Source organism: Sciurus carolinensis, unplaced genomic scaffold, assembly GCF_902686445.1.
Source record: "Sciurus carolinensis unplaced genomic scaffold, mSciCar1.2, whole genome shotgun sequence".
In the NCBI taxonomy this organism is placed as follows: domain Eukaryota; kingdom Metazoa; phylum Chordata; class Mammalia; order Rodentia; family Sciuridae; genus Sciurus; species Sciurus carolinensis.
The window spans coordinates 487,687-631,865 of record NW_025920158.1 but is presented as its reverse complement, the minus strand read 5'-3'; the positions used below and the strand labels follow the sequence as shown (position 1 = coordinate 631,865).

The 144,179-nt window shown below is 38.7% G+C and overlaps 1 protein-coding gene, 1 long non-coding RNA gene and 4 pseudogenes across 2 annotated transcripts in view; 1 reads left to right on the top strand and 5 right to left on the bottom strand.

The window, feature by feature from the left end:
• Positions 1-59,228: 59,228 nt before the first annotated feature.
• Positions 59,229-60,438, bottom strand: LOC124974635 (proteasomal ubiquitin receptor ADRM1-like; annotated as a pseudogene).
• A 10,400-nt stretch (positions 60,439-70,838) lies between these two features.
• On the bottom strand, positions 70,839-76,605 carry LOC124974634 (SERTA domain-containing protein 3-like; annotated as a pseudogene).
• Positions 76,606-78,255: 1,650 nt separating this feature from the next.
• Positions 78,256-110,356, bottom strand: LOC124974633 (polypeptide N-acetylgalactosaminyltransferase 13-like; annotated as a pseudogene).
• Positions 110,357-110,466: 110 nt separating this feature from the next.
• On the top strand, positions 110,467-137,679 carry LOC124974632 (TBC1 domain family member 8-like; annotated as a pseudogene).
• Positions 137,680-138,127: 448 nt separating this feature from the next.
• On the bottom strand, positions 138,128-140,566 carry LOC124974638 (uncharacterized). Its single transcript, XR_007106805.1, has 2 exons — positions 140,464-140,566; positions 138,128-138,453 (listed from the first exon to the last, which is right to left on the bottom strand). It is a non-coding gene; the product is annotated as an uncharacterized LOC124974638 (long non-coding RNA).
• A 1,314-nt stretch (positions 140,567-141,880) lies between these two features.
• LOC124974631 (ral guanine nucleotide dissociation stimulator-like) overlaps positions 141,881-144,179 on the bottom strand; it is a 5,466-nt gene continuing 3,167 nt past the window's right edge. Inside the window, exons 5-6 of the mRNA XM_047537758.1 lie at positions 142,313-142,428; positions 141,881-142,057 (exon numbers count right to left, since the gene is read on the bottom strand). Of these exons, the coding sequence (XP_047393714.1) occupies positions 141,881-142,057; positions 142,313-142,428 (293 nt within the window). The remainder of the gene's footprint in view (positions 142,058-142,312; positions 142,429-144,179) is intronic.

Sequence of the window (144,179 nt, the reverse complement as noted above, 5' to 3'; positions counted from 1 at the left end):
TACTACATTCCCAGGAATAATGTATCATGATTGTATTCTCTACATATCCTTAATGACACTTGATAATTCTGTCTTATTAATTTTATGCATTCTACAGAATGTGATACAGTATCACTTTATGCTTTTAATGTGTTCTCTAATGAGTAACAATTTTGAGTCTATTTTCATGGGTTATTTGCTATTCATATTTTGAAATGTCAGTTCAAATCTTGTATCTTTTTATTTTTATTTATTTATTAAACTTGGACTGTTTGACCTCTGATTATTGTGGGGGAGTGGTGGGTACTGGGGATTGAACTCAGGCTACTTAGCCACATCCCCAGAACTATTTTGTATTTTATTTAGAGACAGGGTCTCACTGAGTTGCTTAGCACCTCACTTTTGCTGAGGCTTGCTTTGAACTCTTGATCCTCCTGCCTTAGCCTCCTGAATTGCTGCAATTACAGGCATGCACCACCACACCTGGCTGGCCTCTGATTATTGTAACAAGAGTTTTTCATGCATTCTGGGTATAAGTCCTTTGTCAGATGAATGACTAAAATTTATTTTCTCCAATTCTCTGGGTTGTCTTTTCTACATTCTTATTAGTATCATTTGAAAATTAAACATTGATTTTTTAATTTAGATGAAGTATAATTTATTATTATTTCTCTTACGAATCAGACTGTAGATGTCAAATCTAAGACATCTTTCCTTATCTTAAGAACACAAAGATTTTCTCCTGTATTTTCTCCTTGATATTTTATACTTCTAGTGCTTACATTTAAGTATATGATCAGTTGTTAATTTTTGCTCTTGATTAGGTAAGAGTTCACATTCTTATTTTTCCTTTTTTGTGACTTTTTATTTTCTTGAGAATGGGGTCCTGTTGTTCCAATAATATTTGCTGAAAAGATTATCATTTCCCAAAAGAATTACATTGATACTTTTACCCAAATTGATTAACCTTAATGATGATGGGTTAGTGAAAATCATGAAAACATATACATTCCCTTTATATTAGTGTATTATACATATTATTGGGGTTCATTTTCACATAATGACACAAGTATGGAATGTAATTTTATACCAGTTTAGTCCTCAGTACTTCCCCTTTCCCTCCCTTCCTCTCTCTCCTTCTTCCCTTTCCTCTACTGTTCTTCCTTCCATTTATTTATAGATTTTTAAAATTATTGCTCTGTACATATATAAAGGTGAAATTAACTGTGGTATCTTCTTATATGTACATAGAGACTGTTTGGTTAATTTCATTCCCTGTTCCTGCCTTTTTCTTTCCCTTCTCCAACCCCTGCAATCAACTTTTTCTACTCAGTTGCTCTCTCTTTTATTTTAATGGGACTCCTTTTCTTCCCCCTTATTTTCATCTAGTTTTCACACATAAAAGAAAACATTCAGCCCTTGACTGGCTTATTTCACTTGGCATGGAAACCTATATATTCCTTATTGTACATAATAATTATTGATAAATGCATGTCTTTCACTAGTGAAATCATAAATGCACATGCATTCAGTGTATTCAATAAATAAATAATTGTCTGTTTGCAACATTGGTATCTTGAAAATACAAAGGCAAATCTGAAATAGAAGCTGCTAACAAAAAGTTTGTAAAATTAGACTGGGAAGTAACAAAGGTCTCAAACATAGAGTGGCATGGATATTTAAGGTCAGGAGAAATCCTTTGAGGTTATCTGCATAAGGTTCCATGAAGATAGTGGCAATAGGGACAGAAAGCAAAGGATGGCTGGGATCAAATTCTATACACATAAATAGAAGGATATTTCAAAATGAGGACAAAACCTAGATACAGGTGAGGAAACAAGAGAGTGAAGAGAGGAAGAAATTGGACATATATTGAAAACATCCAAAAGAGATGAGAATTACAATTTTAAAAGCTTAATGTCAAATGAAAAATTGCATTTTCTCAGCAGTGATAGCAATGACAGTTATGGTCATGAGCAGAAGACTGCCATGATTGATACCCATTGATACTGTCCCAATAACAGTAAAATGAAACTTTTTAAATAAAAAAACCTACGATAATTCCTAAAATTATTTAATTTCATTTAGGGGATGCTATAATTCTGTTCCTGTTCTGACAATTTCTGTGCTTATTCTCTTTTTTTAAAAAATTATTTTATTGTAAACAAATGGGATACATGTTGTTTCTGTTTGTACATGGAGTAACAGCATACCATTTGTGTAATCATACATTCACATAGGGTAATGAGGTTTGATTCATTCTTTTATTTTTTCTTCCCCCCACCACTCCCACCCCTCTTTTCCCTGTGTACAGTCCCTCCTTCCTCCATTCTTGCCCCCCTCCAACCCACCATCATGTGTCATCATCTGCTTATCAGTGAGATCATTCGTCTTTTGCATTTTGAGATTGGCATATCTCACTTAGTATGATGTTCTCAAATTTCATCCATTTGCCTGCAAATGCCATGATTTTATTATTCTTTATAGCCGAGTAATATTCCATTGTGTATGTATGTGTGTGTGTATATATATATGTGTTGTGTATATATATATATATATATATATATATATATATATATATATATACGCACCACAGTTTCTTTGTCCATTCATCAATTGAAGGACATCTAGGTTGGTTCCACAGTCTGGCTATTGTGAATTGAGCAGCTATGAACATCGATGTGGCTGTATCTTTGTAGTATGCTGATTTTAAATCCTTTGGGTATAGGCCGAGGAGTGGGATAGCTGGGTCAAATGGTGGTTCCATTCCGAGTTTTCTAAGGAATCTCCACACTGCTTTCCAGAGTGGCTGAACTAATTTTCAGCCCCACCAGCAATGTGTGAGTGTACCTTTTTCCCCAACTTCTCTCCAACACCTATTCTTGCTTGTATTCTTGATAATCGCCATTCTAATTGGGTCGAGATGGAATCTTAGTGTAGTTTTGATTTGCATTTCTCTTATTACTAAAGATGGTGAACATTTTTTCATATGTTTGTTGATTGCTTGTAGATCTTCCTCTGTGAAGCATCTGTTCATATCCTTAGCCCATTTGTTAATTGGGTTATTTGTATTCTTCGTGTAGAGTTTTTTGAGTTCTTTATATATTCTGGAAATTAGTGCTCTATCTGAAATATGAGTGGCAAAGATATCCTCCCATTCTGTAGGCTCTGTCTTCGCATTGCTGATAGTTTCCTTTGCTGAGAGAAAGCTATTTAGGTTAAGTCTGTCCCAGTTATTGATTCTTGCTTTTATTTCTTGTGCTGTGGGAGTCCTGTTAAGGAAGTCTGATCCTAAGCCAACAAGTTGTAGATTTGGACGTACTTTTTCTTCTATAAGATGCAGGGTCTCTGGTGTGATTTGAAGGTCTTTCTCCATTGTGAGTTGATTTTTGTGCAGGGTGAGAGATAGGGGTTTAGTTTCATTCTGTTGCATATGAATTTCCAGTTTTCCCAGCACCATTTGTTGAAGAGGCTATCTTTTCTCCATTGCATATTTTTGGCCCCTTTCTCTAGTATGAGAAAATTGTATTTATTTGGGTTTGTGTCCGTGTCCTGTATTCTGTACCATTGGTATACCTGTCCATTTTGGTGCCAATACCTTGCCATTTTTGTTACTATTGCTTTGTAGTATAGTTGAAGTTCTGGTATTGCGATACCCTCTGTTTCATTCTTCCTCCTAAGGATTGTTTTAGCTATTCTGGGTTTCTTATTCTTCCAGATGAACTTGATGATTGCTTGTTCTATTTCTGTAAGGTATGTCATTGGGATTTTAATTGGAGTTGCATTGAATCTGTATAGCACTTTTGGTAGTATGGCCATTTTGACAATATTAATTCTGCCTATCCGAGAACATGGGAGATCTTTCCATCATCTAAGGTCTTCCTCAATTTGTTTCTTCAGTGTTTTGTAGTTTTCATTGTAGAGATCTTTTACCTCTTTGGTTATATTGATTCCCAAGTATTTTATTTTTTTTTTTTTTGAGGCTATTGCAAATGGAGTTGTTTTCCTCATTTCCCTTTCAGCTGTTTCGTCGCTTGCGTATAAAAATGCTTTAGATTTGTGCGTGTTGATTTTATAGCCTGCTATTTTGCTGAATTCATTGATGAGGTCTAGAAGTTTTCTGGAGGAGGTTTTTGGATCCTCTAGATATAGAATCATGTCATCAGCAAATAGTGACAGCTTAAGTTTCTCTTTTCCTATTTGTATACCTTTAATTTCTTTAGTCTGTCTTAATTGCTCTGGCTAGAGTTTCGAGGACAGTGTTGAATAGAAATGGTGAAAGAGGACATCCCAGTCTTGTTCCCATTTTTAAAGGGATTGGTTTCAGTTTTTCTTCATTAAGAATGATGTTGGCAATGGGCTTAGCATAAATAGTCTTTACGATGTTCAGGTATGTTCCTACTATCCCTATTTTTTCTAGTGTTTTGAGCATGAAGGGGTGTTGTATTTTGTCGAATGCTTTTTCTGTGTTAATGGAAATAACCATATGATTCTTATCCTTAATTCTATTGACATGATGGATTACGTTTATTGATTTACGGATGTTAAACCATCCTTGCATTCCAGGGATGTATCCCACTTGATCGTGGTGTACAATTTTCTTAATATGTTTTTGGATACCGTTTGCCAATATTTTGTTAAGGATCTTTGCATCTATGTTCATCAAGGATATTGGTCTAAAATTTTCTTTCCTTGATGTGTCTTTTCCTGGTTTGGTATGAGGGTGATATTAGCTTCATAGAATGAGTTTGGTAGGGTACCCTACTTTTCTATTTCCTGGAGTACTTTGAGAAGTATTGGAATGAGTTCTTCTTTGAAGGTCGTATAGAACTTGGCTGAGAATCTGTCTGGTCCTGGGATTTTCTTGGATGGTAGATTTTTAATGGCTTCTTCTATTTCATTGCTTGATATTGATCTGTTTAAATTGTGTTTGTCCTCCTGGTTCAGTTTGGGAGGAGCATATGTCTCTAGAAATTTGTCAATGTCTTCGGTAGATTCTATTTTGTTGGAATACAGATTTTCAAAGTAGCTTCTCATTATGTTCTGTATCTCAGTGGTACCTTTTGTGATATTTCCTTTTTCATCACGAATTTTAGTAATTTGAGTCTTCTCTCTCCTTCTCTTTGTTAGTGTGGCTAAGGGTTTGTCTATTTTGTTTACTTTCTCAAAGAATCAACTTTTTGTTTCCTCAATTTTTTGAATTGTTTCTTTTGTTTCAAATTCATTGATTTCAGCTCTGATTTTAATGATTTCCTGTCTTCTACTACTTTTGCTGTTATTCTGTTCTTCTTTTTCTAGGGCTTCGAGCTGTAACGTTAGGTCATTCAGTTGTCGACTTTTCATTCTTTTCTGGAATGCGCTGCATGCAATGAATTTTCCTCTTAGTACCGCTTTCATAGTGTCCCAGAGATTTTGATATGTTGTATCATCGTTCTCATTGACCTCTAAGAATCTTTTTATCTTCTCCCTGATGTTTTTTGTTATCCATGTTTCATTCAATAGCATATTATTTAGTCTCCAGGTGTTGGAGTAAGTGCTCTTTTTTATTTTGTCATTGATTTCTATTCTCAGTCCATTATGATCTGATAGAACACAAGGCAGTATTTCTATTTTTTTGCATTTCCTAAGGACTGCTTTAGTGGCATAATATATGGTCTATTTTCGAGATGGTTCCATGTGCTGCTGAGAAGAAAGTGAATCCGCTTGTTGATGGATGGAATGTTCTATATATGTCTATTAAGTCTAGGTTATTGATTGTGTTATTGAGTTCTATGGTTTCTTTGGTTGAATTTTGTTTGGAAGATCTATCTATTGGTGACAGCAGTGCATTAAAGTCACCCAGAAATATTATGTTGTGGTCTATGTGATTCCTGAAATTGAGAAGGATTTGTTTTATGTACAGGGATGCACCATTGTTTGGGGCATAAATATTTACTATCGTTATGTCTTCCTGATTTATGGTTCCCTTAAGCAGTATGAAATGTCCTTCTTTATTCCTTCTGACTAACTTTGGCTTGAAATCTACTTTATCTGATATAAGGATGGAAACCCTGCTTTTTTACCAAGTCTATGTGCATGGTAGTTTTTTTTTCCCTTCCTTTCACCTTTAGTCTGTAGATATATTTTTCTATGAGATGAGTATCTTGCAGGCAGCATATTGTTGGGTCTTACTTTTTAATCCATTCTGCCAGTCTATGTCTTTTGATTGATGACTTTAGGCCATTACGTTCAGGGTTATAATTGAGATATGATTTGTATTTCCAGTCATTTGGCTTATTTTTGGTTTTTAAGTTGACTTGGTTTCTCCTTTGAGTGGTTTTTCTCTAAGGTAGTTCCTCCCTTTGCTGACCTCCATTGTTGTTTTTCATTTCCTCCCCATGGAATATTTTGTTGAGAACGTTCTGTAGCTCAGGCTTTCTATTTGTAAATTCTTTTAACTTTTGTTTATCATGGAAGGATTTTATTTCATATTCAAATCTGAAGGTAAGTTTTGCTGGGTATAGGATTCTTGGTTGGCAACCATGTCCTTTCAGAGCTTGAAATACATTTTTCTAGGCCCCTCTAGATTTTAGAGTCTGGGTTGTGAAGTTGGCTGCTATTGGTATTGGTCTCCCCCTATATGTAATCTGATGTTTTTCTCTCACAGCCTTCAAAATCCTATCTTTATTTTGAATGTTAGGCATTTTCATGATAATGTGCCTTCGTGTGGATCTGTTGTGATTTTGTGCTTTTGGTGTTCTGTAAGCCTCTTGTATTTGATTTTCCATTTCATTCTTCAGGCTTGGGAAATTTTCTGATATTATTTCATTGAATAGGTTGTTCATTCCTTTGGTTTGTATCTCTGTGCCTTCCTCAATCCCAATAATTCTTAAATTTGGTCTTTTCTTGATGTCCCATAGTTCTTGGAGATTCTGTTCATGATTTCTTACCATCTTCTCTGTTTGGGCAACTTTATTTTCAAGATTAAATATTTTGTCTTCATTGTCTGAGGTTCTGTCTTCCAAGTGGTCTAGTCTTTTGGTGATGCTTTCCATTGAGTTTTTTATTTGGTTTATTTTTTCCTTCATTTCAAGGATTTCTGTTTGTTTTTTTTTTTTTTTTTTTTTGAGAATCTCTATCTCTTTGTTGAAATGATCTTTTGCTTCCTGCAGGTGCTCTTTCAGCTTATTGGTATTATCATTCATTGCCTGCATTTGCTCTCTTATCTCATCCTTTGCTTTACAAATCATATTAATCCTGTATAATCTGAAGTCCTTTTCTGACATTTCTTCTACCATACTGTCATTAGATTCTATTACTATAGAGTCTAGATTGGTTTGGATCATTTGCTTCCCTTGTTTTTTCATGTTGTTCATGTATCTTCCCCTCTAGCAGCACAGATCTGGGGTATTGCAGATTTCCCCCTTATAGGCTTATAGTGTCCCTATAGGTTTCCAAAACCCTTTCTTTAAGGGGAGATCAATATTAGCAGTGCCCATTTCAGACACTATGCAATCCTAGACCAAGTAGCCCCTATGAGGACAATAACAAAATTGTCATAATAAACAGAATGAGTTCAAATATTATCTTCAGTAAAACAAACAGATTTGCAATAAGGTCTGAATTTTCAAATGGAGGACAAAGAGGATGCAGAGGGTTGTAGAGTGTGGCTGTTAATGGGATAAGAAAAGAATATACAGAAGTTCTAGATACTAGAAAGGGTGAGAGTGTAATCAAAAGAAATTGGATGTTAGCATGCAAAAAAGGGAGAAAGAGACTCTGAGGGAACAGATAAAGGAAAAGAGAGCAAGAAAAGTAAAGAAATAAAAACTTAAATTTTTTCAGTAAGGAGAAAAAAGAAAATCTACAGTACATCCATATGCTGGCAGACTGCAGGTGGTCACAGCAGACAAATGGGGTAAACAGCAGGGTATCGATAAGCAGCCAAAACTGCCTCACCAAGAAACAGATATCCTCTGCTTGAAACAGGAGTTGTGGAGCGACAAGGAATGCAGCCTCCCTCTAGTCCGCCATCTTGGATCCCTCTGTGCTTATTCTTATCCTGACGCCAACTAAATCAGAATAAAATAATTCTGTAGAGTCTGGGTACATTTTCCCTTAAGTTTATTCTTCTATTCACTCCATGTATTTTTAGTAAGTGCCTCCTATCTACTGGCCACTAGATATATATTGATTTAAAAAGAATGATAAAAGTTTATTCTCAGCCTTTATGGAGAAAACTTACACAGAGACATGTAATATACTTATATATGTTGTTACATGTTTACACATAAAATTTTATATAAAGTTATAATGATTGCTAAAGAGTCATAGTATCCTATACTCAGACAGACCTTTACATGCATATTAACCACTTAATTGTTATACAAAATCTTGTTAAGATGGCATTACAGGGCTGGGGTGTGGCTCAGTGGTAGAACACTTGCCTAGTCCATGTGAGGCGCTGGGTTCAATCCTCAGCACCACATAAAATAAATAAATAAAGCTATTGTGTCATCTACAACTTAATTTTTTTTAAAAAAGGTATTAGAAGCAGGATGTGCTGGTGTGTACCTGTAGTCCCAGCTTCTTGAGAGACTGAGGTAACAGAATCACTTGAGTACAGAAATTTGAGACCAGTCTGACAACATAGCAAGAACTCCATCTAAAAAGGAAAAAAAAATTAAAATGACAATATCACAAGCATCACTTTTCACATGGGAATATTAAAGAACAGGAGATTAACCTATTCAAGATCACAAATCTGGAACATTTAAAAGTCACTGCAACTGGGCATGGTGGCATACACCTGTAATTCCAGCATCTCCAGAGGCTGAGGCAGGAAGATTTCAAGTTCAAAGAGAGCCTCAACAACATAGCAAGGCCCTAAGCAACTTAGCTAGACCCTGACTCTAAATTTAACATAAAAAGGACTGGGATGTTACTTAGTGGTTAAGCTCCCTTGGGTTCATTTCTGGTACACAAAAAAAAAAAAGAAGTCCCTGCAACCTAGATCTCCTGATTCTAAGCCCAATACTGTTACCGTAATGTTTAGAGGTTTTAAATGATATATTTTTTTTCTAAATAAATATGCAAAAATTTCAGTGTCTAGCCTAATCCATGGCATGATATGCAACTCTAAAGCAACTTGCCCATTTTGGTACATTTCTTAGCTATTTTTTTATTTCTGCACAAAAACCCACCCCAACCCACCACCTCTACAGATATCCGTGCCTAGCAAATGCCACACAGGTCTGATTGAGACTGCATAGTCCTTTGAGTCACATATATACTATCTCATATTCTGAGTAATGAGGGCAGGATTTGATCTCTTAATACAGCAGTTGTTTGTCAGAAATTTTGGAAAATGCATCCCAAAACTTCTCAGGCTACAAAGAAAAGAAAGGACAGATCAGTTGAGTGCTGAGAAAACCAAGTGAGTCTGTAAACACATGAAAAATTTTAATTGCTTCCAAACTGATGAAATTGGCACTGAAATATATCTGTAATTTAGAAAGATCAAACTTACTAGAGATTTGTCCTAGAATCATGTAAATACAAAATGTTGTGTTTAATCCTTCCTCAAAATAAATGACCGTTTTTCAAAATCACAGTCTTGATGTTGCCATGGCATCATGACTCAAGTCAATCTTAGCAATGAGATTTTTTTGAAGTAACCCATTTACATTTTCTTAGAAATTTGTTTAAGAAATTTCTAGTAATACAACTGTGTGTTATTGGCAATGTATTTTAATATACAGTTAATATTTTCACAAAGGATACATTGAGAATTCTACTGGGATCATAAAGCCATAGTTTGAAAGTTGCTGCAAATATGTGTTAATTTTCTATTTACAGTGTTTTGGGATATCTTTTGGGGTACAAGCTATATGACTTAATTAGATCAAATAGGGAAAAATTACAGGTTACTCTTCATATATGACAAGGTAGTATAATCTTAAGAAACTATATTCAGTGAAAATAGTCCCAGAACATTCATGACACACTGAAAGTCTTATGAGGAATGCAGATTCCTGAAGAAAATTATTTAAACATTTTTTTTGCATTTAACACTTTTGTAACTAATAATTGTTCCTCTTTATTAAAATCAAACATATACTTATTACAATAGTATCCATAGTTTGAAAATAGAAATTAATTTTGGGCAGATCAGCATTGTGTAATATCAACAAGAAATAAACATCAGTTTTACTTATTTTCAAATAATCATATATTCATAGGAAATTTCAAAAAATGGTAGGTCAGAGAAATCCCATGTACCCTTTATCTTCCAGTTTTACCATCTTGCATAACTGTAGTGCAATATCCCAACAAGCCGTTGACCTTGATGCAATGTACAGTTTTTTCAGACTTCACTAGTTTGCCTGCATTTGTTTGTATTTGTGTGTGCATTTCCATGCAATATTATCACATGGATATATTCATTAAAAAACCACTACAATCATGGTACTGAACAGTTCCATCACCACATTCCTAAACCTTATGGCAACAATCTGTTTTCCATTTCTGTAATGCTATTATTTCAAGAAAGTTATATAAATGAATCATTCAGCCTATAATCTTTTACAACTTTACTCAGTGTAATTCTCCAATGATTCATCCAGGATGTTCAGTATACCAATACAGTGTGAATCTCTTTGAACCTGTACTGGTTTAGAGTGCTGCCCAATTTTTAAGTCCTCCTTTGCTCAAATAAGTTCAAATTTAACTTGTTTAATCTTTCTTTCAAGACATATGTTTTTAAAAGAAAAATACAAACTATTTAATAGTGGCTGTAACATTTTACATGTCTATCTGCAAAATATGAATATCCCAATTTCTCAGAATCCTAACTAGCATTTGCAACTGTCACATTTTTATCTTAATCATTCTGATAGGAACATAGTTGCATCAGATTGTGGGTTTTTTTTTTTTTGCTTGTTTGTTTGTTTGTTAGTGGTATTGAAGATTGAATCCAGAGGGCGCCCCATCACTGAGCCACCTTCCCAGCCCTATTCATTTTTTATATTGAGACAGTCTTTAAGTTATGTAGGACCTTGCTAAGTCACTGAGGCTGGTCTTGAATTTGAGATCGTTCTGTCCTGGCCTCCCAAGCTGCTGATATTACAGGCATGCGCCACCATGCACAGTTCATTATACTTTTAATTCTCATTTTCCTAATGTTTAATGTTGTCAAACATTTCTTTATGTGATTATTTTCCATCTATAGTTCCTCTTCAGGGAAATGACTATTGCATATTTTCTGGTTGAATTGTCTGTATTTTTGTTGTTGATTTTTTAGTCCTCTATTCTAGCAACAAAAGGTATTTATATTCTTTGTCAGATATGTGGTTAGCAAAGATTTTCACCAGCCCACAATTTAGGGAAAGAAAAAGGAAACACACTGTTAAACATGATATGCAGTTAAATAATATCCTCCAGGGAACATCAGATCTAATCAGTACTGATAAGTTTTGGTTAAAAATACAGAGAATAATCAGGAATCTTACAATTAGAAACAATAATACAGCACCTGAAGGGCAGCACACCTTATCATCTTTCTCAAGATTAATCTCTTTGTGGCCCAGTGACTAAAAGTGTCAAGCAGCAGTGGTAACTTGCTTCTTTATTCAGTTTCTGTGTTTGGCATCATACATAACCTTAGAAGGTGGCTCACTTTCATTTAAATGTGTTTATTGGATATAGTGAATAATTACATTACTTTTGGGTTCATGGAATATTCTAAGTCTAGAGAAGAAGTATTTCCAAAATTCTTCTTATGACACAATTTAAAATATTACTAATAATTACACAATTAAAAATATTAATTCTGATGTAATCTGATTTTGTTAGAGTCCCTTAAAATAAACCAACCTGAATTTTTTTATCAGTTAAAATCCTGTTTCAAGATAGCATATTGACCAATTTATGAATTGGATTTTCACCTTGAAATTCTGTAATAGGGTAAAATTATATTTCAGAATTAATCTGTTCTTAAGTTATTATTAAAGTATACTTTTAAAAGAACTGAAAAACAAATGTTAAATTCTTTATAGGCCACTTAAATGAGAATTTTCACTTTAACTTTTGATTAATGCTCTTTTATCATTGTTTGTGGCACTCAAATTGATATCCCCTTAGCATAAAGAGTAAGCTAAAGTAAAACCACTCATCTCATAAAAATGCAATTTATATAGAAATAAATATTCTCCTTGTATCACACCATTCCATTGAGAAATGGCATGAAATAAACATGCTTTGCATTTATTTCCTTACATGTTATTTACATGAATGACACTAGTAGGCAGATTCCACATAGACAAGGCAATGAATAATTTTAGAGTATGTGTCTATATAAAGTTGTTAGGATGGAAAAAATGGAATGTTTACAAGTAATTGATAGAATTTCTGATCTTGGAAGCATGTTAACAAAAATATGAGTGCAAACAAAACAGAAGTCCAAGGAAACTTTAGAACAAAGAGAAATCATTATTTAAATTATATGAAAATTGAATGAAAGGCTTCTGTGCTAGCTGGTAACTTAACAAGCCAGGACTTCCTAAAGGTAAGGAAAAAAGATAATGGTACTGTGTCACCTTCAGGGACAGGGCAGTGAGGTTATTTTGAACAGTGAGATATGTTGTTAAGGAACTATTCTCTGACTTCAGATCCACAGGTATGGAAAACCTGGGAAATTTCAACTTTTGCATTCAAAAAGGGGGAACCTTTTTCCCTTCTGACAGAGGTTTAAAAAGTCAATCTCTGTTAGCTGCTAGGAAGTGAGTGAACTGTATTCTAGTACATGGAAAGCAGGAAAAGAAAGACATTGTAGGCTAAAAGCCAAATTTGATGGTGTGGTTTTCTATATCAAGCAAAATGTAGTAAAAGTAAAAGCTTCTAGAATCAGGCACAAATGTGGAATTGGGTTTGAAAATGCACTTGGTCTTGTGAACAAGACTGGTATTCAAGTCTAGCCTAAGAAATAGCCACTGTGATGGCCTATCATTATATATTTTCATTTAAAATCTGAAAAGGAAATGCTGCCCAGAGACACCTCTGAAAAACACTCCCCAAATTCCTTTTAAAGATAATTATACAAGATGAAATGGTCTTCCAGCTACTAAAAGGTAATTTTTAATTTTGAATTTCTAGATAAGCAGTAAGGAAGCATCACATTGTGCTATAATTTTTCCTCTGTTTTGTTTTGTTGTTTAATTATCCACATCAAATAAACAAAATAGATTTGAGGTAGAAAGATGTGATTAAAATTTAATTCAAGGAATGGTCATTTTGCAAGTGGTTAAAGCTTATTTCTGTCCTAGTCTCTCACTTGTCACCGGCAGCACACTCCACCCTAGAACAGAATACATCAGATGTCTTCACACAAGTTTGACAATTTGGTGTTGTCACTGTTCACAATGTTAATTCTAAGTTGGTGTTTTTGCTGAAAATTGTGGCTCTAGGCTGTAGGGTTAAATATATAACGTATAAAATTTAGGAAAAACTAGGACATAACCTTCTGGACACAGGACTAAGAGAAGAATTTTTAGATTTGACACAAAAGCAGAATCTATAAAATCAATAATAGATCAAATATGAAAATTTTACCATATGTATACCCTGTACGAGGATGAAAAAACAGTCTAACTGGGAAAAAATATTTGCAAATATCTGGCAAAGAACTAGTATCTGGACTATGTAAAGAACTCTCAAAATGCATTGACTTAAAATTCAAGTAGAAAATGAGCAGTGGACAATTTAAGCAGCAAATGAGCATGTGAAATGATGTAAAACATTAGACTGAAGGGAAATGAAAATTAAAGCTGAAATGAGACGAATACTGCACATATTTCAGAATGGCTAAACAGTGACAACAATAAATTCTTGTGAGAATGTGGAAAAAGTATGCCTTTTGTATTTTTCTGGTAAAGTGATAGTTTGTCAGTTTCTTTTAAACATGTAATTACCATGTTACCCAGCAATTTCATTCATTGGCACTTATCACAGAAAAATGAAAATGTATTTTCATGAAGAAACTTGTAAATGTTCATAGCAGCTCTGTTTATAACACTCAAATGCCTGTCCATGGGTGAATGGTTAGAGAAATCACGTTTCATGGAATACTGCTCATCAACAAAAGGGAATGAGCTAACATGTGGAATGTGAACAATTCAGCTCAGGAGAATCATGCTGAGTGAAAAAGCCCAATCCCAAAAGTTACTTATTATGGTTCCATTTATATAATGTTCTTCAAATGATGCATTTATAAAGATAAGGGAAAGATTTGTAGCTACTAGGGATTAGAAGTGGGACAGGGATGTGGGAGTGTGAGAAAAGAGAGGACGGTGTGCCACAAAAGGACAGCACTAGGAAGCCTCATGGTATAACCTGTTCTCTACCTTGATTGTGCTGCTCGTGATGAGAATCTACATGTAAGAAAACTGCATCATTTTCCTGTTTGTGATTATATGATAGTTATGCAAGATGTTACCAATGTGAGAAACAGAGTGAAGGGCATATGCAGTATCTGTGCATTATTTCTTACAAATTCATTTGCATCTACAATTATATCCAAATGAAAAGTTTAATAAGAAAGGAATCAAAAATAATGCAACTAATAATTTAAGTCATTCAATAAAATACATCATATATAAAATATGAAGCATCCATCAAATCTGTTTTTTTTCCTGTCCTGGGGATTGAACCAAGGAGTGCTTAACCAGAGACACATTCCTCAACCCTTTTTTTTTTTTTTTGAAACAGGGTCTCACTAAGTTGCTAAGGCTGGCATTGAACTCAGGGTCCTCCTGCCTCAGACTTTTGAATCACTGCATTACAGGCATGTGCCACCATGCCTGGCTCCATCAAATCTTTAAAAGCTGTATTCCCAGTTTTTGTTTGAAGGATTGCCTAAATGGGGCTAAATATTAATAGCATACACATCCTTTTTTGTTGTTGCCTACAGGATCTTACAAAGTACTTGCAAAGAATGAGCACTCAAATAATTTTTTTATTGTAAACAAATGGGATATATGTTGTTTCTCTGTACATGGCGTAAAGGCATACCATTTGTGTAATCATAAATTTACATAGGGGGGCGGGCCAAGATGGCGGACTAGAGGGCGGCTGCATTTCACGTTGCTCCAGGACGCAGGATTCAAAAGAGGAGATAGTGAGAGACTTGGGACCAACTCAAAGCCGCCGGGTGAGTCTCTCCCGTTGGGGAGGCGTCCCGGATGGGGCAGTGGCCCCGGAACGCAGGGAATTTGTGAAGTGGAGTTGCTCGGCGAGTCGCCCCTTCCCCCACTGGAGCGGTAGGCGCGGACAACTGGGATCATCGTGGAGGAGGCAGCTCAGCACAGCGCTTGGACTCGAGCAGCCACTGGGGCTCCGGGCGGCTGCCTGGGGAGGAGCTGCATGGCGAGCTGTTTAGACCCGGAACGACCGCTTCTGAACACCGGGGGGTTGCCCGGAGGAAGAGGAGAAGCGCGGCAGGTCACTTGGTCTAGGAGTGACTGCATCAGAGCCACAGGCAGTTGCCAGAGGAGGAGCTGCGTGGCGAGCTGGTTGATCTCAGAACAACTGCTCCAGAACACTGGTGGCCTGCCTGGAGGAGGAGAGCGGTGGGACACTTGGTCTAGGAGTGACTGCATCAGAGCCACAGGTGGTTGCCAGAGGAGGAGGCGAGTGGTGAGTTGATTGGACTAAAAGCGACCGCTCCTGAACACCAGTGGCCTGCCTGGAGGAGGAGCGTGGTGAGCCACTTGGTCTCGGAGCCACCGCTCCTGAACACCCGGGGGGCTACCCCAAGGAGTAGGAGGAGGAACAGGGCGGGTCACTTGGACTTGGAGTGACTGCCTAGGGCTACGGGTGGTTGGCAGGAGGAGGAGACCCAAAGTGAGTTGTTTGGACTCCTAGTGACTGTGTCAGAGGCCAGGCAGCTGTCCGGAGGAGGAGGTGTGTGGCGGGTCTCTGGGTCTCGGAGTTATTGTGCGGGGCTCCAGATGGTGGCTCGGGGGAGGGGCTGCATAGCCAGGCAATTGGTGCGGAGCAGGGTCCCAGGAATTAGGTGGCTTCTTGCTGGAAGAGCCGCACAGAGACACGCCTAGGGGCGGAGCGAAGTTTCCAGGGCGGCGGGCAGATTCTTTGGGAGAGGCAGCCTAAGGAGACTCGCCTGCGAAGGGTGAGGCTCCCAGGCCCAGGACGTAGGTCCGGGCCCCTGGGATCGTTGCAGAGGAAGACAGCCCAGCCCAAGTGGTAGTTGTAGACTGAGGGGAACCTCTAGGAGGGCAACTGACCAGCCAGACGTCCCCACCGAGTGAGTCTTCCTGGCCGGGGAAGGTTTTCCCACAGGGACGGTAAAACCAGAGACACAGGCACAAACAGGCCTTGCCTCAGCCCGCAGTCTAGTTCCCCATTGGATGACCATTGGTCAACAAGTGGAGGCACCTCTGCCCACTAGTGGGGAATATACACCACCTGAGGGTCACCACCCCTAGAGAGGCAGCTTCTTCGTGGAGCTCTGCATTATCAACCTCCTCCAAGACTTCAGGCTACTGAAGGATAAGAGGGGATATACTAGCAATCTTCAGGGGCATTATAAGTCAATAGAGGAAATCTGCAATATCTTAATGACCCACTGACTCCTGAACAATATGAGAAAACAAGGGAAGAAAATGCCACAAAAAAATCTAGAGGTTACATCAATAAAATCCAACGACAGCATGGCAGAAGAAATGACAGAAAGGGAGTTCAGAATGTACATAATTAAAATGATTAGGGAAGCAAACGATGAGATGAAAGAGCAAATGCAGGCATTGAACGATCGCACCAATCGACAGTTAACAAAGCAAATTCAGGAAGCAAAAGATCATTTCAATAAAGAGTTAGAGATATTGAAAAAAAACCAAACAGAAATCCTTGAAATGAAGGAAACAATAAACCAAATTAAGAACTCCATAGAAAGCATAACCAATAGGATAGAACAGCTGGAAGACAGAACTTCAGATATTGAAGACAAAATATTTAACCTCGAAAAAAAAGTTGAACAAACAGAGAAGATGGTGAGAAATCATGAACAGAATCTCCAAGAACTATGGGATATCATGAAAAGGCCAAATTTGAGAATTATTGGGATTGAGGAAGGCTTAGAGAAACCAAAGGAATGAACAATCTATTTGAAGAAATAATATCAGAAAATTTCCCAAATCTGAAGAATGAAATGGACAATCAAGTCCAAGAGGCTTAAAATACACAAAATTACAACAGACCCACACCAAGGCACATTATAATGAAAATACCTAACATACAAAATAAAGACAGAATTTTAAAGGCTGTGAGAGAAAAGAACCAAATTACATTCAGGGGGAAGCCAATACGGATATCAGCAGATTTTTCAATCCAGACCCTAAAAGCTAGAAGGGCCTGGAACAACATTTTTCAAGCTCTGAAAGAAAATGGATGCCAACCAAGAATCTTATACCCAGCAAAACTGACCTTCAGGTTTGACGATGAAATAAAATCATTCCATGATAAACAAAAACTAAAAGAATTTACAAAAAGAAAGCCAGCATTACAGAATATTTTCAGCAAAATATTTCATGAGGAAGAGATAAAAAACAAAGAAGCAAATCAGCAAAGGGAGGAATTATCCTAAAGGAACTGTCAAATAAAGGAGGAACCAAGATCTGTCAAAAATTTTAAATATGAACCAAATGACTGGGAATACAAATCATATCTCAATAATAACCCTGAATGTTAATGGCCTGAATTCATCAATCAAAAGACATAGACTGGCAGATTGGATTAAAAAGAAAGATCCAACAATATGTTGCCTGCAAGAGACTCACCTCATAGAAGGAGATACCCATAGACTAAAGGTGAAAGGATGGGGAAAAACATACCATGCACATGGACTCAGCAAAAAAGCTGGAGTATCCATCCTCATTTCAGATAATGTGGACTTCAAGCCAAAGTTAGTTAGAAGGGATAAAGAAGGACATTTCATACTGCTTAAGGGAAGCATAAATCAGCAAGATATAACAATCATAAACATCTATGCCCCAAACAGTGGCTCATCCATGTATGTTAAACAAATCCTTCTCAATTTTAGAAACCAAATATACCATAACACAATAATACTAGGTGATTTTAACACTCTTCTCTCACCACTGGACAGATCTTCCAAACAAAAATTGAATAAAGAAACCATAGATCTCAATAACACAATCAATAATTTAGACTTAACAGACATTTATAGAATATACCATCCAACCAAGAGCGAATACACTTTCTTCTCAGCAGCACATGGATCCTTCTCTAAAATAGACCATATATTATGCCACAAAGCTAACGTCAGCAAATACAAGAAGATAGAGACACTACCTTGTATTCTATCAGATCATAATGGATTGAAGTTACAAATTAATGAAAGAGTAAAAAACAGAAACTACTCCAACACCTGGAGATTAATCAATATGCTACTATATGATGAATGGATAACAGAAGATATTAGGAAGGAAATTAAAAAATTCTTAGAGGTAAACGAGAACAAAGAAACATCATATCACAATCTCTGGGACACTATGAAAGCAGTACTTAGAGGAAGATTTATTTCATGGAGTGCATTTCATAAAAGAAGGAAAACTCAAAAAATAAATGACCTAACACTACAGCTCAAAGCCCTAGAAAAAGAAGAACAGAGCAACACCAAAAGTAGTAGAAGACAGGAAATAGTTAAACTCAGAGCTGAAATCAACGAAATTGAAACGAAAGAAACAATACAAAAAATTGACAAAATAAATAGTTGGTTCTTCGAAAAAATAAACAAAATTGATAAACCTTTAGCCACACTAACAAAGAGAAGACGAGAGAAAACCCAAATCACTAAAATTCGGAATGAACAAGGAAATATCACAACAGACACGACTGAAATACAAAACATAATTAGAAGCTATTTTGAAAATCTATACTCCAACAAAATAGAAAATTTCGAAGACATCAACAGGTTTCTAGAGATATATGAATTGCCTAAACTGAACGAGGAGGACATACACAATTTAAATAGACCAATTTCAAGTAATGAAATAGAAGAAGTCATCAAAAGTCTTCCAACAAAGAAAAGTCCAGGACCAGATGTGTTCTCAGCCGCGTTCTGCAAAACGTTTAAAGAAGAGCTCATTCCAATATTTCTCAAAGTATTCCAGAAAATAGAAGAGGAGGGAACTCTCCCAAACTCATTCTATGAAGCCAATATTAACCTGATTCCTAAACCAGACAGAGACACATCGAGGAAAGAAAATTTCAGATCAGTATCCTTAATGAACATCGACGCAAAAATTCTCAACAAAATTTTAGCAAATCGCATACAAAAACATATTAAAAAGATAGTGCACCATGATCAAGTGGGTTTCATCCCAGGGATGCAAGGTTGGTTCAACATCAGGAAATCAATAAATGTAATTCACCATATCAATAGACTTAAAGTCAAGAATCACATGATTATTTTGATAGATGCAGAAAAAGCATTTGATAAAATACAGCACCCCTTCATGCTCAAAACACTAGAAAAAATAGGGATAGTGGGAACATTCCTTAACATTTAAAGGCCATCTACGCTAAGCCCATGGCTAATATCATTCTAAATGGTGAAAAACTGAAAGCATTCCCTCTAAAAACTGGAACAAGGCAGGGATGCCCTCTTTCACCACTTCTATTCAATATCGTCCTTGAAAATCTAGCCAGAGCAATTAGACAGACCAAAGAAATTAAAGGGATACGAATAGGAAAAGAAGAACTCAAACTATCCCTATTTGCTGATGATATGTTGGTATACTTAGAGGAACCAGGAAATTCCACCAGAAAACTTTTAGATCTCATAAGTGAATTCAGTAAAGTAGCAGGATGTAAGATCAATGCACATAAATCTAAGGCATTTTTCTACATAAGCGATGAATCTTCAGAAAGAGAAATTAGGAAACTACCCCATTCACAATAGCTTCGAAAAAAATAAAGTATTTGGGAATCAATCTCACAAAAGAGGTGAAAGACCTCTACAATGAGAACTACAGAACACTAAAGAAAGAAATTAAAGAAAACCTTAGAAGATGGAAAGATCTCCCATGTTCTTGGATAGGAAGAATTAATATTGTAAAAATGGCCATAGTACCAAAAGTGCTATACAGATTCAATGCAATTCCAATGAAAATCCCAATGATATACCTTACAGAAGTAGAGCAAGCAATTATGAAATTCATTTGGAAGAATAAAAAACCCAGAATAGCTAAAGCAATCCTTGGCAGAAAGAGTGAAGCAGTGGGTATCGCAATACCAGATCTTCAACTCTACTACAAAGCAATAGTGACAAAAACGGCATGGTATTGGTACCAAAATAGAAAGGTGGATCAGTGGTACCGAATAGAGGACACGGACACAAACCCAAATAAATACAATTTTCTCATACTAGACAAAGGGGCCAAAAATATGCAATGGAGCAAAGATACCCTCTTCAACAAATGGTGCTGGGACAATTGGAAATCCATATGCAACAGAATGAAACTAAACCCATATCTCTCACCATGCATCAAAATGGATCAAGGATCTCGGAATCAGACCAGAGACCTTGCATCTTATAGAAGAAAAAGTAGGTCCAGAGCTTCAACATGTCGGCTTAGGACCAGACTTCCTCAACAGGACTCCCATAGCTCAAGAAATAAAAGCAAGAGTCAATAACTGGGATAGATTCAAACTAAAAAGCTTTCTCTCAGCAAAGGAAACTATGAGCAATGGGAAGAAAGAGCCTACAGAGTGGGAGAAAATCTTTGCCAATCATACGTCAGATCGAGCGCTAATCTCCAGAATCTATAAAGAACTCAAAAAACTCTACACCAAGAATGTAAATAATCCAATTGACAAATGGGCTGAAGAAATGAATAGACACTTCACAGAAGAAGATATACAAGCAATCAACAAACATATGGAAAAATGTTCAACATCTCTAGTAATAAGAGAAATGCAAATCAAAACCACCCTAAGATTCCATCTCACCCCAATTAGAATGGCGATTATCAAGAATACAAGCAACAACTGGTGTTGGCGAGGATGTGGGGAGAAAGGTACACTCTTACATTGCTGGTGGGGCTGCAAATTAGTGCAGCCACTCTGGAAAGCAGTGTGGAGATTCCTTAGAAAACTTGGAATGGAACCACCATTTGACCCAGCTATCCCACTCCTTGGCCTATACCCAAAGGACTTAAAATCAGCATATTACAGAGATACAGCCACATCAATGTTCATAGCTGCTCAATTCACAATAGCCAGATTGTGGAACCAACCTAGATGTCCTTCAATTGATGAATGGATAAAGAAAATATGGTATATATATATACAATGGAATATTACTCAGCCATAAAGAATGATAAAATTATGGCATTTGCAGGCAAATGGATGAAACTGGAGAATATCATGCTAAGTGAGATAAGCCAATCTCAAAAAACCAAAGGAAGAATGATATCGCTAATAAGTGGATGATGACACATAATGGGGGGTGGGAAGGGTTAGTGTTGGGGTTGGAGTTGGGTTTAGGGAGGGGGGCAGGAATGGAGGAAGGAAGGACTGTATAGTTGGAGGGGAGGGGTGGGGGGGAAATTTACATAGGTTAATGTTGTTTGATTCATTCTGTTATTTTTTCCCTCCCCCCACCCCTCCCATCTCAATAAATATTTGATGAAACATTGACCAAACCCACTTCCTAATGTACTATGCTTGAAAAATAGCATCAAGTTACCTCTCAAATTGTTTATCTTCTAAAGCTTATCTTCATTTCTTTATCTTTGCCTATCAAAGTTTGGGTTCAGAAACCCTCATTACCTTTTAAGGATTAATGTTCATTTAAAGCAAGATTTTTCCACCTTAAGAAATAAAGAACCCTGATGAGTCCAAATGCAATTACTCCATAATATGAATGACAATTGTATCAACTGTCTCCAACAGAGGATTCTCTAGGCATTTTTATAGAATCAAAAACCTGGGATAGAGGTTGTTTTATAACAGTTTTAGCAAGTGTATACATTCATTGTATAAATGTATAAATGTTTAAATGTTTCCTTAAAATATATTTGCTTTTCAATATACAGATTTAATTCAATCCCATTCAATGACATTCTTCACAGAACTAGAAAAGAATGGTCCTAAAATTCATTTGGAAGAATAAAAGACTCAGAATAGCCAAAGCAATTTTAGGTCAAAAAAACAATCCTGGAGGCATCACAATACCTGACTTCAAATTATACTACAGAGCTATAATATTAGCAAAAACTGCATGGTACTATCATAAAAACAGACACACGGACCAGTGGAACAATAGAAGAAACAGAGACAAACCCACACAGATACAGTCATCTGATTCTTCGACAAAAACATGCAATGGAGAAAATATAACCTTTTTAACAAACAATGCTAGGACAAGTGTTATCCGTATGCAGAAGAATGAAAGTAAATCCTTACTTCTCACTCTGCACAAAATCAACTCAAAGTGGATCAAAAACCTCAGAATTAGACCAGAAATTAAGGAACTCCTAGAAGAAAACATATGGTCAACCCTCCAGCTTTTAGTCACGGGCAACAACTTTCTCAATAGGACCCCTAAAGCTCAGAAAATAATACCAAGAGTTAATAAGTGGGATGGCATCACATTAAAAAGCTTCTACACAGCAAAGGAAACAATGAGGAATGTAACTTACAGAATGAGAGATAATCCTTGCTAATTATTCTTCTGACAGAGAATATCTAGAATATATAAAGAGCTCAGAAAACTTTATACCAAAACTAAACACTGAAAAGCAAACAACTTTTAATAAATGGGTGCATGAATTAAGCAAACACTTCTCAAAAGAAGAAATACAAAAGGCCAGCAGATGCATGGAAAAAGTCAACAAAATTAGCAATTATGGAAATGCAAATGAAAGCTACACTGAGATTTCATCTTACACCAGTCAGAATGGAAATCATCAAGAATACAAATAGTATTAAATGCTGGAGAGGATGTGAAGAAAAAGGAACATTTATACATTCTTGGTGGGACTGGAATTTAGTACAACCACCTTGGAAATCAGAATGGCAATGCCTCAAAAGTCTAGGCATGGAACTACCATATGACCCAACTGTACCACTTCTCAGTATTTATCCTGAAGAATTAAATTTATCTTACTATAGTGATACATGAATACCCATGTTTATAGAGGCACAATTCAAAATAGCCAAACTATGGAACCGGTCTAGGTGTTCATTATTGGATGAATGGATAACAAAAATGTAGTATATATACACAACAAAGTTTTATTCATCTATAAAGAACAATTAAATCATGGTATTTGCAGGAAAATAGTGGAACTGGAGACCTTGAATTTAAGCGAAATAAGTCAAATTCGTAGGGTTATGAGTTGTATGTTTTCTCTCATATGCAGAAACTATAGAGGAAAAATGAAAATAAATGGGGGGTGTGGGACTCCAAAAAATCCAAGAGACATCAGTAGAGGAAAAGGACCAATGGGCAGGTGGTAGAGAGGAAGGGAGGAAGGGCTTGGAACTGATATTGGCCAAATTATATTGTTATATTGTGTGCATATTTGACTAAGTAACATCAAATCCCATCAATATGTACAACTACAGTGCACCAATAAAATTCAAACATAAAGATCAATGATAAGCTGGTTCCAATAGGTTCAGCAGTAAAATAAAAATTAAAAAAAAATATATTTGCTCTCTGCGTGTGTGTCTGTGTGTGTGTGTGTGTGTGTGTGTGTTGTGTGTGACTAGGAATTGAATCTAGGACCTTGCAGATACTAAGCAAGCACCCTACATCCCCAGCCCTTGCTTTCATTTTATGAACATCTTAAAATAAGGCTCTAATCAGAGCTTTTATTGCTTTCTCTGAGTTTCCCATAAAGAACCAGTAGGCAAGTTTTAAACCCCCCACTTCCCAAAACCTACAACCTGCACACTTTTATTTCTGTGTATTTTTTTTACTTAATTTAACTGGAGAATTCCTTCTCCCTTCTACTCCCATTGATAGTAGGGATAGAACTCAGGGGCACTTTACCACTCAGCTACATCCTAGTTTGTTTTGAAACATGGTCTAAGTTGCTGAGCCTAGCCTTGAACTTGCTGTCTTCCTGCCTCAGTCTCCTGAGTTACTGGGATTAGAGGCTTGGGCCACCACACCTAGCTAGAGTTCCATCTTTCTGGTAACTTCTCACCTGGCATTTGTTTAAAACTTAAAGCTATGAAGAGAATTAAGAGGTTGGTAAAGCTACTTAGCCCTTTGTGTTATTTATAGCACTAAGCCATCAGATCTCAATTTTCTTAGAAAAATAAAAAGGACTATTCTGGATGACAGAAAGAAGTCCAGGGATTGTTAATTTTTTTTAAGCTAACTTCAAGTAAAGTTTTCAAGAGGACAAGATACACTTCTTAAGTTGAAAGGCTCTCTTAGCCTATTGTCCTTGAATTCATCACTCCTTCATTCCTTGACCATATTCCCTGGGCTGAGATTGCCTGGCACACAGCATATGTTTCCAAAAATTAGGAATGAAAAGGATACTTTCTGTTTTGAACTTCCATTTGCAAAGCAGAATTTTGAGCTGATCTTTAAAAATGGGGGAGGGATAAAGAATTTAACAGAAAAACTAAAGCAGAACAATACCACCACAAGAAATTCCTTACAAAAATATTAACAAGGTATCTTCACTGTTAAACAGAGGACACCAAATAACAGCGCCAAAAGACATGAAAGTATAACATCCCTGATAAGTGTAAATGTATAGGCAGATACAGATTAACATAAAACAGGAATGGTGGCGCATAAAAAAATCTTTAATTCTTGTGTTAAAGTTAAAATACTAAGGTACTATGAACAACTATAATAACAAAAAAACTGGTAAATGGACACACAAATATTAAAAGAAGTGAATTCTGACCGTACTAAGATCAAGTGTTCCATGTTAAAGTATACAATTTTTGAATGTAATTTTCTAATATCAAGTAGGCTATCATAAGTTTTATTTTCATGATAATCCAAAAGAAAAATAACCTGTAACAGAAACAAAACTATATAGACAAAAAAAAAAAAATCAAAGTATGTGACTACAAAATCATCAAAACAGGAAAACCTCAAGAGAATGAAAAGGAACAAAATAACTACAAAACAGATAAAGCAACAAGATAGAAATAGTAAGTCCTTACCTATCAATGCTTATTTTAAACATAAATGGATTAAACTCATCAGTTAAAATATATAGAGAAACTGAATAGATAAAGAACAAACAATACACTATATAATATCTGTAAGACATTCCCCTTAGATTTAAGGACATATATACCCAAATGTTTAAATAATGCATTGTTTATAAATGTTTCACTAAGTTACTCCATTGAAATGGTAGCCAAAAGAGAGCAGGGGTAACTCTACTTACATAAGATAAAATACACTCTAAGTCAAAATTTGGCAAAACACAGGTTGTCCAAACATCGATAAAGATGTTTCTGACCTAAATAATAATATAATAATATAAATCAAATGAATCTAGTGGACATCTACAGAATATTTTACCCCAAAACAGCAGAATTTATCATCTTCTCGGCAGCTCATGGAACATTTTCCACTATCGACCATATTCAAGGTCATAATGTAAATCTTAGTAAATACAAAAAAAAGTTCTTTATATAATCCCAGGCATCCTATCAGATCATAAAGAAATGAACTGAAAATCAACAGCAATAAAAAAATAAAAATCACAAAAACACAAGGAGATTGACCAACGCTCTTTTAAATGAAGAATGAATCATAGAAGAAATCAAGAAATTCTTAGAAACAAATAGAGATGCAACATATCAAAATCTCTGGGATAGTAGGAAATCAGTTCTAAGAGGAAAACTCATAGCATTGAATGCCTACATTAAAAAATACTTCCCAAATAAATAATTGTATGTTATGTTCCATCTCAAGAAATAATTAAGATCAGAGCCAGAATTAATGAAATTGTGAATAAGCGATACATAGGATCAATGCAACAAAGAATATATTCTTCTAAAAGATAAATAGCCAAGCAAACCAAAAGAAAAAGAAAAACCCAATCATCAAAATTAAAGATGAAAAAAAAGATAAAAGATACCACCATAGAAACTTCTGAAATTCAGGGGATAATTAGAAACTCCTTTGAAAATTTTTGGTTCAATAAATTGCAAAATCTAAAAAAAATTGACAAATTGCTATATACATATGACCTGCCCAAATTGAATCAGGAAGATATAGAAAAATCTAAACAGACCAATATCAAGTAATAAAATTGAAACAGCAATTAAAATACAAAAAGGAAAAAAAGAAAAACCCAGGATCAGATGGATTCTCAAAGTTCTAACAGATCTTTAAAGTACTAACCCAAGTCTTTCTCATATTATTCCCTGAAATTGAAACCCTCCAAGATGCTTTCTATGAAGCCAGTTTAACCCTAATACCAAAACCAAAGACTCATCAAGGAAAGGAAACTATAGACAACTATCCCTGATGAACATAGATATTAAAGTTCTTAAGAAAACACTAGCAAACTGCATTCAAAAATGCATCAGGAAGATAATAGACTATGACCAAATGGGTTTCATCCCAGGGATTCAGGTTGGTTCAACATATGCAAGTCAATAAATGTAATTCATAACATAAGTAGAATTAAGGAGAAAAATCATATAATCACCCCAATAGATGCAGAAAAGGCTTTTGATAAGTTCCAGTACCTATTCATTCTGGAGAAACTAGAAATAGAAAGAATTTACCTCAACATTATAAAGGCTATGTATGACAAACCCAAAGCCCACATCATGCTCAATGGGAAAAAGAAACAAAGTTTTTCCTTTAAAATCAGGATCAGGACAGAGCACCACTCTCATCACTTCTGTTCAATATAGTGCTGGAAACTCTAACTAGAGCAATCAAGCAAGAGAAGGAAATAAAGGAATACAAACAGGAAAAGAAGAAATCAAATTAATTATGTTTTCTAATGACATGATCCTGTTTCTAGAATATCCAAAAACTTCACCAGAAGACTTCTAAGAGATGATAATTCAACAGAGTAGCAGGATACAAGGTCACAATTCAAGAAAAATAGTTTCCTATATTCCAACAGTGATTCTGTGGAGAAAGAAATCAGGAAGACTGTTCCACTCACAATAACCTCAAAAATAAATTATTAATTAAATACTTGGGAATTAATTTAGCTAACAGGGTGAAATATCTGCAATAAAAATTACAGAACATTGAAGAAGACTTCAGAATATGGAAAGACTTCCAATTATCTTGGATAAGCAGAATTAATATTGTCAAAAAGGCCATATTACCAAAAGCAATATACAAATTCAATGCAATCCCATCAAAATACCAATGGTCTTCTTCACAGAACTAACTAGAAAAAGTATTCCTAAAATTAATTTGTAAGAGTAAAAGACCCAGAATAGTCCTGAGCAAGAAGAGCAATGTAGGAAGCATCATAACACCTGGTCTCAAATTGAAATATGGTAGACTCAGAACATCAAGTGTTGAATGTTCCTAACATATGCAGAAGTTAGAGAAAAGTAAGGGGAAGTAGTGGGGGGTCAGATATTATAACGACATGGGGAAGTTACTGGAATAGAAGATCAAGAGGAAGGGAAATGAGGATTGAATTTAACAAAACCACAGTGAATTCCACCTTTACATATATGTAGAAAGCACCAATCAAAAAATAGATAAATAAACAAGGAAAAAATGTGGTCAAAACAGAAAACAGCCAGGTGCAGTTGCACAGTCCTGAAATCCCAGTGACTTGGGAGGCTGAGGGAGGAGAATCACAAGTTCAAATTCAACCTCAGCAAAAGGTAGGTGCTAAGCAACTCAAAAAAACCCTTTCTCCAAATAAAAATACAAAATAAGACTTGGAATGTGACTCAGTCATCCAGTGCCTCTGAGTTCAGTCCCTGGTACCCTCCAAGAAAAAACAAAAAACAGATAACACTGTGCTCTTACATAATGACAAAAGTGTAACTTTCAGGCTGAGGATATAGCTAAGTGGTAGAGTGCTTGTCTGGCATGCAAAATGCCCTGGGCTTAATCCACAGTATGACCAAAAAAAAAAAAAAGTATCCCTTTGACAGAAAGATACAACAATTACAGATATAAATAGCCACTATGAGAGTGCCTAAATATAAAAGCAAACATTGACAGATCCAAAGGAAGAATTAGACAGCAATACATTAGTAGTAAGAAACTTCAAAAGCTCATTTTCAATAATGAATGAATCATTCAAGCAGAAAATCTAAAGGAAACAGTAGACTTGAATATACCATGTACAAAGGGACCTCACAAACATACTCAAAGCATTCTACCCAACAGCAAGAGGATACATGTTCTCCTGAACTGCAAGCAGAACTGCAAGCAGAATATTCTCCAGGATAGATCACAGGCTAATTCATAAAACATGTCTTACAATTTAAGAAGTCTGCAGTTATTTCAAATATTTTCTGAACACAATAGAATGAAACTGGAACCCTATAATAAAAGGAAAATGAGAGAATTCTATAATGTCTATTGAATAGAGATACCCACCTCTTGCCTCCTCTTCCACAAAGAAGTAGCAGAACAACAAGTAAACAGCTTTGTTTTGAGGTCGGTGGCTCTGGAACTCATCAAGAGAGAGAGAGTGAGAAATCCAAGATGTCAGAGGCGTGAGATGGCAAAGTCGAAAATGGAATAAAGTACACTGTCAACTATGATTCTGCTTGTATAACAGGGGTCTCACTATTGCAAGAGAATGTGTGGACTGGAGAGTGCCAGCGTGTACCATCTCTATGGACACAGATCATCCTACTGGCAGGAGGAATCCAGTCGTTGGATGCTCGGATCTTAGAGGAATTTGAACTGTAGCTTTGCTTCAGACAAGGATATTGCATTGTCTCCCCCACAATCCTGAGCACAGGCAGCTGCAGAATGGGTGACATGTTGGGGGCACAACCACCCTGCTACTCCCATCAATTCTGCACAACTAGTGGGCCTGAAGACACACAGCATGCTTTCCATGCTACATGCGCCCACTGCTGCTTCTGCAACAAGCCCATAGTTCACCCAATCTTCCAGCCAATAGCTGGTCCCAGTAACAGTGTAGGTGGCCTGAGACACTGCTGTTCCTAAAATGTGCATTCTGTGTAACACAACCCCATAACAAGTGCCACAGCCTATCTATAATTGACCCTAGTTGGCCAGCCTGAGCCACACCTATACCTGGGTGTGTATTCCACACAATATTCCCCTAGTCACTGCCACTTTGACCATCCCTTATTTGACCTGAGCTAGTGATGGGTCCAAGGGCTTTCTGCCACTGCTAAGGAAGCATACACCATGCTGCATGTTGTGAGTACCACCACTGCCTTTGCCAGATAACCACACAGTGGATTCACATCCCTATCCTGTCTGAGCTGTTAGAATACCCTCTCCTTCAGATACAGAAGAATGACTCTCCAATCCTTCGACCATGCAAACCATGCCCAAAGCTATGGATTACAATGGAAGAAGCAATAAGTGGACAATATGGCATTAAAATGAAAACAGAGCCAAATAGTTTACCAATCTGACACTCCAAGACATAATTTTAGGATAAAAAATATACTATGAAAGTGTTAGGGACAACTATCTACCAGATGCACAAATCTCAACATAAAGTCACAAGAAATATGAAGAAAATGTGCTATGATGCTCCAAAGGTACATAATATCTTTAGCAACAGACTGACAAGAAAAGAATATTGATAAAATTCATATAAAACTCAAAACAATGATTATAGGGAAACTGAATTAGATTCAAGGGAGTACAGACAGACAATTAAGAAAACCACTCATGACATGACTGAGAAATTCAGAAAATAGGGGTAATGAAAAATAATTTTTAAAATATTGGAAATGAAGAATTCAGTAAGTTAAAAAATACAATCTAAAGTCTCATCAGTACACTAGATCAAGGAGAAGAAACAATATCTGAATTTGAAGACAAGTTCTTTGAAATATTCCAGACAAATGAAAAAGAATAAAGATAACTATTGAGAATTTGGGACACCAATAAACAAACAAATATTCAAATTTTAAGGATCTTGATGGCAAAGAAAAAGGAAATGGCATATAAAATTATTCAATGAAATAAAAGCAGAAAACTTCCCTAATCCAGGTACCAGAGTCCCATGGAATCTTAAATTAATGTGAACAGAAAGATTCTTGCTATGGCATACCATGAGCAGACCTTCAAAAGCACAAGAAAGAGAAATCTAGAAAGTGTAAAAGTTTTGAGTCACATTTAAGGTTACCCCCCATTAGACTACAGCTTGAATGATACCCTGTGTCCTAAATAAATAAATAAAAAAAATGGGGATGTAGTTCAATACTAAAGTGCCCCTGTGTTCAATTACCAGTACCAATAAATAATAGATGCACTGTACAATCCATTAATCACATTACCTGGTATCTATCCAAAGCAAAAGAAGTCAGTTTGTCCAAGAGACCTCGTATTCAATGTTTATTGCAACAGAAATGAAAACAACATAAATGTCCATCAACTGATGTGCAGATAAAGAAGTGTTACATGAATATACACAATGGAAAACTATTCAGCCATAAAAGCATCAAATCCTATCATTTGTGACAATAGGGATCATTACATTAAATGAAATAAACCAGGCAAAGAAAGATAAATATATGGATATGATCTCATTCATATTAATACAAAAAAAGTTAATCTCATAGAATTTGAGAGTAGATTAGTCTGTACCAGAGGCTGTGGAGAATAAGAGATAGGGTGGAATGACCAAAGGTTGATCAGTAGGTACTAAATTATAATTAAATCACAAATAAATACTGGTGTTCTGGTGGCCTAAATGATGATAATATACTTTGTATGTCAAAAATGTCAGAAGAAAAATTTTAAATGTTTATATGGCAAATAAATTAGCAATTGTTGAGGACATAATGTGCTTATCCTAATTTTAACACTATACAACCTATATATGTTTCAAAATATCACGTTTTACCAAAAACATCTATATGTCAATTAAAATAAATAAATAAAATTGGGCAAAGATAGGGAGATATGGGAACCTTTGTATACTGTAAGTGGGATTGTACTTAAGAGCTACCAATGTGGAAAAATAAAATACAAAGGTAGCACAAAAATTTAAAACTGCCATGTGATCTAGTAATTGTACTCTGGATATATCCTGAAGTACTGAAATCAGGACCTAAAAGACATATCTGCACTGCAGTGTTTATTGTAGCATTAATCACAATAGTTCAGAGACAGAAGCAACCTATATCCATCTATTGATGAATGAGTAAATAAAATATGGTATATACATATAATGGAATAATATCCAGCCTTAACAAAGAAGGAAAGCCCAACATTTGCAACAACATGGATGCAACTGGAGGACATTAGACTAAGTGAAATAAGTCAGACACAGGACAAATTCTACATGATACCCCTTGCGTAATGAATCTAGAAGAGTCAATCTGTTAGAAGCGGAAATCATGATGATGGTTTCCAGGGACTGGAGGAAGTCAAAATGGGAAGATAAAGTTAAGGCCTACAAATTTTCAATTATACAAAATGAATAAGCCCTGGGGAAAGATGTTATGTCAAGTAGATGGGTTTATGGCACAGATGTGTGAATGGCTTCACAGGTGTATACTAACATTCAAACTCATCAAGTTGTAAACTTGAAATACTTATGACTTTTTGTATGTCAGTCATACCAGAATAAACTAGTTTTAAGAAAACAGATATGAATCACACAATTGCTATGAAATTATAAAAGTAATCACACAGTAAATGGTATGGATTAAAATCAGAGAGAAAACAGGTATTGGCAAAAGTTCTTCATTCAGTGACAGCATTGAATGACACATGTTGACAGGAGCATGTCATTTGAAAAAGCAAATGCCATTCCACACGCATGCCAGAAATTATTCCACTTTAGAGTTGGGTAAAGCCAGTTATGGACAGCCTGAACCATCTCTTTTCAAAGACAATAGGAGTTTATGGGGAAAATGTGTACTTTTTCTTGTTACTACTGAAATCTTGTGGCACATAGAAAACACATTTTTTAACTTTAATGATTATTTTGAGCACCAAAATGTAAAATAGAAAAAGATAAAATATGTTATGATTGGTGTTGACAGATTCACAGCTATGAGGACAGCAATGAAACAAAAAGTTTGTTTCTTAATGCCAATTATTACCTTCCATTAATCACAGAAATTTTGGTCTTGCCTCCTATACTTAACTAACTCAGTGTTGAATAAAATTGAGAAAAAAAAAGTGAATGCAATTATATTGTGCCCCTAAGCATAAGAATTTTGAAGGTAGCTCTATTAGTCAGTTTTTCATTGCTACAACAAAATACCTGAAGCGATTTACTTATAAATAAAGTTTATTTTGTCTCACAGTTTTGGAATTCCAGGCCAAGATCTAGTGGCTGCTTTGCTTTGGTACTATGATAAGGCAGCAATATGTGGCACATAGAAGACACGGCAAAAGTATGTTGTGGAACAAATTTCTCAATTCATACACCATTAAGCAAAACTAGAAAAGGATGGTATAAGGGCCCCATAATCACTTTTGAGGGCACATGACCAATACCCTAAGGTCTTCCCACTAGGCCCCACTTTCTAAAGGTTCCCCCACCTTCAAGAAGCATCACCCTGGGAACTAATCCTTTAACATGTGGCCCTTTGGGGACACTTTCTCAAACCATAGCAGTGCCATATACAAAACAGGCAGTGATATGGGAGCTTGCTCTTTCCTGCTAACATATACTGGTCTTACAAAAAAAAAAAAAGATATTCACACAGGTATGCAGTGAAAATGAGATAATAAAATTGTTCTTGACCACCCTGTTAATGCCAGGTTACATATATCAGTAATGAATTCAGTATCTTGAATAGCCTAAAGATTATCACTTCAAAGCAGAAAAATCATAATGCTGAGGCTAAGATATGTTAATACTATAAAGATATTTATGAGAAAAAATAATCAATGGCATGTTACTGGGAATACTTTAAGATAACTTCAAAATGCCTCTGAGAACATGATGAATTGCTTTCCAGAGTAACATACCTTAATGTTTGGTTTAGGAAGTATTTTACTATCACCTCCTAGTTTAATAAATATTCTGTGCTCTAGGGAAGTGATACACTCTTTGTCTTGTTATTTAACATAAAACTTAAGGTATTCATTCAGGTTACCTAAAACAATTCAGTTCAATCAATTTCTGATATGTATGGTATCTAAGTGACTTTTTATAATTTTGTAGCTATAAAGAGGAAGAAGCCCAACATTTGCAATGACATGGATGAAACTGTATGTGGTACATTGATTTATTGACCACAGTTGTTCACACACCTCTGCTATGGCATCATTGTTGGGGGAGTTAGAAAATATCTTAGTCCTTGACTTGAGGCCTGATCATGTGACTTGTTTGAAACATCAATGAAGAGATCAACAGACATGAAGCAAGGAGGAGTATGATGTGTACTTGTCACGGTCTCTTTCAGTTCACAAGGAGAACATGCCACATTAACCTGCAGATCAAGAGATGCATGGAACAGAGCCAACCCGGTCAATCAGAGGAAAAACACCTGAAGCAGACCAGATGCACAAATTTTTAAGCAAAAGAAAGGCTCATTTTGGTATACCACTGATATTTTCTGATTGTTATGCACCATTATTATGGAAATGGTTCACTAACGGAAATGTTCAAATGGGACACCTTTAAACTCTGGCTATGGCTCACCAAGGAGAAATGGGTATGTTGATTAATTCAAAACAGTATAAACCTTCCAACTGGTGAGGTAAATATTGTCAACAGTATTTTTAATTTGGCCTGATTTTATTGTTTTTAAGTTGCAATGCATTTTTTCGTTTACATTGCTGCTTCATATTATGAATTGCAAGCCTATTAAGTAGCACATAATTGTTCAAAGTATACAAAATTTTGAATTTAAAAGTGATGTCAAGTAAAATATTTAAAAGTATAAAAACCAAATTCTTTTTTTTTAATGTTTCATCAAATATTTATTGAGGTGGGAGGGGTGGGGGGAGGGAAAAAATAACAGAATGAATCAAACATTACCCTATGTAAATTTTTCCCCCCACCCCTCCCACCCCTCCCCTCCATCTATACAGTCCTTCCTTCCTCCCATTCTTGCCCCCCTCCCTAAACCCAACTCCAACCCCATCACTAAACCTTCCCACCCCCCATTATGTGTCATCATCCACTTATTAGCGATATCATTCTTCCTTTGGTTTTTTGAGATTGGCTTATCTCACTTAGCATGATATTCTCCAGTTTCATCCATTTGCCTGCAAATGCCATAATTTTATCATTCTTTATGGCTGAGTAATATTCCATTGTATATATATATATATATATATACCACATTTTCTTTATCCATTCATCAATTGAAGGACATCTAGGTTGGTTCCACAATCTGGCTATTGTGAATTGAGCAGCTATGAACATTGATGTGGCTGTATCTCTGTAATATGCTGATTTTAAGTCCTTTGGGTATAGGCCAAGGAGTGGGATAGCTGGGTCAAATGGTGGTTCCATTCCAAGTTTTCTAAGGAATCTCCACACTGCTTTCCAGAGTGGCTGCACTAATTTGCAGCCCCACCAGCAATGTAAGAGTGTACCTTTCTCCCCACATCCTCGCCAACACCAGTTGTTGCTTGTATTCTTGATAATTGCCATTCTAATTGGGGTGAGATGGAATCTTAGGGTGGTTTTGATTTGCATTTCTCTTATTACTAGAGATGTTGAACATTTTTCCATATGTTTGTTGATTGCTTGTATATCTTCTTCTGTGAAGTGTCTGTTCATTTCTTTAGCCCATTTGTCAATTGGATTATTTACATTCTTGGTGTAGAGTTTTTTGAGTTCTTTATAGATTCTGGAGATTAGCGCTCGATCTGAAGTATGATTGGCAAAGATTTTCTCCCACTCTGTAGGCTCTTTCTTCGCATTGCTGATAGTTTCCTTTGCTGAGAGAAAGCTTTTTACAGATTCAATGCAATTCCAATGAAAATCCCAATGATGTACCTTACAGAAATAGAGCAAGCAATTATGAAATTCATCTGGAAGAATAAAAAACCCAGAATAGCTAAAGCAATCCTTGGCAGAAAGAGTGAAGCAGGGGGTATCGCAATACCAGATCTTCAACTCTACTACAAAGCAATAGTAACAAAAACGGCATGGTATTGGTACCAAAATAGAAAGGTGGATCAATGGTACAGAATAGAGGACACGGACACAAACCCAAATAAATACAATTTTCTCATACTAGACAAAGGGGCCAAAAATATGCAATGGAGAAAAGATAGCCTCTTCAACAAATGGTGCTGGGAGAATTGGAAATCCATATGCAACAGAATGAAACTAAACGCATATCTCTCACCATGCACGAAACTAAACTCAAAATGGATCAAGGACCTTGGAATCAGACCAGAGACCTTGGATCTTATAGAAGAAAAAGTAGGTCCAGAGCTTCAACATATTGGCTTTGGACCAGACTTCCTCAACAGGACTCCCATAGCACAAGAAATAAAAGCAAGAGTCAATAACTGGGATAGATTCAAACTAAAAAACCAAATTCTTTAAACTGCTGAGTTAAGCAAATTTTTTTTTCAAGAAACACACACACACAGAATATTGCCCCAAACTGTTAGGAGAAAAACAAATCCCACAAATTCTCTCTCATTCATAAATTACTCCTTTTAAGTCAGTATGTTAATTGTACTCATATGTAGATTAGCTAGTTTTACATAAAACATGTCTTAAACAATTCAGTAAAACTTCTTAGAAATCATGCAAGCAGATTCCATTCCTGTAACTACCACAAGGGCAATGTTCCATTGTAGTATCTTGCTTTAGTGCCTTAGAAGGTAACTGAATCTATTCTCCCTACCACAAGTGCCAATTGACTTTAAAGTTCAGAGGATTTATTGAAGACACCTGGTGTGACCATAAGGGATATCAAAAATAACCAGAGTATCAGACATTCCAGATATTATGGTTTTCTGTGTTTTCACATTATTCCTGATGTCTTTGGAAACATGACTCATTTTCAGGGAGTTAAATTGTTTTGGAGGCACACACCTGTAATCCCAGCAATTCCAGAGGCTGAGGCAGGAGAATCACACGTTCTAGGCCAGTCTCAGCAGTTTAGCACTTAGCAGGTTTCTAAGCAACTTAGTGAGATTCTGTCTCAAAATTAAAAATAAAAAGAGCTGGGATGTGGCTCAATGGCTCAGTGGTAAAGCACCCTTGAGTTCAATCCCCAGTATAAAAAAGTACTAAAGAAATTATTCTTCATATTGGGCTGTTATTTTATTTTGGGTTATTGGGTTATTTTTGGTGTGGCAAGGATAAAGCAGCAAGAACTAGGTTTAAAATATTCAAATGACTATGAGGGAAATTCTAAAACTTGTTTTATAGCTAAAATAAAACTTTTTGCATGTGTGTTTGGCACTGAGGATTGAAACCAGAGCCTTGCACATACTACACAAGCACTCTGCCACTGAGCCCTTTTATTTTGGGACAGAGTCGCACTCAGTTGCTAAGACTGGCCTTCAACTTGCATTCCTCCTGCCTCAGGTGAAATTGCATGCACCACTATGCCCAGCTTAAAAATTAACATTTTAAATATTAAAAATCTAATACTTGTTCCAGCAACAACACCCAAATTTTTAAGTTCAGTTTCACTCAATTAGACATATTCTTCATTAAAATTTAATAAATCACTCTAGAATTGACTATATCCACATATCCACATCCCTGACTTATCTCACCCTGAGGTATGTAATTACTACTGTTGAAGGTGCTGGTAGTGATGTTTTTAATCAATATGGAAAGTGAAAAGATCAGGACAATTCAAATTATTTTATTCTTTGTGACTGCAACACATATCCTCAAGTTCCAAAGACATCTGGAACAAACTGATACACTATTCTTTTCTCATCTATGCATAATATTAAAACTTTGTTTTTTTGATACATGGAACTATAAAGAGATATATACTTATGTAGATACATATTGACATTAGGAGGATTCACTCTTGAGATTTTTAGAATCTGTTAACTGCTCTTGTACCAAAGTTATAGGTATAAATTAAATTAAACACATTTTATATTATACATATTGTATTATACATATGAGGTAAACAAAGAATAATAACCCAATTTGTTTTAGATATCTTCTGAACATCATGAGTCATGGTAGCAAAGAGGAAAATTATTTAAAATGCCCTGAGTGTACTTGCAGACTCCAATAATCCCTTGGTCTTACAAGAATTTCTAATCTTTCTAAAAACTTAGATTTACTGAATTTAGCTCTGCAGGATCACTGTTCTTGGGTTTTCTATGCAGTCTTTGTTTGCCATACAACTCTCCACAACTTCTTTCCACATGAGTCATTAGTATTTTCAGAATTCAGCAATCTGTATGTGTGGAATATTATTTTATGTAGGATTTTAGAGATTCAAACACTGGTAAACATGGACCTTGTATACCTCTAGAAAATTGGATTTTCATTAGAACTTCACTTGAAAACAGCAGAAACAGACAAAACTATCACAAAATTGTCCAAAGTTGAACAGAGTAATAGTACAGGACTGGTTTGATAGGCACCATGCATGGCTTAAAGTCATTAGTACTAATACAGTAAGACAATGCAGGTTGGTATTATTTATTAAGCACTTTCTGTTCCCAAGGCATTTTTCCAAAACCTTACACTCCCCAAAATCAAAGAGGTATTTTATTTTTTATCCCCATTATATAGAGACAAGATAAATTTGACCAAATTTAAATTTCTCAGGAATACAAACTCCAATATCCTGGCTTAAGACATGATGCTTGTAGTTTCTTAGAAGATTATGCTTCTATGCCTGTACTGTCCTCCAACATCTCAAAAATATTAAGAATCACATGTGATGTGTTAGGCACTATTCTTGGTATGTTACATGCATTAATCTTCATAGTGCAATTATTATTCACTTTTATAGATGAGGAAATCAAAGTTTAAAGAACTTGTCCAAACTCACACAGAGTGAGAATTTTTGAGGTACTAATTTGTTTTTACTATTGTGTTTTTATTTCCCTTTCCTCTGTTGTCTTTTGCATTTTCCCCTAAAAAAGAAGTTCATATTTAATATACATTGTCTTTTGGCTAGGTTGACAAGCAGAATAGTCTGGAGTGCAGATGGGGCAAGGGTGGGAGTTCTTTGATTGTTTATTCAAAACATAACCCCAGCCAGGTGATCATGTCAAGTAGTTCCTGAGGTGGTAAAGAGGAGAAAAACAAGAATAGATGAGAGCAAGTGAGCTTTCCCACAATTAGGAAAGTAATAGATGATTGTGAGCTCAGAAAGCCTTCATCTCACTTCTACTCTGGGTCTTCAGAAGAAAAAAAATTCTCTGTGCAGTCATCTTAGGGACCACAGCACTTCAGAGCATCTCACTTCCAAGGAATCATGGAAACTTGGACAATCAGTACTGACAAATATGGCATAAAGCATAGAGAGCCTCATTCATTACAGTACGGTAAATAAGAACTCTGGCAACTGTCACATGATTAGGTTAGGGATTGCTGTGGTTTGTTCCCCAAAGGTCCTTGTACTTTTTCCCAAAGTAATGGTATTGAGAGGTGGGAGCTTTAGAAAATGGTGCCTAGTGAGAGGTGGTAAGGTCATGAGGGCACTCATGAAGGAATCAAAGCTGGTCTCACAGAGTGGTTTAGGTTTTAGCAGTAGAATTTTCCCAGGAGAATTAGTTTTTAGAAAAGAATGAGCCTGATCTTCACTGTTAACTTGCTTTCTCTCTTGCAATGTGCCCTCTCCTGCTGACTCCCACCAGTGTGATGCCATTCACCATGTTACGACTCAGTCAGAAGGCCCTAACCAGAAGCTGACCAGATGGGTCTACCCAAACTAGGTTTAGGTCCAAAACTATGATCTAAACATCTTTTCTTTATATATTGCCCAGTTCCATGTACTTTGTGATACTGACACAAAATGGACTATGACAGGGACAAAGGACATCCTGGTAGCAATTCAGTTTGCATTTTTTGCCATTTAATTAAATTTTAGAAAAAGGAGCATAATGTATCATGATGGGAGAGCTGGGTTTCTAGAAGAAATTGCATTCCTACTGTAGTGATATTCCAAAATGCTCATATTTATTCTTCTAATACCATATCAAAAGGAGAATGAATGTATGAATTATGGTCAGTCTTTTTTAGGAAATCATTTTTTTAAAATACAGAATTCATCGTTTTGAAGCTAAGAGTCAAGAACAGTTATATAAGGAGTTCTGGGCTTTAGTCTGAAACTGTAAGAGCATAATACAATAGAGTTTTTATTTTACCTACTGAAGAAATGATGAAAATGCCCACATTTCAGCTGTGTCATCTATAGGCATAATCTTCTGCAAAAACTGAAAAAGTATTCTTTGTAACTTTGCCCCCAACATGCTTGAAATCAATCCATCCATAATTATTTTCTCTTTTTCTCTGAGCAAAAATGTTTTCATGATTTTTAAAGGGTCTAAATAGGAAGAAAAAAATACAACTTAGATACTATTGTTTGTATTCATACTTATTGTTTCTGGGTAGAGTTATTTAAAACTTATATGTACTGTTTTTTAAATGATGGATAGATTATGCACAGTACTCGAGGATAATGTATGATAGGGATAAATGCTCCTTTGTTTTCTTGCTGAAGATTTTCCTCCATGACAAGGAACAGCTGTCAGAACTCTTGCTTTTTTGGCAGAGAAAACAATTACAATCTGAGGTTTGCTGACTTCTTTCCAAATATAGCTTCCTTTTCCACAAAGGTAGCTGACAGACTGTAGAAACTCTAACCAAAGTGAACACTAAGAAGGTACCTCTTGTTTCTAGAAAAGATATGTCATGTCTGTCAAATTCTCCAGGTATAAGCTCACAGTCTCCATTCACAATGTTATTTAAAGAGGTGCATTGAAATTCATAATGTTTTTTTAAAAAACCTCAGAGATATTCATCCACCTATGAGCAAATGTATTATTACTTTCCCTTTAGCAAACACACACAATTCTTAGTCAAAATGATGAATCTCAACCTGTGGCAATAATTCCAAAACATTTGATGTATACTTGTTGTCATAAATCCATCAAAACATTGAATGCTATGTTTGTGTGTGTCAAATCTTTCTCAATACATTTATCCTGATAATTTCTATTATGCTTTAATTCCTCATATGCTGGAGTTACATTCAAGATTAACATTGAATTATCATTTTGATGATCACTGGCCCTAGAAAAGTGTTAGAATCATTACAGCCATTAAGGAAAATTGGATGCAGTTCTGCTTATTGCTCTGACCAACTATAGCAAGGTCACAATGGGAAAGATGCCACTCTGGAAGTTGCACATATCATTTGTTTGTTTGATTTTAGTTTAGCTTTAAGGATTTTTAAGTTTTTTGATAGGAATGATATCAGATAGAAGGGAAGCTTGAAAACTCTGTTTGCATATTCTTTGTCTACTATGAGCAGGCAGATGAAGTTATATTCTACTCATAAATCTGAAGAGTCTGAGCTACTTCCATAGCCTGTTGAAACTTATGCTAGCAAACAGAATTTCTATGGTACCCATCCCAAGAGGATTTTTATTCTGTTTAAAGCAAACAAATTAAACTAAATAGGAAAAACACTGGCCTTTCATAGTTTAGGAAATCCCAACATTTGGAGGTTGACCATACCTTTAATTTTTAATTTACATAATTTTCCTGATTGTCAAATTAAGTTTGAGTTGGTTTATAGGACATGGTATGTTTATTTTAAGACTGTTAACAAGCTGGGGCACAGTGCTTACCTACCATACATTAGATCCTGAGCTCAATCACCAATACTTAAAAAAAAAGCAGGGGTTGGTGGGGAGAAAAAGACTGTTAAAAAGTATGCATATAAAATTCCTCAGTTTCCTCACCTGTAAGATGAAGATAATAGCTAGCCTATACTGTTGCTATAAGTATTATCTTAGATAACAAAAATAAATAACATGGCACACATTAGATGCTCATCATTTTTGTTTTCTTGCTCTTCATAAGTTTATAAACAAGCCTGGGAAATTAATTTTGAATGCCAATATTGTGAACTCAATGATATGATGGATAATAAAAAAATGGATATAAAAAAATGTAAACCCCTCCCTGCTATCACTTTAAAAATCCAGTGTAAACCAGGTGTGGTGGCACATGTCTGTAATCCCAGCAGCTGGAGAAGCTGAGGCAAGAAGATTGGGAGTTCAAAACCGGCCTCTGCAAAACTGAAGCGCTAAGCAACTCAGTGAGACCCCCTGAGTTCAAACCCTGGTACCAAATATTAAAAGAAAAAAATCCAGTGTACAAAGAAAGTTTTTACTTAATAGATGAAACCAGACAACTGGTTAACAATTGGGAAAACAAAATAAATGAGAAACTCATCACATACCACACATCAAAATGATTTTTATGGGAATGGCTCATAAGAAAAATATTGATTAATGAAAAAGAAGCTTTACAAATTGGTGAAATAGAATAAATTTTAATTTATAGGTCTGACTACATAAAATTGCCAACTTCCCTTGGTGAAAAAAATAATGAATTAAAATTAAATGAAGAAACTAAGTATATATTGCTACTCAATATCTATCCTTAATATAAAAGGGATATATAATAATATAACAAACACATACATAATAAATATATAGGATGTGTATTTTATATATAATATGATATATAGAACAAGAGTAACAAAATTAAAATTCATGTAAAACTACACAAAAGACATAAACTGATGAAAAGACTTTCTTCTCTATATTTCTGTATTACTGTGTATCTAGCCTGTGCTTCAGGGACTCTATTCTCAAATTCAGGATAGAATCTGATGAGTCTGGGCACACTAAAAAACATGCCTGTCTCCTAGTACCTGTTTTTAGTCCAGGAATAGTCTTGTGGTAATCATGGATCCAATCTGGAGAAAAGGAGTTATACTTCATGGTTGGGAAGAATTTCTTTCAGTCAGTCTGTCTGCAGGTGAACAGGAAAGCATCTGATAAAGAATAGAGCCACTCTCTCGAGAGGCAGACGTTAAGGTGGCAGGACAGAAAAAGAATTTGTGCTCTCACAGATATGAAATAGACGACCATGCTACTCCACAGTTGATTCTGCCTGCTAACTTTCATTTATGTGAAACAACCGATATTTTTAAACAAGTAGGATTAAAAAATTAAAATGATGCATTAATTAAATATTAAACATTATTTTAATAAACTTAATAATTTGGGAGCTATGGTCAAAAACTAATAAGAAAATTCATAACTTTATATACCCCACATTAAATTGAGATTGAAATATTTTTATACTGTTGAAATAGGAAAGGCATTTATAATCATGACACCAGAATCAGAATCCATAAAGTAAAAGACTGTTGTTTTTCAACTTATAAATACTTACATATTTTGTACAGAAAAAATAATACAAGAAATTTGCTAATAAAATAGCTGTAAACAGTACTTACATTATACATGATAGGCAAAGATTAGTTCCTTTAATAACAACATTCTACAATAAAAATCAAAATAAGCACACCAAAAATAATGTATTAAAAATTATTAAAGATGAAATGTGGAGAGTAAATTTTTAAAGAGTTCTTGCTAGTGCAGGAAGGACTTGGATATAAAATGAAGATAAAACATTTTATGTGCTAGATTAGAAAAAAATTTAACATTTTCTAATATCTAATGTTGGCATGGCTATAAAAAAATAGGCACCCTCAGATATTCTCTTCAGGAAAATTTCATGATGTATATCCAATTTTAAATGGGTATACTTATTGATATAGTCACTTTTAAATGGGAAATAAACAAATACAAAGCAATTACATGGTTATTATTGATGGTAACAAAAATTTAGAAAAATAACAAAACAATTATATTTGCATAATAAAAATACAGAAATAAAATTTAAAACAATATAAATTGTGATAATTTCTCACCATATACCATAATTATATTTTAAAAAGGATAAAGTTCAATTTATTGTAGAGAATTTGAAGCACCAAGTGGTAACTAACAATGTGATAGTTGTTGATTTCTCATCAACAATCTATTAAATGTGTTACCTAAAAGTGACTTACCTATGTCCTCAGCTTCAGATTCTTTATCAGCAAATTTCTGATAATATCTACCCAGGTTATATGAAATTTGAATGAGACAAATATATAAAATGCCTACTCATATTCTGTTATAGCTATGTGCTTAATAAATGGTAGCCACACTATTGCGTCTTTCTAAAATCTGAGCTTTCTGTTCTCAAAATAATTATATAGCATTTTAAACCACTTATTAAAAGGTACAAAATGTAATTACTTTTGTCAACAACAAAAAAACTTTGGAGCTCAGAAATAAGTATCCAAACCACAGTATGTATGAGGCAGGATAATGATAAGATTCATACTCATGCATGGAGAAATATGCTCTTAGGCAGTTATCCCAGTAATAAAAGGAATGTTGAAATGACATAAAAAACACTATAAAATTATGTGTTTGGCAACATGGTTGGCCTGAATTTAAGCAAAAGAATAAATTTTAGGCTTAGAGTATTTCATAAAAAGTACTTCTTTTCATGTCACCCTCAGACATCTCTCCAGGTTTGAATAGCCCAGGGTTTTGATGCTAGAGCATTTACGCCCATCTATTGTAGGAGAAACATAACTATATTTTTCATCTCTTCAATTCACAAGATATTCAGTATATGTTGAGAAGTACTATTTTTTCTTTTTTTTAAGAAGTATTAAAAAGAAATTTCACAAAGATATATCTATAACAATAAAGAATATCAGCATTGGGAAAGAAAAACTTACCTTGAAGGTAATTAGTTATACAGACAAGGAACCATAACTCATAATTAGTAACTTACTTAGTTTATAGGAAAGTAGGGTCAAGTACCAGCTCACTTTACTCTCTGCCCAGTAATTCCCCTATTAGAACACACAGTAACCTTATTACAACCTTTTTAGAAGAAATAAGGGAGAATCTCAGAACTGCACAGCATCACACTCAACATCCACCTAAGTTGGTAATCTTTTTTTGTTGGGTGAACTTTCTTAAAACTCTTCTTGAAAGGTTACATTTATTTATCCCAATGTCAATCTTTTTTTAAATTAGTTTATTTGTTCTAATTAGCTATACATGAGAGTAGAATGCATTTTGACACATCATACATAAATGGAGTATAACTTCTCATTCATCTGGTTGTACATGATGTAGAGTTATACAGGTCATATAATCATATATATACATAGGGTAATAGTGTTTGATTCATTCTACTGCCATTCCTACCTCCATGCCTCCTTCCTGCCCTTCACTCCCCTATGTCTAGTACAAAATACCTCTATTCTCCCAGTGCCCCACCTTTTTGTGGATTAGCATCCGCATAACAGAGAAAACATTCAGCCTTTGGTTCTTTGGGATTGGCTTATTTCACTTAGCATAATATTCTCCAGTTCCATCCATTTACTAGCAAATGTTATAATTTCATTCTTCTTTAAGGCTGAGTAAAATTCCATTTTGTGTGTGTGTGTGTGTGTGTGTGTGTGTGTGTGTATACACACGCATACCAGTTTCTTTATCCATTCATCTGTTGAAGGGCACCTAGGTTGGTTCCATAGTTTAGAAATTGTGAATTGAGCTGCTATAAACATTAATGTGGCTGCATCACTGTAGTATGCTGATTTTAAGTCACTTGGATATAAACCTAGGAGTGGAATGGTTGGATCAATGGTGGTTTTCTTAGGACTTTCCACACTGTTTTTCATAGTGGTTGCACCAATTTGCAGTCTCATCAGCAATGTATGAGTGTACCTTTTCCTCACATCCTCACCAACATTTATTGTCGCTTGTATTCTTGATGATTGCCATTCTGACTGGAGTGAGATGGAATCTCAGTGTACTTTTTATTTTTATTTCTCTCTTAACGTTTAGATTTCCAATAAATTTTAAAAAGTAACATACTTACCTAATTAAATATGAAATTTCTGTAGCCTCCAGAAATTACTTCTTCATTTTGACTACAGTAAAACTCATACCAGCTACTCATTCTCTGGACTAGACGCCCTCAGTCTCTGCCATGTTTTGTATCACTCCATAATTCTTCAAGTCTGCAGTCATAAGGCACATGGGTCTGGATGATTGTAATGTGTTTGTCCATTTCTTCTTTCTATGTATCTCCAGCAGACACAGGCTGAGTTCAAGATCAGATTTACACAACAGAAAGCACATCTTTTTTTAAATGATACCCAGAATAGATTTATCCAGATCATGCCTCTCCTGGAGAACTTTGAGCCATTATCATAATGGTTAGAATCAACAGAAAAGAGAATTAGGACAGCTGGAACTGTTACAGTAAGGCTAATGTTCCAAACTTAAACTGAATAATGGCAATTTCAATATCATCTATAGATATACTTCCAGGCAATAGTTTGCTGGTACATATCACACAACTTACAAATAATAATAGATATATAACACCTTTATGTAGAGGTCATTTTTTAGGTCACTGATTCTCAGAGATTATATATATTTGTATCAGTGACCAAACTTTTCATCAATGATGAATACAGTTCTTACAGGAATTTTTTTTTTTTGCAGTGCTGCGGATCGAACCCAGGGCCTTGTGCTTGCAAGGCAAGCACTCTACCAACTGAGCTATCTCCCCAGCCCCAGGAATGTATTTTGATGTCTCTATTTACATTAATAACTGGGATGAAAGTGAAACTGAGATGTAAGTTGGAAATTCACTCATTCAATGACTATGCAAACAAACTACTGAATCAATCAATACATTTTTGAATAAAGGCAGAGTATTTCTCATTTTTTATTTGCTATTGGCAATGTAATGACTACAGTCATACAAAGTTTAAATATATACCACTGACATTTTTCATTCACTTTACTTAATTCTACACAATAAACAAAATAATAAATCATGTCCTGATTTGTTGCATTTTCTGATTTTCATAATGTAAGTACTCCTACTATGACTGATATCAAACTAACAAAAATGATAAAACTAAAGATGGAATTTGGAAAAGATATGCAGTAGCACATTATATAGAATCTTGACCATATAATACATACAACAGGTGTAAATCACCTCAAGATCTTAGGTAATAGAAGAATGTAGTAAAATAATTAGGAAGAGCTGAGTTCTGAATATTTATCTTTAACTATAATTTATTTAGTTTATATAATTTAATATTTGATACAACTATGTTATTAACAATTGGGTCAAAAAATTTTCTGACATATAATAATACTCTCATTATGAGTTAGTAAGAGCTAGCCTTACCACACCACTGGTTCCCAGTGTCAGTATGTAAGTCACAAAGTGAGATTCTAAATAGGAACCAAGTTCCATACAACCACTGGGGAATTACTGAAATGAAATTGAAATTAAATCTATGAATTCATGATAAAACATCACAATAGGGAAACCGTACAGTAGTCATATAGTAGATAATGTGTTATTCAATCTAGAATGAAATAACATTCCATTTCTCACATAAAGTCCTACATTTTCATTCTGACTTTTACCACAAATATAGATATTACCAATGATATCATATTTATTTTGTGAAACCATTTAAATGACAGGGTATCGTGTAAATAGCTATCTCAAATTTCTCACTCATGACCCCCATTCTACATCAATGGGTTATACTATATTATCTACCTTAGTTAGAGGTACCATTATCCTCTTGTCCAGTATGGTCAAGGTGAATCCAAAATGTTCAGACCCAAGATAGATACTTGGAAAGTTCCAGCTAAGCCACTGCAGTCTCTTCCCTCATTTTTATCCTACCTCTCCCCACCCTCCTAGGAGCCACCCCTTGAATTCTTGAGCTCTTCTTGCCCTCACCATTCATCCTAGACCTTTGGAGAAACAAGCCATTACTACTGAGCTTACAAAGATGCCAAAGAACTTCTGCATGTGCAGACTCATAGCACTTCACCTCCAATGGACACAGTGCCTCTCATAATTCCCTCTTTCCTGTTTACAATACGGCCTCTGGTTTTTTGTTTTTTTTTTTCCATGATGGTTTCTAAAGCACAAATCTTTCCTTCTGTCAAAAAATCATTCTCTAGTATGTCATGGTGGAGGATCAGGCCCAAGCTCCTAGTCATAATGAACACAGCCTCTCACAGAGCAGTCTGTGTCCTACCTATGATTCTGTGTCCCACAACAATTCCTTACACTTCATCAATAAAAATATATTTTATTTTATAAGGGCTGTTTTTATTTATATTCTATTTAAAACTTTATATGTGAAATATTGCAAAATAAGTGTAGTACTAGCTTTTTTCTTTATTGCTTAATTGGGGGTTTATGTGTTAATGACTTTTCACATTCTTCCCTCCCTTCCCCTTTCTGTAAATTCTGAATTTTAAATTTCTCTTGACTCCTTATTCACACTGACACTATCCTACTCAGAACATGATATGATCACATTCTTTGACTGAATGAACACCTCCTGAAAACCAACATTCCTTTATTTCTTCTTTTTCCTTCTCCCTGTTGCAACCAGATTTATTTAAAAAGCCATGAATCTTCTCTCAAATCTCTTAAAGTTATTTTTTAAAAAGTTAAATGACCAAAAGGTTTTATTCTCTCCTCTTCATCTTATATATGTCACATAAAATCCATTTCTTTGAGAAAACATTCCCTAACCAGGGTAAATCAATTTCTCCTGTTTTGAACACTTGGAAGCATCTTACACCATGTAACAACATAATGAATTGAAGTGAACATTATTCACTTGATACTGTCCTCTTTCCCACTGTTTTACATGAAAGCACAAGTCATTATATATCTATTGAACTATCACCCATAATACCCCATAGATAGGTATTATTATGTGTTAACAAAAAAAGAGCTCTCTTATGTATAATCAGCACACAGTAGGCACATTCAAAAATAATTGTTGAATGCATAAGTTAATTATGTAAACAATCAAATTGGCGTTAATTTGGTTTAGGGAAAAGCCTGAGTCTTCATGTGACTGGCATCACAAACAATTAGTATAAAATTAATTGACCCTACCCTGTTGTTATTCATGCATGCCAAATGATGCAAAAATTTCCATGCAAATACTGCAGCAAAAATTTAGTACGTTAGTTTCCTGTTGCTGCTGTAATAAATTACTGTAAACTTAGTGATCTGAAAACAAGCAAAATTATTCTCCTGTAATTTTGTAATTCAAAAATACAAAATGAGTCTATGGGGCTAAAAATCAAGGTGTCTTCAGAACTTCAGTCCTCTGGAAACTCTAAGGAAGACTCCATTTCATTTTGGAAGCCACCTGAACTCCCTGGTTGTTGCCGTTCCCCATCATTCCAAACTTGCTTCCTTTACCACATCTAAATCTAACTCTGATCTTCCCACTCTCTAGTATGTCACGGTGCAGGATCAGGCCCAAGCTCCTAGTCATAATGAACACAGCCTCTCACAAGAGAGCAGTCTGTGTCCTACCTACCTAGGTAGATCTATCACAATCTCAGAATCCTAATACTCAATCCCATTTGCAAAATCCTCTTTATTATATAAGGTCACATATTCACAGATTCCAGGGATTGGGATGCAGACATCTTTGAGGAACCATTGCTCAGCCAACTATAGTCAACTACAGAAAAGTCTGTTCAATTTCCTGTCTCTTTGAGAGAAAGAAAAATGCTATTTATTCTCAGTCAAATCCCATCTGCAATAGAGTTTTAAATGACTGCAAAAATGAGTTTAGCCACTTGAAGTGCTTTTTTATTATAATTACAAATCTCATTAATCTTTGTTGTTTTCTCAATTCTGAATGCACACCTGTCACCAGAATGACATGCATGAGTTAGAGGATGTGAAAAACCTCTTTTGGGAAGACATCCTGTTTGTTTATTTGTATTTTATGTTTATGATGGGACTTTTCTTTTTTCTTGACTGAATCTTATACAATGATTACATGACATAAATTTATGTCTAGGTAATTAAAATAAATAAAAGGGAGGGGGACACAAAGTTCAGATTCATTTCTTTAAGTCATGAAGAGAACTCTTCCAGACTACCCTGAAATAGCTATTCTTTATATACACACACACAAAAACACATACTCCAGAACTACAATCACACACTCCAGAATTATATTTAGTCTTCCTGTTTAAGATGCAAATATACTGGTCCCATTTTTCTCCTAATCATGTTGAGAATTGACCCATTACAAATGAGTCATTGGTCACTTAATAGGCATTGTAAAATTAAATTTAACTGTAGAAGATACCATCAGTGAAATTATCTTTAATAAGAAAAGCATTCAACTAATATTATGACAGTTTTATATATGACAACAATTATCAAGTTGTCCTAAATTTACAATTAATCATAAATCCCACCATAGACATGTAATTTTTACTTACAAGACTTTCCATATTAATCCTTCCTAACAGAATGATAGCAGAAATCTAATTGAAAATAGTGAAGGGTGATTAAGAAGTCACAAACTTTTTTTATTGATTATTTAAAAACATTCCTCTTTGTTTTACAGAAACATTTGACATAATCAGAAATTTTACTAGGAAGAGAAATTCATTGAAGAATGAGTGATACATGAACTACAACTGATTTTTTGTATTAATATTAGTTTCTATAAACTCATTTCGATATAAATTCTATATGTACATACTGATTGATATGGAAAGATTCACTTAAAATTGTGCTACATCATGTCAAAGGAAAACCTATATTTGAATTTTTTAAAAAAAATATTATCAGTAATACCTAAAAGGCACTAACTATATTGATTTCTACTCTATTTTCAGTGTGTCCCCCAAAGTTCATGTGGTAGAAACATCATCCCCAATATGATTGTGTTGGGTAGTGGAACATTTAAGAGATGATTCAAACATGAGGGCTATGCCCTCACAAATTGATAACAGGGAGTGTGTTCATTATCATGGAAGTGGGTTCCTTGTAAAAGATGAGTTTAGCCTGCCCCCCCCATCTCCCCTTTGCCTTTGCTATTTGTTCTTTCATTATGGGACAATGCAGCAAAATAACCCTTACCAGATGCCAACCTGCCAATCTTGAATTTACCAGTCTCCAGAACTGTGACCCAATAAATTTCTGTTTATTACAAACTACCAATTCTCAGGTATTCTGTTCTGGTAGTAGTAAATGGACTAAGACAATATCATTATGGACACATTTTATGTTAATTTCTTATGTAATCAAATGGCTCTTTTTTCACCATAAGATGCATAATAATTTGAATATGCTGATATGTAATATGTATATTAATCTGTTAAATATATAAGGTTATTTTATCATGTTCTGAGTTTTGAGATACAAGGATAAGTCACTAATTTGCAGAAATTAAAATAAAATCTCATTCTATTCCAAATCTAATATACTCTCCTCCAATTTGTAATATATCAGCGCAATGGAAGATGGAAGTGTTTTTTATAAAGTTATATGAAATATGATATAATTTTGTCACTACAGCACTATTCATTTTTCTTCCTAAGTTAATTTATCTAGATTTGATTTGCATGGTGGTGTCTTTTTAAGAAAAAACATGATTCTTTAGGTACTGCTTCCCCTCTTAAGCTTGTAACTGCCAAAAACCACCTGTATTAGTTCATTTTCTATTACTATAATGAAATACTTGAAGCATGATAGCTTATAAGAAAAGAACTTTATTTAGTTCACAGTTTTAGAGGCTAAAAATCCAAGAGCAGGCAGCTGCATTTATCCATCCTCTCATGAGGTCCTCCTTGGCCACATCACATAATAGCAGATGGCATCACTAGAGAAAGAAAGAGAGATCTCATACAAAAAGAGGAAACCAGAGAGCTACAGAAGATTCGCTATGACCTCTCACTAGGCCTCATCTCTTATAGTTCCCATCACCTCTCAGTACTACCACACGAGACCAAGCGTCCAACACATGATCCTTTGAAGAACATCCAAATCATAGTACCAGTTCAGCTCCATAAGCACATGACTGAGAAGATGACCTAAGCCAGAGCAGGCATACCTTTCCCAAAGCATTTTATTAAACTGGAATCAAGAAAAGGGAGCCAATTTTCCTCTGGTGGTAAAAATAGAAAAATACAAGCCAGCTTTCTTCTAGTAACTTCAGTTTCTTCCTCCTGAAGAGAGTTGACATAAAATAATTAATTCTACTTTGAAAGAAACATCAATAAAAGATGCAGAGTGAATTGTGGCCACATTGGAACCCTGGGTTTCAGTCTTTCAAAAGGTTCATGTCCTCTGAATTGAATAGAGGAGTCAAAAAATTCCCTTCTTTGCTTAAACCTGGGCATTGGAAAGGAAAACAGACATTTGTTCACCTGTCTGGAGATAGTGACCTCTAATATTCATCTGTTTCTCTAAGCAGGTCCCTCTCACCTTAATTCAGATGCTTTAAACCATATATCATTGAATTCCTGCAGGATCATGTTCTATAGTCGCTTACCAATGCTCCCAGTAGAAGTGATTTTCACCTAGTCCCATTCTTAATTAAATCTAATGCAATAACATAAATTCCATGTCTCACTTTGTTCAGAGTTTCATTTTGGTTCTTAGAGATCTATCTTAGAACAGAACCCATGTCTGGCAAATCAGTTTTCTTTTTGAGTCTGTTTCTTAAATGGACTCCAAAGACTTATTTTAAAAATAAAAATAAACACTTCACACTGTTTCTAATTCTGAGGTCAAATCTAGTGCTTCTGGATGAACTAAAGGATTATTTACAAACATACAAATATGTATTGAGCTCTTATGCCGACAAGCACTGTTCTAATGTCAAAAAGACAACAGCAAAGTCTAATAACTCTAAACATTGTTCCACAACATTCTTTGCTCCAGTTGATATTGTGTTTCTATCAGGATCATTTTCTGTTATCTTCACTCAAAATCCTAAGGACTAACACCATTCAATCTTGTGCTTCTCTGTCTTCTTCCAATTAACTGTAAGTGCCTAGTGGACTGCTCACTTTTCTGCATTTCCTGGAAGTACCAGCAGCAGAGTAAAGGGTCTTCTCTGGGGTCTCCTGCTCCACAAGGTTGAGGGGAATTTTAGGTGTTTGTTTCTGATCACTCTTTGGCTGCCTGTGACAACTAATATATTCATCCAGTCGAGTGACTGGTGCTGATAGCCTGTTCCTAAGTCTTCAGTATAACAGTAGATTGCAGAGCTTTCTGGGATGAATATTGCAATGAAGGCAGTGCCAATCCTCACTTTCAATTTAGCTGTTGATCTCCATGTGTCCCACCAAGGCTAATTTTTCTTGTTTTTCTGGTCTGCTCTGCTGACTACATGCCTTGCCTTCACTTCTATTCCAGGTGCATTCCAAGGCTCATTCTGGACACACACACCTACACACACACACACACAAAACTCTCTCTTAGAAATTGCAAAAAGAGAATACAAGGTCAAGTTGATAAAGTGGGCAGGTGCTGTTTGCCTGGAATTAAAGGAACAGTGAATGAATTAGAAGACAATAAGACACATCAGAGTTATAAAATAGCATTAGGGGTTAAAAAAATAGCATAGAACTAAAGGAAAACCTATGAGTAGGGAACTAAGTGCAAGAATCACACAATCTTTTTTTATATTTCTTTATTTGTTCTAGTTAATTGTACATGACAGAATGAATTTATTTTGATAGATTATACATAAATGAAGTGTAATCTCTCATTTTTCTGATTATACATATTGCAGGATCACATCAGTCATGCAATCATACATGTACATGAGGTAATAATGTCTGTTTTACTCTCCCATCATTTCTTCCCCCATATCACAATCTTTTCTTAATCATTAATACTCTAATCTTCATCTATATTTTGGTATCATATGTAGGACATGAAGAAATGTATGGGAGTCACAGAAAATTGTTTTAAATATTCAAATGTTTTGATTTTTTATATGCAAAAAATATTTTTTTATGCAAAAATCTTCACTTGTCATGTAACTATCTGAGACACAAGGGTTAAGGTTGTGCTTTAGTAAGAGAGGAAGTTCAGTGAAAGTGATGTATAAGTACATAATTGGGTCCAGCATAAGACTATTGTATCCTAATAGTACCTTAAAGTGAAAAAGAGATAAGAGATGGCTTACTGAGAAATAGGCAGATTAGATTGCTAGAAAAGAACATTGGCTAACAAGAACAATACTTTCTAATCTGAACGAAAAATAACCCTATTTATCTGTTCCCCCAAGTTCATTTCCAATTGATTATAAAAAGAAGTAGGTCACTTTTAAGTCAGCTGACGACTACACTCCAGCCATTGCCATTTAGCTGAAACACAATCTTGAAAATAAGGAACAAGTACTTTGCTTGGTAGATATAATCTCTCCTGGGAAAGGAAGGAGGTTTGTCAGTGAATGTTCCTGCCTTTAACCCTAAATTCCTATCACATAATTCAGGGAAGGGTCTTGCTCCTCTCTGCCATCATGCATCAATACCTAGTACCTTAATAACATGTAGTATGCCTGCCTATCATAAGTTCCTCCTTCTGTACCATCCAAATGAGGAACTGGGTCAAAGAAACTAAACTCTTCATATGTAACATTACAGGGACAAAAATGTGCCCCCAAAATGGGGCAAAATTGTTCCCTATCCCCTTGTTGGAGTGGAACATAATAGAAGATAACTCCAACTCCATAATTAGAACTTACCAAAGGTAAAACACATTTTTGAAGAAATTTTGTATTCCTTAGTTGTGGCTTTAATTACTCTCCTCTCCCTAAGATCACAAGGTAAACCAACAATGGCTGGGTTTACATTGTTTTACCCTAATGCAGCACCCAAAACAGGCATATATATGCACACAGCAGTAGATTCTATGTATTGTAAAATCTTCAAAACTTAGGCATTAAACATTTTTCCAAATGAAGTCCATCATTTGAATGTGAACAGCTCAATTTGTTCCTCATTTCAAAAAACATTAACTAACCTTTGCACAGCACTGCTGGTGTGCCAGGCACATTTGCAAATACTTTGCCTGCATTATCTCATTTAATCCTCATGAAACCCTTCAGCAGTTATAGTTCCCAAAGCATCAATGATCACATTAAGTGTAAATAACCTAAATGTGCCAGGTAAGAAACATTAATGAATCATGATTAGAAAACATGACCTAACGTAGAAACTTATTTCAAATGCAATGATATATGCAGTTAACATGCAAGTGGAAAAGGATATATTGGACATTGATCAACCAAAAAAAGTAGGACTGGCTGAATTTCTAACAGGTAAAGTTGGCTTCAGAGCAAAGAAAATTATCATGAACAAAAGATGTTATATAATGGGTCATTTATGTGAAAAGTTTATAATTGAGTCACTGAATATAAAGACAAAATGCATCAAGAAGACTTAATAGTGCTAAATGTGCAGGTGCCAAAGAGTAATGCTTAAAAATGCATGAAGCACAACTTGATAAAACTTCAAGTATATATAGAGAAACTCAACTTTATTGTCAGAAACTTTAGAAACTTCCAAATAACTGAATGAGTAAAATGTCATCAAGGATGAAGAAAACTCAGCAACATCATTAAAACACCAGATATAATTGACACAGAACACTCCATCCAGTAATACTAGGATACACATTCTTTCCAAGGGGCCACAGAAAATATATTGAGTAAGACTATGTCCTGGCTCTTAAAATAATTCTCAATAAATTTTAAATAATTGAGGTGAAGGTGATACAGTTTGTATTCTCCAACCACAATATAGTTGAAATACACATCAATTACAAAATACCAGAAAAATGTCTAAATACTGGGAAAATCAGTTGTGAACAAAAAATTCCAGGGGTCGAAGAGGCAATTTGGAAAAGAAACTGTCAAAAATCTGTAAAGGATCTTAAAGTTTACCTTAGTGGCAATCTCTTAGGTATGTGTGTTGCTGTTTCATGGATGCAAACAGAAGAAAAGAGCAAACCAGGGTATCAGGCAAGGACAACATCGGCACAGCATGTCAAACACTCTGAGCATCTCTTACCTTTCTCCTCAAATCATGGAATGCTGGGCAGCATGGCGGATTCTGTGCACAATGTGGGCTTGCCTCACAGCAGAGAAACCCTGAGATCAAGGAACCTGGATGTTTTGCAATGGTTAAAAGCAGATCTAACACTTGCCTTGGAGGGTGACATTATCTTTATTATTATACAGAGCAAACAAAACTGCCCTTTCTCCAGAGGAAGATAATATTTCTAGTTTAAAAGTCTATGCACAATTCAAATGTAGTTGAAAATTAGGCTAGAACCAAAAGACAGTTGTACCTTACTTCTAAGATATTCCAGAACATGAAAAGTCCATGGAAAATTTCATCCAATAAAGAAACTGTCCCTACTTTCATAAAACATTGTAATAGGTGCCTTAGTCATTGTAATGGAAGCAATTGATTTGAATGTTACATAGGAAAGTAAAATTATTAGTACATGATATGACAGTGAACACAGAAAATCTAAAGAACATGCTGTGTAGTATCTTAATTAAAAGGAACATTAAAAACACCATGTCCCTGAATGCCCTTGTTTTGATTTACATATGATGTTCCCCAAAAGCTTATGTGTGAGACAGTGCAAGAAAGCTTGAAGGAGAAATGATTGGGTTTTATCCTTAACCTAATCATTGCATTAATCCCTGGTGGGATTCACTGAGGCAGATAGGGTGTGCCTGGAGGAAGTGGCCCATTGGGGGCGAGGCTATGGGGCATATATTTTGTATTTTGAGAGTGGAGTCCCTCTCTCTGCTTCCTGATCATTATGTGAGCTGTTTCCCACTGCCACACTCTTCAACCATGATGTTTAGCACCTCCTCGAACCTGGAGGAATGGAGCCTGCTGTCTTTGGACTGAGACCTCTGAAACCATAAGCCTCCAAATAAACTTTTCCTCCTCAAATTGTTCTGGTCAGATCTTAGAGTCACAGCAGTGAAAAAAAAATGACTAAAAAAGCCCCTTCTCCAAAAAAACCTAGCCCTTTAAGGTAACAGAGCAAGCCTGGGCCTGAATGTCCAGATACCTATTACATTGAAGGAACATGATTTCTCTTATGCATGCTGGGAGAACCCAGGAGGAGGAAGAAGTATAACTGTATGGGTTAGTGCAACAGGCTTTCCTTTCCCTTTGGTGTTTTTGAAATTATGTGTGATGTTTGCAGTAAAAGTTACATGTATAAAATGTTAATACCTAGAGTCACCACTGACAAAGCTATACAGAGAGTCAAAAACACTATAAATAAATCTAAGTGAAATTCTAAAAATTGTTTAACTAACAGAGACAAGTCAGTGTTACCCAAAGAAAGCAACTTTCTTGCATACATGCAAGATAGGATAGTTGCTCCTTGGAATATTGATCATAAATGAAAATCAAGCAAGCTATTGAAGATGATGTCACTGCTTCTACAGCCTAACATACGACACTCCTCCCAGTGGGGACAGGTGCAGAATTATGGATATTGTGGAAAGGATATGGGTCACTTGTTCAGGTGGCCAGACAAAACATCATGAGAAAGAGGAGATTTGCCAGGCAAGTGACATAAGGACAGAGGAGCTCCCTGATGGCCTGTTGCCATTGAACTCTTCTTGGTGCAGTCTCTTATCTCTTGGAAGTTTTTCCCCCATAAATCATACGTTTCCTATGCTGTATCCAGGTACTTACTTTGGCCTGTCTGCAACCTACCCCACTGTCCTGGCACAACTGGGCTGCAGACAAGACTCAGTTATACGTAGGTATATATAATAGAATCAACATGGGAAGTTAGCTAGATGACAGAATTCAAGGTCAATATATAAAAACATTATTTCAATACTCTATCCACAATAAATAAAAACAAAATTTTAATTACAACACAATTCAATTAGTATAAGAGATCAAATATCTAAGAGTTAATCTGATAAAATATGTGAAATTTCCCAAAAAAAGGAAAAACAAAATAATACTGTTAAGAAATAGTCAAAGACAAATATATACCACCTTCAGAGTTTGGGGAACTTAGTATTGTTAAGACATCAATTTTATCCAATTAGCCTTAAACTAAATGTTCAGCATAGTCCTCCTTCAAAAAAAATTTCTTGTACGTGTGTGTGTGTGTGTGTGTGTGTGTGTGTGTATTCTAAAATGTATATGTGAGCTCAATTGGGTAAAAATTGTGAAGGAAACTTGGAAATGGAAAACAAAGAGAGTTTTCACTAATGGTTATCAGGTTGTGCTACTAAGATACAGCAGGTAGAATAATTTCACTTTGGTTTAAAAGAATAGAGCATGTAGAACATTCATATTCTGTAATTAATTATGCCACCACCACCTCTGTAGTTACAATAAGCAGAAGAGAATGGTCTTGTCAATAAAAGTTGAATTCTTCGAGTCTCAAAAAATGAACTTTAACTCTTGGCTCACCACATAAACAAAAATCAATTCTATTTGGATTGTGGTACAAAAAACAAATGGTGAAATAACACAGCTTTCAAAGAAAATATTAAAGAGTGTTTTCCTAAATTTGGGGATCCAAAATCAGTTGATAATGAAATTTTTTTTCTAAAAAATATAGGCTTCATTGAAATTAAGAAGTTATATTTAGCAAAAGCCATCTAGGGAGGAAAATGGGAACAGCAACTCTGTAGCTCACTTGACTCCTCATAAGAACACCTGACACAATGTCAACTTCTTCTGATCTTGTGGTAAATAAGACAATGGCATTATATAGCAGAAGAACAATCAGGAGGATTTGAACCCAAAATGTTTTGTAGGATGTGCTTCATGAACTAGAATGTTTCTCTAAATATACCAGAATTTTGTGCATTTAAGAATTAATTGGAGGAGAGTGCAAATTAGTTACGTAAACTCTCTGGTCTTCATGCTTCCTCTGAGTTGACTTGCACCACACAGATTGTAAGTGGTCACCTTTTCCTTCAAACCATTGTATGTCCTCTTTTATAGGATAAAATGAAGATATTTTATATATATATAAAATATATATATAAAATATATATATAGTAAAAAATATATAGTAAATATATATAAAATATATATATATAGTAAATATATATATATATAAAATATATATAAAATATATATATATAGTAAATATATATATAAAATATATATATATAGTAAAAAAGTAATAGTATCCAAAACTTAGGAGATATATAAATTACTACTACAAAAAAAATTTTTTTAAATTAGCCCAATAGGGAAAAAAAAAGAAAAAAGAAAAAGGAAAAAAAAAAGGTCTCAGTGTTTCATATTTATATGTGAGGATATTTTACTTCACTATTCAACTGGAAAGTACATATTAAAAACATAAGGTGTTAGCCCTGAAGCACAGCAGCATGAAAATCAATCAAACAAATCACAAACTTATCAGCAAGTAAGCAGGACAACAGAAATTGTCTACCATAAGTTTTTGAAGTGAGTGTGAATTGACATAATTGGTTTGGAAAATGGCTTGACGGTATCTAATAAAACTGAATATAGTATACTCTGTATTGCAGGAATTTCATTCTTAGGTTATATTTTTTGATGGAATTCCCTGTGTTCCTCATACAGTGTATCCCAGTATACTCAAGCAACAATGTTTTTTAATTGCCCCAAACAATGAACAATCAAAACTCAAATCAACTTGGTTGCTTATAATTTTCAAACAAAATACTGGGCAAAAAATACACAGAAATCCTGTCTCAAGCATACTGTATGGTTTCCTCTATTAAAACAAGTGGGAATCTTGTTATGTTACTCATGTGGTTAATGATTAGCACTGTGGATTGAGGGGGTGAGAAATGACTGGGAAGGTAACTGAGGGATCTTCCAGGGATTGCACTGAAGTTTTCTCTTGACAGCAATGCTGGTTGCACAGACTGGTAGGTTTAATATGTGACAGCCTGTCACACTGCACTCGTATGGTACAATATTGGTGAGTGTCACACACCAATTAGGTTTGCATTGTTTTTAAATAAAAATCCTAATTCATTAAACACACACCTGTGATTATGAAATAATAAAAGAGCAAAAATGAAGAAAAAAAAATGTATTTATTAAAATTAACCTGAGAAAATAACCTTTTTTTTTTTAAGACAGGATTTATTTATCAGGAGGTCTGAAGAAAAGAGCTGGTGGGAGCGCCACCACGGGAGCAGGCGACCCCGCGGCCATGCCCGCCACAGTCTAGACTCATGTCCTCCTCATCATCCTTCTTGTCTTTAGCGTCGCCTTCCTTTGGAAAAGCTTCCACATCACCCTTGTTGGTGGCCTCCACAGTCTCTGCAGGAAGGCCAAACTGGCACATGAGGGGCCCCAGCTGCCCCGAGTCCAAGGCCGCGCTGAACATGTCCAGGGCCTGTTGGAAATGGGGCGAGCTCAGTGTGCTCTGGATCTCCTCTGCAGTCTGGGGCAGTGACTCCCCGAAGGAGGTCAGTGTTGGCGAGGATGGGTGCCATGATCTCTAGCGTCAGCAAGCTGGCGAGGTCCACCTGCTGGCTGCCTCATGGTGGCCAGAATACTCTGGAGGTCGCTTAGCTGGATGGGCTGGGTCGGGCTGGCTGCTGTGCTGGTTCCATTACCTGAACTGGGCACAGAGCTTGGGCTGGTTGCCGAGGCGCTTGCTGGTGCAGAGGGGGCTGGGGTGGCATGGGCAGAAGAGGTGGTGGAGGATGGGGTGACCGCTGCCGACTGGCTCCGGGAACTGGACGAAGAGCTACTGGCAGGAGGCCCACCGCTGCCCAGCAAGCTGGCCAGACCTGGCCCAGTCAGAGCCCCACAGCCACCCAGTCCCCCAAGGCCCACTGGTCCATGAGCTGCATGAGCTGGCTGTGATGCATGTTCCCCAGCAGGCTCTGCAGACCGCCCTCACCACCCAGCGCGGAGGGCTCATGGCCCCCACTCCCACTCGCCCCCAGGGCCCCAGGCATGTGGGGGTGGTTGTTCAGGTACTCGTTGACTTCCCAGCAGTGCTCCTCATCCTGGTGGGTCTTGGGCTCCTGCATCCAGAAGAAGAGCCGCTTGGATCCAGCCTTGAACTTGAGCATGGAGACCTTCCTGCTGGGGCACTGAGGCACGTGCTTGAACTCACAGTCATCGGGGAAGATAATCAAGTTGTCTTCCACAGTCCCTGATGTTCTGTCCTTCTGGCAGAAGTGAATGAGAGAGTCGTCGGTCTGCCGGATGTACACGAGCCCTTTCTGTTTATCCAGAGTGACCGTAGTGCCTTTCAATGACATTTTCCCTGCCTGAAACTCCACCAAATACTCGGAGGACCCCCGAAAGCCTGGCACCAGGCTTGGGAAGAGAGTGCCTGAAGTTCTTATCCCTTGGCTGAGAGGTGAGGTCCCGGTTTGCTCTTCCTCCTCGGCGCCTGCCAGGCCCCCCAGAAAATAACTTTTAAAACCTTCAACTAAAGGAATAAAATAACAAAATGTTAATCATTTGATGTATAAAACTATAAATTTACAAATAATCATGGGAAAATAAATGGAACATAGAAAAGTGTTGATATCTTCACTAGACCAAGAAGTATTAGAATTCATTAAATACATGTAATTCTGACAAAGGAAAATGTATAGAGGTTATGAAATATGTAATTCATAAACATCAAATAAGACAACAGAAATATAAACAACATTTGATCACAACTGTAATGTAATATTTGAAACAATTAACTATGAAATGTTTTTATCTAATTGGTGTTGCTTTACATATGTGTGTGTATGTTTTTATGTATACATGTGCATATTTAAATCTGTATGTGCACATGTGCAACTGTGCACATTTATATATGCATCTGCATATGTAAATATATGGGTATCTGCATATGAATGTAAATGTGTGTAGACATATATGAATATATGTGTGTATGTAGATATATGCACATGTAATAACCATTAGGTAAGATATATCAAAGGGGTGTGGGTACATTGCAATTTCCTTAAAGCAAAAATAATTTTATTCTCTAAATAAATAAATTTAACAAATTATATACTCTTTAGTATAAGTTTTCATCTATTAAAATGACTAAAGATAAATCAAGGAAAGAATACAAAAGATATATCTACCAACATACCTCTAGTAAGATACTAATGAAAACTATTATTCTTTCAAGAAAATGGAGTTGGTAAAATAATGATATATTCCCAGATTTTTTAGTATACAACAGTTATTAAATACCAGTATAGAAATAAATAATAAATTAGAGCTGTCATGAGAAGAATTACATAAAAGTACAGTACTATATTTCCAATATTATAACATATCAAAAGATGTAGGTACATATAATTATGTATGTACAAAATATTAGCAACCTTTATGCCTCTGTGTCTTATGGATTTTACATTCATTAATATTCTGCAGTTACAAGACTATAGTTACTTATAATAATTATAAATTCTTTGTAAGAAAAAAGGAGAAAATAGAAAATGGTATATAACAAGTATTTCTCTCAAGATAACAATTTGTTAAAATTTATAACATGACGTGTCAATATCCCTCATATGTAAAACTCAATTTAGTAAGAAATGTGACCATAGTTTGATATTAAAAAAGGGTTAAAATCAGCATGTTGCAGGTGAGAAACTATGAAACTGTTTCAACATATGGTAAAATGGGCATAAAATAATAATTGGAAGTATCTTTGGGTTATAAAATTTAATTTTAACAAATTAAATTATTATTTTATTATTTCATTTGTTTTTTTTTTCTTAGTTTCACATGACATTAGAGTACATTTTGTCCATATATACAAACATGGAGTGCATCTTATTCTAGTTGCAGTGCCAGTTTTGTGGTTGTATATGATGTGGAGATTCAATGTGGTATATTCGTATAGGTATAAAGGAAAACTATGTCAGAATCATTCCTCTGTCTTTCCTGTCCCTTTATTCCTCTCTTCCTTTCATTTCCCTTTTCATAATCTACTAAAACTCTATTTTTCCCCTTCTCCCCCTTGTTGTATGCTAGCATTCAAATATAAGAGAGGACATTTGACCTTTAGTTTTTTGGGATTTGCTTGTTTTGCTTAACATGAAAGTCTCTAGATCCATCCATTTACTTTCAAATATCATAAAGTCACAGTTAGTTACAACTGAGTAATATCAAACTGGGTATACATACCACAAATTCATTATCCATTCATCTGTTGAAACGCACGTAGGTTGGTTCCTTATCTTAGTTATTATGAACTGAGTGCTATAAACATTGATAAGGTTGAGTCACTGTAGTATGCTGATTTTAAGTCCTTTGGCTATATACCAAGGAGTGAGATAACTGGGTCAAATAGTGGTTCCATCGCACATTTTCGAGGAATCTCCATACTGTTTTCCAGAGTGGTTACACTAATTTGCAGTCCCACCAGCGATGTATAAGAATATCTTTCTTCCCACATCCTCACCAACATTTATTGTTGCTTGTATTCATGAGTGTTGTCATTCTGACTGGAATGAGATGAAATCTCACTGTATTTTCATTTTGCATTTCTCTAATTGCTAAATATGTTGCACATTTTTTTCATTTATTTGTTGACCATTTATATTTCTATTTTTGTGAACGGTCTGTTTAGTTCCTTTGCCTACTTATTGCTTGGGTAATTGGGGTTTTGGTGTTAAATTTTTGAGTTCTTTATATCCTAGAAATTAATGCTATAGCTGTGGGGTAGGTGGCAAGATTTTCTCCCATTCTGTAAGCTTTCTTTATTGTATCCTTTGCTGTAAAGAAGGTTTTTAGTTTGTTATAATTCCATTTATTGATTTTTCATTGTGTTTCTTGCTGTGAAAGATAGAGTGTTGGGCCTACATTTTCTTATACTAGATTCAGGGTCACTGTTCTAATGCATAGGTCTTTTATCAACTTTGAGTTGAGTTTTGTATAGGATGAGAGATATGGGTCCAATTTCATTCTGCTACATATGGATTTCCAGTTCCCCAGCACCATTTGTTGAAGAGGCTATCTTTTCTCCTATATACATTTATGATGCCTTTGTCTAGTGTGAGATAACCAAATTTATGTGACTTTGTCTCTGTGTCTTCTATTCTGTTCCATTGGTTTTCATATTACTTTGTTGCTAATAACATGCCATTTTTGCTACTATAGCTCTGCAGTGTAAGTTAATATCTGGTATTATGATGCCTCCTGCTCCACTTTTCTCACTAAGGATTGCTTTGGCTATTCTGGGCATCTTTTTTTTCCAACTGAATTTCATGTTTGCTTTTTCTGTTTCTATAAAGAACATTGTTGGAGGTGAGGTGAGGCTAAGCATCATCGCAGAAGAGTGTGGCAGAGGGAAGCAATATACGTGATGATCAGAGGCACAGAGACTCCACTTTCTACATACAAAATGGATACCCCTTAGCCATGCCCCCAATGAACTACTTCCTCCAGATACCACTCAATCCCATCAGGGATTAATGCACTGATTATGTTAAAGCTATAACCCAATCTTTTCTCCTCCAAACCTTCTTGCATTGTTTCCCCTGTGAACTTTTTGGGGACACCATATGTAAACCATAACAATGGAATAATTCGAGGAGGATTGGTGTTTGTTTTTCTTTGAAAGTCTAGTTGAACTAGGCTGAGAATGCATCTGGTCCTGAGTTTTTCTTTATTGGTTGTCTTTTGAAGATGTCTTTAAACTCATTGCCTGAATTTGATCTGTTTAAATTTTCTATGTCCCCCAGTTAAATTTGTAGGTCATATGTGTCTAGAAATTTGTCAATGTCTTTAAAATGTTCTGTTTTATTGAGCATAAGTTTTCAAAATAGTTTCTGATTATCATCTGTACTTCAGTAGTCTGTCATGATATTTACTTTTTCATTGCAAATTTTAGTAATTTGAGTTTTTCTCTTTATTAACTTCGCTAAAGGTTTATCAATTTTATTTATTGTTTAAAGAAGCACCTTTTTGATATGGTGAATTTTTTAAAAAAATTTTGTTGATTTCAATTTTATTTATTTCCACTCTGATTTAATTATTTATTTTCTTCTACTGCTCTTGGTGTTGATTTGTTCTTCTTTTTCTAAGGCTTTGAGATGTAATGTCAGGTTATTTATTTGGTGACTTTCTTTTCTTTCAATGAATGGTCTCAGTACTATGAACTTTTCTCTTAGAACCATCTTCATCGTGCCCCAGAGATTTTGATATGTTTAATTTCATCATCAATTCTGAAGCTTAATTTTGCTGGGTGTAGTTTTCTTGGTTGGCATCCATTTTCTTTCAGAGGTTGTTTTATATTATTACAAGACCTCCTTGTTTTAAGGGTCTGGGTTGAAAAAAATCAGCTGAGATCAGAATTGGCCTCCCTCCAAATATGACCTGTCATTTCCCTCTAGCAGTCTTAAAAATTTTATCCTTACTTTGTATGTTGGGTATTTTCATAATACATGTGCATTAGTGAAGGTTCGTTGTAATTTTGTATATTTGGAGTCCTGTGAACATCCTGTGTCTGATTTTCCATTTTTAATCTTTGGAAAATTTCCTGATATTATTTCATTGAAAAGATTGTGCAGGATTTCTATCTCCTTACTGAAGTGATTTTTCACTTCTTGGATTTTCTCTCTGAATTCACTACTTAACTATGAATTTTCTAAATTCCATCTCTGACCTTTCTTCCACTGTGATATCATTTTACTCTGTTAATGAGGTAATTTGGTTTGTTTGGGATGATTGTTTCTTTACTTTTCCATAATCTTTGTAAGTCTACCCATTTATCTGTATGAATCTGAGGTGACAGAGCTTCTAACCTATTAATTTACAGTGTCCCTGGAAATTTTCCATTTTTTCTTGAGGTATATATTACACACAAGAGTAGTAGTCAGTGACTGTCCAAGTCCTTCTTCTTCTTGTGGAGCTAGTGGAGTAGCCCATTGTCAGCTCCCCTTCTTGTTAGCATGAGGTGGGGCAGATTGGATGTTGTAGTCTTCTCTATTCACAGTAAGGGGTTGCTCTCGAGTTCTGTGAGAGGAGTTCCCAGAGGTAAAGATCCTACAGACAGTGCTTGGGTCCAGCTTTGTTGAATGACATTTGTTCTGAAGATTTTAAATCAGCACACTCTGGAGCCCGGCTGCTTCTGATCCACACCAGCAGTCCAGACCCCTGGAGTTTCCCCTGGGTTCTGCTTCTGCAGCAGAGGAGTCAGTCTTTCACCCTGTTGGGCTCAGGTACAAAAGGATTGAAGTGAATGTTCACTCCCCTGACCCAATCAATTCCCGTTCCTCCCCAGCTGGTTCTGTGAACCATCAGACTCAAAGGGTGAAAGGCACCCAGGATCTCTAGGGTATGATGTCCTGAATTCCCCTGGATACCACACTCTTCATGCCTAAATTTCACCTGGTTTTCTAGTCACACTTGGGTCATTTGGTGAGCCTCTGCCAGATCAGGTTTTAGGAATCAGCTGGAATTACACAGGTCTGGGCACCAGGGTGTTGATGCACACTCTCTGGCTTCCATAGTACAGCTGGAAATAACAGTGGCTGTCTTGGCTCTGTGTGGGTTACCAAGAGAAGCTCAGTGTCTTTCCCACACAAGAATATATTGTGGCTCTCTCACTGAATCAGTTTGAGAATGTCTTTGACCACTGATTTCTCCATTTCAAGACACTCCATAGTACCACCTGAAAAGTGGTTTTCTTAGTCTCCCTGTCCAGTTTGCCTGTGATGGATCTGCATAAGGGGCTGCTGGCACCAGCAGGGGATTTTTTTCTTTCTTTTTAAATTTATTCTATCCAATTTTCTGAGTCCCTAGGTTTTCTGAGAGTGTAGTATTAAATTGCAGTAAGGTTTCTTTTGTTACCTACCACAATGAAAAGTTGTTTGTTTGTTTTCCTGGTCCACATCACAGAGCAATTTGGAAAGCAAACTTCTCTGCTCTGTCATCTCAAATATAGTAAATTATGGTAAGGTAGTAGATGTAAGTATTTACATATTGGTGGTGAAAACCTAAATATACAACTTAAAACTACTTTTTGCAATCAATATGTATTAATACCCTACAACATTTTTTTATATTGACCTGATAGCCTCTAATTTTTTTGCTCTAACAAAATACCTGAGGTTTGGTATGTTATAAAGTAAGAGATTTATTTAGCTCACATTTTGGAGGCTGAAGATCCAAGATAGGACAGCTCCTTTTGTTTCAGCCTTTGGGAGGGTCTCTATGCATTACAGTATGGCAGATGACATAATGTTGGAAGTACGTGGGAAAGGAGAGAGCACATGATGAGAAAAGAAGCTGGAAAGATTCAGGGTGAAGCTCACTTTTTTAAATAAAAACCTTCTTATAGGAACTAACTAGTTTTCTGTGAAAACTACATAAATTCCTTCAGAAGACATGGCTCCTACTAACATCCATGTCTTAAAAGTCCCACCACCCCTCAAAACTGCCATACTAATGGTACAGCACATTAACTTTTGGAAACACACTAAAATTACATACCACTAGAGCAACCCAATTTTAGGACTATATGCTCAAAATTCAAGACTGAATTTTAGATGCAGAGATATTTCTTGTCATGGCACTTTTAAGAGTAAAGCTAATTTCTGCCTAACTGTACTTTGAGTGTGATTTTTGCTTGAACACACACACACACCCCTAAACTAGAAAATGTATGTTAATGATTCTTCTCCATATTATATGATACTGTAAAAATAGTTTGATTGATAAGTCACTTAAAATAGAAGAGTTAAGAAGATTCTAATTACGCCAACACCACACATGAACAGAGGAAAATAAAAACTTTTGTTATTTCCATTTGTGGAATACAAATAAATATTTTTTTATGGTTTTTCACAACTGTCCTAGTAAAACTTTCCTCTGAATTGAAAATGCAATATTTGATCCACAAATACAGTTTAAAGATAAAGTACATTTATTTCAAACAGGTACTAACATGGAATGTGAAAGGAACACGGCTGTAGCCATTTCTCCCCTGATTCTGCCCCCTCCACACACACTTTTTTTCAATCTGGATTGTTAACTTTCTCATTAGTCATTGGTCCAATCAGCCTGTGGGCTTCCAATACTTAAGGGTAGTTCCCCTGCTATGAGTGCTCTTTCTCTTTCTCTCGCCCTTAAGGGCAGACATTCTGTTCATCTGCTTATTAAAATCTCATGTGAGTTCCCACATCCAGAGTGGTTTTCTGGGTTCTTTCAGATTGAAGATTTAGAAACAGAAACAAACAAACAAATGTTTGGTAAGTTTTCTCAAAGTTTATTACTTTGAGATAATTGAGATAATTGAAAATAGATTTGATTCTTATTAGAAGTACTTTTTATTTAATAGATGCATCCTTTAAAGGTATCTGAGAAAACTACATTGATATGACAATGTGTTAAGAATTATAAAGTCATTACTATCAGAATTAGGACACAACATTCCTTTAGCATTATACACTTTTTCATAGGAGCTCCTAACATTTCTACTGTTGATCTTGGACCATGAACTGTTCAAATACATTCATCTTAAAGTTGGATCTCCTTTTTATTGTGCCTTGGTATATTTAAATGATATGTAACTAGAAGAATGATGAAGATTGTAATTATTATATTTTGACAAAACAAATGGATTCACTATTAAAGTTAAAATTACATTATATTTTTATTTTTTAGCATACCCCAATGAAAAAATGAACTGTTTTATCATTGCTGATTTGGTCAATGAGTTGCTAAATTTGTAAAATTTTGGCCTAGTTAATCATGGTAAAAAGGAATATTGAATAAAATTTAATATACCCTAGAAAATCCTATTAGTTTTAAAGCGTATTATCGATGGACATACTTGTAAAATATACTCTATACTAACATAATAGAGATATTTAACCATATGAACTGCTAGAGTAAACAAAGATCAATGGTAGCTTCTGAAAAAGGATATAAATTGCATTGTAAACATGTTTTGAAAATTTTAAATCTCAAATCTCAAATAACTTTGAAATAGTAACACCTCCTTCTAGTGTTTTGGAAACACTTTACACTGCATAATATTTTTGCAGCATTTCCATCCAGGAAAAAAGAAATCAATTTTAAAGTTATCTTGCTCAGTTTGTTCTACTGAGCAAAGAAACACTCAACATTTCCTTAGAACAGATTTTTATCCATAAACAACATTGCACCTTATGGTAAAATTTTTAAAAATCAGGGTTTACAGAAGGAACAGCTGAGACTGCTAACATTTCTGTCTCTAATTGTTCATATACTCAATGACGGAGAGAGGTGAACCCTCTCTCATGGATTTCTGACAAAGGGATATATTTTTTCTTTTGGGATACAAAAGCCTTAGCCTGTTCCATGGCATAAAAGATTGAAAGAAATTTTATCTTCTTTTTTTAGTGAGGTATGATTTGCATATATTTAACCTTTGCATAATTTCCCCTTTTCATGAATTCAACCTTTTTAGTGCACAGTACTTGGAATATTGGCAAATGAATATAACACAGTAACTACCACAACAATCAATTCACATCTTACAGTAGTCTATTCTTTTTCTTGGGGAATGTGCAGTGGATGTTTAAAACTACAGATGATGCTGCACCTTGTATATGTTACATTTTTCCTATACATATATACCTATGGTAAAGTTTATGTATTCAATACAGTAAGAGATTAATAACACTAGCCAAAAATAAAACAGAATAATTTAAATAACATTCAGCATTAAAAGCTAGGTGAATATGGTCTGTTATGGTTTAGATATGAAGTATCCCCCAAAAGTTCATGTGTGAAACAATGCAAGAAAGTTTAGAGGTAAAATAATTGAGAGATGAGATTCTTGTCCTGATCAGTGCATTAATCTCCTGATAGGGATCAACTGGGTGGTAGATAGATAGGGTGTGGGGGAGATGGGTCACTGGGGATATGATTTCAGGTTTTATATTTTGTCCATGGTGAGGGGAGAGCTCTCTGCTTTCTGATTGTTATCTTCTGAGCTGCTTTCCTCCTCAAAGTGTTTATTCCACCATCTTCTGTCTCACTTTGGGCATAGAGAAATGGAGCTGGCCATCTATTGACTGAGACCTCTGAAACTGAGCACAAAATATAATTTTCTGCTTTTAAATTTGTTTTGGTCACAGTGGTGAAAAAGCTGATCTCTCTCTCTTTGAAGAGTCAAGACAAGAATCACTATGTACTTTCAGACCATGGTTGACCATGGCTAACTGAAAATGTATGTTAGTTGACTTTTCATGCTGTAATAAAATACCTGAGTAAGAAAACTTCAAGGAAGAAAGTTTTTTTTTTAAGAAAGTTTTTTAACTCACAATTGTGGAGCTTCCATTCCATAGTTGAGTGGTTCCTTCTTTGAGGGAAGAAGTTAGATCTCAGGGGGATGCTTTTGGAGGGAATATGGAGACCTTCGTGTTTCCTTCTCTTTTTCCCTTTTCTTCCTGGTTCCCATAAGCCAAGCAGTTTTCTCCCCTATTTGCTCCCACCGTGATGTTCTGCCTTAATGCAAGACCAAAATCAATGGACCAACCAGCCACAGACTGAAATTTTCAAAATTGTGAGGCAAAGTTAAAGTGCTTTCTCCTTTTAAGTTGGTCAGCACAGGTATTTGGTATAGTAATGGAAAAGTGACTAAAAGTGTTAAAATCCCCAACTTTAATTATGGATAGGTCTACTGAACATTCCATTTTATTATGTTTCGCATTCACATGTTTTGAACCTGTTATGTGACACACATTTGCAATTATTAGGTATTTTGGGGAATGTGTCCATTTATCATGACATATATTTCTTTTTATTCCTGCTATATTCCCTGTTCTGAAGTCTAGTCCCTCCAGCTTTGATTAGCATTAACATTATGTACTTTTTACATGGTGCATTTTTAAAGACATTAACAATTATGTGCAAATATTTAAATAAAATTTCTAATAATTACATATTATTTGTTTTTGCATTTTTATTAAGCATAAAAATCTGTCATTCAATGGATATGTTTACAGCATTTATACTTAAGAAAAATATTAATAGAATTATATTTAAATCCATTACTTTGCTAGGTTTTTGTTTTGTTTTTATCTAGTCTAGTTTTTCTCCTTTTCTGCCTGATTTTTAATTAATGAAACATTGTCAATGATTTAATTTTTCCTCTAAATTTTTTTTCCTTTCAAAATACTTTTATTTAAAATAAAAAATTAAAAACAATCAGAAAAAAAAAGCCATCACAAACCCTGCCTTTCTTTTAAATCCCAAGCACAGAGCAGTTTGGTTTCCACCCTATTGCACGTGGTCCGGCCTGGTTCTGAATCAGGAGGCTGCTGGGGCTGGGCTGGGGTCCTGCCAAGGAAGTGGGGTTCAGCCCGGGGGAAGGAGACCAGCCCCTCCCGCTCCCTCAAGGGACAGATCCTGGGTTTCTAGAGCCACCAGCAGCCAGCTCTGGCACACCCACTGTCGCCAGACCCTACTGTATCTTCCCTGAGGCCCCAGTGGTCACAAGGGGAGCGGGAACTGGAGGGAAAGGCAGAAGAAACATGTGAGCCAGAGGTCAGACTTCCAGAAACAAGAGTCTGGTTAAGGCATTTGGAACAGATAAATTAAGGAAGACCCACCTTCACAGAAGGCTGGGGTAACCAGACACACACACATGCAAGTTTGTGGAGCACTGACATGGGAGGAAAGGAGCTCACTCACTCTCTGGAGCCCCCATCAACACACACAAGAGTCGCATCCAGGGATCCAGCCCACTGAGGTCGCTGTGAGGAAGGGTTCTGCCTCCACCATAGTTTTAGGACCCCAGAATGATTTCCATGATATGATCTAGTTCATTCCATTTCCAGAACCCTGGGGCACAGAAGAGGTTGTGAGGAGGTTCTGGAGGGGGGGCAGCACAGGCTCCTTTTCCACTGCAGATGTGTCAATGTCCAGAAAGAAGTCACCTAGGCCAGAGTCCCCTAGGTACCGGGAGCTCAGAGCTTCTAAGAAGACTGGGTCAGGTTGCCGTAGCACTTCATTCTGGAGGCCCCGGGGAGCCACTGGATTCTGAGGACCTTCCATCTCATCCATGGATGTCTCGAGCTCTCTGAGGATAGAGCCAATGGTGGTGGACAGGGAGAAATCTTCTTCGCCCAGGAAGAGGGACTCGGGGGGGCAGGGCAGGTGCTGGAGCCAGGTGAATGGCAGCCTGGAGTTATTGTAGGGTGTTGTGGATGAGGACATGCCTGTGGAGACTGGGTGCCTGGGGGCCCAAGCTGCACTGGACTTTGTCTGAGGGAGATGTCGGAGCAGAGCTTGCTGGCAGCTCCGCAGGCTTGTTGGACTCCAGTTCCACTTCTCGTCCTCTTCCTCCTCTTCCAAATCTGAGTGTTTCCTTTTCAGACCTCCCACTATGATGCCCTCGGCTGCCAGGTTCGCAGCGACCCCCTCCTGGAAAGCCTACTGTGTTGCCCTCTAAATTTTTATGTGATGTCCCAAGCTAACAATATAAAGTTTTAGTTTCTAATCATACACCTTCAATATTATTATACTATTTTATGTAAAATGTAAAAACTTTAGTTTTACTTAGTTTTTACTAAAGATTAATCATCTTATAAGCAAATTAAAATGAGGAAATAGGTACATTAAAATTTGTGTGAACATATTCAGTTCTTTATGTAGATCGAAGTTTATATCCGATAGTTTATCCTTCTGACTAAAGAAATTCCCTTAACATTCCATTTAGTTCAGCTCTTCAGGAATAGATATTATGTTTTAGGAGAATATTATTTCACCTTCATTTTGAAAGATAGTTATACTGAATATAGGGATTTTTTTTTCGCTTTTTAAAGTTAGTTTTTAATACTACAAAATGCTACTGTGTCTTTTATTTTGCTATTTTCTAACTAGAGTTGTGCTCTGTTCTGGTATTTCTGTGTAGAGTGTCTTCTTCCTCCAGCTCTCTTCAAGCATTTCCCTTCATCTCTGCCTTGTTACTCTTTGAATAATATGCATATAAGAATTTTCTCTCCTTAGGAGAATTTTCTCTCCTTTGGGTTCTCTGAAATTCTGAGATTGGTGATTTCATATTTCTTCCTTTTTTTTAAATCCTCATTTTGCTTCTGTACCTTTCTCCTCTGATATTCTCAATGGTAGAACATATTTTGTATTGTCTACCACTTCTGACTTCTTTTAAGTATTAATTTTTCTTTTTGTGCTTACATTTAGGTTACATTTTCTTGTTCTGTTTTCAAGTTCACTTACATTTTTTTCTTAACTTGAATCTACAGATAAGGTTATGAAAAAGAATTCATCTCTGATGCTGTATTTTGTTTCTAACATTTCCATTAGATTATTTTTGGCACTTTCATTTATTGTTGAACTTTTAAATTATCATTTTTAGTGATGTTTTCCAATCTTTCGCTAGATGTTTTTGATAAATTAGTCATCAATTTAAAATTGTTTTCCCTGAAAGTAATCTTTAAATGTGATGGTTCTGTTTTGTCCGTTAACAAGGGGATGTTTCCTCCTTCCCTTTCCTACTCCTTCCTCTGTTCCTTCATTCCTTTCTCCCTTCTTCTGTCCCTTCCTCCCTCCCTCCCTCCCTCCTTTCTTTGCCTTCCTTCAAGATGCCATGTGTATAGGACAATGATGTCTATAGGGTTTTGCATGAGGAAATGAGCATAACTTGCTTCTGTTAAAACAGCAGTAAATGTGTGTGTGTGTGTGTGTGTGTGTATGTGTGTACTCCTGTCTATCTGTCTCACTAAAGGCTTCATATTTTCTAGCTATACCTTGCAATTATAGTGAGGGTTGGGGAGTTCAGAGGGGTTTCCTCAACCTGTATATTCTAAATTTGTCTTTTGTCTTCCCAATGTGAAGGAAGGAATCTCTATTATGTTGTCCTGAATCCAAGAGTAGAAAGTTGTGACTTTATGACCATATTTTTCCCTTTGGAATAGACTATTTTTAGAGCAGTTTTAAATTTCAAGAAAGATTAGAAAGCATTAAGAATTGGATACATGTCTCTCTTTCACTCTCTCTCTTGCACAGCACATATATAGTTTCCCCTATTATTATGATTACTGTAAAACATCTGTTAAAACTGATGAAAGAATAATGGTACTTAATGCACTCTTTTGTAGTACTTTCTGGGATTTTGACAAATGTGTGATAAGAAACCCATCGTGATAGTGTCAAGAGGTATTGCATAGCCTAGTAATTCATAGGGTCTTCCTATCTCCCTTCCTTATGTCTCCCTTCTCAAAATTCTGGCAACCATTGATATTTTTACTGTCTGCATAGTTTTGCCTTCCTTAAAATGTCACATATTTGTAATAATACAGTATAGAGCTTTTCCATATTTGGTTCTTTGAGCAATAGTCATTAAGGATTTCTCTTCATATCTTTTGATGGCTTGATAGTTCATGTTTTTTATGATCATTAATAATCCCTTGAATGGTTATACCAGATTGCTCATTCATTCATCTGTTGAGATCTATCCTTATTGCTTATACAGACTTCAATTCAAAAACTCCTCCATCCTGAGCCTCCAGCCATTAATGAATCACATTTTGACAGTCCCCAGGGGTACTATCCCCAGTTGGTTCCTGCTCATAATCTTCTGTCCTGGGAAACATGCCTCTGTCTATTCACCTGCTCTACTCCCCTCCACATCCCCCTCCCCCATTCAGGATCATGATTTGTCCTGTGACCTCTTATCTCTGATAAGAGATAAAAAGAGTTGGTGATTTTTAGTTTGCTTAGCTATTGTTTTGAAGTCTGTTGGTGTTTTATTGGAAGATGGGGGAATTTTGTTATCCTGGCCCATCCACAGATTTCATAATTCCCTATAATTATGAATTATCATCTTTAATTCTCCTTAAAGATGAGGCTCATTTCTTTCCCTATTCCCAAGGGCAAACAAACTGCCAGGTTTTTGGTCATTTGGGGAGACAGTTTCCTGCTTCGACATTTCTGATGATGCTAAACCCATAAAAGCAGTTGATCTTTGGTCACAGAATTTCTTGTTCCTTTTGTATGTTTAAAGTGATTTTTCTTTCATCTCCCAGAAACTATGAATATTTATTTGCATCTTTAGCATGACAAAATTTTCTGTTTCTCCTCTTGAGGCTTAATTTGTTTGCTGTATATAGGAGAAGAGCAGGGGAGGATGGGCTTCATGCCTTTATGACAAGGTTGGTTAATCGTTACAGGAGACTTTCTCTGGATCACAGATCTGCTTCCTAATGTTCTCATGAGTACCCACCAAAGGATCAGAGGAAGAGACTGAGTGAGGGTGAATTCCTTTTGTGTTCCCAGGATTTTCTATCATGCTAGCAAAGAGAGAGACAACAGCAATTTACTAAAATGTAACTGTTTTCTTTCTACCTAAACATAGGGCATCCACTCTTTTCCCCCATGCTTTGTCTCAGGTTTTCCACTCTGTAATCCTGCCTCTCCATAAACTTCAGGTCTCTGGGTTGGCCTGCAGTCTAGCTTCTGATGGTTTCAAATATGTTGTGATTTTGCAGCACACCCAGCTTTGTGTTTTGTTCTTGTGGTTGTTATCATTGGCCTCATACAGACTCTCTTTCTAGCTTCCTAGACAGAATTAGAATCCAGGCTATATGTTAGAGTCTAAGTTGAGTTTAAATTATGGTAGCCTCACCCAGTAGTGTGCTCAGTAATGTCTCTGGTTTATTTATTCTGACAATATAAAGTGATAATGCTTTATACTTTTTACCTGTATGTATAAAAAAAAAAGATATAATGTGGCCTACAGAAATAACTACAGTATGTTATGGGACTAAAAACAGAAAGAAATTCATGGTAAAGGATAATGAGGTGAAGAATACCATAAGGTCTTGTATAATTGTTATAGATGGAAGAGCAAATAATGTGTCCTCAAGAGAAGAACAAACCATTTTCTCAGGAAAAGAACACAGAGGTTTGGAGGGAAATTTCTCCCTTGAGTCATAATAAAAGAAGAAAATTGGAGTACAGCAGACAACACCCGAAATATCATCCCAATAATAAATATAAGTTTTAGGTGTTTATAGGTTTCTTATATGGAAATTGAGGCCATAATGCCAAAATTAGTAAAAGTAGCATACAAAGGAAACACAAAAGCACCCCTCAAATACAAATAAGTGTTTCTCTTTCTTGATCTTTGAATAAGATAAAAGATATAGATAATAATGGAGTGGAGTAGAGTAATATGGACCATATGTCCTTCAAGTAGTGCTCTAAGTCTATAAATATTGGTTTCCAAAATGAAATATTGGTTAATGTTGGAAAAATATATATTATTACATATATATGTGTGTGTATACACACACACACACATATAGTCTCATATATGTCAAAAATCCAGAAGAGAATGTAGTGTTTTATAATAACAACTAGAAGAAATATTAAAATATGCTTTTGTGAATTAAAGCACTTTAAAGAATTAGGAAGTGTGAATATATGGTCATTCCCATTTTGCATTATTGGGATGATGATAAAGTATATGTGTAGTGTACAGGACCCCTTGCAACACTGAAAATGAGAGTTGAAGATCCATGAACTTTACACTGGTGTTGTGAAAACTATAGGTGACACTGTTTGAAAACTTTTTATTATCTGCAAATTTATTGATTCTTACTGGTCTTCAAATATGGCTACTTGTAACCAAGTCCCTTTTGTAATTTCAGTAATATAGCTTTATGTCTTTTCTATGTCTTACTAATGCAATTGTGAGTTTCCATACAAGACAATGGGTGTTAGTATATAAAATACACATGCACTTCCCTATTCAAGGTAAGAAAACAGAGTTTACTTGATGGAAATGGACTGGAATAAACCCTTCTGTATAGTTACAACATCAGGCAGATTAAACACATTTTAACCATTAACTGTTAGGTAACAGTTTCCCTAGGCAAACTGTTACCTCTTTGATTCTCAGTCTTATTATCTAGAAACACAGCATCTAAGGATTGTAAAGTTTTTAAGTTTCTGAAATTGTTTTTCTTCATAAACTTGCACTTACAAAATAAATTTAGTAATAGCTATTATTAGATCATGAAAATGCATAAGAATTTTGATAAAATGTAATACCTCCCTCTAAAATGAAAATCTTAAGACCTTCAGGAGTTGTTGAACACATTCAGCAAATTAAAATTAAAATTATTTTTAGCTTAATGAAGCAATTTATATAATATAGCAGTATTTATATAAAATGTCATTTAATTTCTACAAGGCAGGATATTTATTACAGAGAACAACATGTAGTTCATATGTTAGTATGCAGGATATTAGGAAGAAAATTATCATTTGGAGACAGTTGTGCAAATATCATACAATATATTACTGCACTTCAAAATTGAACATACAAAAAAATTACACAGTAGCACTTAACCACTTTAACACACACTTTTCAGTTCTTTAGTTCAAGAAATATTTAAAAAGTGCTTAGTATGTGCTAAGAACTATCCCAGATAATGAGGATACCCAGTGACCAAAACTGACAAATACACTACCTTTAAAATAAACTTACGGGCTGGGCGAGTAGCTTAGTAATAGCACTTACCCAACATGGGTGAGGCCCTGGGCTCTATCCCCAAGTGCAGCCAAAAACAAACAAGCAAAAACAAAATAAAAGTCAAACAAAAACATACTCTAGAGGTGTATGATGGGAGTGGGGGACTGGAGAGGTGGAAGGGCAGATGGAAGAGAGGAACTAAATGGCTTGTCACAGGTACAGGGATAGGGTGGGCAGCAGGACCATGGTTTGCCTTAATTATGAGGTTGTATTTGAACAGAGATCTAAAGAGAAAAGAGCTCTGTACCTCAGAGGGAACAATACACTAACACAGAAACTTGCTTGGTAACTGGTTAGAGGAAGCTGAAAGTGAGATGTAAGAGATGAGAAACAGTCAGATGTGTGTGTGTGTGTGAGAGGGGGTGTGTGTTCATGTGTGAGAAAGGGTGCAAGGGTCTGTGTAGAGGGCTGTTGTCATGAGTACCTTGAAATCCTCTGAGGAGAAATGAAAAATCATCAGAAGATTGGGTGCAGGGAAGGGACATGATCATGGATATTTAACAGAATCACTATGTCTGTTATATTGAGAAAAGACTGAGGCAAGGAGTGGCAAAAGTGGGGAATCCAAATTATACACTTGTTGCAAATAAAAAGTTTGGAATCAGTGATCCACAATGAACCTGGTGGGAAAACATTGGTTTCTGGTTGTATTTCAAAGGTAGCATCAAATGAATTTGATAATAGAGAAATGAGAAAGACAGAAGCCAAAAGTGATCTTAGATTTCTCACCTGAGCATCTAGAAGGTTGGAGTTACATTATCTCAAATGAGAAAGAACATGGAAGAGGTTTTTTTGAAATAAGGAATGCTTTGTAAATCCAATCATGGTTTTAATTTTCTATACTATGGGCAAATATTTTTGAAAGAAAAATTGAATGTTTTCATTGCCTTCTAGGTCGGGATGTTTTATAATATTTTAATTTTTTAATTGTTAGGCACTATAATGGTATGTATCCAAACCATCTGAATAGTGTGAAAATTCTTCCCTAGCATGAAATTCATTCAGGTTTAGATTTTCTTGTATTTTCACTGGGACAATAATAAGCTTTCAATCAATTAAAGTGCTACTGAAATATTTCAAATTCAGTTTAAATGAAGTAATTATATTTTTTACAAAATTTATCATTAACCATTTACTAGCTGACATATGCCTTTTGATTAACAAATCAAAAAGTAGGAGATATATAAAGAATATTTTTCAGTTACTCCTCTGAAAGGGTATTGATATCCAAATTATATAAGGAACCCAAAAACTTAAAAAAAAATAAACTCTCAAAAAAACTCAAATATCCCAATCAATAAATGGGCAAATGATCTAAACAGACATTTCTCAAAAGAAGAAATGCAAATAGTCAACAAATATATGACAAAATTTAAACATCCTTAGTGATCAGGGAAATGCATACCTCAGCTACACTGAAATTTTATCTCTCTCCAATTAGAATGGCAATCATAAAGAACACAAATGTCAGTCATTGCTGGCAAGGACTTGGAGAAAATGCAAACTTATACATCGTTGGTGGGACTGCAAATTAGTATGACCACCTTGGAAAGCTGTATGGAGATTCCTCAAATGGCTAGGAACCTCCATATAACCTAGCTATCCCACTGTTCAATATTTAACCTAGAAAACTAAAATCAGCAAACTATGGTGATACATATATATTGATGTTCATAGTAGTGCAAGTAACAACAGGCAAGTTACAGAATCAGGCAAGCTGCCTGTCAACAGAAGAATGAATAAAGAAAATGTGATGTATAAAAAGAGTGGGGTTTTACTCAGGTGTAAAGAAGAATTAAATTATGTCATTTGCTGGTAAATGGATGGACCTGGAGAACATCATGCTAAGTGAAATAAGCCCGACTCAGAAAGTCAAGCATCAAATGTCTTCTAAGTGGAAGCTAAAGAAAAAAAGAGGGAGAAAATAAAAAGGAATTTAAAAAAGGAGATCTCATGAAAATAGAAGGGAGACCAATAGAGTAAAGAAAGATCAAGGGGGTAGAGGAAAAATGGGGAAGTGCTGAGGAATAAAGTCTATCAAAGTGTGCTACGTCCATGTCTGACTATACCACAGTGAATCTGTCTTATATATGCAATTATGATGTACTAATTAAAATAATAATGATAGCAATAGTAGAAGGGAGATCAGTACAGTAGAGCAAGTGGTTCAAGAGGGTGGAGTGGGAAAGGGGACACAGGGGAATAAGATTGGTCTAATCATGTTATGTTCATGTGCAAATATCATATATTGAGTCTCACTATAATTACAATGCACTCCCCACCAAAAAAAAAAAAAAAAGGATTCTTAACAGTTTAAACTTTAAAATTTTAAGGAACAATGTTGTACAGGGGCATTTTAATCAAGACAAGAAGAAAATGAAGGGAAAGAAGAGTAAGAAATGGGAAATGGGGTTGTTGTCAGGCCTCAGCTGATCTGAGAGGCCATGATCAATTTAAGGTAGTGATTCACTGCTTCTGGGGGGTCAGATCTGCCTTTCTAAGTTTGTTGTCAACTACAGAGTCTATCCTCATAAGAAATGCCCTGACATTCAAACTTTTGCTTATAAATTTAGAAAATTCAGGAATTCCCAGAGACCTCCAAGTGTGGATGTCTATGTTTTTAGGAGTAAATCTGAAATGCTCCAGTTTGTAGATTCCTTCTCTAGAATTGAAGCAAGACAAAGTCAATAGTAGAAAGAATACTACCAATGAAAAACATTCAAGCTTTTACTAACCTTCAGAAAACATTTGTCTCTTCATTATAAAAGAATGTAGGTGGAGGGGGCAGTTGCATGGAGCCAAAATGATGAACACTTTATATAAGAGCCTTTATAGTAAATATGAGGGCCAAAAAAATAGAATATTCTGGTCCATAAGACATGGCTTCCATCCTCTGCCCCACTCTCAGCCCCTATTATTTTCAACTGCTTAATACATTTATTATGAATAAAACACCAGTGTGAAGCAACTTTATGGGCACTTAAAATAATGTCAAATACAGAAACTTATTAGTAAGAATCTCACTGACTGGTTTTTCTTCCTTTTTGTCTACTGCTTATGTATTTTGAATACAAAGTGTGCTAATATGAAAAGCTGTAAAGTTTTCCTATTTATGACTCTGTTCCTTGGGTCATAACTTGTAGTGATTGATATCTAGCAGTTTAATTAAAATAAAAGTTTAATGAATGTATATTTTCATTTCCCTAGTGAAGAAAATGTTAGATATGATGGCATAGCAGTGAAGTTCTTTTTATTTTTACAGATTGCATTTTCATTCATTGTACACAAATGGGGTCCATCATTTCATTTCTATGGTTGTACATGATGTAGATTCACACCATTTGTGTAATCATACATGTACCTAGGGCACTGATGTCTGTCTCATTCCACCATCTTTCATACCCCCACCCTCTCCCCATCCATCTCATTTCCCTTTACATAATCCAAAGTTCCTCCATTCTTCTCTTAACCCCAACCCCCAACCCCCATTATGTATCATCATCCACTTATCAGGGAAAACATTCAGCCTTTGGTTTTTTGGAATTGGCTTATTTCACTTAGCATGTATTCTCCAATTCCATTCACTTACCTGTAAATGCCATAATTTTATTCTTCTTTATGTAGAGTCTCTACATTGCCAAATCCTAAAAGACATTTCAAGATTGTCTCCACACCAGATATCCATTTCTGAATCAAAAAATTCCTATCTCTTTTACTATAAAAGCTCTTATATAATTTATGTTCATCATTTTGGCTACATGCAACTGCCCCCTTCACATACACTCTTTTATAATGAAAAGACAACCATTTTCTGAAAGTTAGTAAAAGCTTGAATTGTTTTCATTGGTAGCATTCTTTCTACTATTGACTTTGTATTGGTTCAACTCTATCAACAGAAAATAGGTCACCAGCCATAATAGGGTTCCTGACAGGCAAAGTTCTGTCTCCTTTCCTCCTATCCATTTCTCTTTGGGGAACAAGATACCAGCAGAAATTTAATTTCCAGTTAAAACCCCTGTAGTCATATCTGACCCAACCATGTATTCAAGGCCTCATCGTTCATCGCATCAATGATGTGGCGTACGGCTCTTCCTGTCTTCCTTGATTATTGCCAGCAAGGGTTCCAGCCACCCTAAAGCACATTCACAGTGTGCATCCAGAAAAGTCATGACCTGCCCTTTTGAAGCAGCTGCTCCTGGAAGATGGGCTCCTATTAACCCTGAGTGCTCTTCCATCCTGATAATTTTTTACTGTTATTTCTAAATTTTTCACGTAAATCTCTAATGACAACTTGAGACAATCACTTTCACTGACATCATCTACCAAGATGACCTCAGAGAGCAGGTAGTGTGGGGAGTGATTTACAACACTAAACAGTTCTAAGGGGAGTGCTGCAAGCTTCATGATGAAGCACAATGACTACCTTGCATCTGGAAGTTCTTCAGGGTAGACTTTTGTCTTGCATCCTTCCATCTTACATCTAGCAGACTTCTATTAAGGGCAGTCAAGTCACAGGCCATAAGGTTAAACTGATTGATTTTGAACAGCTCTTTCATTTTCTCCTGGTCATCCTTAGGAATCAGCACAGCCTGTCCCATTTCTCCTGGGCCTTTTTGGTTTCTTGAAATAACAGCCCTCAGTGCAGGCAACAGGGGCCTCTCCTTCTTGTCATCACACTTGTTACATTCACTGAAATACAGTAGAAAGAAGACATCCACAAGGACCCACATCAGTGAAGTGGCCAGAACCACCTTGCAGTAAACCAGTCTCCTCGTGTCTTTACTTGATTTCTAGTTAACACGAGATTAAAGGCAAATGCTCCTGTGATGAATCCAAACCATAGAGGTAAACTCCAGGTTGAGAGCAGGATGCATCCCATGTATGCAGTGTTTGGAAATTTCAAAATGACTTGAAAATATTCATCCTCAAAATACTTCAACAAAAGTGCATCTGCTATAGTGACCAACGATTCCATGAAGAGAGAAGGATGGTCCACGACGTTGATTCAGCCTCTCATCAAGCCCGGAGAGGAAGCGATCAACTGCGCCAGAATGCACTGCTCACCACACCAGTGATCACCTGGATCCCACGCTGACCCTAGAGAGTGCCTCGTTGTGTGCAGCCCCAGCTCCCGCCCGTACTCTCTGCACACTTCTTCCCAAGCAGAGCAACCTGCTCTGGCCTCAACCAGCCCCAGATACGCCCTCACAGTGCAGCACTGGGCTGAGCATTGCCAGTGTGGGTGTCCAGGCTGAGGAGGCACGAAGACCCAGTGAGGAGTTCTAGCACATTGTGACATCAGCAGAGCCACCCTGCCTCTCACTTTGTTTTTAAATGAAGTGCTTGTGTTTGAAAACTTAATTTTAATTGTTTTAAATCATAAAAGAAGTGATAAAACCTACTACTTTCTGATTAAAAACTCAATTTATGGACTGGGGATATCGCTCAGTTGGTAGATTGGCTCACAAGTAAAAGGCCCTGGGTCCAATTCCCAGCACCACACACACACAAACTCAATTCATTAATTATAAGATATTATGCACTTTAAACTCTTGATTAAATAAGTCAAAAGAACCAAGTTTCTACATCAGAAGTTAAACATCTCGCCTTTTCCCACTTTGGTGAATGAATCAAGTGATGGAATCAGCTTCATTGTCTTCACTTAGCATTTCAAATATCAACTGATAAAAAAATTAGTCTGGGTTGGTTCCACAATCCAATTATAGTGAATTGAGCTGCTATAGACATTGATGTGACTGTGTCACTGTAGTATGCTGATTTTAAGTCCTTTGGGAATAGGACAAGGAGTAGGATAGCTGGATCAAAGGGTGGTTGCATTCCAAGTTTTCTAAGGAATCTCCACATGGCTTTTGAGAGTGGCTGCACTACAGTGTGTCTCCACTCCTGTACAACCAGAGAAATTAAATTTATACCCCATTTGTGTACGATGAATCAGCATTTTAAAAAAAATTAGTCTATCTGTGCTCTGAATATGTCCAAGCAGTCATTGGTATTTTCCTTTTATATAAAGAGTATTTGTAAAGTATTCATAGCCACCTTTCTTGGCTTTCTCTCGTCCCTCCTTCCCTCCCTTTTCCCCCTTCCTTCCTTCCTTCCTTCTTTCCTTCCTTCCTTCCTTCCTTCCTTCTTCCCTCTTTCTCTTCCCCCCTCCTATTCCTTTTTCTTCTCTCTCTCTCTCTCTCTCTCTCTCTCTCTCTCTCTCTCTCTCTCTCTCTCTCTCAGCTTACAGGTGAAATTCCATAGAGTTTATCTTCTTGATGCCTATACATTGCCATCTGGGGTTTTGACCAGGTGGTCCTGGTAGGTAGAGAGATGGGTGGGATTGTGAGCTGTGGGGAAGGAGCTGGTGACAGGTGGAGCTGAGGCAGACATCCCACGAGTCCCTGGACATCGCCTAACTTGTTCCTCCACAGCATCACATCAGTGATGACCATCAGGTATCATCTCTTTTAAACCCCTCTATCCTGTGAGGTCTCACTCTTGCCTCACAATGCCTGTTCTCCTGCTTTGCCTCCTGCTTTCCCAGTCCTGCTTCTGCACCCTCCTGTTTATGGTGCTGAAGTGAACAAGTGCACTGGCAGTAGGTCAACTCAGTTTGAGATCTCTCTCAAGGTCATCAGGTCTGGGATGGGATGTGAGGTTCTCCAGGCCTTTGGGGTCAGGCGATCTCTTTACTTGGTCTGCTCTCTGGTTTGGATCCCAGGAGAGCAGCATCAAGGGCCCTCACATGCTGATGCACTTCATGGCTAAGCTAGGTCCAGCAGTCTCATCTGGGAGGATGAGAAGGGTTCAGGGGAGACACATGTGCCATTCAGGACTGGGAGGTCTGTGCCCAAGGGTGATCAAGTCAGGTGGTGTGAGTGGCATCTCTCCAGGGATCATGGCACACAGACCCATGCCTCCTTATCCTGAAACTTCAGTGACAGACAGCCACTCTGTCTAGAGCAGTCCAGAAAGTGTGCCTAGCCCTATGGGTTCAGTTCTCCAAAGAACTTACATGGGTCAGAGAGAAGATAATTTCAGTTTTTCTTGATAGGCATTTTCTAATTTAGTAGCCTTAGTACTTAATTTTTCTTGGGAAAATGTAAATTTGATGTCGTTGGGTGAGAAACTGATGAAGGATTCTTTGATTCCACCTCACTTGGTCCTTTTCCTTGCACTCAATCAGGCTGAAGAGCACAGCTGAGAAAGGTTCAGTTTGTGTGTGGAGGTGAACAGAGCCCACCTGGAGGGCAGGCGCTGTTTTACATGAATTACTCTGGAGGCCTACATGGACATCCTGCTGATTGCTCTACAGATCCTGACATGGGGCATTGGAAGATGGCACAGACTGGTTTTACATGAGAACTGAAAACTCAATAAAGAATGAAATGCTAAAGCAAATGGGCGTCTGTGATGAGCATGGTGACAGCGGGCACAGTGAGTGTTGGCTTCTCACATCAGGAGACTGGAGGTGAAGACAAAAGAAAAAGAAAAACTAAGTACATTCTTAGCAAATATGAATTTAATAAAAATGAAAAACCTTAAAAATTGCTGATTTTATGTAATTGATATATTCCTGAACTTATGAAGTTGACATAGTAACTAAAGGAAGCTCAGGGGACAACTTATTGAGAAGAAATGAGCATCTTCTAGGTTCTAGGTCTGGACTTTTTTTTCTTTTTAAAATTACTTTTAGTTGTAGATGGACACAATACCTTTATTTTATTTTATTTTTTTATTTTATATGTGGTGCCAAGGATCAACTAAGTACCTCACACATGCTAGACCAGTGCTGTACCACTGAGCTACAACCCTAGCCCTAGGTTTGGTCTCTGATTCAGCACCCTCATGGGAGAGCCCAGATGCAGTCCACACAGTGCAAGAACAGCCACCTAAATGTCTGGGGTCGTGGTGCATCTGATGCAAGGGCCAGTTCCTAGAGGGTGCAGGTCAGCAGGGCTTCTGGAGTTCCAGGACTGGATGATCAGTATGTTCTCTAAAGATGGGGAAGGGGCAAGATTTCAGGGTGGTCAGGCCTCCTGAGATCACAGCCATGTTGAAGGCAGAGGGGACAAAGGGGAAGAAGAACAGCAGCACTCCTGACACCCAGGTACAGTATAGGAAACAGGCCTGTGTGCAAAGTGACTGAGGGAGCCTCAGAGCACTTGAGGACTCATGAGGTGAGCAGTGGTCAGGCTCGGCCTTTCCATCAGCCCAGCTTGAGAAGCTCTGGCTTCATGGGGGACAGCTGTGGCAGCACCTGGGAAGTGTACTTGTGTGGGTTGAAGATGGGAAGAGAAACTGAGGTGGTATTAAGAAAAGAGCAATGTAGAGAGGAAGCCAATTACTTGTAGCAAGGCCAGCCCCATCAATTATGAAGTCCATGTGTGGGACTGCTTCTGAGTGACCTTTTCACCCTGAGTAAATTGGAAGAAACTTGAAACCTAGCTCATGGAAGCAAAGTGCCTGAATCAGTAAAAGATGGAGAAAATGCCCCAAGTTTCATCTGAAGGGGAGCTCCACTGCTGTGTGAGTGCTGGAAAGCTCTCCCCTCAGCTGGATTGAGCCAGCAACAGCAGAGAGGTCAGTCGCCAGGTCCTACCAAAGCAGGAGATGCTGGGTTGACATAGAAGTAAAGCTAAGAATTCCCACTCTCTGCCCTCAGCAAGCTCACAGTAGTTAGGAAAACAGGCCCTAGGGATTGACAACCAGGCCATGGCCTGGGTGGGAGCTGCCTAGAGTCATTTCCTACACTACATTTGCCTTTGAAATGAATTTAGTTCTTTGGGATAGTTCACATTTTAATATTTTAAGATTATGACCACACATTCTGAAACATCCCTATTGTTATAGTCATATATTTCTTTTAAAAATTATTTAACCAATCATTCACCATATAAATATTAGAGAAGGAAAAATAAAAATGAAGTCACTGACTATAAATATAAGAGTAAGATATTGTATTTTCATATTGTTTTTTAAACTTTCAAAATGTGTCCTTGCCCATTTTGGGGGGGGGGTACCAGGAGCAATTAACCACTGAGTCATATCCCAGGTGTTTTTTATATTTTATTTAAAGACAGGATCTCACTAGGTTGCTTAAGGCCTCACTGAATTGCCGAGACTGGTTTTGAACTCACGATCTTCCTGCCTCAGCTTCCTGAACCACTGGGATTATAGGTGTGCCCCACTGCCTCTTAAGAATTCAAATTTTGAAAATAATCAGAATAACCTGGTAAGTAGTGAAGGAAGCTCATAATTGAAAGTAGGAATAAAGATCAGTTAGTGGATGTGAACAGGAGGGGACAGCCTGGGTTCTAGCTCCACCTCTGCCATTGCTGTGACCTGGGACACTAAGTAATGTCTCTGCCTCAGCTTTCCATCTGTAAAACGGGGACAGTAGTAATACCTATCTTACAGGAACAGTTTGATGACTCATTGAATATTATATATATGTATATATTCCTTAGGAATGTTTCTGGCCAGGTAGGAATGTAAGTTCACTATTATTAGGTTAAGTGTAAATAATATTTCAAGAAGTAATAGTTGATCAAAATTTTCTTGTCATAGTTGGACTGTTATACAGTTAAAAAGTACAAAACATTCAGAATTTGAAGAGTAGAGGGTACTTCAAAACACATGTCCAGAAAGGAAGGGTTCTGACTTTTAGCTCCTATTATTGAGGGCCTTTAAATGACCAGAAAGAACATAAAGACATACAGAGATGCACTGTGGAGGTGTAATGGAAAGAAGTAGTTTGTTTTCTCCATTACTAGGTCTGTGGAATGCCATTCACCTGCTGGAGCAAGGCCACTTCCTGCCCTCGGAAGATGGTGGGGGTCTCCTCCAACATATGTGAGAGAACAGCTCTTAGGAAGGAAGACTTCCCTCACAACTGGGACAGTGTCATCCTCATCAGCAGGGGGCCCTCCAGGAAGGGTGGGGTGCTTCACTTCACTGGTGAATCATGGAGAGCGTGGACATGCAGTGCTCAGTAAGGTCACTCACTTGTTCTCTCACACTTGAGATGATCAGAGACACAGGAGTAGTCAAGGTCTGGCAGCTCTTCAGTTTTTTTCTTTCTTTTTTCTGTTTTCCTTTTGGAAACAATGATGGAAATCAAGTTCGGTGGCTTTTAGGTAGAGAACTTCATTTATACCTATTTTCATGTTCACTTTTATGACTTTTGAAGATGAATGCAAATAGTGTGGGGAATCTGAGCCACGTGGGGGTTGGCACAGATGACAACAGCCTGGAACCTGGCTTGGCAGCTTGTCTTCTACCTATGAAACTGTGGGAGACTCCAGATGGCATGAGACTTCTCCATGCTAGGTCTGTGAGTCTCTGGGGAAATTAAAGCAGTTTGGCCTGACAGTGAGGAGTGAATGCATGGGGGAGAACCTGCCCCCACTTGTGTGTGCTCCAGACTCTGTCCCTTGAGACCTCCTGGTCTGGGGAACATGGGTCAGCATCACTGAAGAGACCTTTGGCTTTCTCACAGTGATGGACTGAGTGGTGGTGACTCCAGGCAGGTGCAGGGGCAGCAGTTACAGATGGAGTGGACCCATGTGAGGAGAATGGGGTCCCTTCTGTGGTGTGGCTGTGAATCCATCTCCCAGCCATGGACGTGGGAGGCATGTAGCACTGGGGCTCGGGCACCTACAGGAGCACCTCGGGGCAGGTGGGGATAGGGAGGAGAGCCTGCTGGTGCCCTCAGCTGCAGGTTCACACTGACCCCAACCCACCTCCTCCTGCCCCCTACCAGGAGTTAGCTGGGTCAGACAACATCAGCATCTGATTAGACATGACATGCAAGCATGTGTGATTGGGTTCTGGATGCCTGTGGAACCAACATGGGAGGATCTGTCCTGGGACAGAGTAAAACAATCCCTACACATGCAGGGAGGAAGTCTGAAAACCCCCTTACAACAGCTGAGGTTCCATGGGAAATGGCTAGACAGAAAAGGACCAGCACGGCAGGTATTTAGAGGCATTTTAGTAAGCCGATGCCAAGGTGTGGCCAAATTCACTAAAGAGTGCCCAAGCTAAGCTCTTCTCACTGTCCTTTCTCCTCTTCTAATTCACCCATATCTGCTTCTCTTCCTGGAGTGGAGGCCACATGTCAGATTAGATGGAGTGACTGCCCCCAAACATTTGATGACTGGAGAGGAATCGACTTGGATAAAGGTGAGTTAGCAAGAAGCAGCAGCTTCACAGCACCTGAATTGAAGTGCAGCTCTGGATCAACTCTTGCCGAGGCAATCTCAAAGAAAGATACTTCTCTCAAGTTTCAAATATTGATCTAAATTATGTGGAAAGCAAGAATTTGGAAGCTTAAGCAAATTTACCAGCTGCTGGTTGCAAGCCAGCCTGTGCTGAGTGTTCTCAGGTGTGCAGGACCAGGTGAGGCATCGTGGTGTCCTCTGGGCAACTCTGGGGCATGATGGAGGAGGAGCCATGCTGTGACACAACTGGGATTTACACAAAGACCAGGAGATGGGAATAGCAGGCTGCTCACCAGCAAAGGCGGGGACCAAGCACTTCCTGAAGGACAGAGATGACAGTATAGAGCTGCACATTTTAGGAAAAAGACAATGTTCTCATGAGAGGAGAGAAGTCAAAAGAATCAGGAAGAGACTCATGTAGAAGGTTTGGGTGCCCCTCTCCCAAAACAAAAGCAACCTTCCTCCCTAATGGCTTCAATTCCTTTTTGTTAAGTTGTTGAGCCCCTTTTTTTGCAATAAAAATTCATCACAAAACAACTAGAGGTAGGGCCAGTGTGGCTGTGGTGTGGGGGAGACACACTTTTCCTGAGCTGTTACCCTGGAAGTTGCTGCCAGCCCCAGTCTAATTGAGGGCTATTTCGAGGAATCAGCACCTGGAGATGTCCCTGGAAGGGTTGTCCATTCATGGCTTTGGGCAGAAACTACAGCATGGCTGGGGAATAGGGTTTGTAACAGAGAGAAAGAAGGGAGTTGGTAGGTGTATGGAAAGAGGAAGGTCCCTTGGAAGGCCCCTTGGTCAGGTAACTGGAGCTTCAGTTCAGCCGGGGTCTCTGCTGTTGGCAGTCAGCAGAAGCCAGCCCACTAAGCCTGGAGGTGAGGATGTAGGTTGGGGTGACCACTCAGGGCTTAGGAAAGAGCCAGCTGTTTTGTCTATCTGAAAAACCACATTTTTAATATTATCACTTTTTCAGATAAAAAATTATACCTCTGGGTTAGTTTATATAATTTCATTCAATGTATTGAATTTCTAAGTAAACAGCAGTAAACAAAATATATCCCTACCATTGTGGAAGTTCACAGGTTTCACAGAGGAGGCAGAAACTGAACAATCAGCCTTTACAGTGCTGTGTATTATGACATGCAGGAGAACAGGCTATGAGAATACTTTCCAGGAGGATCAGGGTAATGGGTATGGAATGGGAAAACTCTCGTGGTGTGATTCCTGGAAGAGATGCTACTTAAGCTATGATCTTTCTGCTGTCTTTAAAAAGCGTACTGATGGCATCAATCTTTACTAATGACTTAAGTCATGATCATGACTATTAACTACATGGTATGCTAAAATACTGTTTTTCTGTCTCTTTTCACACTGAAATCTATACAAGATATTCCTATGTCCAGAAAGGGGACTGATAGGCTCAAGGAATCAAGCAATCAAGGGGGGCTTTTAAAAACTGTGTGCTATTTGATTTTAATATGATGAGAACTTGCTTAGATATTGTTTGTGTAATCATATTTTTAAAGTAAAACATCCAAAACATTGATACTCTCTTCTTTTACTCAATGTGCACATTACTTCTTGTGTATCCCTTGCCCAGTTTGTTAGGATATTTTAAACGGTGGAAAAATTTGCTACTCCAAAGCAGCCTGATTCACTACTGAAGAAATTTTAAGTGGCAAAAAATTATCCTTAAAATCAATCAACTATTTCTTCTAATCCCCATCCACTACTCCTAATTCTGTCTTCTCACAAATAAGAATATCACTAATCTATCTGCGTCAGGTTTCCAAAGACCACTTCCAGGTTCAATGATTTGCTAGAACACAAAGGAATCAAAATATACTCACCCTCTTTGCTAAGATTTATTACACTGAAAAACACAATCCAAAGTCAGCAAAAGAAAAAGTTATAGGAGGTGAAGCTCAGAGGAAACCAGCTGCAGGCTTCCAGAGTCTTCTCCCAGCATAATCACACAGGAATGCTTAATTCCTCCAGCAATGAGTTATAGCAACACATGTGAGATGTTGCCAGCCAGCGAAGATCATTAGAGACTAAGTGTCCTGGATTTTGACTCAGGGCTGGGATTACACGAGTGCACCACTGAAACTGGCTATTTAATTTGCTTTATAAAGCTGCACTCTTAATGGGTTTTGTGCTGAACCACAGACAAAACTTCAATACTATCACATTGTATTAATAAGCCTATTAATAATCTTTCATTTGCTGAAGTATAGTGCTCCTACCTACCAAGATGCTTTGAATTGTAATTGCATTTGGTTCAAATTGGCAATTCTAATTTTGTATCTTGTGAAGATTAGTGAGGGCTCCAGAGCCAATTCAAATGTTGGTACTATATAGTAGGAATGATATCGTGAGCAAATTAGCTTAAATTCTGTGTGTATCAGTTCCCTTATCTGTAAAATTTTGGAATATTATTTGTATCTATTTCAGCATTATACATAAAACAAATTATATAAAACATGAGATGTCTTATATGGTATGTGGCATATTGTAATAATATAATAAACATTATTATTATTAATAATATAAACTATTGACAATAATGTTAGGATGAAGGGCAAAGTGCTAGACTACTTCTTTCAGAGACAACACAAGTCAAATATTTTGAGACTATCAACTTAATCAGATCTTTAATCAGTTTATATTTAAAGTCCATTATAAAATCCTTCAAGATGATAAGTTAAATATTCATAATTATCAATTTTTTGTTATGTTAAGAAATTATAATCTTTAAACTTAACCATTTATCATTTCTCAAATACTGGTGTGAAGAAAAATCAAGATCGACTACACTGGTTTAAAACATGTATCTCAGTTGGGCATGGTGGCCCACATCTGTAATCTCAGTAGCTCAGGAGGATCAGGAATTCCAAGCCAGCCTCAGCAAACTCAACATGCTAAGTAACTCGGATTGACCCTCTCTCTAAATAAAATACAAAGTAAGACTGGGGATGTGATTCAGAGGTCAAATGCTTCTGAGTTCAATCCCCAGTACCCCCCAAAAAAATCTCTATCACAAAGACAATTTTGACTATTCAAGAAATTCCTTTATCAGAATGTTGGCAGAATAGGAGATAAATACATTACTATTCTATTCCTGAGTATTGGCTCAAAAATATCAATATGATAAAAATAAAATGTTAAAATGATAATCAGCCGGGTGTGGTGGTGCAGGCCTGAAATCCCAGTGGATCCAGAAACTGAGGCAGGAGGATTGGGAGTTCACAGCCAGACTCAGCAAAATTGAGACACTAAGCTACTCAGTGAGACACTGTCTCTAAATAAAATACAAAATAGGTTTGGGGATGTGGCTCAGTTGTTGAGTACCCTGAGTTCAATCCCCAGTACCCCCCCCCAAAAGAAATAATAACCAAAGTACAATAGGAAAAAAGAAGCATTTTAGACCCTTCTTCTTTTATTAATAAGGAAAATCAAAGAAATACTAATTAGAATGTCTACTGAAGAACAAATATGTATTGTACTTGTCATATTCAATCAGAAGAACTAAAATTCTGAGGTAAAATGTAACATCTGGAATATTAACTTTAGTGGTAGTAGGAAGTATCAAAATATATTTTATTACCAAACTTGAAAAACTCATAACTGACCTCTAAAAATAACAACAAATAAAAAGATAAATCAGTGATAGGTGTATATGTCTAGGGCATGTGAAATTTATCCTTATTAATATAACCATGTTCCTAAATCAAGGAATGAAGGTTTATATCCAACAAATGGCTGTTACACAGCTTCTAACAAGCCCACATTTTCAGTTCATGACATCTACGACACAGTCCTTGAACCTCATACCCCTTACCCATTCTGGGTCAAATTTGCTTTCTGCCTTGGTTTCTCCTGTGGCCTCAGCCTCTCCTGGTTGTCTTCCTCTGCCTGGTTTTCTTACTCCTCCTCCACTTCCTTCTCACTGTCCTCTTCACTGTCTTCCTCCGAATTGCTCTCTCTACCCACCTGACTTTCTACCTCCCCCTCCTGTTCCACCTTGGCGGACCTCTTCCTTCCCGGTCCCTCCTTCTGGCTCTCGAGGTCTAAGCCTCAGTACCAAGGATGTGACTGGCCAGGCAGTTAGGAGGAACTTCTGCACATGCACCTCAGCGTGGTGGTGCCAGGAGCAGAAGCCATATTCTCTGCACCCTTCTTTGGCTGGAGCCTTGTAGGGTTCTCGCTCCTCACATGCGCCCTCCTGAGGAAGCTCCTCAAAGGCCAGGTGGGTGCTGTGCCACTTCGAGGCCTCAGAGCCTGTGGGCTCCTCGCTTCCCCTCCCTGGGCGTGGATCCCCTGCCCCACTGGGCAGCATGGTCCTGGAGCATGGAGCACAGGTCCTTCCATGTGCTCTGCCTGTGTGTGTCTTGTGGGGCTTGAAGACAGGGCCTGGTGCATGCTAAGCATGTGCTCTGTGAGTCGCACCCCAAACCTATGTCTAGCTTTTTTCTCTCAGCATGTTTGTGAGACTCATCTGTGTTTTTTTGTGCACTAGTAGTTCACTTTTTATTGCTGGTAATGATCCATTGTATGATTATATCACAAAATGTCTTGTTTTTCTGTTGATGGATATTTGTATTTTGTCCAATTTTTAGCTATCAGGAATAATGCTGCCAGCAAGATTCTTGTCACTCATGTGCAGTGAACTAATTTTTATTGAGTACGTGGCTGTAATCTTGGGTCAGTGTATGTTATGGTTTTATAAGGAACTAAAAAATAATATGCATGAGAGTTCCAGTTTCTCTGTATCTTCAGCAACAGTTGATAATAACCATTTAAATTTATTAACCATTTTGCTGAACATCTGTCTGTGGTTTTAAAATGCATTTCTGGTAGTGTTCTGAACACCCCTTGGAATGTATGTTGGTCATTAAAATGTCTTTTGTGAAATGCTTGTTCAAGTCTTGTGCTCATTTTAACATTGAAATGTCTTTCACTTATTGATTTGTAAGGTTTAATTGTATATTTTGTATACAGATTCTGTATTAATTGATAGTTGATGTATTTACAGTCTTAATGATGTCTTTTGATAATGAGATGTTCAAGATTTTAGTTAGCTCCAATTTATCAATTTTGTGTTTTGGTTTAATGCATTGTGTGAAATAAGAAATCTTTACCTATCCAAGCCCAATGTCAGGAAAATATTATATTTTAATTTAGAAGTTTGATTATTTTAGCTTTTGAATATAGGTGTAGGATAAACCTAAAGAGTAAATTTCTGTGTATAGCTTGGTTTAGTATAAAGGTTTATTATTTTCCATGCATGTCTCATTTCCACCATTTTTAAAAAGACCATCTTTCCCTATGTAATTGCAGAGGTAATTTTAGAGGTAAATCAAGAAAACAGTATTTTCTTTCCTTAGTGTGCTTTTGATTTCCGTAAAACACCCACTCAAAGAGACAAGCACAGTAGCAACAGAATATTAGAGATTGAAAGGGGATGGTTATTTTGAGAAAATGATTTGTGTCTTTTTCTTGAAGCAAGCTCATTCTAAAGCCGCAGAAAAAGACCCAACCACATTTAGACACAAGAAAGTAAGCAAGCCCAATCCCTAGGGAGGTGCTAGTCACTGCATCCTATTAGGTGAAGTGAAAGCAAAAGGGATCTTTTATATTTTTAAGTCTCACTGCTGTCACTAAAGGACTGATTGGCTGCCTCTGGGTTAGTCAAGTATATTCATGGATCTAGATTTCCTCACCTAGAGGTGAGTAAAATTAGATATTTGGACTAGATGACATTTAAATTTCCTCCAACTTCTAAAATTTTGTGATCTTTTCCTAGACAATGAATTCTTTCTTTTTTAGTGCTTTTCCTTTTGTTCAGCAAATATTTATTGAGCCCCTATTTTGTTTACATACTGTGACACAAAGACACATGTTATGTGATTTAATTTATAAGAACTGTTCAAAATAGACAAATTAACAGAGATGAAAGTAGATGAGTTGTTTCTGGGGGATAAGAGTAGATGACAGTGTGATGACTAATGGGCCAGCAGTTTCTTTTAGGAGTGATACAAATGTTCTGGAATTTGATAGTGGTGATGGTAGAATGGCAAAGAATGAAATAGGTACATAAAACATTGCCCTTATTTTATCTCACGGTATATGGTTAGTATATAAAGACAACTGTGATAGAGTATATTTTGCAATGGGCACATAATCTGGGTTTGATTGTATTGACAGTGGGAATTTTTTTTTGGTAGAGGTGATTGAACTCAGGTACAGTCAACTAGAAGTATCTCTATTGATTTTGTATGCAGATGGCTTCTCTGTTGGTGACAGGGTATATTGAAATTGTTGAGTATTGTTGAATTGGGGTCTATCTGAGACTGAATATTAAGAAGTATTTGTTTTATGTAATTCACTGCACTGACATTTTGGCACCAATATTTACTACTATTACAACATCCTCTTGGATTGTTCCCTTTACCCATATGTAGTGACATTCCTGTCTCCTCTCACTAATTTTGGCTTGAAAATCTCCTTTGCTAGACATGATAATAGCTTTCCCCCACTTGTTCTTTTGACTCCATTTGCATGAAATATCTTTTTCTATTCTTTTACTTCCAGTGGATGTCTTTGTTTATTAGATGAATTTCTTGTAGACATCCAATTGTTCAATCTTGGTTTTGAATCTATGCTGCCAATCTAATTCTTTTAATTGGAGAGTTGAGAACCTTTATATTCAGAGTTATTATGGAGAGAAGTTTAATGTTTTCTGTCACTTTGCTTTGTTTTATGTGTTTAACTCAGTCTTAATTTTCATTTCTTACATGCATTTCTTGTGAGCTTCATCTATTTGAGGGCTCTAAGGTTCTATTTTTTAGGTTTTCTCTGTGCACACTGCTGTAGTGCCATTATAATGGATATGATTTTTTTTTGGTTTATCTTTTTAATCAGGGCCTTTTATATTTTATTTTTCTTTGCTGTTTACTGAGGATTCCAGTTCATATGTGCTTTTTCTTTGAGGCCTGAAATTCAGTTTTCTGTTTAATCTAATCTGTTGGTCACACTGTCAAATGAATTATTTGATGTACTATGCCTTACATTCTGATTGTTTTTAAAGAAAATTCTGTCTTTATTCTCCTTTTTAAATTTCACTTTATTGGCTCTCCTTAGTTATACTTTGAAAGACCCTCAGACCCCCTGTCCAAGGAAGAACTCACGTGATCCCTGGCTGCAAAAGCAAGAGGCAGTTTATTGATTACACAGGCGCCTGCAGGTGCTCAGTAAAACCTCAGCCGGAGCTTCGGTGAACTGGCACACCGGGCTTTGGGGTACAGGTTTTTTATAGGGTAAAGGGGCAGGTTTCACGCGCAGTAAGCAACAGATTTCTTATTGGTTATTTTGAATCCAGCATTTAGACATTCTTGGAGAAGCCATAAATTTACTTTAACTGGAGAGGGGGATGAAAGATAGAGACACAGGCGGAGACACAGGCTTCCCCAAATTGCCCGCAGCCCCTCTCTTCCGCACCTGCATAAACACAGGCTTTCCCTAATTGCCCACAGCATGGGTCGTAAAAAATGGTAAAGAATGTATAAACTCAGACTTCTCTCACCTTATCTGTGAAGGCTAGGGGAGCTGACCCGAGAAGGAACCTTGTTAAGGATAGAGCGGCTCAGAACTTAAGATGCCATGCTTCACAAGCCATAATTTTACTTTGCCATTTACAGTCCTTCGTTATCTCATCCTATTTACTCTGTCCTTGGTCAGGAATCTGGTATCTGAGGTTTTACAGGACAGTTTTATAGTTCCTGCTTATCAGCTCCTGTTAGTTCAGACATGCTCTGACTTTCCCAATTATCCTGCCTCTTTCTTAGCTAAATCTTCAGATAAATTCCTTTAACATGCCCCGTTAATAATTTTTCTTTTTCTCTTAAAATAGGCCTGAGCTGGTGGGACAGGGGTCTTTTCAACATGACAGTAGAGTTGCATTTTGATAAAATTATATAAACATAGGATGTATCTAATTCTAATTAGATACATTTTTGTTTATGGGTAAAATGGTGGGGTTCACTTATGTATTTTCAAAAGTGTACATAGGATAATTATGTTAGATTTATTCTATTCTTTTTCCTATTTCTATCCCCCCTTCTTTTTATTTCCCCTTTGTCTAATTTGTTTATTTATTCAAATATTTTTTGCAGTTCCCATGTTTTTTCTCTTAGTTTGTTTCTTAGATCTTCCTTTAGTTCATTGATAATTTTAGCCATCAATTTTCTAAATTATTTGTCCAGCATTTCCTCTGTTGTATTGTGTCTGTGTCACTAGATGAAATGGTATGGACTGTTGTAGATATTTTACTTGGATCCTCTTGCTCAGCCTACTGAGCTGTTGGGAGTACAGGTGTGAACCACTGAACTTGGTACTAAATTTTTAATGTAAGCACTCAGAGATAAACTTTCCTCTTAGAACTGCCTTCACAGTGTTGCAGAGATTCCAATATGTTGCATCAATATTCTTTTTATTCTAAATCATTTATTTCTCTCCTAACTTAAAAAAAAAAAAACTTCATTGTTCAATCCCCATGTTTTATATAGTTTCTGTTCATTTTGGTGTTAATTTATAATTTCATTTTTATTGTGATATAAGATACATGGAATATACTTTTTTAATTTTTAAGTTTTTGCATTTGCTAATACTTGCATTAGGGCCTGAAATATGGTCTCTTTTGGAGACAGTTTCATGAGAAGCTGAGAAGAAAGTGAATTTGGCTATTTTTAGAGGGCATATTGTATAGATACCTGTTGGGTCCATTTGATTTATAATATTTTTAGGTCTGAAGAGTCTATACTGCTGTTAGCTATGTGTGGGAGAGATGTGTTGAAATCACAGTATTATTTGCTGGGATCTATATGAGTCATTTAGTAGTGTTTTTTATGTACTTAAGTGCATGAATCTTTAGAGCATAAATATTTATTATCATTCTATCTTCTTGTTGGGTTTTTCCCTTTCCCAGTATTAAGTGACCTTTGGTTTTTCCTGATTAATTTTGGCTTAAAATTTGGTTTGTCAGATTTGGGCATAGTTTTTCCTGCTCATTTAGGAGCTCTGTTTTTAAGGAATATCATTTTCAATTTTCCCCTTTCACTTTCAGCATGTGGCTGTCTTTGCCTGTAATATGAGTTTCTCATACACTACATATAATTGGGTTTTGCACTTTAATACATTCTGTCAGTTTGTGTGATTGAATTGGAAAGTTGATATCATTTTCATTGTTATTCTACAAAGTTGTTTATTGATTCCTGTCATTTAATTTCTTCTTTTTCTCTTTCCACATTTTTATTGGTGTTTTATAGTTGTACATAATGACAGTTTATTATATACTCATACATGCACACAATATAACAATGTAATCTGGTTTATTTGATTAACTTCTAATGTTTAGTTTGACCATGTTATTTGCTGAACCAACTCAAGTGAGATTCATCCATTTGTGATCTCTAGACTTTGGTTTTAATTCTTACTGCTTTTATTATTTAAGTATTTTCTGCAGTGCCAGCTTTGTGGTCATAAATTATTTTAGTTTCTGATTCCCTTTGGAAGATTTCTACTTCCCTTTTTGTTATGAAGGTCAGGTTTACTGGATATTCTAATCTTGGAAGGTAGATATTTTCTTTCAGAGCTTGGAACACATCATTCCAAGTCCTCTTGGATTTTTAGTTTGTACTGAGAAATCAGAAGTATTTTTTATTGTGCCATTGTATATTGGATATATGTCACTTGCTTTTGATCTTTACTCTTACAGCTAAGTGTTTGCCTTGAGTCTCAGGAATATATGGAGCATAATGAGTTTGCTAACTTCACATGTGATCATTTTTCTTAATAATATTATATATTGCTGATATGGAAGGCATGTATGTTAGAGGGTTTTGATGGTTTTCTACAAGTATTATATGCATTAGGTTTTAAGAGTATGATATTTTTCATTTGAATAAAACTGACATATTCTTGGCATGTACAGGGCTTCTCTTGAATGCTAAATCTGTGGTGATTTGTAAGGTGTGAACTTGCATTAAAAGCTTTGCACATTCTCTACATTTGTATGTTTTAATCTATTTTAATAACTTCAGTACTTTGAAAATGTACAGCTTTGATTAAAACCTTTGCCATACTTATTTTTTTACAATTATAGGCCTTGTTTGAAGTTTGAATTCTCTGATGATCAATGAGGTGTGATCTCATAATAAATGCTTTTTACATACTTGTCAGGATTCTCTGAAGTATGAATTCTCTGGTGTTGAGTATGGTTTGATCTTCCAATAAAAAATGTTCCAACATCCTTAAAATTTGAGGGCTTCTCTCCAGTATGGATTATCTGGTGCTTAGTAACTTTTGAAATTTGAGTACAAGTTTTGCCACATTCTTTATATTTGTACAACTTCTCTCCAATAAGAATTTTCTGGTGTTGTGTAAGGTATGGTCTTTGAATAAAAACTTTTCCACATTTTTTGCATTTGACTGTCTTCCCTTCAGTATGAGTTCTCTGGTGTTCTGAAAGATATGACCTTCAAATAAATGATTTGTCACATTTTTCACATGTGTGGGTCTTCTCATCCAGTATCTTGTGTTGAGTAAGAGAAAATGTGTTATTAAAAGTTTTTCCAGACTCTTTACATTTGTATACCTTCTCTTCAGCACGAATTGTCTGGTGTTGTGTAAGGTGTGAACTTTGAATAAAAGCTTTGTCACATTCTTCACGTGTGGGGCTTCTCTCCAGGATGAAGTATCTGGTGTGGAATAAGTGACAACATGTTATTAAAAGCTTTGCCACACGTTCTAAACTTGTATGAATTCTCTCCAGTGTGAATTCTCCGGTGAATAATAGGTTTGAGCTATGATTAAAAACATTGCCACATTCTTTATATTTTTATGGCTCCTCTCCAGTATGAATTCTCTGGTGTTGTGTAAGGTGTGATCTTCCAATAAAAATTTGCCACATTCTTCATATGTGTGGGGCTTTTCTCTAGTATGAAGTATCTGGTGGTGAATAAGTGATTATTAAAAGCTTTGCCACACTCTTTACATTTGTATGGCTCCACTCCAGTATGGATTCTCTGGTAAACAATAAGGTTTTGCCTAAAAACAAAGGCTTTGCCACATTATTTACATTTGTAAGACTTTTCTCCAATAAGAATTCTTTGGTGGTCAACAAGGTTTGAAATTTGAATCAAAGTTTTGCCATATTCTTTACATTTGTATGATTTTTCTCCAGTATGAATTTTTTGGTGTTGTGTAAGGTGTGATCTTTGAATAAAAACTTTTCCACATTTTTTTGGATTTGAATGTCTTCTCTTAAGTATGAGTTCTCCACTTTTTTGTAAGGTGTGACCTTCAAATAAATGCTTTGTCACATTTTTCACGTGTGGATCTTCCATCCAGTATGACATATCTTGTGTTGAGTAAGTGAAAATAGGTTATTAAAGTTTTTTCAGACTCCTTATATTTGTATGGTTTTGCTCCAGCATGAATTCTCTGGTGTTGTGCAAGGTGTGATCTTTGAGTAAAAGCATTGCCACATTCTTCACGTGTAGGGCTTCTCTCCAAAATGAAGTAACTTGTGTTGAATAAGTGACAACATGTTATTAAAACCTTTGCTACACTCTTTACATTTGTATTGCTCCTTTCCAGTATGAATTTTCTGGTGAATAATAAGGTTTTGCCTAAAAGAAAAACCTTGCCACATTCTTTACATTTGCAAGGCTTTTCTCCAGTATGAATCCTCTAGTGATCAATAAGGCTTGAATTTTGAGTAAAAGCTTTGTCACATTCTTTACATTTGTTTGACTTCTCTCTAGTATGAATTCCCTGGTGAACAATAAGGTTTGAATTTTGATTAAACACTTTGCCACATTCATTACATTTGCAGGGCTTTTATTCAGTATGAATACTGTACTGTTTACTAAGGGTTGAGGACTTTGATACACTTCTTCCATTTGTTTGGTGTCTCTTCATAGTGAGTCTTATGGAGTTTAGTAAGGGTGAAAGCTGGATTAAAATCTTTGCCACATTTTTGACATACAAGGGTTTTATCACTGCTATGATAAAGAATTGAGGAATCTTTAAATGTTTTGATACATTCTATAAATTTGCAGGGCTTCCCTCCAGTATGAATTTTCTGGTGTTCAGTAATGATTCAGTAATGTATATGTCTTCAATTGGTGTTCAAATTTTTTACATTTATAGTTATTTTCTTGAATATAAATGCTTGGCTGAATGAATTTTTAGCATTGATCCAACACTTTCTCACTTTTATTATCTCTGTAAATTTTTATTTTTAAATGATCACACTGACTTTCTGTAGGATTTAAGAAAGGATTAATATTTTATGTGTTTTATGGTATTCATATTGTTTTATACCAAAATAAATATCCTGGTAATTGCTGAGGGTAGAGTTCTTGAAAGATTTATTATAAATTTAGAAGTCTCTCCAACTATAATTATGTGAATTTAGTTTAAGCAATATTAGGTAAGTAGAAATCTTCCCATGTTCATTGAAATTATGTTTTGTCACAAGTAGAAACTGTTCATTTTAGCCTTTTTGAAAAGTAATAATCAGATTGATCAGAGTCAAAAATGTTCTTTACTTTTTATTCTTTTGTCTACCGAAATGTTTGAGTGAATGTTTAACTCAATGATACATTTTAAAATATTCCAGTTACTAACTAAAGCATAGAATAGTCTACAGAGCAAATTTTCCATTTTTTAAGGCTATAATTCCAACAATGCTGTAGAAATATATTTAAATGCATACATAGGTCCTCAAAATGGACTGGCAAAAATTGAGCAGTCTTGTGATATGTCGTGCAATAACATAACCTCAAGACAGTGTGATTTATATTATAAATAATCATCATGCATTTATTCTATTTATTAAGAAAAATTTTCAGACCTTCAGTCTCTTCTACAGTTTTTCATTCCTTATTTAAAGGTAAATTTTCAATATCATATTTTCCATAGTTTCTCTTAAACAGGTTTTGGAATAAATATTTTCTTCCCTGTTCTGTTGAAAATTCTTGGGTTTGATGAGAAGATATAAATGAAAAAGACCAGGTTTCTATACATCTCTAACATCACCTCTCTATATAAAGTCTGCTGAGCAGGATCCAGAAATTTCCATTCCTCTTCAAAGAAATCAATGACCACATCACTGAATATCAATTGTTCCTCTAAAGGATCTAGAAGAGAACTATTCTTGGCATTTTCTCAAATCTGATGGATTCTGGTTTTCCTTAGCTTGTGGCCACAACCGCTTCTCTTCTGTGTTGATGGAGCCCTTTTCCTGGCTTTCAGGATGCTTATTGTTCTCCCTGTTTTTTTCAGCACCTGTGTAGCACAGAAACAGGGGCTTCTGGTATAGCACAGGGAGTCTAGAATGGATTCAAAGAATGGATTCCTGATGCAAAGGGACTATTTTAATTTTTATTTGATTTTTTGTGTCTTTCTAAGAATTATTTTTGGTTCTTTTCCAGTATGTCTATTGAATTTCTCATATCTTGTAGTTACTTCCTTGATTCATTCATTTATTTTTCTGTATTCTCTTGGAATTCATTGAACTCTTAAATAATTATTCTTTTTGAATTATTTATCTGGTATTTCATCCACCTCAATGTTTCTGTAGTTTCTGATGAATTTTGAACTTTAAGAAGTGTCATAATAACTTATTTTTCATATTTCTTGTATCCCTATGTTGGAATTTGTGCATCTGTCAGGATGTCTTTCTCTTCCACTTTTATGTGAGGGTCATTTTAAGCACAACCTTTTCTTGGTGAAGTATTTTGGAATATCACATTGTGAATTGTTGTATGTGTCTTCAATTATTGTATGTATTTTCCCTGCTAGTTCATTGGTGATGATTAGTAAATTGTGATACAGCATGTATTGTGTCAGACCTAAAGGATTCAACATTGTGTGTAGCTCATTGGAGAATGGGGTCCTTCTCATAGATCAGGAAGTTGTGTTGCATGCAGTAGGGTATATGCAGTTCATACTCTGTAGATGCTCTTATAGACTTGACAACTCTGTATATTCTAAAGGTGTATGGGGACAGTCTAGATTGAGGCCTTCCATAGATGTGGTGCCTGGAGTCTCTGTGTTATCTCTCTCTGTTTTTGCTGCAGAACTGGATGTTCATGAGTCTTGTCTCGTGATGGGGGCAGGGGTGACTCTGCCCTATGAAATTGTACTATCACATTGGACTCTTATCACCTCATAGGAAAAAGAAAAACAAACAACAGCAGCAAATTTTTATATTAAAAATTTAGAGAGGTTTCAAGATGGCGGACCAGAGGGCGGCTGCATTTCATGTTGCTCCAGGACGCAGGATTCAAAAGAGGAGATAGTGAGAGACTTGGGACCAACTCAAAGCCGCTGGGTGAGTCTCTCCCATTGGGGAGGTGTCCCGGATGGGGCGGTAGCCCCGGAATGCAGGGAACTTTGTGAAGTAGAGTTGCTCGGCGAGACGCCCCTCCCCACACAGGAGCGGTAAACACGGACAACTGGGATCATCGTAGAGGAGGCGGCTCAGCACAGCGCTTGGACTTGGAGCAACCACTGGGGCTCCGGATGGCTGTTTGGACTCAGAACGACCGCTGCTGAACACCGGGGGTTTGCCCGGAGGAAGAGGAGAAGCGCAGCGGGTCGCTTGGTCTAGGAGTGACTGCATCAGAGCTACAGGCGGTTACCAGAGGAGGAGCTGAATGGCAAGCTGTTTGCACTCAGAACTACCACTTCCGAACACCGGGGGGTTACCCGGAGGAAGAGGAGAAGCGCGGCAGGTCGCTTGGTCTAGGAGTGACTGCATCAGAGCCTCAGGTAGTTGCCAGAGGAGGAAGCAAGTGGTGAGTTGTTTGGACTCAAAGAGACCACTCCTGAACACCCGGGGGGCTACCCCAAGGAGGAGGAGGAACAAGGTGGGTCACTTGGACTCAGAGTGACTGCCTAGGGCTATGGGCGGTTGGCGAGAGGAGGAGACGGGAAGTGAGTTGCTTGAACTCCTAGTGACTGCGTCGGAAACTGGGTGGCTGTCCAGAGGAGGAGGTGTATGGTGGGTCTCCGGGTCTCGGAGCTATTGTATGGGGCTCCAGGTGGCGGCTCAGAGGAGGGGCCACATAGCCAGGTGATTAGGTGCAGAGCAGGGTCCCAGGACCAGCTTCTTGCTGGAAGAGCCTCACAGAGACACACCTAGGGGCGGAGCAAAGGTTCCAGGACTGCGGGCAGATTCTCTGAGGAGAAGCAGCCTAAGGAGACTCGTCTGTGAAGGGTGAGGCTCCCAGGCCCAGGAGGTAGGTCCAGGCCCCTGGGAACATTGCAGAGGAAGACAGCCCAGCCCAGGTGGTAGTTGTAGATTGAGGGGAACTTCTAGGAAGGGAACTGACCAGCGAGACCTCCCCACTGGGTGAGTCTTCCCTGCCGGGTGAGGTTTCCCACAAGGATGGTAAAACCAGAGACACAGGCATAAACAGGCCTTGCCTCAGCTTGCAGCCTAGATTCCCTTTGGATGACCATTGGTCAACAAGTGGAGGCACCTCTGCCCACTATCAGGGAATATACCCCACCTGAGGGTCACCATCCCTAAAGAGGCAGCTTCCTTGTGGAGCACCGCATTATCAACTTCCTCCAAGTCTGCAGGATACTGAAGGATAAGAGGGGATATACTAGCAATCTTCAGGGACATTATAAGTCAATAGAGAAAATCTGCAATCTTAAGGACCCACTGAATCCTGAAAAATATGAGAAAACAGGGAAGAAAATGCCCCAAACAAATCTAGATGTTACATCAATAAAATCCTACGACAGAATGGCAGAAGAAATGACAGAAAGGGAGTTCAGAATGTACATAATTAAAATGATCAGGGAAGCAAATGATGAGATGAAAGAGCAAATGCAGGCATTGAATGATGAGATGAAGGAGCACATGCAGGCATTGAATGATGAGATGAAAGAGCAAATGTAGGCATTCAATGATAGCACCAATCGACAGTTAAAAGAGCAAATACAGGAAGCAAAAGATCATTTCAATAAAGAGTTAGAGATATTGAAAAAAAAAAACAAACAGAAATCCTTGAAATGAAGGAAACAATAAACCAAATTAAGAACTCCATAGAAAGCACAACCAATAGGATAGAACACCTGGAAGACAGAACCTCAGATATTGAAGACAAAATATTTAACCTTGAAAACAAAGTTGAACAAACAGAGAAGATGGTAAGAAATCATGAACAGAATCTCCAAGAACTATGGGATATCATGAAAAGGCCAAATTTAAGAATTATTGGGATTGAGGAAGGCTTAGAGAAACAAACCAAAGGAATGAACAATCTATTCAATGAAATAATATCAGAAAATTTCCCAAATCTGAAGAATGAAATGGAAAATCAAGTTCAAGAGGCTTATAGGACTCCAAATACAAAAAATTACAATAGACCCACACCAAGGCACATTATAATGAAAATACCTAACATACAAAATAAAGACAGAATTTTAAAGGCTATGAGAGAAAAGAACCAAATTACATTCAGGGGGAAACCAATACGGATATCAGCAGATTTTTCAATCCAGACCCTAAAAGCTAGAAGGGCCTGGAACAACATTTTTCAAGCTCTGAAAGAAAATGGATGCCAACCAAGAATCTTATACCCAGCAAAACTTACCTTCAAATTTGATGATGAAATAAAATCATTCCATGATCAACAAAAGCTAAAAGAATTTACAAAAAGAAAGCCAGCATTACAGAACATTCTCAGCAAAATATTCCATGAGGAAGAGATAAAACACAAAGAAGCAAATCAGCAAAGGGAGGAATTATCCTAAATGAACTGTCAAATAAAGGAGGAACCAAGTTGTGTCAAAAAAATAAATAAATAAATGAAATTTAAAAAATGAACCAAATGACCGGGAATACAAATCATATCTCAATAATAACCCTGAATGTTAACGGCCTGAATTCATCAATCAAAAGACACAGACTGGCAGATTGGATTAAAAAGAAAAATCCAACAATATGCTGCCTGCAAGAGACTCACCTCATAGAAAGAGACACCCATAGACTAAAGGTGAAAGGATGGGGAAAAACATACCATTCACATGGACTCAGCAAAAAAGCTGGAGTATCCATCCTCATTTCAGATAATGTGGACTTCAAGCCAAAGTTAGTCAGAAGGGATAAAGAAGGACGTTTCATACTGCTTAAGGGAAGCATAAATCAGCAAGATATAACAATCATAAACATCTATGCCCCAAACAGTGGCTCATCCATGTACATCAAACAAATCCTTCTCAATTTTAGAAACCAAATAGACCATAACACAATAATACTAGGTGATTTTAACACGCCTCTCTCACCACTGGACAGATATTCCAAACAAAAATTGAACAAAGAAACCATAGATCTCAATAACACAATCAATAATTTAGACTTAACAGACATAGAATATACCATCCAACCAAGAGCGAATACACTTTCTTCTCAGCAGCACATGGATCCTTCTCTAAAATAGACCATATATTATGTCACAAAGCTAATGTCAGCAAATACAAGAAGATAGAGACACTACCTTGTATTCTATCAGACCATAATGAATTGAAGTTAGAAATAAATGAAAGAGTAAAAAACAGAAACTACTCCAACACCTGGAGATTAAACAATATGCTATTATATGATGAATGGATAACAGAAGATATTATGAAGGAAATTAAAAAATTCTTAGAGGTAAATGAGAACAAAGAAACATCATATCAAAATCTCAGGGACACGATGAAAGCAGTACTTAGAGGAAAATTTATTTCATGGAGCGCATTTAATAAAAGAAGTAAAACTCAACAAATAACAACCTAACACTACAGCTCAAAGTCCTAGAAAAAAAAGAACAGACCAACACCAAAAGTAGTAGAAGACAGGAAATATTTAAACTCAGAGCTGAAATCAACGAAATTGAAACAAAAGAAACAATACAAAAAATTGACAAAATAAATAGTTGGTTCTTCAAAAAAATAAACAAAATTGATAAACCTTTAGCCACACTAACAAAGAGAAGATGAGAGAAAACCCAAATTACTAAAATTCGGAATGAACAAGGAAATATCACAACAGACACGACTGAAATACAAAACATAATTAGAAGCTATTTTGAAAATCTATACTCCAACAAAATAGAAAATTTCAAAGACATCAACAGGTTTCTAGAGACATATGAATTGCCTAAACTGAACGAGGAGGACATACACAATTTAAATAGAACAATTTCAAGTAATGAAATAGATGAAGTCATCAAAAGCCTACCAACAAAGAAAAGTCCAGGACCAGATGGGTGTTCAGCCGAGTTCTACAAAACCTTTAAAGAAGAGCTCATTCCAATACTTCTCAAAGTATTCCATAAAATAGAAGAGGAGGGAACCCTCCCAAACTCGTTCTATGAAGCCAATATCACCCTGATACCTAAACCAGACAGAGACACATCGAAGAAAGAAAATTTCAGACCAATATCCTTAATGAACATCGACGCAAAAATTCTCAACAAAATTTTAGCAAATCGCATACAAAAACATATTAAAAAGATAGTGCACCATGATCAAGTAGGTTTCATCCCAGGGATGCAAGGTTGGTTCAACATCAGGAAATCAATAAATGTACTTCACCATATCAATAGACTTAAAGTCAAGAATCACATGATTATTTCAATAGATGCAGAGAAAGCATTTGATAAAATACAGCACCCCTTCATGCTGAAAACACTAGAAAAAATAGGGATAGTGGGAACATTCCTTAACATTTAAAGGCCATCTATGCTAAGCCCAGGTCTAATATCATTCTAAATGGTGAAAAACTGAAAGCATTCCCTCTAAAAACTGGAACAAGGCAGGTATGCCCTCTTTCACCACTTCTTTTCAATATCGTCCTTGAAACTCTAGCCAGAGCAATTAGACAGTCCAAAGAAATTAAAGGGATAGGAATAGGAAAACAAGAAATCAAAATATCCCTGTTTGCTGATGATATGATTATATACTTAGAGGAACCAGGAAATTCCACCAGAAAACTTTTAGATCTCATAAGTGAGTTCAGTAAAGTAGCAGGATATAAGATCAATGCACATAAATCTAAGGCATTTTTATACATAAGCGATGAATCTTCAGAAAGAGAAATTAGGAAAACTACCCCATTCACAATAGCATCGAAAAAAATAAAATACTTGGGAATCAATCTCACAAAAGAGGTGAAAGATCTCTACAGTGAGAACTACAGAACACTAAAGAAAGAAATTAAAGAAAACCTCAGAAGATGGAAAGATCTCCCATGTTCTTGGATAGAAAGAATTAATATTGTCAAAATGGCCATACTACCAAAAGTGCTATACAGATTCAATGCAATTCCAATTAAAATCCCAATGATGTACCTTACAGAAATAGAGCAAGAAATTATGAAATTCATCTGGAAGAATAAAAAACCCAGAATAGCTAAAGCAATCCTCAGTAGAAAGAGTGAAGCAGGGGGTATCGCAATACCAGATCTTCAACTCTACTACAAAGCAATAGTGACAAAAACGGCATGGTATTGGTACCAAAATAGAAAGGTGGATCAATGGTACAGAATAGAGGACACGGACACAAACCCAAATAAATACAATTTTCTCATACTAGACAAAGGGGCCAAAAATATGCAATGGAGAAAAGATAGCCTCTTCAACAAATGGTGCTGGGAGAATTGGAATTCCATATGCAACAGAATGAAACTAAACCCATATCTCTCACCATGCATGAAACTAAACTCAAAATGGATTAAGGACCTTGGAATCAAACCAGAGACCGTGCAAATTATAGAAGAAAAAGTAGGTCCAGAGCTTCAACATGTCGGCTTAGGACCAGACTTCCTCAACAGGACTCCCATAGCACAAGAAATAAAAGTAAGAATCAATAACTGGGATAGATTCAAACTAAAAAGCTTTCTCTCAGCAAAGGAAACAATCAGCAATGCAAAGATAGAGCCTACAGAGTGGGTGAAAATCTTTGCCAATCATACTTCAGATAGAGCATTAATCTCCAGAATCTATAAAGAACTCAAAAACTCTACACCAAGAATGCAAATAATCCAATCAACAAATGGGCTAAGGAAATGAATAGACACTTCACAGAAGAAGATCTACAAGCAATCAACAAACATGGAAAAATGTTCCACATCTCTAGTAATAAGAAAAATGCAAATCAAAACCACCCTAAGATTCCATCTCACCCCAATTAGAATGGCGATTATCAAGAATACAAGCAACAACAGGTGTTGGCGAGGATGTGGGGAGAAATGTACACTCATACATTGCTGGTGGGGCTGCAAATTAGTGCAGCCACTCTGGAAAGCAGTGTGGAGACTCCTTAGAAAACTTGGAATGGAACCACCATTTGTCTCAGCTATCCCACTCCTTGGCTTATACCCAAAGGACTTAAAATCAGCATATTACAGAGATACAGCCACATCAATGTTCATAGCTGCTCAGTTCACAATAGCCAGATTGTGGAACCAACCTAGATGTCCTTCAATTGATGAATGGATAAAGAAAATGTGGTATATATATACAATGGAATATTACTCAGCCATAAAGAATGATAAAATGATGGCATTTGCAGGCAAATGGATGAAATTGGAGAATATCATGCTAAGTGAGATAAGCCAATCTCAAAAAACCAAAGGAAGAATGATATCCCTAATAAGTGGATGATGACACATAATGGGGGTGGGAGGGGTTAGTGATAGGGTTAGAGTTAGTGTTAGGGAGGGGGGAAAGGATGGAATAAGGAAGGACTGTATAGAGGGAAAAGAGGGGTGGGAGGGGTGGGGGGGAAGGGAAAAAATAACTAAATGAATCAAACAGCATTACTCTATGTAAATTTATGATTACACAAATGGTATGCCTTTACGCCATGTACAAACAGAGAAACAACATGTATCCCATTTGTTTATAATAAAATAATAAAAAAAAGAAAAAAAATTTAAATAAACGCCAGGGTGCCTGCTATGACATCTGTAACATCAATAATCACACAAACAGAAATGGTGACATTTGAAATTCACAACAGCAAAAAAAAAAAAAAAAAAATGGGCCCTGAACCCCAGGTTTCTCTTCACTGTGCACCCTGAGAAGCAGAGCTGCCCCGGTGAGAGGGAAGGACACAGTTGTTAATCTATGCACACTTTCTCATGGTACTATTGATGACCTGAGTTGGACTTAGGGGTTTCTGCAAAGGGGGCCCTTTGGCACTTAAAGGAGTGGCCCCCATGGTTCCAAGAACAGAGTTTTTTTTTTTTTGTCCCATGCAAGATGGTCACTATGGTGATGACATGGTTGTGGGACTGCAGGCATTGAAACCCAAGTTGGTCCATTATTACTGTGGACAATAATGTGTGCTTCTTGTTCCTCCACTTTGGGAGGAGATGAACATGGCCCCAAAGGAAGATATGAGATAGAGGAGCAAGCCTGGGCTCTTAGATCTCATCAATGGTTCAGGGACAGACTTGCAAGTACAGGTGACATTTTCTGAGTGTGGTGCTGGCACCTCCAGGAGAAATTGTTTCTGCATGGGCAGGTAGTAGTTACAGGAACGCCAGTGGTTGTTTGCCCTGGTTTGCACTTTGCCTTGTGTCCCTTGGTCCCCATTGTGGTGCTCTGCCTGGGGAACTGGAGGTGCTGTGTCCCAAGTTTGCCCCAAGTTGCTCTCCATTGCTTGAGGTCCCTCCTCTTTGGAAGGAGATGCATGTGAATTAATTACCTTCCACATATCAGAGAAAACTTTCAGTCTTTGGGTTTTGGGGTTTGGATTATTTCACTTAGCATGATGTTCTCAACATAATTCTAAATGGAGAAAATTTGAAGCATCCCTCTAAAAATTTGAACAAGACAAAGATGTCAGTGCTCCATAAATATGGAAAAGTATGTGTGAATAAAATAAATCTTTAAGAAAGTGTGCTAACAAGTCCAAACATAACTTTTTATTTTTCATGCTATTTTTGGGAGATCTCCAAAATGTTCTTTAAAACCCAAACACACTTGCTTTACTGGTTTGCATTAGTGCCTTTTGTACTTCCCGAGATAAAGGGCTCTGGGCTAGTCAACCCGCAGTTGGAGAGCAAGACATCTCTTCCCCAGATCCTTCCTCCAACTCTTGGAATGAGGCGTGTGGGGCGGCTCCCGCCACCCTGAGCTCTTTCCCAGGAGCTGCCACCGGGGGTTGGAGCCAGGCCACTGCCCAGACGCTCCCCGCTATCTGTGCGGGACTGGAAGGAGGGGACCTGTCAGCGGGATCAGACCTCCTTCCTCCACTTGGGAACCTTGAGTCGGGCCTCTGAGATGCAGAAACCCGCCCCGCCCCAAGGCGCAGCGGGAATCGGCTGGGTGGGGGCGACCCGGGGCGGGGCCCCCGTGAGGCTGGGCGGGTCGGGGGCGGGGGGCGGCTCCTGGAACTGCCAGCGCTGGGCACCTGCGAATGTGCCGCACCTGCGAATGTGCCATACCCGCGCTACCGCTGCTGCTGCTGCCTCCTGCAGAGCGAACTGGGCCCGGTGCTGCTGGTGGCCGGGCAATGTGAAGCGGCTCCCCACAGTGTAGCCGGATCGCCCGGGATGTGGCTCAAGCCCAAGGAGGTGCTGGTGAAGAACCCTGAAGCTCTGGGTGGCCCAGAGGAGCAGCGGCTACTAGATGCCACAGCAGCGCCGAGGGCACAGCGAGGGGATTGGTCACCTCAGCGGTAAGGGGGTGGCGGGGGTGGGTCGGGCCTGGGATCTCACTGACCGCTGCGCTCGCCGCTCCCAGCCGGGGGTTGGGACCCAGAAACCCGGGAGGCGCCTCTGCAGCCTGCTGGGCTGAGAGGGGCTCGGGGGCGCTGCAGACGCTGCCTGGCCGGCTGGACGGGCTGCGCGGGGTGTGCGGGGCGGGGCCGGTGCGTGGCTGCGTGGGTTTCCCTGGAGCGCTCCTCCTGCTGCGCTTGCGGAAGTGCTAGCGCTGGGCACCCGCGGGCCTGCGTTTCCTGTGCAGCCGCTGCCGCCGCCTCCTCCAGAGCGAGCTGGGCCACGTGGGGCCCTGGCCCCAGCTACGTGAAGAGGGGCACCAGAAGGAAGGGAAAGAAGCCCGACGACGTGCTGCTGAAGGACGCCCTGAAGCTCTGGGTGACCAAGAGGAGCACCGGCTCCTTCAACCTAGAGCAGCGTGGCGGCCTCAGCGGTAAGGGGCTTGGGGGGGCGGGGTGGACGACTCGCAGCTCCCAGCCCAGGGTGAGTCGCAGGTGGGGATTTCTTGGGAGACACCGGGTCAGGATGGCCTTGCCTCGGGTTTGTTTCCTTTCTTCTGCATTTCTCTGGCTTGTCAATGGTGTCTACTACGCGTCCCCCCCACCCCGCCCAAGTTACAGCCGGCCTTTGCTGCAGTGTTGGAAAGCAGTTGTCGTGTTATTCTTCTTCCCTGCAGCTCTGCTGTGCTTCTTAGTTCCTTAAGTTTTCCTTGATTCTGTCCTTTATTTTTTAAAGAAAAGGATGTCATCTTTGAACAGAGTTTTATTTCCTTCTCTCTCTGTATACCTTCTGTTTCCTCTTTTTGTCTTAGCATATTAGCTGGATCTTTCAGTGTGATGTTGAAAAGGAGTGATAGGAGAAGTTGTCTTTACCTTGTTCCTGGTTATCAGGAAAGTGTTGAGTTTCTCTGTAAGTGTGATGTTAATTGTAGGGTTTGGGGGCGAGAAGGTAAATGATATTATCAAGTTAGACAAGTTCTTAATTCCTCATTTGCTATGTTTTTTTCTTTTAATCATGAATGGGTGGGTGTTCCATTTTTGTCAAATGCTTTTTGTATCAATTGGAATAAGTTTGTGATTCCTCCCCCTACTTCTATATTGATGAATTTTCGAATGCTGGACCATTGTTGCATACTTGGAGCAAGTCCCACTTGGTCATGAGCTGTAATTTCTTTTATATGTTGGTGGATCCTGTTTGCTGGTGGAATTTCTTGTGGTGTGAACAATTGAAGTCAGGGAGTTGGGCATACTAGGCAAGCACTCTGCCACTGAGCTACATCCCTAGCCCCACCCCTTTGCTTTTCCTTTGTGTGACTGTGACATGGGTTTCTTTTTTTTTTTTTTTTTTAATTTTATTTTTTTTATTTATTTATTTTTTTTTACGTTTACATAGGGTAATGATGTTTATTATATTTTTCCCCTCCCCCCCCACCCCTCCCACCCCTCCCACCCCTCTTTTCCCTCTACACAGTCCTTCTTTCCTTCATTCTTACTGCTCTCCTTAGCCTAACTCTAAACCTAACCCTAAACCTAATGCTAGCCCGTCCCACCCCCCATTATATGTCCTCATCCGCTTATCAGCGAGATCATTCGTCCTTTAGTTTTTTGAGATTGGCTTATCTCACTTAGCATGATATTCTCCAATTTCGACCATTTGCCTACAAATGCCATAATTTTATCATTCTTCATTGCGGAGTAATATTCCATTGTATAAATATGCCACAGTTTCTTTATCCATTCATCAACTGAAGGGCATCTAGGTTGGTTCCACAATCTGGCTATGGTGAATTGAGCAGCAATGAACATTGATGTGGCTGTATCTCTGTAGTATGCTGATTTTAAGTCCTTTGGGTATAGGCCAAGGAGTGGGATAGCTGGGTCAAATGGTGTTTCCATTCCAAGCTTTCTGAGGAATCTCCACACTGCTTTCCAGAGTGGTTCACTAATTTGCAACCCCACCAGCAATGTATGAGTGTTCCTTTTTCACCACATCCTCGCCAACACCTATTGTTGCTTGTATTCTTGATAATCGCCATTCTAATTGGGGTGAGATGAAATCTTAGGGTAGTTTTGATTTGCATTTCCCTTATTACTAGGGATGTTGAACATTTTTTCATATATCTGGTGATTACTTGTACATCTTCTTCTGTGAAGTGTCTGTTCATTTCCTTAGCCCATTTGTTGATTGGATTATTTGTATTCTTCGTGTAGAGTTTTTTGAGTTCTTTATAGATTCTGGAAATTAGCGCTCTATCTGAGGTATGGTTGGCAAAGATATTCTCCCACTCTGTAGGCTCTCTCTTCACATTTCTGATAGTTTCCTTTGCTGAGAGAAAGCTTTTTAGTTTGAATCTATCCCAGTTGTTTATTCTTGCTTTTATTTCTTGTGCTATGGGAGTCCTGTTAAGGAAATCTGATCCTGAGCCAACAAGTTGAAGATTTGGACCTACTTTTTCTTCTATAAGATGCAGGGTCTCTGGTCTGATTCCGAGGTCCTTGATCCATTTTGAGTTGAGTTTTGTGTAGGGTGAGAGATAGGGGTTTAGTTTCATTCTATTGCATATAGTTTTCCAGTTTTCCCAGCACCATTTGTTGAAGAGGCTATCTTTTCTCCATTGCATATTTTTGGCCCCTTTGTCTAGTATGAGAAAATTGTATTTATTTGGGTTTGTGTCCATGTCCTCTATTCTGTACCATTGATCTACCTGTCTATTTTGGTACCAATACCATGCCGTTTTTGTTACTATTGCTTTGTAGTAGAGTTGAAGATCTGGTATTGCAATACCCCCTGCCTCGCTCTTGCTACTGAGGATTGCTTTAGCTATTCTAGGTTTTTTATTCTTCCAGATGAATTTCATAATTGCTTGCTCTATTTCTGCGAGGTACATCATTGGGATTTTAATTGGAATTGCATTGAATCTGTATAGAACTTTAGGTAGTATAGCCATTTTGACGATATTAATTCTGCCTATCCAGGAACATGGGGGATCTTTCCATCTTCTAAGGTTTTCTTGAATTTCTTTCTTTAGTGTTCTGTAGTTCTCATTGTAGAGGTCTTTCACCTCTTTTGTGAGATTGATTCCCAAGTATTTTATTTTTTTCGATGCTATTGTGAATGGGGTAGTTTTCCTAATTTCTCTTTCTGAAGATTCATCACTTATGTATAAAAATGCATTGGATTTATGAGCATTGATCTTGTAACCTGCTACATTACTGAATTCACTTATGAGTTCTAAAAGTTTTCTGGTGGAATTTCCAGGTTCCTCTAAATATATAATCATGTCATCAGCGAACAGGGATATTTTGATTTCTTGTTTTCCTATTCGTATCCCTTTAATTTCTTTGGTTGTCTGATTGCTCTGGCTAGAGTCTCAAGGACGATGTTGAATAGAAGCGGTGAAAGAGGGCATCCCTGCCTTGTTCCAGTTTTTAGGGGGAACGCTTTCAGTTTTTCACCATTTAGAATGATATTAGCCATGGGCTTAGCGTAGATGGCCTTTATAATGTTTAGGAATGTTCCCATTACCCCAATTTTTTCTAGTGTTTTGAGCATGAAGGGATGCTGTATTTTATCAAATGCTTTTTCTGCATCTATTGAAATAATCATGTGATTCTTAACTTTAAGTCTGTTGATATGGTGAATGACATTTATTGATTTCCGAATGTTGAACCAACCTTGCATCCCTGGGATAAAACCCACTTGATCGTGGTGCACTATAGACCACAACACAATAATACTAGGCGATTTTAACACACCTCTCTCACCACTGGATAGATCGTCCAAACAGAAATTGAATAAAGAAACTATAGATCTCAACAACACAATCAGCAATTTAGACTTAACGGACATATATAGAATATACCATCCAACAAAGAATGAATACACTTTCTTCTCAGCAGCACATGGATCCTTCTCTAAAATAGACCATATTTTATGCCACAAAGCTACTGTTAGTAAATACAAGAAGATAGAGATACTACCTTGTACTCTATCAGATCATAATGGATTGAAATTAGAAATAAATGACAGAATAAAAACCAGAAACTTCTCCAATACCTGGAGACTAAATAATACACTATTATATGATGAATGGATAACAGAAGACATCAGGAGGGAAATAAAAAAATTCTTAGAAGTAAACGAGAACAAAGACATATCATATCAAAATCTCTGGGACACTATGAAAGCAGTACTTAGAGGAAGATTTATTTCATGGGGTGCATTCAAAAAAAGAAGTAGAAATCAACAAATAAACGAGTTAACACTACAGCTCAAAGCACTAGAAAAAGAAGAGCAGACCAATACCAAAAGTAGTAGAAGACAGGAAATAGTTAAAATCAGAGCCGAAATCAACGAAATCGAAACAAAAGAAACAATCGGAAAAATTAATAAAATAAATAGTTGGTTCTTTGAAAAAATAAATAAAATTGATAAACCCTTAGCCACACTAACAAAGAGAAAGAGGGAGAAAACTCAAATTACTAAAATTCGGAATGAACAAGGAAACATCACAACAGACACAAGTGAAATACAAAACATAATTAGAAGCTATTTCGAAAATCTATACTCCAACAAAACAGAAAACCTTGAAGACATCAACAAATTTCTAGAGACATATGAACTACCTAAACTGAACGAGGAGGACATACACAACTTAAATAAACCAATTTCAAGCAATAAAATAGAAGAGGTCATCAAAAGCCTACCAACAAAGAAAAGTCCAGGACCAGATGGGTTCTCAGCCGAGTTCTACAAAACCTTTAAAGAAGAGCTCATTCCAATACTCCTCAAACTATTCCATGAAATAGAAGAGGAGGGAACCCTACCAAACTCGTTCTATGAAGCCAATATCACCCTGATACCTAAACCAGACAGAGACACATCAAGGAAAGAAAATTTCAGACCAATATCCTTAATGAACATCGATGCAAAAATTCTCAACAAAATTTTAGCAAATCGCATACAAATATATATTAAAAAGATAGTGACATGGGTTTCTTGTGGGCTTGGTTTTCTTTTCTTGCTTCTTTTTTTTTCTTAAATCCATTCTGAAAATCCCTGGGTGTTTTTGGTTGGTGTATTTAGGCCATTCACATGTAAAATGATTGTTGGCATTGTTAGATGAATCTCTACCAGGTTGGTAACTGTTTTCTATTCCTTGTTCTGTTCTTTTTCTTTTGAACCACTTTCCCTGGCTTCTTTAGCAGTTGAATGCTTGGTGATGCCATTTATCTGTTAGCTTGCCAACAGTAGGTTGAAAAGAATTTGTAGTATATATTTCTGGTTTGGAACATAATTTCCAGATTAGTCTGTGTCTACAAATATTATACTGTTTCACATGAAATGTAGATTTTTTTTTCGTGTATTTGGGATTGAACCCAGGGACACTTAAGCACTGTGCCATATCCCAAGTCCATTTGTAGCTCTATTTTGAGACAAGGTCTCAGAGTTGCTGAGGCTGGCCTTAAACTTGTGATCCTTCTGCCTCAGCCTCCTGAGCCACTGGGATTGTAGGTGTGCACCACCATGCTTGGCCAAATGCAGATATAGTATTCCCAGATCCTGTCTCATCTTTTCTGACATTGTCATCCATTTCACTTATTTACATAGTGTAATCACTCAATAAACTTTTTGTTAACCCTTCAAACATTTCTTTTCAGTTGCTTAGGGATAGGAAAAATAAGAAATTTGAATCTACCATCATTCATTTCCTGAGACACACTCTTCTTCCTACGTAGCTTAGAACTACTGACCTATGTGTTTTCTTTCTCTCTGACGAATTTGATGGTTAGGTCTGCTGGATATGGATTTCCTGTTCTTTTTCAAGAAAGTCTTTCATTTTCAATTTTGAAGGATAATTTCACTGGACATAGCCTGGCATGGTGGTCCTTGCTGGTAATCCTACCAATTTGGTAGAGGAGGCAGGAGGATCACATCTTTGAGGTCAGCCTCAGCAATTTTTGAATCCCTGTCTCTAAACAAACAGTAAAACAACTGGGGATGTGGTTCAGTGGTAGAGCACCCCTAGATTCAATACCAAGTATCCCCCCCCAAACAAATCCTCACTTCATTTAGGTTTATTGGTTTGTGATTCATTTCTTTCAACACCTTATTTCAACTCCCTTGATCGTATGTTTGGACTAGTTTGCTATAATTACCGTGTTCTTCCTAGGCTGTCTGCTTCACACCCCCTCTTCTTTAAAGATTTTCTTTTTGTTTCTGCAATTTGAATATGATATACCTCAGTGTAGATTTGTAAATATTTTTCCTTTTTTTTATAATTTTCTGCGTGGTATTCTCTGTACTTCTTGGATCTGTGATCTGGGGTGTGTCATTAATTTTGGAAAAGTCTTGGTCATTATTGCTTCACATGATTGCTTTCCTCTTCTTCTGTTTTTCCAGTTTGGGGTCCTTCTACCTTTGGGAATTATCCCCAGCAGTCAGATATTGTATACTTCCTATGTCTCTGTCTCACTCTTCGCTTTTCAGTGTGTGGGGGGGTTTCTGTTTATCTGTCTTCAAGTTCACTGATTGTTTTCTTGACTGTCCCATCTACTGATGAGCCATGAAGGGCAATCTTCATTTTTGTTTATTTCTATTTATTTTGTTTTTCATTTCTTAGAGTTTCCATCTGTCTGCTTTCATGACCTAGTCTTCCATACTCTATACCTTTTCTTTAGAGCCCTTCACCTATAAATCGCACTTATTTTAAAAGTTCTCTCAAAGTACCAAGATCTGTCTTATCTGTGTGTCATTTTGATGCATGCTTTATCTTTTCTTTTTATTTCTGGTTTCTGGGGATCAAACCCACGGCCTTGTGCTTATAAGGCAAGCACTCTACCGACTGAGCTATCTCCTCAGTCCTATCTTTTAATCATGTGTATTTTCTTGCCTACTGGCATGTTTTTCTATATATATATAGAGAGAAAACTTATTATGGTATATAAACAACTTATTATTTATACATATATATAAATAAATACTAACAAGTGAGGAAATCATCTTCCATGTGTGTTTTGCTACTCTGCTGGGACTTGGTTCTTTGCAGTTTCCTGTAGCTGAAGGTACCAGAGGCCTCACATTCCTCCATGTCCCTGGTTGTGTCTCCCCTATGTCCCTGGGTTAAGAACTTCCCAGTCTCCCTGCTCTTTGAGCTGTCATGTGCTCTCATTTATCCTGGAGCTTTTGCTGTTGGCAAGGGGGAGGGTCCTAGAATCATCAATCTATCTCAGTCATCAGTGGACTTGTGACCCTGGCCTGTGACATTCCCAAGAGTTTTCTAGCCACTTCCTCCCACCCCTGTGGGGACAGGAAAGCCACAGGGGACACAGGAGCCAGAGAAGGACTTTCCCCAGCTGGGGTGAGGACCTGAGGATGCCTCATGGCCTTATTCTTCCCTTGTCCAGAGAGCTGGGCAGGTGTCCCTGGGGTCTTTCAGTGGGAACTGGTGGGGTTCTGGTGAGAACACCTGTGCTGCCTTGGGGTCCCTTAAGATCGCAGCACCAGGGCTTTCTTATTCTCTTTCAGTCAGGCCCTCACACAGTGAGACTGAGGACTCAAGTGTCCTGCAGTTTATGACCTCAGCACTGGGGGAGCAGGTCCCAGCTGTGTCCCTCGGATTACCTGTGCCGCTTTAGCTTTGGGGGTTATGTTTTGACCCGTGACCTCAGTTCTCCGATGAGTCCAAGAAAAGCCTGTGATTTGCAGTCTGCTTGGCCTCTGCTTGTATTTATGGGAGGGGTGCTTCCCAAGCTCTTTGCATGCTGGAACTGAAGCTGGAAGTCCCCTTGTGGCTTTTTGATTGCTGCTCTGCCCACCTGTCCACCAGTTGAAGGGTCCGGGTTGACACAGACCTCCAGACCTTTCCAGAAGCATGTGAGAGAAATTCCCACTCTGCCTCAAAACTCAGCACCCCTCTGTGACTGTCCGGGTGCTGCACACCCTCCCTGTTCTCTTCATTCCATGTCACCTAGAGTCCCCCAGGCTGCTGTTACAAAGTCTGCATGGGTTCTGTCAGAGACGTCTGAGAAGCGCCTGGGATGGGCTCCTTTCTAGTCTTCCTCGGTGTCTCCACCAGGATTTTTTATAGTTGCTAGACAAACGTGGCATTTCACTGGTCTTTTGAAAACACAGCCTTAAGTGCCCTTACCCCAGCCTGCTGTTTTCTTCCACTGAGCTCTGCTAAGCTGCCTGTGGGTTCTGTATTAAGTGTCAGCTCTCCATCTAGCAGACAGGACAGCCTTCCTGTCCCTGCTCCGTCGTCTGACACCAAATAACAAACCCTTAAAGGGTCAGGGGACTAGCCAAAGAATAATTGCTGTAAAACCACATATTTCCTTCCTTCTGCTGGGGAAAGTCATCCCGTAGGGCAGGTAAGGGTGGTGTAGGTGCCGGTCATCAAGGAAGAGGTTGCACAGGGTGAGCAGGGTGTGTCTTGGGTGTGGAGGTTGGGAGCAAGAGAGGGTTGATGTGCAAGTAAGTCTGTCAAGGGTGGTGGAGGCTGGGCTTCTCTGTTGGAGAAGAGAGCTGAGAACAAGGAAAGAAGTAAGAATAAACATGGGGAGTGGGTTGCAGGAGGCATCAGTGTGAACTCAGTTTCTCTCTATGTAGATTATGTATACATACACACATTGCATTAGAGATGTGTATGCCTGTGTGCAAATACATGAGTCATATGTATACACACAGACCCGGTTACCAATGAGTTTCCAGATACCAGCTTTTTATTTTTATTTTATAGCAGGGATGGAACCTAGGGCCACATACCCACTGATCCACATCCCCAGCCCTTTTTATTTTTTTATTTTGAGCCACGGTTGTGCTAAGTTGCTGAGGCAGTCATTGAATTCACAATCCTCCTGCCTCAGCCTCCCAAGCCAGTAGAATGCCAGGTGGCTTTTGTATAGCAATCCTCTTGAAAAGAAATAGAATTTCTGGGAAAAATGTCCCATTTCTGGGATGGTGCAGGGAAAGTACGAGACAATGTTGGAATATTTTATTGTGGCAGAGACTATGAAAAACCATGAGTACATGTCCAAAGGACACAGAACCCAGCTTGAAGGGATTCCTACCTGCCAAACCTGGGACAATTAAATCATCCGAGTAAATAATAGTAATGAATTCTTACTCTTTGAAGAAAAGCAGAAAAGATGAGACCATACTGATAAAAGTGAATAAATTGAAAGTTTGAGGAATGGGAAATTTATATAACTTCATTATTTGTCTCTAGGAGGCTTGTGAGTTACAAGGGAAAAAGGAATAAGTTGATGGTGCAGAGCCCAAGCAGCCACTAACTTAAGAGACCAAGTGAACATCACCAGGAGTGGAACAAGTTGAAATTGTGTCCACCTGAGAGGATGTGATGCATAGCATTCCTTCTGTGAGGCTGGCCAGAGACTTTAACCTGAATCTAATCAGCGTCAGGCAAGCGAAAACTGGGATTTGCTGCTGAAGAACTGGCCAGTAATCTTTGAAGCCGTCAAGCTCACGAAAGTCAAAGGTGTGTTGGGAGATGTGACGGCTCAAGGCAGTGGGTGATTCTGAACAGGTCCAATGTGGTAGAGTCATAAGACAAGCAGTTCTCAACTCCTGTGGGCTGGATTAGTGCCTTTGTTTCTACAGTGGTACAAAAGCAACCTGTGATCAGTAGAAACCAAACAAGCATTTTTTTAAATAATTTTTTTGATGTTAATAGACCTTTATTTGTTCCCTTTCATAGGGTGTTGAGGATGCAACCCAGTGCCTCCCACATGCCAGACAGGTTCTGTGCCACTGATCCCCAGCCCAAGTCCCCATATATACAGTTTTGAATTTGGATCTTTTCCTGGGGATATGCCCTAATCCTCTGTGATGTGGGGCAGGCCCCAGTCAGCCTGCGATCATGAGGGCCGTCCAGTGACAGAGTGCCCTGCTGCCAAGGCGGGAGGAACAAGTGGATACATCCCATGCATTTCCAAGTCACAGCGTGTTTGTTCCCCTTAGGATGGGTTTGTGAGGCACTTGGAAACTGGCAGGATCTGAGAAGCAGAGGGTAGGAATGTCCCAGCATTAACTTTCTGAATTGTGGGGTGCTCTGTTGTGTTGGCACATGTCCCTGCTGGTGTGAAACATGCTGCACACTCTGGGGTGATGGGGTGGCAGGTCAGTGACATACTCCTTAATGATTCAACTTCCTTTAATATTGGGGTCTTAAACCAAAATAAACTCCTCAGGTCACTCAGGGCCCTCTCGGGGCCTAGTAGTGAAGGAGCATGGGCAAAGGAAAGTGGAGGGCTTCAGCTCCTCCAGGGAGGAGGGATTGGGTTTGTTCACCTGCCAGTGATTCAGGATGCCATTCATCACAGCAGAATGCCAATCCTTCACCTGCTACGTGTGCCTTCTGTCCTGTGGGGTCTTGGATGTGTTGTCATATTTCTCAGGGTACCTTTCTGGAGTAGAAAGGGATTATTCTTCCATGTGAGATGTAGATATGATGAGGATCCTAACGGGCGACACTTACCTGGTGCTTGAAGGGCCTGGCAATAGTCTAGGTACTTTGAATGATGACTTAATTTCCATAATTACCCTTGGAGGCATATCGTGGTTGCTTTAGCTTCCAAAGAGACCAGGGCACAGAGAAATCAGGTAACTTTCCCAAGGCCACACAGCTTGAAAGTGGTAGAGCTGGGGTTCCAATCGGGCAGTCTAACTCCAACAGCAGATGCTGGGGAAATGGGTGTGAGGAAGCTAGAGCTCTGGGCCCCATGGATCTCTGATTCTGCAGGGTTTTGGAGCTATGCCTGGGCTCTCACCAGTGACCATGCTGCTTCCGCATGTGGGAGTGGCAGCTACACACTGGCTGTGGTTCTGCATGTCCCTGAGCTCACAGGTGTGTTTGCTTCTCTTTTGCCTTATACGTGGCCTGGTGGGTGCTCTGGAGGCAGTGCTGGATTCCAACACTGAGGGCGCTCCCTTTCGAGTTCCGCTTCAAGTTCCCGGCTCACAGGTGTACTCTCCCATAGCATGTGGAGAGTTCCTGGATGGATGCAATGTTCACTGGGCCATAGGCACTGGTGAGTCTTGTTCCCGTTGGAATGTTCCAGATCCTGAGTTGTGAACATGCGGAGCATCTGCTTGTTGTTGTGCTTGCAGGTAATGCCCGGGGAGCCTCACCTGATTTCAGAAGCTCTGGCTCTCCTTCACATGTCTGTCTCTTTCTTGGTGATCAGAAGCACACTGAGCTATGAGCATGAGTGAGCCTGGCTTCTTAGGGGTGTGTTTCAGGGCACTCACGTGTTTGGGGGTATAAAGTGGCCCTTTCCTTTACCGTCTTGGTGTCTGATTAACAGGGTTTTCCCAGGTGTGTGCGTGTGTGGTAATAGCCGGGGGGCAAAGTGCAAGGGCTGTGTCCGACTTGGGCAGTCTCCACCCCATGTTGCATGTCTGTGCCAAGAGACTGCATCACTGGGCTGCCGGATACTGAGGAAGTTTTCCTTGGGTCGACACAGGTCAGGTTTGCCTGGCTTGTTTTCTACCATTGCCCTGCCCTCAGAAGGTCCTCAGTAGTGAATTGTTCTTTTCAGGGTTCTCTTGTGGGGAGTGAGGATGGGAGGCATGGGTATGTTCTGGTGTGAGGATTGTGCTGTTGACTGGGATATTTGTACTTGTGCAGGCATTACTTGGGCGTCTTGCATGTCATTGACTCGCCCTCATACTTGGTTGTGTGCTGAGCATTGAGAAAGGATCCCTGCCAAGGAATGTGAGTGTCCAATAAAGTACAAACAAAAAGGGTAGGAAAGACCCTGGGTGGAACCAGCTCAAGAGTAGGAATGGGAAGAGCGGCCTGTGAGGATGATCCCTGTCTTATCCAGGGTCCTGTGTGACAGGACAGGGAAGTAGAGGGGGGCCTTTAAGAGCACTTTTTTCCTTTAAACTAGGTGGAAGAGAGAGTTAAACTACTTCATGGGTTAACTGTGTTATTTGGCAAAAGATCTGTGGATAACAGATAGGAAGGGAGACAAGTTGTTTTTGCTATTTTAATTTCACATGGACCAAAGTCTCTCCAGGCTTCCTAAAGGTGCCTCACTTTAGGCAGAGAGAGAAGTTGTGAGCATTGACTGAGTGGCTTGGGGTTGTAGACAGAGGAGCATGCCCAGTCCTTCAGGCTAGAGCTCAGACATCCGTTGTGCTGACTCCCTGCTGGTGCTCAGGTCACTTCTTTTTTCCTGCCTCCCTCATGGAAGTAAAAGTTCCAGTGTCTCTCTGGCTGTTTCCCTCCTGTGCCCAGGACAGCATTGGGCATGTAGTCAGTGCCCAGTAAGCATGGTGGGTAGATAGTGGGGAAGCATGCAAAAAGGTGACCGAGGCCCCTGTTGAAGATTTGTAAGGCAAAGGAAAGTGACGTATCCAGATGGCCCCCTGACTTTGCGTGTTCAGACTTCACAATTTTTGGACTTCTCGGTCACGTGGAAGCATAGGCGTAGAAACCTTGGACTTTTCACTTCAGCATAGTATGCAATAAATTACGTGAGCTCTTCAACACTTTATAATACATAGGCTTTGTATTGGATGGTTTTGCCCAACTGCAGGGTAATGGGTGTGCTCTGAACGTGTTGATAGGAGCTTAGGCTAAGCTGTGATACTTAATGGATTAGGTATTAAATACTGGTTTTTTTGATAGCAATCTCAATATTGCTGTAAATGGTATGAAGTGTCCATTTGTAAACCTGGGAAATTTCTGGCTGTTGCTTGTCGGTCAACCAGTGCCTGTTGCAGTGACAACATCCTTGTGAGGACCTTCCCAGGAGGTTCTTCCCCTTTGAACGTGACTTTGGTACTTCTCCACGGGCCTCTCTTCTCCCAGGAGACACTAAGTGAGACTGTTGAGAATCGTCTGCCACTTGGTCTGTGTTCCATGCTGGAACAGCTGTACCATTGCAAATGCTTCTGACACTTGAGTGGTAGGTGCTCTGCACATGATCAAGGTGTGCAGGGTGGTCACAGGACAGTTCCAAGGTTTTCCTGCTTGGTGAGCTGACCTAAGTGGTCATGGGACTGAAGTTTGTAAGTCCCAGTGCAGTGGCGGGAGAGACCTTGGCACCAGTGGAAAGTGCCAGCTTTCAGTTACAAACTGTGGCTTGGGTGTGAGAACCCTGGCACAGGATGTTTGCAGAACATTAACACAGTGACTTAATGTTAGCAAAACGATGACTCTTGTTTTTCACTCTCTCTCTTTCTATTCTGATCCAGGTACCACATTAGAGGAAATCAACCAGCACTGGAACTGGCTGGGACAGAATCTCCTCCATACTCTGTGTTTGATTATAAAGACGACATGGCCAGCTTTGTCAAGGGAAAGGTGAAGGTAGGCCCTTTGATCTCTACCTTTCTCCCTATCTGGGGTGACTCTTCATGACATTTTGAACTCTGCCATGTACCCACAGTCTTCACCAGTCCGATTACACTTTTTGGATTAATGTGCAAAGGCAAATTAGTTCAATTTGTCACCTGTCAGTCTTTGCGGCACATAAAGATACACCTGAAATTTAGGAAAAAAAGAGGGTGGTGCTTCATCCTCAGGCCTAATTCCTGTTATCTTTTACAGATATAATTATCCTTTTTTTTTTCTCGTGGGATACCATAATGTTAAGATTTCTGCTTTTGCAGAGCAACATATTATTGTCTTCCTCAAATTAGTTATTCCTGACTCATTTTCTCTTTAGCTGTAACATTTGTCACCACATTGGACCTAGTGCTCTGGTCCCAATAGTGGATGTTTGTTCTGCAGATGTTAATTAAATGGAGTTACAGCCAGTTAAGGTGTGAGAAGACAGGAGAGAAATCTTGGGAGGTATTTGTCCATACCTGCTGCCAGTTACATTGTTACATAACTGGTGTCCTTGCAAGGACATGATGGTAATTGGTGCTTTAAGATCCTGTTGGGGAGGGACATGTTTCCTTGTTCTACAGTGGACTCTCCTTACATACTTGAACATATAAGCCTGCAATACAGTTTTCTTCCCTTGGGATAAAACCTCCCCAAAGCCATCCATCTTTCCTCCCGCTTCCTGTTCCTCCTTCCTCACCCTCAGTTCATTTCCTCTATTCAAAGGATCCCCAGTGTGGAAAGAAATTGTCAAAATAGTGCTGTATACATACATGAATATACGACAGTGAATTCCATCTTTGATGCACACCTATGAAGCACTAATTAAAGACCAAATACGTAGTAGAGAGCCCACTAAAGTAGGCAGCCCAGGGGAGGGAAATGGAGCTCATTCTATTCCATGCCTGTATGATGATGTCAGAGTGAACCCCACTACTGTGTATAAGTAGAATGCACTAATAGAACTGTTGTGAATATCCCAGACCATGGATTTTGTTTTTTTGAAAACAAACTTGAAGACTTCCAGCTTTTCGTAAGGGGTGTCAAAGTGAATTTTTGATTTTAGAGCAAGCAAAAGAAGCAGTCTTTTGCATTTGGGGACTAGGGGATGTGACCAGGATGAGTGAAGAACAGGGGTGACCGAGGCCATCCAGTGCTTGGCAGCCAGGGCATGACCTCTTACCTGTGGGGTCAAAGCTGACCTGGGCTACGGTAAAAGACACACACAGCTCTCGGGACACCCCTCATCCTTGCTGATGAACTGTGCCTCGGTCTCCTGTATCAGATGGGACTGAGCATCAGCAACACTTGACCTGCCTCTCTTGGCCTAACGTGAACTGTAGTGGTTCTTTTCTTGAGGTATTTCCCTTGCTTGGGAGGAAGGAAATTGATTTCTGCTATGCTGCTTCCTGAGATCCTTCTATAGGAGAAGGAAAAGTGTCCTCTCCCTAGGTTCTGTAGTTGAGGCCCGGAAATGACATCGCTATGCAGCAGATGAGCAAGAGAGAAAGAGTTGATATGCATGCACTCAGAGTGTATACACGTGGCAGAAACTCAGCCATGTAACTGGTAGGGTGGTTAGAATCGACCTTGCACAGCACCTTAAGGGAAAGCAACCAGTTGACTGAGGACTGAAGTGACAGGAAAAGGGGTCCATCTTCTGGGGTGGTGCAGCGTCGGGGAGGTAAACATGGGGGAAACTAATGGCAAGGTAGGGCTCTCTCCATGAGGCTGTGTGAGCCCCCCATGCTGCTGAGATCAAGAGGTCAAAGGTGTCTTCCCAGGACAGAGGGGGACACACCTGTGCAGATGGAGAGTCCCTCCTGACTCGAGGCAGATGGGGCAGGGCGGACAGTCTTTCTGGTACCCCGTCTTTTTTGTCTCTCAGTTATCTTTGGCTCAGTTATCCTTATGCTGAAGTGGCATGTTTGGGGGTGACAGTTTTGATCCGTGACACTTCAAAGCTAGTATGCCCTAAAAAAAGGAAGGAAGGAAGAAAGGAAAGCTGAGGAGGCAGTGCTGGGAAGCGAGAGCACATCGTGGCCTTTGTTCTCCCCACTCCTCGGGCCAGATCCACAGGTGTGAGAGTTGGACCTTTCCTGGGCCCTTGGCTGCTCCATAAAACTTGAAAAATCCCTCTGCTTCAGCTCTTCCTGGGACCAGACATGCAGCCATGACAGTTGGGAGGCCCTATGGCCACCATCGTGTCTGCTTGGAGCCTCTGAATCCTGTTCTCGGCCATGCCAGTCGGCTCTAGAGCCTGATAAATAATGAAGAAAACAGTACACTTCACCAGCACTGAGGTTTATTTTATAGTAATTATGATTAGATTATTTTAATGTGAGTGCCCAGGTTTCATTTCTAAAAGGACTTATACAGTGAGGATTTGGTAACACCCCTGAGAAAATAGCCTCATTTAGGAAACATAGGCTCTCATAAGACAGTCATATAAAACACAAATGAAAATGTTAAGAAAAAGAAAAGGACAGGTAACGACAGACTGTCACCCTTGAGACATGGACCACAGCTTTTATTCTAGTCTCTTCTGTCACCACCACAGATCACAAAGGTCCCTTCTTGGTGGTAGTTGACAAAAGAGTTGCAGTGTCAGATTGTGCCCTCTGCTATTTCCCGCACTCCCCAGGGATTTAGGAGTACTTTAGCCCTCTAGAAGCTTGGCCAGGGTCCTCCCTTCCACCTTGAACAAATACAGAGTGGACAGTGGTGGTGCATGGCATTAGTCTTCTCCAGATCCTGCAGTTGGCTTTATACTGACCTTTTTGAACCTAATGAAGACATTCGTTCATGTTTTAAAGAGACTCTTAGGTCCTAGTTGCGTAGTTCTTCGGGGCTGATGTGAGTTCCCACACCAGAGCCAGTCACTGGGTTTCATATCTCTTGTGTTGTTTCGCTTTTCATCGCTGTCACAAATACCTGAGTGACTGACTTAGGGAAGGTTGGTTTGGCTCCCAGTTCTGGAGGCTCCAGTCCGTGACTGATCGGGCCCCTTGCTTGTGAGCCTGTGATGGGACAGCACATCAAGGCAGCGGCTTATGGCAGAGGAAAAGTGTTCAACTCATGGCGAGCCAGGGAGCAGAGAGGAAGGGGCTGGGGTCCCGCTGTCCTCTTCAAGGGCATGTCCGCAGTCATCCAAGGACCTCCTGCCAGACACCACCTTGTGCATTTCCATCACCTTCCAATACACTAGCTGGGAATCAGGCCTTTAACACATGGACCTTGGGGAGGCATTGAAGATCCAAACTGTAGCATGAGTGTAGGGAGGATTTGGGAAATAATTGTGAGTTAAAATTCTCAAAACCTTAGAAGTCAGCTGATTCAGCCACAGCTTCATGGTCAGTAAGTGACTGAGAGACTTCTCTTTGTGTTTTGCAACCTTGTGATGGTTAATTGATCTCTGCCTTTTTTTTTCCCCCTCTGGCTGTGGCTGTTTCAGGGTTGTGGACAGGAGTGGTTGTCGTGGAAACAACAGCGATTCCTTAAGTGCCTGGGTGCATCTGTCCTTCCTGCTTCCTGTCCCTTGTGCTGTCTTCCTTCCCTTTGCCCAGCTCCCTGGATGAAGGCCCTGTCTCTTGTGAGTCAGGGTCTGATTGCTTAAGAGATTAAGAGAGCAGCAGCAGGCTTGCTGAGCAGAAAGGGGAGCCCAGGAAGTTCTGAGAAGTGGTGGTGACGTTGGAGGCCAGGTTCGTCCTCCTCGAGGCAGAGAAGGTGGTCACCTACTGCTCTTGCTGCTGCTGTAAGGGCTGGGTGCCCCGCCAAGGCTGTCTGTACATCAGCATCAACCACCTCTGCTTCTACCCCTTCTCCTGGTCAATGAAGTCATGTTAGCCCAGTGCCAGCATCTGCAGTATTTGGTCCTTCAAGATAAAGTTGGCCCTGGGGTTGATTGGCATGGCTCCCTAGAGAAGCCATTAAAGGTTAAATCCCACAGCAAAAGATTTAAGTGGGTGGTTGAGAAGACAGCAGGTGATACTGGATTAGTTTCCAAATGATTTGTGCAGATAATTAAGTTGAAGTATACATGCTACAACGAAGGAGCTTGATTTTTTTTTTTTTGCTTGTTTTCTGGAGACAATTCATTTTTCTGCTACCTTCAGGAGCATATCTATGTAACTTATTTAAATAGCTTCTCAAAACCTTTTACTACCATAGATTATGTTGAAGAAACAGTATCATATCTGATGGGTGAATATTTCTATAGGAGTAGCATGTACTTCTGCTTCTTAATGCAGAAGGACATCTTTTAAAACACCCATCCTTGAACATCATGACTGTTGTATATGCAGAACACTTTACCTGGGTCCACTTCAAATCCAGAAAGAATTTATGACATCACACCAGCAGTGGGCACTGTCCTCAGTACTGGCATTCCCACAGGAAAAGGCAAAGCCACAGGTATCAGTTGTGTGTTCAAGGTTTCAAAAGCCATTGCCATTGAAAGCACTTTCAGAAGCCATTTCAAGAGCCCGTGCTGGGTGGCATGGGAGACACACACGTATGTGTGGTTTTCTTCATTTATTCTCCAAGTGCAGCCAGTGGGAGGCCTCCTTCTCAATATCTCCTGTGGCCAGCCTCCTGCACATGCTGTTTTCTCTTTCAGTCTCACCAGACTCCCTTCTGATGCCTCAGTATCCTGCCCTGTGTGCCCAGTCATCTCCTGACCTTGCTTGGAATGGGCCCCAGCCTAACCTTGGTCATCCTTCTTTCTGAAATGCTTTCCCAAATGAACACTTTTCCAAATGCTTTTCCTTCTCTCCTTAGTCTATTTAGAAACTCCTGTTTGTCCTTCAAAACCCAGTTCAGATTGGTCACGTCCACCATGCCTTCCTTGTCCCCTTATAATGTGCACCATGTCTGTTTCTGGGCTGGGTTCTGCCAAGTTGGTGTTGCTTATTTGCTTGTAGTTTAGTTTTTCCTATTTGTGCTGCTTAAGTGCAGGGCGTTCCACAGAGCAGTCACTTAATGAACTCAAGTAGGCAGTGTAGATGAAACTAGTGTGGGCAGAAGAGCTGGCATAGCTGGAAAAGAGTAGTCCCAGTCCTGACATAGTAATGAGGCTGTTTACAATTCTAAAGTCATTGAAAATGCTATGGCTAAATAAGTGGAAAGAAATGTTACAATATGACATTCATTCTCTGAGGTGAAAAGGAAATGATTTCATTTGGAACACTAAGGATTGTCACTAAACCTAATTGTGTTAGGATGATGATACTTGGAAAAAATTAATTATTGCTAATATTCAATCATGTTTTTCTACTTGTTATCTGTATGAGGAATCGGCTAACAGATATGATTTTATCTTCTCCGGTTTTCTTCTGCATTAGCCTACTGCCTATCATTGTATCCACACTAATTCTCAGATGCGTATAGTGGTGCATGCCTGTAATTACAGCGTCCCAGGAGACTGAGACAGAAGGATAGCAAGTTGAAAGGTAGCCTCAGCAAAGGCGAGGCACTGAGCAACTCAGTGAGACCTGTCTCTAAATAAAATACAAAATTAGGCTGGGGATGAGGCTCAGTAGCCAAGTGCCCCTGACTTTAATCCCTGGTAACACCTCCCCCAAAAAAATCTGGGACTAGCATGTTTGTTTAAAAATATATCACCTGCACTATTTTATATTATCTTTATTAGTAGCAGTATTACTGAGGATTGAAGCCAGAGCACTTAACTGTTGAGCTCTGCCCCGCATCCCAACCTTGCTTTTTGAGACAAGGACTAGCTAAGTTACCTCCCTAGCAAGGAGGGGTCCTCCAGCCTCCTGGGTCACTGGCACTAAAGGTGGGTGCCACAGCACCTGGCTGTCTTTCTGGCAGTGCTGGGAATCAAACCCAGGGCTTCACACATGCTAGGCAAGTGCTCTGCTACTGAGCTATGTCCCAGCACCTGCTTTCTTTTTATAAAGTGAAAGTCTTGTTTTGTTGCCCAGGCCCTAAAACCCTGGGATCAAGACACCCACCTGCCTCAGGCATGCAGGTAGCTCGGAGGTGTACATACACTGTGCCTGACTGTACTGTATTACCTTAGCATTTCATAGAATCTGCTTGTAGTGTCTTCAAAGCATAATAAGAGTCATGTGACACAGACTCGATGCTCAGCCCGCTTCTGTGAACGAGAAATGAATAACCCTCTTGCACACTCCTTTTTCTTCTACCTTAATGTGTGAGTGCTGTTTTTGAAAGTAGATTTTGTGTGATTCAGAAACTTTTGCATGAGTGTTGAAATATTCTTGAAGATGTATGCTATTGGATTGCAAAATGTTGGTCCTTGAAAGTATGCAGTAGCCAGCAACCTGGGAGATGACACTTCAATCTTTAAGAAAACCCTTGGCCCATGAGTTGGGTTTCACCAGCAGCTATCAGGCAGTTGTGTACTCTTCCCCTGCACAGGCTTTGAGACTTTTGCATTTTAGCTTAAAAGAAACAAATAGAACGTTGGATTGTTATTTGCTGATGCTTGAAGTTTGGCTCCCACTTTATGGGGGATCTGATTTTGCATCTTTTCTCTTTCAGTTCAACTTGTAATACCTTGGGTTGATATCCAGAAATTGGAAAGGACAGCCAACGTCTTTGTGGCCGACACCATTCGGATCACCACACAGAATAAGGAGCGTGACTCCTCCATGTTTCTGATCCTGGATGCGGTCTTGAAGATCATGGAGCAGCTGGTAGATGTGATGCTGCAGAGGCTGCTGGATAATGAGGTCTGGAGCCAGATGTGCAGGAGCCAAGCCAGATCACCAAGAGGTAGAACTTCAGTCCCATGGTGTCCCTCAGCTGCTTGACCTTTTCGTGTGCTTTGCTTAGCACCTTTTGGTTATGAGGTATTCGCTGTGTCCCTGGGCATTGGTTCGAGGGCCTGTGTGCATAGCAAACCCCATGAATGCTCAAGTTTCTTTCATAAAATGGCATGGTATTTGTATAGAAACCTTTTTTTGGTTTTCTGGTGGTGCTGGGGTTGAACCCAGGTCCTTATGCATGCGAGACCAGGGCTCTACCACCGAGCTACACCAAGTCCTCATCTTTTCATCTTTTCATCTTAAATCACATGGTAAAAAATGTTTTCAGGGCAGCTGAACTGATTTCGATACCTTTGTCATCAATAGAGTAAGTCAGTATTTTGTATAATTTGGTCCATGGTGACACCAGTCATGGAGACTGTCAGGCTAGTTGCTTGCAGTGTCACTAAGGAATTCAGCTTTATCATCTGAAGTTCAAACCCAGTGTTTGAGTTGGAATTTGATTTCAGGTTTGCAGATCATAACTGGGTAACTAACCACAGCTCTGATGTCAAGGTAAACCGTTATGAAAGATCCTATGAGAGACCACAGAGTACTGGATTCAATTTTTGACATACTTACAGAATCAGGACTGATCAAATACTACTAGTCATTAAACAGGGTTTTGTTTTTTTTTTCTTTACTTTGAAATTTATGTAACACAGACCTCCCCATTTTCAGGCATGCAGTTCAGTGGCATTAAGGATGTTCACACTGATACATGACCATCCTCACTGCCCATTCCACAACTCTTCTGACTTGATTAAACTAAAAGTCTACCTACTAGACACTATCACCCTGTTCAACCTTGCCTCACAACTGCCATTCTGCTGTCTCTGTGGAATCAGCTGAATACCTCACGGAAATAGACAACACTCAATGTTTTGCTTTGGGCTTATTTCGCTTAATATAATGTCCTCAAGGTTCATCTCTGTCACAGCATGTGTCAGAATGTCCTTTCTTTTCAGGGCTGAATCATAATCCATCGTATGTACATACCCACTGTGTTTATCCACTCATCTGTCCATGCATGCTTATTTTGCTTTCACCTTCTGGCTATTGTGAACAATGCTGTCGTGAACTGGGCACACTAATTTCTCTGACACCTGCTTCCGATTCTATTGAGTATTTTTACCCAGAAATGGAATAGCCAAATCATATAATCCTATGTTTAATCTTAAAAACAGCTTTAATCTTTTACTTCAAAATTGTTTATCTGTTTTAACATTCCTTTATTTTTTTTTCGATTGACATTTCTTTAAAATATCCAAGGAGATGAGTAAACCATAGCTATAATGCCTTTGCTCATGAGGCAGTTTAGTACCTCAGCATCTGAAACTCTTGTTTTGTAACCGAATTTTGGAGCAGTTTTTATTTAGATTTTTTAATTAGGGATGCTCAACTGCTAAAGTTTACATAGATCTTGTAAAATCTGAAAAACTCTGAAAATTGAAACTCTTCTGGTCCCAAGCATTTTGAATGAGGCCGACTCAACCTGTAGTGAATTCATTCAAAACCATGAGGTCTAGTGTTCAGTGCTAATACAAGGAAAGTCATTTTGAAAACAGCAGATCTCTTCCTCCTTAAGACATGCTGTTTCTTCTCACTGTCTGGTGGGGGTGCAACTTTCTCAGTGGTGGTCCTTGAACAGCAGCATTTTTGGGGTTTTCATGTATTCAGAATGACTTCCCGTCCCTTCCAGCTGTGTGCATGTAGTTCAAACTGGTCACATGTTGCCACAAAAGGCACAAAAAAAATGCTCTTTATAGGTTTCCTTGTTTCTTTGTTCCCAAATTCAACTCCATGTGGTGTTGGGTCACCTCTGATGTGTGATAGTTCTTTTGGAAGATGAATGGCGCTTATCTCTTCCTTACGAAAGAGACTCTTGGGGCTCTGATCATTGTTTTTGTTTCCTGGTCCCTAAATCCTTTTATCTAGCAGGATGAAGCATTCCTTGTGGGATTGGCACCTGTAGTCACTTGCTCTGCAGCAGCACCCTGGAACTTCCTGCTCCTTCTCTCACTGGCTCAGAGCTCCTGAGCCAACCTCTCTGGCCTCTGGTTTCCACCATTCTACTCTCAGCATGTTGACAGCAAAATTTTTAGAGTTAAATGTAAGTGTGTTGGGCATTGTTGACTCTCAGGGACCTTGTGATCCCCTTGAGGGACATCACCTTCCATTCTTGCACTATGTGAACTTCTTTTTCTTTGTTCTTTGTAGATATACTTGACTGTCATGTGTAATTTGACATGTCCTACATCCATGGAGTACAGCTTCCCTTCTTGTGGTTGTACAAGATGTGGAGCTACACCAGGCGTATATTCCTATACGAACATAGGAAATTATGTGTGATTCAGTGTGTGTACTTGGCGCAGTGCACTTGCCTTTCCCTTGCTCCCTGGTACTCCTCTGGAGAAAAGTCAGGCTCCTTTTCAGTTATTCACATCTGAACAGTTAAGACTTTCAATGGGTAGTTGAGGTTTTACAATATTCACAGGACCACACAATCATCACTACAACCACGGAACCTTTTATTATCGTCCCAAGAAGCCTCACATTAATGAGCAGCCACTCTTTATTTCTGTCTGTCAGCCTCCTGTGCGGACATTTCATGTAAATGAGTCTGGCACCTTGTGGTCTTTGTGTCTGGCTTCTTTCACTCAGCCTGAGGTTTCCAGCTCTGTCCATGCACACTTTCTGTTGTTGGCTGGGTACTATCTACCCTGCTTGAGGGCATGTGCCACATTTGCTGTGTCCATTGATCAACTGGTGGACATGGGGTAGTTTCCACCTTCGACTATGAATCTGCTGCTGTGTTTGTGTGCCAGTTAGTGGACGACAGTGCTCAAGTCTTTTTGGTGCATTCACCTGGGAGGGAATGTCTGGGTAAACACTAGGTCCACTTTCAACGTTTGAGGGCTTCTGGCTCTTTGCCAAGGTGAGAGTGTCAGTTGGCCTTCCACAAGCACCGTGCAAGGGCTCCACCTTCCCCATGTCTCACCGATGCTCACCCCGCTTATCATCTAACTTCTCCACACATGGCCTTTGCTGCCATTTTTGGAGTACTCAGTTATTCAAACCAGGATCTAATACTTATTTGATTCATGAGTTTATGAATTTCTTGCTGGTGGGGACAGCGGGCTCTGCTCCTTGCACTTGGTTGGAAGGGCAACTGAATGTCTGGATGGAACATGGGGCTCACAGGCTCTGGAGGAGCATGACTTTTTTTTATTTCAGTCACTAAACTATCACGTTGTGCCAGCAAGTTCAAAAGTGTTTTCTTTTCAATCTCGTGTCTGTTGACCTTTCCGTATCTTGAACTCCCCCCACCTCTCACCAGGGACCTTGAAACCCAAGCACAGAAGGAGCTGTTTCGAATCTTTTTCAGGCTACCAAGAAACAGAAGCTGCACACTGTGATGGACTGCTCCTCTGGACGCCCTTCAGTCGGTTCCACACCACAGGATGCATGTTTTCCTCTGACAGCTCCACCTGCTTTGCCAGCATAGAAGATGACTGCTACAATGTTGTCCTTCTGCTCAGAGAGGTACACCCTGCCTCTCCCCTCTGCTTGACCTGCCGTGCACACTTTGATGCACCATTTCATCTTTTAACCCATGTGGTTGAGTCCATTTTCTGCTACTACAACAAAATCCATGATGCCAGGTTTACTTATTAACCAAAAAAAAGGAAGAAAAGGCTTAATTAACTCCCAGTCCTGAGACTCAAGAACATGGTGTTGGGTGAGCACCAGTGAGGGTGTTGTGGTGGACAGTGCCCCCATGGCAGGAGCATGAGTGGATGGAAACATCATGTGTGAAGACAGGAAGCCAGAGAATGGGGAAGGACCATTCTTTGTAACAATCCTTGTTGTGGGAATGAACCAGGTCCCATAATCCCTACTGAGGGCTATTCTTCCAGTGACCCATCCTTCCCCTACTAGATCTCACCTCTTAAGGTTCCACCACCCTTTAATGCTGCCCCATTGGGGATCAAGCTTTCAACACAAGAACTTTCGGGGGACACACTCCAACTATATCCCATCCAGAGCACCTTGGGCCATCTGATGGCCAGGCTCCAGGAGGGAAGTGTGCGCTGAATTACAGCATTACCCCTTCAGCCTTCCTTTTTTCTCTTGTTGCCATGGCAACCAAAAGTTGCCTAGAAGTGATGGTAAGAAAAACATACCCTAGCCCCACACTGTTGATAAAGCTGTCATTCAAAAGTACATGCCTCGCAATCCAAGCTTTTCCTACAGCTCTTTAGGAAGGGATCCTCCCCTTTTGTTGCCTAAAAAAAATACCAAAAAAAGACAAACTGTGAAAAAGCTTCACCTTTAGAAAATAGGGGTCAAATTGGCATTTATTCTCCCGTGGAACTTGTGAAAGATTTAAAAATGCCTCCTTATGTTAGGATCAGGTCCCTCCTATAACTCTGTGATTCTCTCATTGGAAACAGGAGTGTGGGCAACCTGAGTTTGCTTCTGAATGCAAGCAGCTTGGTCCTTGATCTCAGGCATCTCTGCTGAGGGGGTACCACAGCTGTTACACATCAAGACCTCTGGGGTCTCATTTCTCATAGCGTAGGTCCTGAGCCTGATTGCTTAGAAACTCAGTGTTTTTCCTCATATGATTTCCCAGATCTATCCCCTCCTTCTCCAATAGATGTCTTCATTTTGCAAGCATTATTATCAGTGGAGCAAGAAATCGACATGATGACCTACATACCTAAAAATTTATTTTTGAATTATGCATAGCATGAAATTTACCTTGTAACCAATTTGTAAGTGGAATCCTACAGCATTGTCATTTTGTGACTTGTTTCTTCCACTACACAATGTTCTTAATGTTCATCCACCTCTTATCTGTTAGAATTCCCTTCCTTTGGAAGTCTGAGTAATATTCCATGGTAGCCTAAACCACAGTTCCCTTACCCATTCATCTGTGCATGGAAGCTTGGGTTACTTCTGCCTTTTGGTGATTGTTATTGATGCTCCCTTGCACACTTTTCAAACTTTATCTCAGGTCCTTGTTGCCATTATTCCATATTAGATTAACTTGGGAGCATTTCATGGAGGCCTGCCTTCCTTCTTTTTTGCAGTACTTACTGTGATTCAAATCTTTTTATTAGTGCCTTGCAATTATACATAACAGTGGGATTCATTGTTCCATATTGGAACATGTACAGAGCATAATTAGTCAGTTCCGTTCTCCAGCACCTCCCCTTCATGTGCCGTCTTTTGCATCAGGTAGTGAGCATGGAGAAGATGGAGGACACCAGTTTGCTGCCCAGCCACATCCTCATCAGCATCAGGAGCAAGATGGCCTTCCAGTTCATCGAGCTCAAGGATAGAGAGACCTTGGAAGAGACCCTGCTTGAGAGACTGAAGCAGGTCCACGCCAACCATCCTGTGCACTATGACACATCAACCAATGACAAGGACATGGTAGGAGCCTGCAGTATGGTGGCTTTCTGTGACGTGACAGTCCCCCTCTCACCACCTCTGTGTCAGTGGGCTCGAGAGGGCATGTGTAGGAAGGGACCCCCTTGGGTGTGAACACACAATGTGCTAGAGATGATTTGGCCTCCAGTAGTTGGGGGTGTGAGTCCTGTGTCACCTCTGATGGGCTGGGTGTCCTGAGTGGGCATTGAACGCGATAGAGTGGCTGGTCGGGAATCACACCACTGCTTGTAGGGGTTAATCTGGTGTCCCCCAGGTTCGGGGGGCTGGTGGTGTGCTCCCTGGGTGGGTGTGGAGCAGACACGCCTCTCCACATCCAGAGGGATTGTCAGGCACCCCCACCTTCTTCACAGGCTGGGGTGCTGCCACACTCCAAGGTTGCAGGGGTTGATGCCCTTTGGAACAGACAAAACCTGCTGAGAGAGATCCTCCCTCATTCTTAGGGTTGGATGACTGCAGAAAAGGACCTGGGTCTGCCAGAACCTCACCTTCTAGAACTTTCATTGACATATACTTTTAAAAACACATTTTAAACTAATATTTAATAATGGTGCATATTTTCCTCTTACTTTTTTTTGCTTTCTTTTGAGGGCTGGACACACATCACCTGTTTTGTACTTGACAAGCAGGTGCAGTGACCACAAGTTTGGGGATCTTGAAATGGTGTCTTGTCACAGCAGCAAGGAGCGTGAAGACAAGAGCCCACCTCTGCACCCCAGACACCTGACCGTGGTCCTCCAGCCTTTGGGCAGCCAGAACCCTGACTCCCACCTGGTTGTTGAAGCTACTCCTTCCCTGGTATGCCATGGACACTGGAAGCTGGGCAATGACCATGGAGGGTGTGGCACCTGAGCACCAGCTCCTCCACCTGGGTGGAGAGGTGGCCGTGGATCTTGGGCAGCAAGGGCTCTATTGAGGACTCAGCAGAAGGGGAGCCAGCCTTTCCCCTGTCCGTTAGTGGCTCTCATGTCATTCCTGCTGTGTGACTTGGGCAGCGGGCGGTGCCAGCCCTGTGGGTTTTCAGGTGTCAACCAAGTGTTCCTCCCACTGGCCGGTGGCATCTGTGAGCATCTCAGTGTCAGTTTCCCGCGTGTGTGTCCTGGGACAAAGGGCTGCCTGTCCTCTAATTTTAAGAACTAAAATTATTTTTGCTACATTCATACTTTTTCTTTATATGGAAAATTTGAGGCGAATAGACTCCAATTTCGTAAGTAGACTCTATGCGGCAGTGAAGAGAATAGTTTTGACCTTGTCACTCCCTTGGGGACCAGGTGTGGCTGCAGACCTTATTACCCCACACTCCTTCTAAGTTACTGCAGCTCCTGCAGCATCAGTTGTTACTTTTAGTGATCCAGACTGAACCTTTCTTTTCAGATGTGATGCATGCACACACACACACACATTGGAGGTATGGGTATATATATATATATATGTGTGTGTGTCTGTGTATTCATTATGTGTGTGTGTGTGTGTATATATATATATATACACATATCCACATTCATATATATACATATGTATACATATATATATAATTATTTCCTTAATCTATAATTTCCTAAGTATTGAGCATATATGTATCCTCCCATTGCTGAAGAATGCAGGTTATTAAAAGCATTTCACCATAACCAACTCAAACTCTCTCTGAGTGTGTGTGCTTGTATGTCTGTTGAGTGTGTGCATGTGTGTGCCTTCATGCATGTGAGTATCATAATATCCAATATTTCATTTCTCCCATTGGAAATTGAGTCAGAAAATGCAATCTGCCATACTCCCAATACCAAAATGTCATTTTGAATCAAATGAAACATTCTTTCATCTAGGGTTGAATGTTTCCGCTAGGAATTACTGGTAAAATGAATAGATTCAAATCATGAAAGTGGATCAGAATACAGAAACATATTTTAAATAACAAAACTTAAGGTCCAATTATGTATGGAATTGATGAGTAAACATTTTAGAAGTCAATCTCATTGATCATCCATGATGCAATGCTTTAGCACTGCCCAGAGAGACAGGAGCAGATTCTTGTCCACAGGTTCCAGCGGTGATGTCGCACCTGAGTTGCCTCATAAGAGGGAGGTTGGGGAGGGATCCAGTCATCCTTTTCATCCTGAGGACAGGTCCTCTTTCTCAGGATGAAGTCTCTCCTGACATGTGGCTTCATCGCATAAAAGACGTTGGCATTCTTTGGAATCTTCATTTCTGGGGAGAGAGGGGTACAGGTTGGATAGGTGGCACTCGAGACGTGCAGAGCAGGACACCCCAACATCTGACAGCCTCTGCCAGCAAAGGCCTGAGCCACAGCCCTGAGAGCTGTCCAGATCAGCTCCAATACCACCAGACACATCCTCAACCATCTTCCCGGAGGAAAAACTAGGTCTAGGACTTCACCAGGACTAATGCCTGTTGCCTCCAAAGGCTTTGGGCTCCAGAAGATCACAGTTCATCTTGATTTTGCCAAAGCATACCCCTAGGTATTACATCTGAAATCTTACACAGATGACTCATGTGCTCAATGTTTCACCCCCAGTTCAGCAAGGTTTCCTGGTGGGTTTTGGGTGAAGCATTCCATGTTGAGCGCTCTGATGTGATCATGGAATACTCAGTCAAGATGAAGAGAACACTAAGCAGTGGGATAAAGTGGAAGAAGGTTGGGCATGGATGGAGGAAGACCTGAAGAGGGAGAGGCCCTCAGCACACATATATTTTTGCTGGGGGCTCCTCTTTTTTTTTTTTTTTTTTTTTTGCAGTGCTGGAGATTGAACACTGGGCCTTGTGCTTGGGAGGCAAGCACTCTACCAACTGAGCTATATCCCCAGCCCTGGGGGCTCCTCTTTATCCTCATTCTCCTAGTAGTAGTCCTCATCTTCTTCCCATCTTTCTCTCCTTCACTCTCTCAGTCTCCTTATATCCCATGAAATCAACTGGTTGGCAAGTGCTCCATAGGTTGCAGGTGCCACACCCTCTGCCATAATGCACAGTCTCAGTTCAGAACCAAATGGAATGCTATGAAACCCAGAGCCAAAGCAGGAGTCCCCTGCTAATTTATTTTCCCCAAGTATTTGACAGGGAGGAAAGTATGACCAACTGAGACACCTTGTGTTAGCCATGTTCTGCCATTGTTGCTAGTCAGCTCCATGTGGACCAGGCATCCTACAAGGGAGGCCACATCCCAAATGCTGCCCTACTGAGATCAATCATTCCAAAGACCAGGAAAGGAACGGCTTCACTCCCACATTTTCCTATGGTCCAGGGATGCAACAACCCCCAGTGGGTTTCAGACGGCCAGCGAGTCCCTGGTCTGAACACCTGTCTCCTGCTGCCCTCCTCTAAAAAGGGCCTGTTCTCTATTTGGGTTTGGATGGATGTACCTGTGCTATGAATTTCCGAGCCCACCAAGGTTTAGCCTTCTACTTCCGTGAACTCTACTCACTTAACAGTATTAGTGGATTCGGATATGAGAGAATGTTTCATAGGCTGGTTTTGGATGCGGTTTTCAGTGTGGACAGAAAGGGGATCATAGCTGCTTTAGGGTTTTGGCTCACAGAAAAGAAAACAGCAATGGCATTAATTACAGGTCAGCTTTGTGGCATACGTGCCTAAGAAGCCCTCATCTGATTTTAGTGAGGGAAAATAACCTGGCTCTACTGATTCCATCTAGGCAAGTGGACTCAGGCACAGAAGACTTGGTCATTTGTGCAGTGTCAGACTGTTGAGGCTGTCTCCCAGTCTGTTTTTTTTTCACATTTAGTCCTGTTCCTGCTTGCTAGAATACTGACAATGCTCTGCACAGAGAGTGGATTTCTGGTCATGGAGAAGGCTTTCAATAGTACTGCTTCAGTCCACAAATGCACCAACTGCATCCTTAGCCCCTGTGTTCCCATCTTCCTCTGCAAACACTCCTCTCAGTGAGCCCTGGGGGCCACATGACCCCTGCAAGAATGCTTTCTTCCTCGCTCCTCAGTGATATCAGCATTGAATGCCTGTTGCTGTCCAGGGTTGGACACCTGGTGGGGAGGTACACTAGCCCCTGGGGCTGATCAGAGAACCTAGAGACCTTCCCAGCAGTGCCAGTGTGGTTTTCTTTGTGCACCAGGCCCATCAGTACCTGTTTGAGTTTTGTTCTTGGTCAGATTCTACTCTTTTGTGCTACGAGTTGACCTGAGTGCACTTCTTCAATATGGCTCCCCACCATCTGATTGTCCCACTTACTGTGCTGTTGGGAGATGATTTGTCCCAGTTCATAGTCTTGTGGCTTCTCCTGCATCAGCAAGTGATGTTCCAGGGCCCTGCAAATGACCGCAGGAGCCCTGTCATTGCATGTCACCTGCATCAACGTGGGAGATAGGCCTTGAGGAAATGGGCCGTGGTGTGGCTACCCAAGAACAGTGTCAGGGACATTCAGGGGGAAGTTCAGCTCTAAATACAGGGGCACCATCATTACTCACTACTCCACTACCTAAGGGTAGTCTCCTGGTAATTGCCTGGGGTCTTCCTCAGGGCTATGACACCAATCCTCCTACAAAGGTCTGCCTGGCCCTGCCATTGCCCTTTGTGGAGCCACATTTCACTCAGGGTCAAAGGACGCCACAGCCAGGGTAGAGAAACACTTTCATGCCACCATGATGGAAGGAATGGACCAGTGACCTCCTCTCTCCCAGGGCTGTTGCAGAATGCAGGGTGAATTTTGGGGTGGCCCAGGCAGAAACCCAAGAGACTTTGGTTGTGATTGCCAGGGCACAAAACACACTCAGAGGGAAGACCAATGATAGCCGTGAGAGCTCCTGGCCTCCAGAGGCTCAGTACGCCTGGGATGGAGGAGGACACCTCACTCAGCCAGGGTGGCATGGGAATGGGCCCCTGTACAGCACCTCCCTGGAGGTGGAGTGTGCTCCATCCACATGAATATCGCTTCTACAGCGAGACCCTCGGCACCCTGTTCAAGGGGTAGGAAGAATCTCGTGTTGCTCTCTTCCTCCATGTGCACCAGCATCACCAGCATTCTCCATCCCACACAGTGCAGCCTGCATCCTGCATCCTGCATTCTATCCTTTTCTCATCTCCCACCATGACCTGTCCCCGCACTTCTGGTCTGCACACTGCCATGTAACACACAGACTCCCTCACAAATGGGGGTGGAAATAGTCACGCTCTCCCTCAACCCAGGTCAAGCCCTTAACAGTGACCTCTCTCTTCTTTATTCCCATCTCTCTTTCCTGACCATTGAAAAACTCCCAATTCAAGAGGGCAAGAGTGGCCCATGGTATGGGATTTGTGTTTGCTCCTTGCCCTGGGATAGCACAGGGGACACCTCTTCCGCCAGGCTTACCAGGAAAGTCTTGCCATCCTTTGCACTCTGGTGCTCCAGTCTGACATTTATGAGGCAGCTGTCTTTCACCTGTTTCTTGGACCGGGGCCATGAGCATCTGCCCGTTATGTATCTGATGGCCCTGGATTTCTTCATGTGTTTTGTGGCTGTCGGGTTGGGCCTAGCCTTTTGAGAAGAGATGTGACTGGAGGCTGGGCTGATATTACACTCCATGGCTGAGGCCTCAGAAGTTGATTCTGACAACTGTGGGGGATGGAATATCAGCAAAGACCAGAAACTGATGAACACCCCCACCTGTGCTCATGCAGGAGGAAGCCCTGCCAGCCCGCTTACCAGGATGCGCTGTGAATCCCTCTTGGTCTGCTCCTCCAGGTGGACCTGTACGAAGCTGCTGTCTTCTGCCTGCTCGTTGTAATGAGGCAGTAGGGAACTGCTGTTGGTGACACTATTGGTACCGGAGTCCTTGCTTTCAGTGGCCTGGGGCAGTGGTCTGGCTGCCACTGAAGAGCTGCTGCTCACAGCTCATGGTATCCTGGGAGTCACTGTAGAAGTGGACTCCAAGAACTGTGGGGGATGAAAACATCAGCAGAGCCCAGAAACTCTCAGTCACCCCCACCTGTCAGGGTGCTCTATGGGCATTCTAGAACATATGTCCAGGAGCTGAGGCTTTTGGTCACCCTGGTGGATGTGAAGGAGCACCAGGGGTAAAGAGCAAGTAAGGTGGGTGTTTACCTCCTTGGTCTTTCTGTTGGCCCACTTCCTGGTGACTCTTTTCCTGAGGACAAAATCAAAGTCCACGCGGGGATTGATGGCATAAAACACATTACCATCAGCAGGGATCCTCAGCACTGGATAGGGTGGGGCAGAGGTTGGAAGGTGAGTGACACCCAAGGAGTACACAACAGAACACGGCCCAAGACTGACAGCCTCTGGCAGGTCAGGCTTGAGCTCTAGACCTGAGGGCCTTCCAATCTAGATAATATTGCACCTAAAGCATCCTCAGGGACTTTCCCTGAGGAAAGAGTATGCACAGGATCTAAACCAATCTACCAGCTTCCAACAGAAAGCACCCTGGACCCCAGGACCTCTCGGTTCAGGTAGAACCTACCACAGAGACCATGCTGGAGTTTGCATCATGAATTGCCATTGGTCGCTCCTGTGTTGGAGCTGCAGTGATCACATACGGGGTTGAGAAAATCATGTGATGGTAGATGTTTTGACCTTGCACTGGAATAATCCAGTCATACATGAAGACACTAATGGGAGGTGGTATAAATTGGAGGTGTGTTGGGCGTGGACGGAGGATGTCTACAGGAAGCTTGTGCCTTCAGGAACCATTTTTTTATTTTTTATTTTTTGAATCAGCTGATTCTTCATTTCCTCCTCATCATTCTTCTTTGCATTCAGAGTTTATTCAAGCCAAATTCAATTTAAATTTATGGGAGCACAGTGTCTCAGGCAATTAGACCAATATGTTTAAAACATCTGATGAGAAAAAGAAACATGGAGCCCAATAATACAAACGATGTTTATAATAGAGAAATCATGAAGTGGGAAGAATAACACAATTATTCTTTTTTTTTTAATAACTTATTATCCTTTTTTTTATAACACAATTATTCTATCAGCACCTCTTGCTCTTGTAAACATTACTTAACACAAATGAAGAGGACTCCTCTGACAAACAACCAAAATAGCTTCTTGCTAACATACACTTACCCCCAAATAGTTAATTTAACAATGAAAAAGAAAGGAAACACTTGAGAAATTTTCAATTGTGATGACATAGAACAAGTCTTCATGAGATTACTAACTACTTTTGGGCAACTGATATCAGGAAGGTGAAAGGAAAATAAAATTGTACAGAGATCTTGTTTGGTAATGTACAGAAGTGAGAAATGTACAGGAGTTCATACCATCAATATAGGCTCCTTCAGAGAACTGAACAATGCATATATTCAGTCTGTTTCTTGTTATATTCTTGTTCTCTGTGTTTCTCGATCTTGTGTTGTTGTTGTTCTCTTTCTTCTACTTAATGATGTTCTTGTTCTTCATCTTCTACATCTGGGTGTGGTCTTCTTCATGTTCTTCTTCTTCATTTTTCCCTACTTCAACTCCTTTTCCTTTATGTCCACCTACTCCTCTTCTTCTTGCTTCTCATCCTTCCTTTATCTCTCTCTAATGCCCTTTTGCCAATCTGTGAAGTGTTCTATTGCTTCACACGTTTCTGCCAGATATGACCTCTGTCCCAAAACACCTAAATGGTGTCCATTCACACAAATAGAAAGATTGGAAGCCAGGTGCCTAAAGCAAGATTTCTTCATTCAAGAACTTTTCTCAAGTATGTGTCACTGTCCTGAAAGGCTGCCTAAATAGACAGCCAGGCATTGCTTATCTCCTCTCCCCCTCATGGATATGAAGCTTACAAAGCCTGATCAGGTCCAGGGAAGGACACTGGATAGGGGGACCCAGCAGTCCCAGGGTGAAATGATTTACACTCCCATCATTGCACTTTGTTTCTACAAATGACCCACCACACTCTGGTTATTTTTCAGGCCACAGCACTTTCTTTGGCTGCTGAGTTGTCCTGAGCCCACAG